The following is a 137,004-nucleotide window of genomic DNA, read 5'->3' as shown; positions in this document are numbered from 1 at the left end:
TGGTCAATGTTAGCACCCCTGTTCTTCAGGACAGTGACAGAGATTAAAAATAATGGTTATATAAGTTCACATATGAATACAGCTGCAATTAAATTATTATTGAAACCAGACAAAGACCCTACACTTCCCTCCAGCTATCGACCTCTGTCACTAATCAACACTGACATCAAAATTATCTCTAAAGCACTCGCCTCTAGGTTGGAGAAAATTATCCCGTCAATGATCCACTATGATCAAACTGGTTTCATAAATGGCCGACACTCCACCAACAATATCAGAAGACTTCTTAATCTAATCTCTCTGACGCAACACCACAATAAAGAAGCTATCGTTATGTCACTGGATGCAGAAAAAGCCTTTGACAAAGTCAGTTGGTCTTTTCTCTTCGCTGTGCTTCGCAAATTTGGACTCGGAGAGTCGTTTATCCAGTGGATATCAGCCCTGTACTACTCACCCAAGGCTACAGTCACCACTAATGGAATCACTTCACAAAGTTTCAGTTTGCAAAGGGGAACGAGACAAGGATGCCCACTCTCTCCTTTATTGTTTGCGATCTTTATCGAACCATTAGCAACAGCTGTACGTCAAAGCACTGATATCAAAGGTATATGTGCTCTGGAGACTGAACACAAAATTAACCTATACGCAGATGACATTTTACTTTACCTACAAGAACCGAAAACCTCAGTGAAGGAAGTATTTAACCTCATTACAACCTTCTCACGTCTTTCAGACTACTCCATCAACTGGTCAAAATCAATCATATTACCTTTAACAGAAAACTCATGGAATCCCACAGTCCAAACCTCGAATTATTCTATTCCTACTGGCAACATCAGATATCTAGGCATAAATATTTCCTCCAAACTCTCAGAGCTAGTTCACCTGAACTACACCCCACTTTTGGACAAAGTCTGTGATGATCTAAGGCGATGGAATAACCTCCCCATCTCCCTTTTGGGACGATTAGCTACAGTTAAAATGAAAATATTACCTAAAATCAACTACCTCTTTTCCATGATTCCGTTTAAACCCACATCAAAGTGGTTTCAATCGTTAGACTCTGCCATTGGTAAATTCTATTCAAAGAACAAAAAGGCTAAAATCAGTCTGGCCACCCTCCAGAGGAATAAATCAGAAGGGGGACTGGGAGCCCCCAACTTCATGTATTATTACTTAGCCAACCAACTTCAGTATATCACCAAATGGATTCATCCACATGTAGAATATAACTCCTGGCTGGAACTAGAACAGTTAGATTGTAACCAGATCAAAATCTCTGACCTGCCCTTTATCACTTCTGCCCTTAAACATCACTCCTGCTTCAAGAACCCAATGATCGCCTCCACCTTGTCTGCTTGGTGGAAAACATTGGAGGTCACAGGCTCCCAATTAAAACCCAGCATACTGTCCCCAATCTGGCACAACCCTGATTTTGCAAACAATAAAATAGCTCTTTATTTCAGGACGTGGGCAGAGAGAGGAGTCACCCACCTCCACCACCTTTTTGATGATAACATATTTAGGACATATACAAACTTATTCCAAACATTCGAAATAAGAAATGGAAACTTCCTCCACTACCTACAGGTAAAGAAGACGCTTACAAGTAGAATTCCATCGCTTCAGTCTAATCCACAGCCAACTGATTTACAGCCACCTGAATTTGTCAAATATATTGCGAAACTGTCTCCAAGAAACAAAAAGAACCTCTCAAAAATTTATAGTTTACTCTCAAAGACAGATTCTATTCACCTACCAACTCACAAATGGGAAGAAGACTTGTCCAAATCCTTTGACTCTGATTTTTGGACCCAGATCTGTGAAAACACATTTAAAATGACAAAAAATACCAACTTACAACTGATCCAATTTAAGGTTCTTCATAGAACGCATATAACCCAATATAAATTATATAAAATGGGCTTCTCAAACTCAGACACATGTACTCAATGCACTCAAAACATGGCTGACACATATTTTCACGCCCTTTGGCTATGTACACCTGTCTATCAATTCTGGGCACTAATCACACAGAAACTCTCCGATATTTTGGGCGGTGGGATTCCACATTCCCCGAACATTTGCCTAATTGGTGACCTAACGCTAACAGCCTTACCGGTTATCCACATCCAACCCACACTTGCAGCTATCGCCATTGCCAAAAAAACTATTTTAGTCAACTGGAAAGATAAGAAAGCCCTCAACATCATCCATTGGCTAAACCTCCTCACAGAACACATTTCACTGGAAAGAATGTCTGCTACCCGGAAAAAACAATTGGACTCATTTAAAGAAAAATGGTCTCCATTTATTAATTCATTAAATATTAACTTATAGCTCCTGCTTGTATGTGGGCGTATGCCACTGCCTCCATTATTTAAAAAAAAAAAAAAAAACTGTAATACCTGTTCTGTCTGTGCATATGGTCTAACTTTCCTCTGTTTTATTTCAGTTTATTAACACTACAACTCTCAAAGATTGATAGCACCATGGACTTCAAGACCGTATGCATGCACTGGTGGTGACCTCCCTCTAGGGTTCCCGGGGTTGCTCTCTGGCTCTGCGGGGTCGGGGTGGCTTGTGCCCCTCTCCCTGGTGTTGGATGTCTCGGGTGTCTCCCCCATTGAGCTCTAGGTCTGCTGGGTCTGCACGCTCTCCCTGGACCTCGGGGTGTCGGCGGCTGATCTCTCCTGGGCGCCTGGCTGGTCCGGGGGGCTTCGGGTGAGTCGACCCCTCCGTTGCTCCCCTGTCCCTTCCTGCTCCGCTACCCTCCTCCTCCCTCCTCTCCTGCCTGCCCGCCCCTCCTCGCCCCTCTCCCTCTCCCGTGGGGGGCCGGTGGCCCTCTGCGGGCGGGTGGTCTGGCGCGGGGGCTGGGTGTTCTCTCTGGGGGGGTGGCTCTGGCCCACCTGGGCACAGGCCTTCATCCTGGCCTGTGTGCCCCCACTGGAGTCCAGTTTCTGCTGGCTGGGGGCCTCCGTCCGGGCCTGGTGCTGTCCTGGGGTGTGGTGGGGTGGGTGGGGTCTCGGGGGCGCTGCGGGGTGGGCGCCCTGCGTCCTTGTCGTGCCGGCTCCTGGGTGGGTGTGGCGGCTTGTGGCCCTCGCTTCCTTGTGGCGCGGCCTGGTCCCCCCTCCGGGGTGGGGTGCCGCATGTGGCTGACCTGTGTTGGGGCTACGGTGCCTGCCGGGGCGCTGCTCTGATCTGCAGCTCCCGGGGGGTTCTTGTGCCGGCTGGGCCAGTTGGTTCGTGTGGGCCCTCCCCGGTCCCTTGCCTCTTGGCTCTGGGGGCCCTCTGCGTCAGTACCGGTGGTCTTGCTACCTGCCTCCCCCACTGCTTTGTCCTCTTGGGCCAGATCCACACCAGAATGCCTCTGATTGTGCACCTCACATTTTTCACACCTCACTGTAAATAGCAACCTTTAGGCACATATAGGGACACAACATTTAGGGCCCCGAGGGCAGGTGGGGGTGGGAACGATGGGCACTGTGGTGGGGCGGGTGGCAGGGCTATACGGCCCTGTCTCCCCCTCATCACCCTCTTGCCTGCCTCCCCTGCTCTCCAATCTTTTTTTTTTTTAATGCACCACACACACTCACCTTGGGGCTAGGTCTGGGTTGGCTAACGCCCCCCCAGCCTTCCCACTTTTAATGCACCACATGACACCCAGGGTTACACTACCACGGTGCTGGGATAATGTTTCCCGTTAGGGATCGGGAGACATATTAATAGGAGAATAACGGGTGGGTTTCACCGTTATGGCCTCTCTGGTGGGATCTGGCCCCCATATGGCTTTACGGCTATGGGGCGGCGGGGTGCACCATCATCCGTGTCGCTGTGGCTGGGGGTCCCCGGGGCCGGGGGTCCGGGGCCTGTGGGGGTTCTCCTGCGTGTCCTGCTGGTCCCGGCTGGTGCGGTGGCTCTTGCTGGGCTGCGGGATCTGGATTGGCTGTCCTGGTGGGTGCTGTGGCTTTGGCGCGGGCTGGTTGTGTGTGGTGCCTCTATCCTGGTGGGGGGGTTGGTTCGTGTCGCGGGATGTGGGGGCCTTGGGTGTGCTGTGCTCGCCCGGGGGCTGGTGCGGGTGGGTATGCGGGGTGCCCCCCCCATTGGCGTTGCCGGGCCCCACTGCTCTGTCCATTTTTGCCCTCTGGACTCGCATTGGGTCCCGGCTCCGGTTCCCTCCGGCCGGCCTCCGGTGGCGGCCTGCCCCGGTGTTGGGCTGGTTGCCGTCCCTTCGGCGGGGCGCTCTGCCCCTGTGTCTGGCTTCCCGGCTGCTTGGGGCCGTCGGCCCCCCCTGGGGGTGGGGGGGGGTGGGGTGTGGGTGGGTGGGGTGGTGGGGTGTGGGGGTTTGGTGGGGGCTGGGGCGGGCGGGGTTGGGGTTTGGGTGGCGGGTGGGTCCGCTTGCCCCGGGCTGCCTGGGCCGGTTCCGGCGTGCTGGGGGTGTCGGTAGCTTCGCCCTCTTGTCTTCGGGGTCCGTGTGGTACATGGTGGCCCCGGTTGCTCTCTGGGGGCGCTGCCCCGTGGCTCCTCGGCCTGTGGGGGGGTGCCCTGTCGGCTTGGCACTGCACTGCTGTGATGGCTGTTCTGGGCTTCGGGGTCTTTCACACTTGCATGTGCATGTTTGCTCAGGTCCCACCAGCTCCTGTCGAGTTCTGCTGTTGAGCAGTGATGGGACCCGCCGGAATGTGCTGAGACTCTCTCCAGAGTCTAATCTCAAACTAAACCCTCTCTCCTTTTCTCTAGTATCTTCCTCTAGTATCATCTGGCCTATTCCACTCTATACTAACATGACACCCACAACTATGGTGTTTAGTACTGTCTGGCTAATTATTCTTTCATTTATTTATTTATTTATTGTTTGTTTGGTTTTCTGTTCTCTTGTGTATGTGTTTGCTTTTTTGTCTTATTGATGGGTAATTATTAGTTGGGAATAGCACAACACCTGATATTCTTCAGATGTAATAGCATTGCTTGCTAGACCCTATCCCTGTCCATCCCCTCTCGTCCTGTCCACCCCTTTGTTTCCCCTCACATCACCACTGAGGTGTAGCACTGCCCTCCCTGGCTCTTAAACAGGGTAATGTAATAAAAAGTGTCAGCTTAGCTTTCAGGGAGGGCTGGTGATGGTCACACGCATGCACCAAATAATAAGATATTTGGCTGCAAGACTAAAATATGCATTAATCTCATAAAGTGTTGACACCCCTTTCATGGAGTTAAACAATGAGAATAAATGCAGACAAAAAAAAAAAAAAAGGAAAGAACTGTGTAAAGTTTTTTGCTTCTTGCTGGCTCTGGCTGGTTTGCTAAACATTACTCCAGACGCACGTTCAGCACTGCTCAGCACTGCTCAGCACAGCAGCATGTCTCCTGTGGAACACCTGCGTTAGCATGCGCTCATGGTGCATTCAAAGACGGCTCGGGAAAACACGTTACTGGATGCTAATAACGGGTTTAGCTGTTGTAACGGCTGAAAAAAGTGCGGGGGACAGAGGGGACAGATGTGGAAAGTGCGGGGGACATGTCCCACGCGTACCCCGCGTCCGTTACGCCCATGTATTGGTGTAATAAAGGATAACCTGCCAATGCGTCTATCAAAGCGCCATACAGGCCAATATTTCTTCTATTTGTCCAATGTCCACTTGCACGTGGCGGCCTCGTTATATTGGCTAGCGTTAGCATGGTGTTGCCCACGTACTTAAAATTACGACTGGACGAAATATGTTCAAGCTACTCAGAACGCTGACTCCTGTGAACGCACCTTTAGTATATTTGCCATAAACAAAACAACACTTACCTGAGACACAAAAAATGAAAACGGCTAAGGTGAAACGTTTTTAACACAATGACATTGATATGCTGCTGCTGCTGCTGCTGCTGCTGCTGCTTCTTCTTCTTCTTCGCGGACTTTCACGTACACACCGGAACCAAACAGCCAATTCCTGGATCTTGAGCATGAACGTGACACAAGGTTAAGTGGAAATCATTCTGACTTCCGCGGGCCTGTATCCCACAAGTTTACTCTGTTTACGGAATCTCTCTTAAACCTAGCAACAGTGGTTTTAAAGGTGTTTACAGATTAACCGAGAGACATTGTCCTACTTCCCGTTCCAAAGTGGACAAAGGATACAGTTTATTTTTTGAGAAGTTCATCTGCAGCTATGAAGGTTATTCGCTAACTAGCTTGAGATCTTCTACGATGTAAATGTGGCGCTCATAAAATAGTGTGACTACAGTTATGTGATAAAATTTAGGATAATTACTAAGTTCATTATTTTCTTTAGTATGTACATGTATGTTGATAATAATTGGGTCTAAATTAATTGCCGTTGTACTACTAAAGCTGAAAGAATGGCACTTCTGTGTAGGCAGCAGTGAGACGGAACCTTTGTTTGTTCTGATTGCACCTGGGACCGGTGTGAGGAGACACACCCCGTGCTCTCTTCAGAAGCAATCAGGAGAGAAACGTGGTGCAGTGAGACTTCATTGTTCCTGCTTTATTCACCTGATACAGGTTGGAAACTGTGAAAAATCTGTAACTGTCTACCTCATAAGGCCACACTTTATTAGGATGATTGTAAAGCGTTCAGTGGTGAAATGTCGTCAAAACAGTTACATATAAAGACAAAGAAAGTTAGTTGGTCTCGGCGGAGTTTTCTCCTGCTGATGTCATTGCAAGGGCCGCGAAAGTGGTCTGATATGTAGAAAAACAGTAGTAAAGTGTTCTGAAAGCTCCCGTACACTATGAATGTTTAGTATTTACATTGTTAATGAGATTACCATGATTTAAATGTATTTTGTACAACTTATTTAATGCTGTTTATAGTGAGCACTGATTATTCATGATGTGAAAAGGGTTGTTCTGTTAAAACATTTTGTGAAATATGTTAACATAAGCATTTTCAAGTAAATACATTTCAGTAGCCTGTAATTATTACAGAGTAGAGTGTCCAGCTTCTCAAATTTGAAGTGACAGTATGTACTTATTTGAATGATGCTGAAAATAAGCAACATTATACTGTATACTGTAAAAATTAATGCACTTCAATGACTACAAGTGTTTACTGGACGAAGAAAGGTCACTGAGAGAGTGTTTGTGTCAGAATTGGTAACATGTTAGAGTGAAATTGCACTTTATGGAAAGGGTGAGAAAATGGAATGTAGTGATGGACTTTAGTGAACTGAGAACTCAGACAAATATAAAGAACTGAAATGTGAAGAACAGAAATGTGTTTATGAGCTTTGTTGATTTTGAGGTGTTAATAAAACACAGAAGCAATATGGGGAGAAACGCGGTGCAGTGAGACTTAATTGTTCCTGCTTTATTCACCTGATGCAGGTCGCACACATATTTGTTGCTGTGGACTCACGCCTGAGACCCGTAACATAAACAATGCTAACGTTATGGTTATAACGTGTGAAGGGTAACGTTTAGCCTACTAAACGTTACCCCAGATTGCACAGTTTATCCACCTTCTTTCAGTAAGGATGAGTATTTTAATGTATGTTGTATTCTGTAATAAACAACGTTAGCCAATGTTAGCAACAGTTAACACTATACAGGCAGTAGCTAGCCAAAGAACACACAGACATACACACACAGACAGTCACATAGCCATGCACACACACACACACACACACACACACACACACACACACACACACTTTAGTAAAAGAAATAATAGTGTCTGTTGGCTGAGAGCAGAAGCACCTGAAAGAGGAAACACCATCAATGAGAGCCGCCCGCACCCGGGGCAGCAGCAGGCCCCGTCAGGCCCAACAGGCCAGCTAGCTCCAGGGCCATTAGGCCCAGGCCCTGGCAAAGCCCCAGATGCAGACGGCTCCCCACCGAGGAAACACTGGAATCTAAAATAGATGTGTTAAAAATAACATGTAAAACTAAAAATTGAAGAATAAAATAGCTACTAAAAGATAAAGAATAGTAAAATAGTAAAATAAATGATAAAATAGATAGTAAAATAAATACTAAAATAGTGAAATAATAAAATAGTATACAAAATAATAAAATAAATGTATAAATAAAAGCAAAACCAGGGAATAAACAGTATAAATCAAGGCATTCAGATAAAATAAAAGCATTATGTAAAAGCCAGTTTAAAAAGGTGAGTCTTGAGCCTGCGTTTAAAAGTTTCTACATTCTCTACAGCCCTCAGGTCCTCTGGCAGGCTGTTCTACAGGCGAGGGCCATAATGTTGAAAAGCTGCCTCGCCATGAGTTACTGTATTCACCTTGGGAATTGTTAAAAGGCCAGTGCCAGAGGACCTGAGGGTCCGTGAGGGTTCATAAGGTAAAAGTAGATGAGACAAATATGAAGGCCCAAGACCATTAATACATTTAAAAACTGTTAGAATAATTTTAAAATCTACCCTGAAGCACACAGGGAGCCAATGCAGTGATTTTAAAACTGGTGTAATGTGGTCCCGCTTTCTGGTCTTCATCAGGACTCGTGCAGCTGAGTTCTGCAATAACTGGAGGTGAGAGATAGTTTTTTTGGGAAGACCAGAAAGCAGGGCATTACAGTAGTCCATTCTACTAGAAATAAAAGCATGCATTAACATCTCTGTGTTTGCTAGAGAGAGAAATGGGCGGACTCTGGCTATATTCTTTAAATGGTAAAAACCTGTTTTAGTTGCTTCTTTAATGTGAGGTATAAAATTAAGCTCAGAGTCAAAAATGACGCCCAGATTTTTTTACAGAAACAGCAGGTTTAAAAGATAGTGAAGACAGTTTTAATAAAAGTTTCTCTCTCTTGGCTTCAGGGCCGATAACTAAAACCTCAGTCTTGTCCTGGTTGAGCTGCAAGAAATTCTCTGCCATCCAAGATTTGATGTCTAAAATACAGTTAAAAAGGGCATCGACTGGCCCTGTGTCATCAGGAGACACGGCAATGTAAAGTTGAGTGTCATCAGCGTAACTGTGAAAACTGATTCTGTGTCTCCTGATGACATCTCCAAGTGGGAGCATGTATAAGTTAAAAAGAATGGGACCTAAAATTGAGCCTTGAGGCACGCCATATTTCATTTTGTGGACATCTGATGAGCATGTATCCAAACTTACCAGAAAACTTCTGTCAGAGATAGGAGTAAAACCATTTTAAAACAGTCCCAGAGAGGCCGACCAGGTGTTTAAGTCTAGATAAAAGAGTTGGGTGATCTACTGTGTCAAAGGCTGCACTTAAGTCCAGCAGCACCAGAACAGAAAGTTTATGGGAGTCTAAATTACTCCTGAAGTCGTTAACAATTTTTAACAAAGCCGTCTCTGTGCTGTGGTTCGTCCTAAAACCTGACTGAAATTTTTCTAAAATATTGTGTCTTTTTAAAAAAGCATTCAGCTGAGTAAAAACAATTTTCTCTAAAACTTTGCTTAAAAATGGTAAGTTGGATACTGGTCTGTAATTATTAAAAATAGCAGGATCCAGATTAGTCTTCTTCAGAAGGGGTCTCACCAATGCTGTTTTAAAAGCAGCAGGGAAGACCCCTGTCTGAAGGGAGCAATTCATGATGTTTAAAAGCTCGTCTTCAAGATGCCCACAAAATGTCTTAAAAAATGAAGTGGGGATGGGATCTAAAAGACAGGTTGTTGGGTTCATTTGGGATAAAATTCCACCAAATGTGCTTGCATCAACCAGGTCAAAACTGTCCAATGTTTCCTCAGTTAAAGACAGAGTCGCAGAAGCAGTAAAAGTAGAGGCAGTTTTCAGATTTGATAAAATGCTAGATCTAATCGACTCTGTCTTCCTTCCAAAGTGGACTGCAAATTCCTCACAGAGTGTGTTACTTATGATGCCCTTATAATTATTGGAAGTGGGGTTGAGTAGTTTGTCGATGGTTGAGAAAAGAAATTTTGTATTGTTTTTGTGACTGGCAATCAGTTTTGAGAAGTAGTTGTTTGGGGCTTGCTTAAGTGCACTGTTGTATGTTTTTACTAGGTCACGAAATATTTGATAATTTACTGTCAATTTGTTTTTCCTCCATTTTCTCTCCGCTGCTCTGCATTTCCTCTTCGGTTGATGCTAGAGGTACGGACCCGTACCCGTAGCATCTGTACTAGAGGTACGGACGTGTTAAGGTCACTGAAGAGCTGGCGATGGTTAACTACTATTTGCTTCACATTACAGGCAGTTTATATGAATGACTTTGACGGCGAACATTGTATAATTTAACTAAAAATACACCGTCTCCTCTCACACTTTACGTAGACAGTGTAGTTTTTACTCTTTTAGACGCCGTGTCTAAATTGTTTGAAGTCCAGTTCCTATTAATTAGTTTACCGCGTTCAGTGGTGGAAGCGGCTGACGAACTCCATTGCAAATGTTCCCATTTAATTTCGGACGCTAATTTACAAGATAAAATTAAGGATGTCGAATATGAAACAAACACTCGTGAATGGTGAGGAGCAGCTCTTTAATTCGGCATGAATTAAAAAAAACCCACAAACTCGATTTACTGTGATATTGTGAGATTTGTTTGTGGTTATGTAACTTAGCCATTCAACAGAGTCCGCTAACATTAAAGTGACTGACGTGCAGGGTCTGTGTTGACAGACGTAGAAAATACATCAGGGTTTTGTTTAGGTTGTTAATATGTAATAGTCTGTCGCTACTTTTGAAGGTAAAAAAATACTTAAAGTTTGCTGGCTGTTAGTTCCCCCATTCAAGTCGCCGGCTCATTAATATTTATGTCCGTCGGATTACCAGCCAATCACGAAGCGCGTTCATCAGCCGGCTCATTAGTATTTATGTACGGCTCATTAATATTTATGTTAAGGGAAAGTGCCGTATCCGTAGGCCACAGGCTACGGATACGGGTCCGTATCTGTAGACACTACCTTCCTCTTCAGTGTTTTTGTTTCGTCAGTCCTCCATGGTGGTATGTTTTTAATATGTATCTGTTTTGTTACAAAGGGAGCAGCTGAGTCGAGGCTTGACTTGAGTTTACAGTTAAAATAGTCAACAATAAAATCGCAGGGAGCTGGTAGAAAAGCAGGAGGATAGTTCTCTAAAATGCCTAAAAAATCTGCAGCCACTTCAGAAGTCAAATAGCGCTTCCTCACAGTTCTCACAGGGGCCTCCTGTTGGATAAAACCAGTGACTCCAAAAAACACACAGAAATGGTCGGACACAGCCAAGTCAACAACAGAGGACACACTGATGGACAGAGGACCGTGACTAATGACCAGGTCCAGAGTGTGTCCCCTGTTGTGAGTTAAAAGCAGCACATTGTTTTGGTGGTCTGTATATTGTGATGCATAAAATTGAGGGATTGTTAAAAGTAAAGGCATGGTATTCGAAAGTGGTGTACTGATCAAATAAAATTTCTTTAATTGAGAATAAACCAGAAATGATTGATGCAGTGCCACCACCTCTCCTACCATGCCTTAATGAAAACACGGAGTTAAAATTTGGTGGGGAGGCCTCTGCGAGAACTGCTGATGCATCTGCCCCCAGCCAAGTTTCAGTTAAAAACAAGAAGTCAACATGGTTATCTACAATCAACTCGTTAATAATAAAAGTTTTACTGGAAAGAGAGCGTGAATTTAAAAGTTGCAGGTAAAGTACTCAGTAGTTAGACAGTAAGTGAAGCCAACAAGTGTTCACTTCATAATACGGCCCGGTTCCCAGTTGTTGACCACTAGTTACAGGTAAAGTACTCAGTAGTTAAACAGTAAGTGAAGCCAACAAGTGGTCACTTCATAATACGGCCCGGTTCCCAGTTGTTGACCAGTAGTTACAGGTAAAGTGCTGGGTTGTTGCAGTGGAAGTACTGGATAGTTAGACAGTAAGGAAAGACAAGGGTGATCTTAAGGGCTGGGTAACTTTAAAAGGTGAATTGGTGTCTCTGAAAAATAAAGATATTAAATAAATACAGATGTTTTGTACGTCTGCATGTCTTGTCATTATTATGTGAAACACATACTCATCAATACGTTACAGTATTTCAGTTTATCATTGGTCTACACACTCTGTAGGAGTCCATGGTGATTCTTAAGAGGAAGTCGCACGTCAAGGTTTGTACAGTAAAGGCATATGTTCAGGAAAATTACACTGTTTTGATAAGTACATGGTAAAACACGGGAAACTACAGTGTAAGACTCCAGGACTTACACTGTAAGACACCAGCGTTACTACCTCATAAGAGTCCGCAAAATGTCATGCTACATTTATGAGAGTTACCCCCACAGTTGAAGAAACTACACATTAAAACACGTCAAACTACCATATAAGACACAAACGTAACTGCCCCATAAGAGTCTGTACAATGTCATGCTACATTTATGAGAGTTACCTCCACAGTTGAGGAAACTACACATTAAGACACGTCAAACTACACTGTAAGACAACAGCACTTACACTGTCAGACACAAGTGTAAGTACTCCTCAGGTTGCGCGAAATGACATGTACATGTCTGACATTTACCTTCAAAGTTGAGGAAACTACACTGTAAGAGACAGGAAACGACTCTGTAAAACACGGGCCGTGTTATAAAGTGCTACCGATATTTCAATCTGATTCTCTATTTTGGGTGTGTCACACCACATCTCCTTTATGACTGGTTGAATTGCAGTGACAATGCAAAAGCAAAGGTAGGTTGTTAAACCGGTTTACTTTTGATTCTCATCTAAATTTTCATGCTTTTACCTTAAATTCTCTCGACTTCAGTGAGTTCAAGAAGAAACTTGTCTCTTTACAGATTGAATCTTCTAACAAGAAATCAATTAATTTTACGGTTGGTTAGAAATTCAGTTTCATACAAAGGGGATTTTGTGAGTGTGATGAGCTAAAAAATCATTTGTGTATCATTTGTATAATGTCAGATAAGGTTGAGGTTAAAAACACAACACTACATGTGTCGAAAAACAGTTCTTCCTCATCACCAGTGTTTGTTGTTAAGCACATATGCAAGAACCACACCTCTCCTCCCCTTTGCCACTGATGTGTCATCATCACAGAAAACCTTCAAATAAGAAGTTGCAGCCAGTTGTCTGGAAGTCAAACTGTCAGACAGTTATCATCCTCTGATACTGATAGGGAACATTTGCACATTTATGATTTTTTTCCCCAGAACTTGATTGATTCTCATTTAAGGTAAGATCAATTAAATAAACATTTCCACATTTAAAGTGATGATTCTTGTTTAAAAAGTACGATTATTACTTTATTTGATTTCAATTTGAAAAATGTATTATCAGTTTATTTGTGACTGAGTAGGAATATGTCCCACAGGAATCAAGTGAACACTGTAGTCAATCATAAAAATATTGGTAGCACTTTATAATAACTATACACTATTAAGCATTAGTTAAGCATTGGTTAAGCATAATTTCAGCATTAGTTAATCCTTAAATCCTCATGAACTCATCATGAATTCACCATTAGTAATGCATTACAAAGCATTAGTAAAGACAGTTTTAAATGTTCAACCAACACATTATTAAGCATTAGTTAAACATTAGTAAAGTGCTTAATTCATCGTTAACTCATCATTTGTAACTAATTAGTTATACGTGCTTAATTAATCATGAATTCATGATCTGTATGACATTTATTATGCATTACTAAGCACTTAATAAATCCGGTTAAAAATGTTTTGTTGCTCATTGATAATCTCAGATGTTAATACTTTATAAAGGGTTAGCAACTGTGTTAGTATATGATTTACAAACACATATTCATACTCAATGAATAACTTATTAATGCGGTTACTACTCATTAGTTAAGTATATTCCGTGAGCCCATCTAAAGTGAGGACTATCTATGCTTTATAAAGCATTTATAAATGACACAGAAGCAAAGATATACAAAGTGTCAGTTTTATTGGTCCCAAACAATACAAGCTCTTTTAAATACACACTTTAAACAAATACAATCTATAAAATTTCAAGTAAACTTGACAAACATCTTCAAATAACAACAGTCTGTGATCGTATAAAATAGAAAAATAAAATACAAGCTCTTTTAAATACACACTTTGCAATCCTTAACATTTCAAGTAAACTGGTGAACTATCTCTTCAGGGCACACACACCAGAGGTAAGTGGCTGCCTGATTCTGGGATTCCGCCAGTGCATTTCAATGGTGTGCCCTTGAAGTGCACAAAGTGCTTTACAGTAAAACAAATATACCGTTTTCAAATATTGCAAGATAACACTAGATAATTTCTGCAACCTGTTTGCCTCTACGATCAGCTGCCATCTCCCCAGCGTGATATGGCTCTCTCTCCGACTTCCGCATTTCAGAAAAATAAAAAAAAACCCGCGCGGTCTCGCTCTCCAGAACCGCGGAGGAGGCTGGGACTTGTAGGACTCTGGGACTCTGGGATTTTGGAGCATGCGCACTAGCATTTTTGACGGTAAGAGCATGCGCAGTAGCGTCCTACACGTCCCAGAGTCCTACAAGTCCCAGCCTCCTCCGCGGTTCTGGAGAACGAGACCGCGCGGTTTTTTTTTTAATTTTTCTGAAATGCGGAAGTCGGACAGAGAGCCATATCACGCTGGGGAGATGGCAGCTGATCGTAGAGGCAAACAGGTTGCAGAAATTATCTAGTGTTATCTTGCAATATTTGAAAACGGTATATTTGTTTTACTGTAAAGCACTTTGTGCACTTCAAGGGCACACCATTGAAATGCACTGGCGGAATCCCAGAATCAGGCAGCCACTTACCTCTGGTGTGTGTGCCCTGAAGAGATAGTTCACCAGTTTACTTGAAATGTTAAGGATTGCAAAGTGTGTATTTAAAAGAGCTTGTATTTTATTTTTCTATTTTATACGATCACAGACTGTTGTTATTTGAAGATGTTTGTCAAGTTTACTTGAAATTTTATAGATTGTATTTGTTTAAAGTGTGTATTTAAAAGAGCTTGTATTGTTTGGGACCAATAAAACTGACACTTTGTATATCTTTGCTTCTGTGTCCTTTATAAATGCTTTATAAAGCATAGATAGTCCTCACTTTAGATGGGCTCACGGAATATACTTAACTAATGAGTAGTAACCGCAATAATAAGTTATTCATTGAGGATGAATATGTGTTTGTAAATCATATACTAACACAGTTGCTAACCCTTTATAAAGTATTAACAACTGAGATTATCAATGAGCAACAAAACATTTTTAACCGGATTTATTAAGTGCTTAGTAATGCATAATAAATGTCATACAGATCATGAATTCATGATTAATTAAGCACGTATAACTAATTAGTTACAAATGATGAGTTAACGATGAATTAAGCACTTTACTAATGTTTAACTAATGCTTAATAATGTGTTGGTTGAACATTTAAAACTGTCTTTACTAATGCTTTGTAATGCATTACTAATGGTGAATTCATGATGAGTTCATGAGGATTTAAGGATTAACTAATGCTGAAATTATGCTTAACCAATGCTTAACTAATGCTTAATAGTGTATAGTTATTATAAAGTGCTACCAAAATATTAATAACAATAATAATCATCATCATCAATTATCTCTAATTATTATTATTGTTGTTGTTGTTGTTGTTATTATTTTTTATTAAGTTAATATTATGAATCCACGACCCAGCTCTCTCACTCCTTTTGCTGAGTATGGCTATGAATAAATGGTGACAGTGTTTTATTTATTCATAACTGTAGACTTACTTGTGCATTTCACCACACACTTTGTCCACAGACTGGACCTGTTTTCCAGTCACAAGTGTCAACAAATCCAGGAAGATGTCCAAATTTAAGGTGTTTATTTTACTGCTGTTTCTCACCGGGGTTAGTCTGTTCATAAGAACCCACTTCAACTTAACTGTCTGGTTCCACTCTCTACAACAAAGCCCATGTGCTTGTGAGAAGTGTTTATCAGAAGATAAGCTGTTGCTCATGCAAAGTTTCAACAGTTCTGTGGACCCATTTTTGTCTGTGAACTACAACATGTCAGAGGATGCCTTCAACTGGTGGAAGGTAAGTCACTCACCTGCCAATAAAAATCATCCTGCAGTTATCAGATGAGAATCTGAAACCTGTTTTCCACCAATGCAGGTTGTTTTGTACCCAGCCAGTGTATAATTTTAAAGCAGTCCTTCGACAGCCAAACAGCTGGTTCTCTGTCAGGATATGTAGATACATATCCCTTTTCCTTTCCTCCCAAAATCTACACCGGAACTTGGTAGACTGATTGCAAGAATCTGAGCTTGTCACTGCTTTCTTCCTTACGAGGCAAACTGTCCCTACCTGCTGTGTTAAGTGAAAATGTAAAACACTGCACTTGTTCTATTTTTTTTATTCATATATACATATATGACAATGCATGATTATTTGTCGTGGCAAAGACACGTGGGTTTCAATGATCCCATTACAGAAAATTCAGAAACTCAGGATTGCCATTTGCAGCAGTGTTTATAAATGTTGGCTGAATTCTAATTAAAGATCAAGAAAATCTTTTTGTCTTGAGAAAGACAAACCTTCTCTTTGTACTGTGGTCCTCAGCGAAAGTTCAATGAAGACACCAGTCTTTGAACAGATATGCAATGCCATAATGATGTGACTCCATAAAGACTCTGATTTGACTCATTCTCATACATATGGATGAGGAGGGACATCATCCACCTCCTAGTAGGCGAGAAGGTGTATTTTCCACACCAACGAGTGTCTAACCTGTGGAAAAGCAGCAGGCTCCTAGACTGTTCACAAGTTGAACCAGCTTCAGAACTAGCAACTGATTCTCATTGGTAAAAGAGAAGTAGAAATACAAATGTTCTTGTATGCCTGTTTGCTCATATAATGCAAATGATAACTGGTTTAACAACAGAGTATGTTTGGTATTTCTGTCAGCGCTTACAGAATGAAAGGCGCAGCTTCAGCACCTATAAAACAACAGTAGAGAGGCTGTTTCAGATGTTCCCATCAACTCCAGATCTAAGAGAACCCAGCCCTGACCGCTGCAGGACTTGTGCTGTGGTGGGAAATTCTGTTAATTTAAAGCGATCACACTACGGGCCTCTGATAGATTTCCATGATGTCGTCATAAGGTAAATATTAAGCTCAGAGAACTCTTCTTTAGTCATCAACTATTTTTTTAAAAAGTGACATAAGTATTCTGGTGTGTACTTCTTAGAATGAACTTTGGTCGTATCAACGGCTATGAGGAAGATGTTGGGACCAGAACAACTCATCGTGTCATGTATCCAGAGAGTGCCGTGGATTTAGACAACACCACTCATCTTGTGCTGTTTCCATTCAAGATACAGGATCTTGAGTGGCTCATCATGGCCTTCACAACAGGATTTACTGGAAAGTGAGTCATATTCTTATTCACTACATGCATATGATTTTTCCCCATTTCTATGAAGATGTGTTCAGTGTAATCTAACAAACAGGCATTAATGAATGAAAGCAAATCATCAAGACCCCACTCCACTTTTCTGAAGTTGATGGTTGACATTTAGTTTCATATTCCTCAAAGCTTACTACTACATGTGAAAACATAACCATTTCATTGTAAATATGATTTCTATTGTTCATACAAAGGCTTCTACACCAAAAGCTGCAACTGCATTATCATATGAGATCATGGAAGATTTGGATAGACTAGGTTATTCAGGGAAAAATAAAGAAAATGAAACAGAAAAACAGACAACACAACACAACCTTAAACATAAAGATACTGAAATCACCAAGAAAATTGCCAAGGGTTCATAGAGTTAATGAATGAAGTGAAATCTCGTAACCTACTTCAAATGTCTCCTGAGGTGTGTTTTCATATTGTGAGTTTTTAGCTTTCTTTTGGATTGCCCACAACATTATTCTATCAAGTAGTTCATTTGATTTTGTCATTTCATGCTGTTTCTAGATCATATGCGGCAGTAAAATCCAAGGTTCAAGCTAACAAGGATTTGGTGAGTATTATGTTCACTGCATTCAGCAGTGAGCTGTCTGCAAAAGTAATGATAGATAAAAAATAAGTTGAAACACTAATTCAGATTCCTAACAGGTAATGGTGGTCAATCCAGCCTTCATGAGGTATGTTCATGACATCTGGCTGGATAAAAATGGCGGGTATCCATCCACTGGCTTTATGGCTTTGGTTCTTGCGCTGCACATCTGTGATCAGGTAAGTTCATTTCTAATTTCTCTTAATTGTGAAGTCTACAAAGTTTTCAGTTTCTGTATAAGTGCTCAAAAATAAGCAACAAGATATGTTTGTGATAGTCTTCCTGATATGACCCACATGAGGCTTATCTGACTGCCTATTCTTATTCAAGATGATAGGCTGCTTGATAGGCAGTTTCATATGAATGCTATGACTCATCCACGTCACTGCTGTATGTGTAGTTTGATTACAGAAGTGAAATGTTAAATATTCATAAAATAGGTGTGTCCTACATAATGCAGCAGATTTGTTAGTTATTGTATGTTCATTTTTGTGTTCCAAGGTCCGTGTGTTTGGTTTTGGTGCAGACAGTGATGGAAACTGGAGCCATTACTGGGAGAAGCTTAAAAATAAAAAGTTACGAACTGGACAGCATCCTGGACAGCATGAGTATGACATTATCCAGCAGTTGGCTGAGGAACAAAAAATCCATTTTTTTACAGGGCACTGATCTTTTATCATTTAAAGTTAAATATACAACTCATTCAACTGAGACTATAGGAACTGATTCTGTGGAATGAACGAATATTACTGTCAATCCTGTACAAAGAAGGGCACATGTGCTAAGCTGCTGTGCTAAAATTTTTCCATGTGCTTTTATTGTTTGTGTTGTTCCTCTCTATTACAGAGAAAAAAAATACAAATATTTTCTTTTTATTATCTTCTTTAATGCTTGTCCAAGTTGTTTTCTCCTGAATAGATCTTTGCTTGTGTTGTATCTACTCTCAGATGTATGTTGCTTTGGAAATCAGCGTCTGTAAATGAAATTATAGAATCAATGTGTAAGTGAAATTTTTTTTAAAACAGGAGGAGGTGGGGGTCATGGTAGTGGTGAACTGAATTATAACAAAAGCTGACTTGTATGATAACTAAAAACAAAGGCACTGTATTTAACTTGTGTGATATGATCTCTGTGGAAATGTTCTGTCTGCACAAATAAATGAAAACAAAAACGGAATTAAGCTCAATTGCAAGATTGTCTAAACATAGCTCTTTCTTCTGAAAACAGTGCTCTGGAAGTACATTAAAATGTTATGTCAATAAAATAGATTTATTTTTTCCTGAAACACACTAATAACAGCAAATGTTCAGTTCCACATTTCTCCATTACATGCAGTCTTTGTCAAAAGGTCAGATTGCTCTGGAAAAGTCAAGATTTTACTATCAAAGATGTGTTCAGTGAAAGTTCATACAGGTTTCATGCTCTAAAGTTCTTAACTGATCAACCATTAACTGACTTGAATAACCAGAAACCAGCCAGTGGAGAGAAAAGGGACAAGTGACTCAAATGGAATGTTAAAAAAACAAACAACAACAAAAAAAACTTGTTTCCTTATGCACATCATAGAGGGGCAGATTTATGTATTTTCCATGTTGTGACAATCCTGTAATCTAATCTTTGACTTTCTCTGTAGTGCATAACAGCCTAAAATTAGACCTCTGACAATATCATCATGTATGGTGATACACAGAGGGTGCTCTTTCACTTTTTGTAATAACTGGAAGATAAGATATTGAATGTGTGCAGTAGAGTCACACGACACCTCAGGCAACCTTGACCCTAATCCATGACTTAATTTAACTTCTTTGAATTTTGAACATCATATAAATGCACCTCAGGCTAAAAATAATATTTAAAAAAATCTGAGCAGTATCAACTTGCCTGAATTGTTCGCAGGTGCTGTTGTAAATTCCACATGGACATGACATTAAAAATTACATCATTTTGATCAGTCAAAAACTGATCAAGTCATATGATAAATATTCTACATGAATACATGAACTTGAGCATGTTGTGAATAATCATTCTCACATTCAAAGAGCTTCACAGTAAGTACTGGACAAAGTAGAATCCACATGATTGCCAGGATCCAAGGTTTTCCAGCAGAACATTGCGTTGTAATGAGATGATCAATGTTATGTGCTTCATTTGTCAGTGGTTGTGATGTTGTAGCTCATCGATGTGAATTTTATCATCTACTGGTGCTATAGTTAAGCTTTGTTTTGGTAATGCTACAAAAATAGCTTGTTATGGTTGGGGATGTGGTGATAGTTTTGGCAAAAACAGCAATTTGGTTAAAAGAGAGCTTCACATTTCATAACTGTACTTTTGATCTCATGACAATAAAGCAAAAGAAACAAACATGATATTTTATTCTTGTGGACTCACATCAACTCACGTACATCATAGGCTGAGATTCAACTTGCATTTTCATCATGCACTCTGCACAGAGCAAATTTTACGTTGCGTCCAAAGATTATTAGATTCCTGTTGTACAGTGTAGCACGCTGTGAACTTGTAAAACTGTTAAAATCGCACAGTGTGTAGAGGCCTTTATGCATGATATTTCATCAAGGTTTTTGCTTGGTGTCAGTAATACATTAACCACCGTGACACCAAACCTAACTGTCCAGCTTGACTCATAGTACTATAATCAGTGGCAAGAAAAGCCCAGTGTCCTGCTATGACTGGTATGGCCCCATCATGTTCATCAGACTTGGGTTTCATGACCAGACAGGAGACACTGAAACAGCTTCAGTTCACAAGAGAACTGTGGCAGAAACACCATACTGACCAAGCACCTTGAAAAGCTGAGTGCATGTGTACAGAAAGCAGCTTGTGGTGTTTAAAAAGAAAGCATAGTCACATTCAATATTGATTTGAAAAGTTTCCCAAGTCATATTCCGACAATCAGAATTTTGTATGTTGATTTCCCGGTATGGGCTGCAAAATATAAATTATAAAACATATTTTGACTTGGGGCTGCACAGTGTGGGAGTGGTTAGCATTTTCGCCTTGCAGCAAGAAGATTCCTGGTTCAAATCCCGGCCTGGGACTGGGATCTTTCTGCATGGAGTTTGCATGTTCTCCCTGTGCACGCGTGGGTTTTCTCCGGGTACTCCGGCTTCCTCCCACAGTCCAAAAATATGCTGAGGTTAATTGGTTACTCTAAATTGCCCGTAGATGTGAATGTGTGTGTGATTGTCTGTCTGTATATGTAGCCCTGTGACAGACTGGCGCCCTGTCCAGGGTGTCCCCTGCCTTCACCCGAGTCAGCTGGGATAGGCTCCAGCACCCCCCACGACCCTAATGAGGATAAAGCGGTGTATAGAGGATGGATGGATGGATGGATGGATGGACAACGTCCCAACTTCATTGGAATTGGGTTTGTACAAGCAGGTCAACCAGTCCTGTCTCAGATGTGAACACCTCGGCTGCCCTTAGGCCTTCTATCTGCTCCTGCTCAGAGTTGATTATGTGTGACATTAGATTCCAGTGGAAACATTAATTGCACACCAAATGTAATCAAACTGAGGAACCCTCCAATCATCCAAACACAATACATACGGTAACTATAAAAGTAATATGGCAGCCAAACTGATGCACTTGCAAAGAAAAATGACCAGGCCTTCACAGGGCTCTGTTTTAAATGCATCCTGTAGATCAGGTAGACAGAGGGAAAAGGAAGAATCAAAACATCCAAATCTCTGCCCTTGAGTGTCTGATATGACAGTTTACCTGCTGAGACAGCAGTCAAACCTTAACAGAAACTATGATGTAGTTTCATCTACTGATTTAGTGTAAGTTAAACCAACCAGTTACAGGTGTTTGTAATTGCTTTGACATGGAATGTAGCTTAAAAGCCTCGCTGCAGGAAATAGCAGAATTTAGGCAAGTTGAGGCTGCAATACTGAAGTACATTGGAAAGAAAGTCCAGATAATTCATGATTACAATAATATCACCATGCAGGCAGATAATGATTAACATGATCATATTCTCCTCTTCTGTTGATAAGTTTCGGTGTTGTATAATGGCCAGAAAAGTGTTTTTGCAGAACATGATGTGGTCACAATGAATTCTAATGTTGACCTTTTTGATATAAAATGCTTTCACTTTGTCATTTTATCCTGGTAGACAAGTGTGTCTAATTAACGTATGAATTCTGCAGGTACAGCCAAAAACATGCATGAAGTCACAGTGACTTTTGGCCGCTTGATTCTATTAGTTCTGTTATAGTACTGGTATAGGGACACAGCAGACAGACATTTGGAGTAAAACATAAATGTACAAAAATCACCAGAAAAAAACCTACATCTGAAAGTATTACTTAAAACCCGCGGAACTGAGAAGCAGTTGCCGCAAGTGAAGCTAACGGAGACCCCAGTGGGACTGATGGGGGATAAACTGGTACACAACACCCTTAGTCTCAAAACAAAGAAAGAGAACAACTGACCTGGGTAGGTTGAACCGAGTTACAAAAATTATAAAGAAGAATACTAATTACCAGGAATATTACTCGATGTCAAAACAGCAGAACAGGACACTGGATTTAAACACTCACAAGGACATACACCTACAGACCAACACAACTATACTGTGGCTGGACTCGGAGTGAGCATGGAACTTAGCTGACTACAGGCACGAGGGGAAGCAGAGAAGGACGATGCAGATAGAGGTGGTGTGTGGAGTGGTGAATGACAGAGGTGAGGCAGGCACTGAAGCCAGTGGTGATTTTCGGGTGGTGACCCGAGAGGGTCCAGACTGACAGTGGAGAACAGAGAATCCAGGTGAAGCATTTACGAGCAAATGGATCATTCAAAAGTAGAGCACAAAAAACAGCAGTTAGCTGAGGTACATACAAAAGACATGGCCAGAACAGGGATCAGTAAACTGACTGCGGTTGTTCAACAATCCAGCATCTGGTAGTGCTCTGTGTCTGGCTTTTTTCAGAGGAGGAAGGCAACTGCAGCCGATCACGGCCACCTGCATGTGAATCTAGTCTGGTGATTTCGGATTGGCATCACCTGCTCAAATACCACACACACCACACCAGGAAGGATGAAAGAAGAAAACCTGCCACTACAGGTTTGACCGTTGTTACAAGTTCATTGTCCGAGTAAAAGCTTGAGCAAAATTGACGCAAATCTCTTCAGGTGTGCCTGAAATAACGCGTTCACAGGAGTGGGGTGAAGGTGCAGCCGGAGAACAAAAGGCCATTTATAGATAGACTGGACCTTCCCTGGAAACCAGACAAGCATAGGAGCAGTCAAGATGAGCGGTTTCCAGCAGTCCAGCCTTCAGTCTGTCAAGGCGGAAACAGAAAGACACTGATTTAATAAAGTATTGTCAGACACATTGATCAGTTTTTACTATGAACTCCAAACGTTTAAACAATGACAGGGTGACCTAATAAAATGCTGTACAGGTGATCTGTGTTCATGGTTCCTCCTTCATTTTACCTGAAATCTCATGGAAATCAGTGTTGTATCATTTTTATATAAATCAGCTTCTTGAAAACAATGAATTATGTAGGTTAATGTCCTGGTCCGGTGTCTATGACGTCTCAAAAATATGCAACTGGATCGTCTGGGGACAATTTGTGTGTGATGCATGAATCTAAACCCACTCAGAAACTAATCTGACCAGCATGAGTGCTCCATGCCTCTCTGCAGGAAATCTCCAGTCAAACGCTGCGAAAAGCTTGTTTATCACCAAATAAAATGTTGTCATTGCGTGTGTGTGAAGAATGGGCTGTGCTACGCTGGGCAGACGGCTGAGTTCACTAAGCCACGCCGACAAATCCACCAATCGTTGCGATTGCATCATCATCCATCAGGAGTGAACAAATACCTTTTTTGTTCATCCCACCAAAGAAATTTCATTACCACTCCTTCTGGGAACAGACTTAGTTCGTCATCCATGACCAGGACCAAGCACTGCTTCCAGGTAGCTGTGGCATGACAGCTGATTCAGACGGAGCAGTTTAGCTCCAGTGCCCTGCAGCAAAGCCTGGTGTCTGTAGGGAAAGATGCAATAAACAATTGATGAGGATGAAGAGTAGGATATTTCGACGGATTTTACTTCAACTTGCATAGACAGTGATCCTTATCAGGCTGCCTACTTAGGGTGCTTTCACACATACGCCTTTTGGTCCGCTTAAAGCGGACTGGAGTCCACAACAGCAGCAAGTACAGTTCATTTGGGCTGGTGTGAAAGCAGACCAGATGTTTTTGGTGCGGACTAAAGAACCGGACCGAGACCACCTCTCGAAGGTGGTCTCGGTCCGCTTCTTTGTGAACTCCAGTTCGGTTCGCTCCTGGTGAGAACACAAACCTGTCTCCATTCGGACCGGCTTGATGGCGCAGCAGACTTTTTGGTCTACGGGAGCTTCCGTAGCAACCTGCACGGGGAATTTTGGGATAACGATAACGTCTTGCAATGCATCTTCTCCGTGCCAAAAACGACTGTGTAATGTTCTTGTACCGAATGCGAGCTTCATGCTGGAACAACAGCAGTATTTGTGCTTGCTGCATAAAGCAATGATATGAATATATGGCAACAAGAAGGAACAGGAGAACATAGTTCATTGTTTACGAATAAACCTCAATCCATGGAATAAACACAGCCTATTGTTTTCTTCTGGGATTTTTCCCTCTTCACATGCTGCGCCAATCAGCGTTCACCTACGTCATTATTTTTGTGAACAGCGCCGCCAAACGACTAGGGGGAGATATAACATTCATCGTAGTTGGTTCAACTGCGAAAACACTGGTGTGAATGCGAACCGAACCAGTTGAAATTAGCAACATTGTAACAACTTTTGGGTCCAACCAAAGCACTCTAACGGACTAACAGGTGTGAAAGCACCCATAGTCTTCCTTTCCAGGGGCTGTCCTCATGTGAGCCAGTTTCGTCATAGTGCTTGATGGTTTTTGCAACTGCCCTTTGGGATACATAAAATTTTTCACCTTCAGTAATGAGGTACTGTCATTTGTCTTTGCTTAGCTGCTCAAAAAGGGCTGTCATCCTGACTTCTGCAGAACACAACTGGGGGTCCCATTAAGAAAGCAAGCAATTCCACAAACTCGAAGCACCGCGACACGCGATGTGCGTAACGAGGCCTCGTTCTCGATAGTCACGTGATTGTGGGTGTGCTGAAGCAGGGATCGAAACACCGTCTCGGAACACTTCTGCTTCAAAAGCTCGGCACTGTGTCGAGCAAACTGGCTCGAGCGTAACATCACTACAGTAAACCTGTATCTGATGACTCAAGGGCTCTGGATGCTTGATTTGAGTTAATACATCTAGGATGTATTTTGGTCCAAGACCATTCAGGGCTTTGTAAGCCAGGAGTAAGACTTTGCACTCTATGCTTTGACTAACAGGAAGCCAATATAGTGATTTGATCAGCGCTGTAATATGGTCCAGTTTCTGGGTGTTAGTTAGGACTCAGCATTCTGGATCAGCTGCAATTACTGAAGCTCTGTGGACAAACGTCCAGCAATATTTGTTCTTGTACAGAAAGTTGAATTATTTTCATCTGCAGCATTCTCATATGACTGTTTCACCTGTTTGTTTTTTATTCAATCTGCTCTGTTGTCTGCCTAATTTGATTCTAGCACAGTTGGGTAAGATTGCATGCAGAGTGAATAGTGCAGCTTCAGAACAGATAAAGCATCAGCAGCAAGTCTTAACTGATCTTAAATTGTGCAGATAAGTTGGTCTCTTTGAATTACACACCAGCACTGGCTTAAAATTGTGCTCTTCTGGGCAACGCAATGTGGAGGCCTTTCAGTTTTCTTTATTTTCAGGACTATTTACCATGTGGATTCTCACTGAAGATATCAAATCTATGAATGAACACATCTGGAAATATGAAGTAAACAGAAACAAATAAGTCAAAATATGTTTTATATTTTAGATTCTTCTAAATAGCCACCCTTTGCTTTGATTGCTGCTTTGCACACTCTTAGCATTCTCTCCATAATCTTCATGAGGTAGTCACCTGAAATGGTTTTCCAACAATCTTGAAGGGGTTCCCAGAGATGCTGAGCATTTGTTGGCCCTTATACCTTCTCTTTGCAGTCCAAGTCATCCCGAACCATCTGGATTGGGTTTAGATCAGGTGACTGTGGAGACCAGATCATCTGACACATCACTTTATCACTCTCCTTCTTGGTCAAATAGTCCTTAAACAGCCTGGAGGTGTGTGTGGGGCCATTGTCCTGCTGAAAAATAAATGATGGTCCAACTAAATGCAAACTGGATGGGATGGCATGTCGCTGCAGGATGCTGTGGTAGCCATGCTAGTTCAGTGTGCCTTCAGTTTTGTATAAATCCCCAACAGTGTCACCAGCAAAGCACCCCCACACCATCACACCTCCTCCTCCATGGTTCACGAACTTATCCTCAGCAGTAGAGGTGACTCTTGGTCTTCCTTTCCAGGGGCGGTCCTCATGTGAGCCAGTTTCGTCATAGTGCTTGATGGTTTTTGCAACTGCCCTTTGGGATACATAAAATTTTTTCACCTTCAGTAATGAGGTACTGTCATTTGTCTTTGCTTAGCTGCTCAAAAAGGGCTGTCATCCTGACTTCTGCAGAACACAACTGGGGGTCCCATTAAGAAAGCAAGCAATTCCACAAACTAACCTTGACCAGGCAGATCTGTGAAGTGAAAACCATTTCAGGTGACTACCTCATGAAGCTTATTGAGAGAATGCCAAGAGTGTGCAAAGCTGTCGTCAAAGCAAAGCGTGGCCACTTTGAGGTATCTAATATATAAAACATATTTAAAGTTTTTCACAGTTGTTTGTTTGCTATATAATTCCACATATCTTGCTTCATAGTTTTGATGTCCTCAGTATGGCGATGTCACCCTGGAAATCACCTGTTTGAACTTCTGACCTCAGGCAGACGTTACAGAGCACTGAAAACAAAAACAAACAGACTCAGAAATAGTTCTGAGTCTGTATCTACAATGTAGAAAATAGTAAAAATAGAAAAAAAACATTGAATGAGAAAGGGTGTCCAAATTTTTGACTGGCAGTGTATTTTCCACTTTCTTTCAGCTTACTTGAAGTGTGTCTATCTTTCTCTGCTCTCTCTATGCTTTGATAATAAAGTTGATCTGCAATGGTGATAGGATCTTGCACCTCCTACAAGAGACCAAACATTATATGCATCTGCATCAGGAGTTTAAGGGCGGCTGAAAGCAACTCTGCTGCAGTGAGCAGGAACCCAGCCTTTCTTTGATCTGTTTACAGTTTAGACTACATGTTTTGACAGAGGAAAGTGAGGAATCTTAAAAATGGGTTTAAAAACCCCTTAGTGCGGGTGGGATGTTCTTTTCATTATTTTTAAATTTTGAAATGTGTGTACATGCACTAAATCTAAACATATGCACGTTAAAAAGACACCTAATATTTTAAGTGTATACAACTTGTCATGATTTAGGGTTTTTCTCATTGACTTCTTTAGTGATTTCTTCAGCCTGGTTGTTTCTTGTGTCACTCCTCCCAGCCAGCAGAGGTCCTCAATGGCTCTCTCCATTCTTACCAGTGTTTCTCCTGACTCTGGTTTTTCCAACCAGGCCAACCTCATACATATTCTCCCATGTAGCCCCTTTGTTCTTTTCTGGATTGTCTGTAACGGCTTTCCAGCGCTGTGTTTTTCTGCATTGGCTCTGTTTATTGTGTTTGGATCTTTTTTGTATCCTGGAATCTGCCTCAACTTGTTTGCCTGCATAGTTTTGTTATCAGGTACTAGTTTGCTGTTACTAAAATTTATTTCTTGCTTTTTTTTAACCTGACTTCTGCATTCTGCTTTTTGGTTCTCTTTGCTGAACTGTTCGAGCATATGCTGAGCAAAAATAGACCAAGCGAAGACTAGATTCCACATGGAGGAGATTATTATCTAATTTGAAAGAGATCACATTCAGGCCCTAAATGCGCCACGGTCTCATGGTCAGACCTTAAGCCCTGCTCAGTACCGTTCCTGAGTTGTCCAGCCACTGAATTACTGCCCCCTTCTTGGTTTTACTAATGAGTTGGTTAATTGGACTTCCTAAATCTGTCCCTGAGTCAGCCCCAAAGTTGGTTGACTTCTCTCAAGATCTCCCAAGTCACCATAGCTGGTCCTGAGTCAGCTGCTGAGTTGGTTCATGCCTCCACTGTTCCTGGCTGACCTCCACCCTGCTCCAGAGTTGGCCATTGCTACAGACCTCCAGTCACTTGGCCGTCTGTTCCTCCTCCAGATCACTGCCATTAAGCCCAGCTTGGTTTGGACTCTTTGACTGTTTTAAAGGAAGTTATTCTCCACAGGAGGATTTTTCACAATATCACAGAAAGTGAATCTGTTGTGGCAGGAAGTTCTGGACAGAGACTTACTGACCTCAACACAACAAACAGGAGCCCTTTGAAGGTGTTTCACCTGCAAAATATCACTAAAATGGTCACAGACACGACTGATCACGAACATTACTCACCCCTGCTTTTGTAATACCTGAATCTAAATGTTGTTGTTATATATTTTGTAGCTCACTGATTCAGAAAGTCGTGCTCTCAGTGTTTTAATGGAGCACAGTGGGACAATTCTGACAACTATCATTACAGGATTTAGTGTTGCGATGCTACCTAGTAATCAAAGTGTATACCATGTTTATCACTGTGGGCTATCTTTTTTTAAACCTGCTACCCACTGAGAGCCACGTGAGTGTAGCACACATACAGGACACCTGCACACATAATGTTCCGTTATGATTTATGTAGTAAAGCTTGAACAAGACATGAGTACATCCCAGTTGCATGAGCCCTCAGCAGTTGTCCCGTTAAAGTATCAGGTGTTTACTGCAGTGTGTTTTTGCTATTTTTCTTTTTAAATCACAGAATGGGGTGATTTGGATTTTGACAGACTTTTCAACGTAAATTGGGAATCTGAAAATAATTCAGTTGTTGCAGATGACACTGGTAAAGTTCACCTAACCTAACACAGGAAACATGCCTGAAGATACAGATTCTCAGCCAGGAAGGGTACAACCACCACCAGATAGCCAGGAATGAATGAATGAATGAATATATTTTATTTAAGTGTCATGCACCCATTTAAGTGCCCAGCCTGTATGGGCTTATATGACACTAGTCATCAAACAGAGAAGATGGCATACAGTTAAATGAATCACTACAAACATCAGATTGTAAACATAGTGTAACCGGATGGGTTACTGTAGTTTCGGAGGGGCCATGAACACACCGCTCCGTCTCACCCCTGGCCCCACGCTATTTCATCAACAGATTCAACACAGGTGTGTAGAATGCGGCGTCTGGGAGCTCAGAGCTTGGGTGCGGTCGTGTGATGTTTAATGTGAGTAAATACAGCCTATTATCTTGTATTTGTTTAGATTTAAATGTTAGTTTCTGGATTGAATTGCCTTTTCTTTAGTCCAATGGTTTAGTGGAGAAATGGGGCTACTCCAGTGCGTTGCTCAGAACTTCTAGTGTGAGCTGGTGGTGTGGAGCCGAGTTCTGTCTGTGCTAAGGTAAATCTGTTATATTGATGCACTAACAGTAGTTTTAAAAGTGATCGGCTGATTCTCACAACTACTATTTTGTGTTCTTAAGCTGGCCGCTGCTGTTCAATAAGCTCTTTTTCTTATTCTCTTGAAAATTTCATTAAGCTTCTAATTGGCTTTCTTCTTAAATTAGAGTTTTTGTCATTTTAGAGATTTAAATAAAAATAGTTGTTTTTACTTGACTTTCCCCTGCCCTTTACATTGTTAGCCCTTTCTATGTCTGTAGTGTTCTTTTGGTTGAGTTCAGCGATGGGATTGCTGTCAGGGGTTTAAGTGTTTTGTAGTACAACATCTACCTTAGTTGGAACTTTAAAAGCACTTTACCATTTGCCATTTTGCACAGTGGTCGCACTTTAGACTCACAGTACCTTAACATCTAAGCACTTTAACCCTTTAAGCTGCGGTCAATTTTCCCCTGAAATTTCTACTGAAGATGTGCAGAAAGTAAATTGAATGCTGTTCTTGAACTGTTTGGAGTACAGGCATGGCTGGCATGGCCGTAGCCAGGTATGAGGTCAGCGAGGTCCGGACCTCACCTATTTTTTCAGAGTTTTTTTTTTTTTTCGCCAAATATGCCCAACTGAATAAAACATAAACTCATAAAAACTTGAAACCTCTCTGTGAAACGTGATTGTAAATTGTGGTAAACATCCATGGGCTTTGTGTTCTGTTTGTGCCTGTGTGCGTGTTGCGGTGAAAAGCTGTTTGATCAGCTGATGCACGTAACTGCAAATGCGCCCTGTGACGCGCTTGGCAGCGGGCTAAACCCCATTCAAAAACTAGTGTTTTTATTATTAGCACTTTGTAGACCACATCCCCGCCCATCTACACCAAGGTGACCACAATATATTTTTTTAGATAATTCGGCACTAGTTCGGCCTGTCAGATCATCTGATCAAAGAGTTTAATTACTTTTATCCACAGCGGAGAGCGCGTCCGGCGCTTTTTTTTTTTTTTTTTGATGAGCGCCTGGCTCATCAGACAACATACAATGTATGTTGAAGATATTTCTAACCTTGCCAGTGACTTGTCTGTGAGAGGTCATTCTCAGCCATGCGAAGACTTAAGACATGGCTTAGATCTACCATGTCCAACGACAGACTGACAGGCCTGGCGATGATGCATGTGCATCAGAAAGTGGAGGTGAACCGGGAGAATATCCTTCAACGGTGGGATGCCTCTGGTCACAGGAGGATTCAGCTAGCCTTTGATGCAAAAAGTTGATTTGTTTTTTTGAAAAAATATACATTTTTGTTTGGAAAATGCTGATTTCACATCATTAAAAGATATTTAAACAACAAACATCTTGTGTGACTTGTAGCCTAAAAAAAATGTATAAAAATAAATATTTTTAAAAAACATTGAAAAATTTTAGGCGCGCGCTTTGCGCGCGCATCATGGACCTCACCTATTCCAAAATCCTGGCTACGGCCCTGATGGCTGGGGTCTCCTTTGAAAGCTGACAACCTGCATTGTCACCCAGTGCAGTCAGAATTACTCTAGGTGCTACTGGCACAGAGTTATTTATGTTGGAACACACTGAATTAGGAGGAATTTTATTCACGCCTAAATTTTTTCCCTAATAAAACACCTGAAAATTAGTGTGGCAGCACTGTGAGAGCTTGAAACACAACAAGGCAACAGCCTGGGGTCTTACATAGTTCAGGACAAAATTTCAGAGCAAAACTACAAGAAATGAGTGTTTCACACATGTTTTTGTACTAATATGCCCAATTATGTCAATTTTGGACACCCTATGTACACCCTGTGAAAAAATGGTATATGGTCGTTTATTAGCCCTTTTTCACACTATTTTCACTCCAAAAACTCATAAAGAACTAAAAAAAATCACTTCAGATAAGCTTCAGTGTGGATCTTGATCTGAATCAGAGGCTCAGACGGAGACAGAGAAAAGCAGCTGCAGCAGGAGAGCCGGAGGTGTGAAAAATCACACAGAGCCGCTAAAACCCGCCTCTCGGCTATTCAGCAAGCTCATTGGCTACATGCCCTGTCAGTCAAACGTTTCCTCCGGCGTCATTTTGCTCAGAATTTACTGAATAGATGTGAGTCACCAGATCCATCGGTCTCGGCAACGGCTGGCTGTTCCGGGTTCGGAGGCAGCGATGAGTCACTTGATTGGTTGAAATGCGGTTGGGATCGAAAGCAGAGGGTTCAGTCGCCATTTTCTGACCGAGATCGTGAGGATAACAGAAAGCTTCATAAAATTATGGATAAAAACGCAGTGAATTATGGAACGCGCAGCGCCACCATGCGCCACGTGGACGCGCACGGACCCGAGCTATTTGTGGATTATTTACTTATTTCTAGACATGTTTTGGAGAAAATATGATACTTGCTAGTATTGTCTGGATGACTACTCTTGGATTATGGCCGGTTTTTGTGGATTATTTTCATCGTTGACCGGTAAAAGACCATCGAAACGTAAGTTATGCCCTTTGTGTCCCTTTAAACTTTTGTTGTTTGTTTTAGAAATGTGTTTATATTACCCGCTGTGGTAATCACATCTGAAAGTGGTTTATACCGGCGGATTCATGAGACTCTAAGCTTTCCATGGATGAATAGTGTTTCTATCGTCCCGTTTGAAGCTAAAAATGCTTTTGCCGTTAAACTTCAGCCGGCCATTTTCGGCCCGAATACGGGCCCAGCACTACAGCACTTTAGGTTAAGGTTGATGTGGGGTTTAGTTAGTTTTCTTTGTAGTTTAGTTTGAAATTACTAATTGTTTTTTTGTTTTAATTATTTACTAATTTTGTGTATATTTTGAATTTGCTTACTTCATAAATTCCACACTTTACTTTATTATTTGGGCTACTTTGTTTAGGAGTTTAATATTTTATAGATTAAATATAATTGTATAATTCGCTTTAAGATTGTAAAATAAAAGACTTATATTTTTGCTATAACTGCCTTGGTTTTCATTTTAGCCAGATCACTTACCTGTGTATGCGTTTTTTTTTTGTTTGTTTTTTTTTTTAAAGGGGTTTACTGCTCGGGCATTATCACAATAGTTTTCAGTCTCAAAGTTCATGCCTTCTCTATAGAGCTTGCAATGGAAAATATTTCATTTTCAAATAACCATTTTAACATTTCTCTAACTTTTCATCAGCATATAATAAAATACTGAGATTAAACGCCTCAATGTCTATTCCACAGTTAGCCCTCTTAATTTCCTGAGCCAAATCATTAACATAAAGAGCAAACAAAGTAGGAGAGAGGACATCTCCTTGTTTTATCCCAAATGGAGTAGGGAACCAGTCCGTCCTCAGATTGTTCACCTGCACACATGCTTCTGGTGCATTGTATAAGGCTTTGATTGAATTATAGAAAATACCATGCTTAATTAATTTATATTCCAAGAGAACGCTATGTATCCAACCAAATGCTAATTTTGCCAGGAAGTGCAGCTGCAGTCCTTTAGCAGTCAGATACACTCGACAAACCAACAGCTTGGAAGACAAAACCAAGATCTGGATGCCCAAGGGTTTCTTCAGCAACTGCTTCAGCAGCAGTGGTCAAATCAAGCTAGTGTAAAGTGTTTCACCAGCACTGTACATGATTAACTTTAAGATCATGGCTTCAGAAGCCCCTGATCAATGACACACAGAGGTTAGCCCCGCATTGCTGGTCCCAGGCACACAGGAACTGGACAACCAGGAATTAGAAGATTCTGTGGTCAGATGAGTCCAGTTTCCAGCATTGTCTTCCACCTGCTAATGTGAGGCTATGCAGAAGGCCAGGCAAAGCATCATCTTCAGCATGTACAGTACCTACTGTCAAGCATGGTGGAGGCAGTATCATGGTTTGGCGATGCATGACTGTTCCTGGTGTTGGTCATCTCACTGTCTGTGATGGCACATCTCTGCCAATTATTGTGCCATTCTCAAAACCCACATGTTCCCTTCTGCATGTGCACTGTTCTGTTGAAGTCAAAGCTGTATGTTTCAACAAGATAAGGCCCCTTAAACACATCCAGGGCCAGTAGAACTTGGCTGCAGGAGTTCAGTATCCAGGTCTTACAGTGGCCAGCTTAATCAACAGACATGAGCCCCATTGAAAATCTGTGATGGATTATCAAAAGGTCTGTTTCAAAGTGTAAACCAAAGAAAACAGAATAATTACAGCAGTAATTCAAGAAGAATGGGACAAGATTAGCCCTTAACAGTGTGAAAGGCTCCTGGGGAGCATGCCGGCCAGGATTAGAGCTCAACTGCATGCTAATGGCAGGACTGCTAGCTATTAATTTGATGATGTGATGATTTATTTATTGTATTTTCTCTCCTAAAGGTGAGACTATGATGTGGAAGGAAAGGCTTCCAGCCTGAAGGAGCTGCAAATTCAGAGTCATGAGATGGATTTTAAGTGTGTAGCAGAAGGTTCATCCAAGAGAATAGGGCGGTACTACTATTCTTAGACTTAAGTTCAGTTTTAACTCGCTATTTGGTTTGGTTTAATCAGGGTGATGAGTCACACCACATCTCCTTTATGACTGGTTGAATTGCAGTGAGAATGCAAAGGTAGGTTGTTAAACCGGTTTACTTTTGATTCTCATCTAAATTTTCATGCTTTTACCGTAAATTCTCTCGACTTCAGTGAGTTTAAGAAGAAACTTTTCTCTTCACACACTGAATCTTCTAACAAGAAATCAATTAATTTTACGGTACGTTAGAAATTCAGTTTCATACTAAGGGGATTTTGTGAGTGTGATGAGCTAAAAAATAATTTGTATATCATTTGTATAATGCCAGATAAGGTTAAGGTTAAAAACTCAACACTTGTGTAAAAACAAACAAAAAAAAGTTCTTCCTCATCACCAGTGTTTTGTTAAGCACATATGCAAATACCACACCTCTCCTCCCCTTTGCCACTGATGTGTCATCATCACAGAAAACCTTCAAATAAGAAGTTGCAGCCAGTTGTCTGGAAGTCAAACTGTCAGTCAGTTATCATCCTCTGATACTGATAGGGAACATTTGCACATTTATGATTTTTTCCAGGACTTGATTTATTCTCATTTACGGTAAGAGATCAATTAAACATTTCCACATTTAAAGTGATGATTCTTGTTTAAAAAGTACGATTATTACTTTATTTGATTTCAATTTGAAAAATGTATTATCAGTTTATTTGTGACTGAGTAGGAATATGTCCCACAGGAATCAAGTGAACACTGTAGCCAATAATAAAAATATTAATAACAATAATAATCATCATCAATTATCTCTAATTATTATTGTTGTTGTTTTTATTCTTAAGTTAATATTATGAATCCACGACTCAGCTCTCTCACTCCTTTTGCTGAGTATGGCTATGAATAAATGGTGATAGTGTTTATTTATTCATAACTGTAGACTTACTTGTGCGTTTCACCACACATTTTGTCCACAGACTGGACCTGTTTTCCAGTCACAAGTGTCAACAAATCCAGGAAGATGTCCAAATTTAAGGTGTTTATTTTACTGCTGTTTCTCACCGGGGTTAGTCTGTTCATAAGAACCCACTTCAACTTAACTGTCTGGTTCCACTCTCTACAACAAAGCCCATGTGCTTGTGAGAAGTGTTTATCAGAAGATAAGCTGTTGCTCATGCAAAGTTTCACCAGTTCTGTGGACCCATTTTTGTCTGTGAACTACAACCTGTCAGAGGATGCCTTCAACTGGTGGAAGGTAAGTCACTCACCTGCCAATAAAAATCATCCTGCAGTTATCAGATGAGAATCTGAAACCTGTTTTCCACCAAGGCAGGTTGTTTTGTACCCAGCCAGTGTATAATTTTAAAGCAGTCCTTCGACAGCCAAACAGCTGGTTCTCTGTCAGGATATATATATATATATATATATACATATATATATATATATATATCCCTTTTCCTTTCCTCCCAAAATCTACACCGGAACTTAGTAGACTGACTGCAAGAATCTGAGCTTGTCACTGCTTTCTTCCTTACGAGGCAAACTGTCCCTACCTGCTGTGTTAAGTGAAAATGTAAAACACTGCACTTGTTCTATTTTTTTTATTCATATATACATATATGACAATGCATGATTATTTGTCGTGGCAAAGACACGTGGGTTTCAATGATCCCATTACAGAAAATTCAGAAACTCAGGATTGCCATTTGCAGCAGTGTTTATAAATGTTGGCTGAATTCTAATTAAAGATCAAGAAAATCTTTTTGTCTTGGGAAAGACAAACTTTCTCTTTGTACTGTGGTCCTCAGCGAAAGTTCAATGAAGACACCAGTCTTTGAACAGATATGCAATGCCATAATGATGTGACTCCATAAAGACTCTGATTTGACTCATTCTCATACATATGGATGAGGAGGGACATCATCCACCTCCTAGTAGGCGAGAAGGTGTATTTTCCACACCGAGTGTCTAACCTGTGGAAAAGCAGCAGGCTCCTAGACTGTTCGCAAGTTAAACCAGCTTCAGAACTAGCAACTGATTCTCATTGGTAAAAGAGAAGTAGAAATACAAATGTTCTTGTATGCCTGTTTGCTCATATAATGCAAATGATAACTGGTTTAACAACAGAGTATGTCTGGTATTTCTGTCAGCACTTACAGAATGAAAGGCGCAGCTTCAGCACCTATAAAACAACAGTAGAGAGGCTGTTTCAGATGTTCCCACCAACTCCAGATCTAACAGAACCCAGCCCTGACCGCTGCAGGATTTGTGCTGTGGTGGGAAATTCTGTTAATTTAAAGCGATCACACTACGGACCTCTGATAGATTTCCATGATGTCGTCATAAGGTAAATATTAAGCTCAGAGAACTCTTCTTTAGTCATCAACTATTTTTTTAAAAAGTGACATAAGAAGTATTCTGGTGTGTACTTCTTAGAATGAACTCTGGTCGTATCAACGGCTATGAGGAAGATGTTGGGACCAGAACAACTCATCGTGTCATGTATCCAGAGTGCCGTGGATTTAGACAACACCACTCATCTTGTGCTGTTTCCATTCAAGATACAGGATCTTGAGTGGCTCATCATGGCCTTCACAACAGGATTTACTGGAAAGTGAGTCATATTCTTATTCACTACATGCATATGATTTTTCCCCATTTCTATGAAGATGTGTTCAGTGTAATCTAACAAACAGGCATTAATGAATGAAAGCAAATCATCAAGACCCCACTCCACTTTTCTGAAGTTGACAGTTGACATTTAGTTTCATATTCCTCAAGGCTTACTACTACATGTGAAAACATAACCATTTCATTGTAAATATGATTTCTATTGTTCATACAAAGGCTTCTACACCAAAAGCTGCAACTGCATTATCATATGAGATCATGGAAGATTTGGATAGACAAGGTTATTCAGGGAAAAATAAAGAAAATGAAACAGAAAAACAAACAACACAACACAACCTTAAACATAAAGATACTGAAATCACCAAGAAAATTGCCAAGGGTTCATAGAGTTAATGAATGAAGTGAAATCTCGTAACCTACTTCAAATGTCTCCTGAGGTGTGTTTTCATATTGTGAGTTTTTAGCTTTCTTTTGGATTGCCCACAACATTATTCTATCAAGTAGTTCATTTGATTTTGTCATTTCATGCTGTTTCTAGATCATATGCAGCAGTAAAATCCAAGGTTCAAGCTAACAAGGATTTGGTGAGTATTATGTTCACTGCATTCAGCAGTGAGCTGTCTGCAAAAGTAATGATAGATAAAAAATAAGTTGAAACATTAATTCAGATTCCTAACAGGTAATGGTGGTCAATCCAGCCTTCATGAGGTATGTTCATGACATCTGGCTGGATAAAAATGGCGGGTATCCATCCACTGGCTTTATGGCTTTGGTTCTTGCGCTGCACATCTGTGATCAGGTAAGTTCATTTCTAATTTCTCTTAATTGTGAAGTCTACAAAGTTTTCAGTTTCTGTATAAGTGCTCAAAAATAAGCAACAAGATATGTTTGTGATAGTCTTCCTGATATGACCCACATGAGGCTTATCTGACTGCCTATTCTTATTCAAGATGATAGGCTGCTTGATAGGCAGTTTCATATGAATGCTATGACTCATCCACGTCACTGCTGTATGTGTAGTTTGATTACAGAAGTGAAATGTTAAATATTCATAAAATAGGTGTGTCCTACATAATGCAGCAGATTTGTTAGTTATTGTATGTTCATTTTTGTGTTCCAAGGTCCGTGTGTTTGGTTTTGGTGCAGACAGTGATGGAAACTGGAGCCATTACTGGGAGAAGCTTAAAAATAAAAAGTTACGAACTGGACAGCATCCTGGACAGCATGAGTATGACATTATCCAGCAGTTGGCTGAGGAACAAAAAATCCATTTTTTTACAGGGCACTGATCTTTTATCATTTAAAGTTAAATATACAACTCATTCAACTGAGACTATAGGAACTGATTCAGTGGAATGAACGAATATTACTGTCAATCCTGTACAAAGAAGGGCACATGTGCTAAGCTGCTGTGCTAAAATTTTTCCATGTGCTTTTATTGTTTGTGTTGTTCCTCTCTATTACAGAGAAAAAAAATACAAATATTTTCTTTTTATTATCTTCTTTAATGCTTGTCCAAGTTGTTTTCTCCTGAATAGATCTTTGCTTGTGTTGTATCTACTCTCAGATGTATGTTGCTTTGGAAATCAGCGTCTGTAAATGAAATTATAGAATCAATGTGTAAGTGAAATTTTTTTTTAAACAGGAGGAGGTGGGGGTCATGGTAGTGGTGAGCTGAATTATAACAAAAGCTGACTTGTATGATAACTAAAAACAAAGGCACTGTATTTAACTTGTGTGATATGATCTCTGTGGAAATGTTCTGTCTGCACAAATAAATGAAAACAAAAACGGAATTAAGCTCAATTGCAAGATTGTCTAAACATAGCTCTTTCTTCTGAAAACAGTGCTCTGGAAGTACATTAAAATGTTATGTCAATAAAATAGATTTATTTTTTCCTGAAACACACTAATAACAGCAAATGTTCAGTTCCACATTTCTCCATTACATGCAGTCTTTGTCAAAAGGTCAGATTGCTCTGGAAAAGTCAAGATTTTACTATCAAAGATGTGTTCAGTGAAAGTTCATACAGGTTTCATGCTCTAAAGTTCTTAACTGATCAACCATTAACTGACTTGAATAACCAGAAACCAGCCAGTGGAGAGAAAAGGGACAAGTGACTCAAATGGAATGTTAAAAAAACAAACAACAACAAAAAAAACTTGTTTCCTTATGCACATCATAGAGGGGCAGATTTATGTATTTTCCATGTTGTGACAATCCTGTAATCTAATCTTTGACTTTCTCTGTAGTGCATAACAGCCTAAAATTAGACCTCTGACAATATCATCATGTATGGTGATACACAGAGGGTGCTCTTTCACTTTTTGTAATAACTGGAAGATAAGATATTGAATGTGTGCAGTAGAGTCACACTACACCTCAGGCAACCTTGACCCTAATCCATGACTTAATTTAACTTCTTTGAATTTTGAACATCATATAAATGCACCTCAGGCTAAAAATAATATTTAAAAAAATCTGAGCAGTATCAACTTGCCTGAATTGTTCGCAGGTGCTGTTGTAAATTCCACATGGACATGACATTAAAAATTACATCATTTTGATCAGTCAAAAACTGATCAAGTCATATGATAAATATTCTACATGAATACATGAACTTGAGCATGTTGTGAATAATCATTCTCACATTCAAAGAGCTTCACAGTAAGTACTGGACAAAGTAGAATCCACATGATTGCCAGGATCCAAGGTTTTCCAGCAGAACATTGCGTTGTAATGAGATGATCAATGTTATGTGCTTCATTTGTCAGTGGTTGTGATGTTGTAGCTCATCGATGTGAATTTTATCATCTGCTGGTGCTATAGCTAAGCTTTGTTTTGGTAATACTACAAAAATAGCTTGTTATGGTTGGGGATGTGGTGATAGTTTTGGCAAAAACAGCAATTTGGTTAAAAGAGAGCTTCACATTTCATAACTGTACTTTTGATCTCATGACAATAAAGCAAAAGAAACAAACATGATATTTTATTCTTGTGGACTCACATCAACTCACGTACATCATAGGCTGAGATTCAACTTGCATTTTCATCATGCAGTCTGCACAGAGCAAATTTTACGTTGCGTCCAAAGATTATTAGATTCCTGTTGTACAGTGTAGCACGCTGTGAACTTGTAAAACTGTTAAAATCGCACAGTGTGTAGAGGCCTTTATGCATGATATTTCATCAAGGTTTTTGCTTGGTGTCAGTAATACATTAACCACCGTGACACCAAACCTAACTGTCCAGCTTGACTCATAGTACTATAATCCACATGATTGCCAGGATCCAAGGTTTTCCAGCAGAACATTGCGTTGTAATGAGATGATCAATGTTATGTGCTTCATTTGTCAGTGGTTGTGATGTTGTAGCTCATCGATGTGAATTTTATCATCTGCTGGTGCTATAGCTAAGCTTTGTTTTGGTAATACTACAAAAATAGCTTGTTATGGTTGGGGATGTGGTGATAGTTTTGGCAAAAACAGCAATTTGGTTAAAAGAGAGCTTCACATTTCATAACTGTACTTTTGATCTCATGACAATAAAGCAAAAGAAACAAACATGATATTTTATTCTTGTGGACTCACATCAACTCACGTACATCATAGGCTGAGATTCAACTTGCATTTTCATCATGCAGTCTGCACAGAGCAAATTTTACGTTGCGTCCAAAGATTATTAGATTCCTGTTGTACAGTGTAGCACGCTGTGAACTTGTAAAACTGTTAAAATCGCACAGTGTGTAGAGGCCTTTATGCATGATATTTCATCAAGGTTTTTGCTTGGTGTCAGTAATACATTAACCACCGTGACACCAAACCTAACTGTCCAGCTTGACTCATAGTACTATAATCAGTGGCAAGAAAAGCCCAGTGTCCTGCTATGACTGGTATGGCCCCATCATGTTCATCAGACTTGGGTTTCATGACCAGACAGGAGACACTGAAACAGCTTCAGTTCACAAGAGAACTGTGGCAGAAACACCATACTGACCAAGCACCTTGAAAAGCTGAGTGCATGTGTACAGAAAGCAGCTTGTGGTGTTTAAAAAGAAAGCATAGTCACATTCAATATTGATTTGAAAAGTTTCCCAAGTCATATTCCGACAATCAGAATTTTGTATGTTGATTTCCCGGTATGGGCTGCAAAATATAAATTATAAAACATATTTTGACTTGGGGCTGCACAGTGTGGGAGTGGTTAGCATTTTCGCCTTGCAGCAAGAAGATTCCCGGTTCAAATCCCGGCCTGGGACTGGGATCTTTCTGCATGGAGTTTGCATGTTCTCCCTGTGCATGCGTGGGTTTTCTCCGGGTACTCCGGCTTCCTCCCACAGTCCAAAAATATGCTGAGGTTAATTGGTTACTCTAAATTGCCCGTAGATGTGAATGTGTGTGTGATTGTCTGTCTGTATATGTAGCCCTGTGACAGACTGGCGCCCTGTCCAGGGTGTCCCCTGCCTTCGCCCGAGTCAGCTGGGATAGGCTCCAGCACCCCCCGCGACCCTAATGAGGATAAAGCGGTGTATAGAGGATGGATGGATGGATGGATGGATGGACAACGTCCCAACTTCATTGGAATTGGGTTTGTACAAGCAGGTCAACCAGTCCTGTCTCAGATGTGAACACCTCGGCTGCCCTTAGGCCTTCTATCTGCACCTGCTCAGAGTTGATTATGTGTGACATTAGATTCCAGTGGAAACATTAATTGCACACCAAATGTAATCAAACTGAGGAACCCTCCAATCATCCAAACACAATACATACGGTAACTATAAAAGTAATATGGCAGCCAAACTGATGCACTTGCAAAGAAAAATGACCAGGCCTTCACAGGGCTCTGTTTTAAATGCATCCTGTAGATCAGGTAGACAGAGGGAAAAGGAAGAATCAAAACATCCAAATCTCTGCCCTTGAGTGTCTGATATGACAGTTTACCTGCTGAGACAGCAGTCAAACCTTAACAGAAACTATGATGTAGTTTCATCTACTGATTTAGTGTAAGTTAAACCAACCAGTTACAGGTGTTTGTAATTGCTTTGACATGGAATGTAGCTTAAAAGCCTCGCTGCAGGAAATAGCAGAATTTAGGCAAGTTGAGGCTGCAATACTGAAGTACATTGGAAAGAAAGTCCAGATAATTCATGATTACAATAATATCACCATGCAGGCAGATAATGATTAACATGATCATATTCTCCTCTTCTGTTGATAAGTTTCGGTGTTGTATAATGGCCAGAAAAGTGTTTTTGCAGAACATGATGTGGTCACAATGAATTCTAATGTTGACCTTTTTGATATAAAATGCTTTCACTTTGTCATTTTATCCTGGTAGACAAGTGTGTCTAATTAATGTATGAATTCTGCAGGTACAGCCAAAAACATGCATGAAGTCACAGTGACTTTTGGCCGCTTGATTCTATTAGTTCTGTTATAGTACTGGTATAGGGACACAGCAGACAGACATTTGGAGTAAAACATAAATGTACAAAAATCACCAGAAAAAAACCTACATCTGAAAGTATTACTTAAAACCCGCGGAACTGAGAAGCAGTTGCCGCAAGTGAAGCTAACGGAGACCCCAGTGGGACTGATGGGGGATAAACTGGTACACAACACCCTTAGTCTCAAAACAAAGAAAGAGAACAACTGACCTGGGTAGGTTGAACCGAGTTACAAAAATTATAAAGAAGAATACTAATTACCAGGAATATTACTCGATGTCAAAACAGCAGAACAGGACACTGGATTTAAACACTCACAAGGACATACACCTACAGACCAACACAACTATACTGTGGCTGGACTCGGAGTGAGCATGGAACTTAGCTGACTACAGGCACGAGGGGAAGCAGAGAAGGACGATGCAGATAGAGGTGGTGTGTGGAGTGGTGAATGACAGAGGTGAGGCAGGCACTGAAGCCAGTGGTGATTTTCGGGTGGTGACCCGAGAGGGTCTAGACTGACAGTGGAGAACAGAGAATCCAGGTGAAGCATTTACGAGCAAATGGATCATTCAAAAGTAGAGCACAAAAAACAGCAGTTAGCTGAGGTACATACAAAAGACATGGCCAGAACAGGGATCAGTAAACTGACTGCGGTTGTTCAACAATCCAGCATCTGGTAGTGCTCTGTGTCTGGCTTTTTTCAGAGGAGGAAGGCAACTGCAGCCGATCACGCCCACCTGCATGTGAATCTCGTCTGGTGATTTCGGATTGGCATCACCTGCTCAAATACCACACACACCACACCAGGAAGGATGAAAGAAGAAAACCTGCCACTACAGGTTTGACCGTTGTTACAAGTTCATTGTCCGAGTAAAAGCTTGAGCAAAATTGACGCAAATCTCTTCAGGTGTGCCTGAAATAACGCGTTCACAGGAGTGGGGTGAACGTGCAGCCGGAGAACAAAAGGCCATTTATAGATAGACTGGACCTTCCCTGGAAACCAGACAAGCATAGGAGCAGTCAAGATGAGCGGTTTCCAGCAGTCCAGCCTTCAGTCTGTCAAGGCGGAAACAGAAAGACACTGATTTAATAAAGTATTGTCAGACACATTGATCAGTTTTTACTATGAACTCCAAACGTTTAAACAATGACAGGGTGACCTAATAAAATGCTGTACAGGTGATCTGTGTTCATGGTTCCTCCTTCATTTTACCTGAAATCTCATGGAAATCAGTGTTGTATCATTTTTATATAAATCAGCTTCTTGAAAACAATGAATTATGTAGGTTAACGTCCTGGTCCGGTGTCTATGACGTCTCAAAAATATGCAACTGGATCGTCTGGGGACAATTTGTGTGTGATGCATGAATCTAAACCCACTCAGAAACTAATCTGACCAGCATGAGTGCTCCATGCCTCTCTGCAGGAAATCTCCAGTCAAACGCTGCGAAAAGCTTGTTTATCACCTAATAAAATGTTGTCATTGCGTGTGTGTGAAGAATGGGCTGTGCTACGCTGGGCAGACGGCTGAGTTCACTAAGCCACGCCGACAAATCCACCAATCGTTGCGATTGCATCATCATCCATCAGGAGTGAACAAATACCTTTTTTTGTTCATCCCACCAAAGAAATTTCATTACCACTCCTTCTGGGAACAGACTTAGTTCGTCATCCATGACCAGGACCAAGCACTGCTTCCAGGTAGCTGTGGCATGACAGCTGACTCAGACGGAGCAGTTTAGCTCCAGTGCCCTGCAGCAAAGCCTGGTGTCTGTAGGGAAAGATGCAATAAACAATTGATGAGGATGAAGAGTAGGATATTTCGACGGATTTTACTTCAACTTGCATAGACAGTGATCCTTATCAGGCTGCCTACTTAGGGTGCTTTCACACATACGCCTTTTGGTCCGCTTAAAGCGGACTGGAGTCCACAACAGCAGCAAGTACAGTTCATTTGGGCTGGTGTGAAAGCAGACCAGATGTTTTTGGTGCGGACTAAAGAACCGGACCGAGACCACCTCTCGAAGGTGGTCTCGGTCCGCTTCTTTGTGAACTCCAGTTCGGTTCGCTCCTGGTGAGAACACAAACCTGTCTCCATTCGGACCGGCTTGATGGCGCAGCAGACTTTTTGGTCTACGGGAGCTTCCGTAGCAACCTGCACGGGGAATTTTGGGATAACGATAACGTCTTGCAATGCATCTTCTCCGTGCCAAAAACGACTGTGTAATGTTCTTGTACCGAATGCGAGCTTCATGCTGGAACAACAGCAGTATTTGTGCTTGCTGCATAAAGCAATGATATGAATATATGGCAACAAGAAGGAACAGGAGAACATAGTTCATTGTTTACGAATAAACCTCAATCCATGGAATAAACACAGCCTATTGTTTTCTTCTGGGATTTTTCCCTCTTCACATGCTGCGCCAATCAGCGTTCACCTACGTCATTATTTTTGTGAACAGCGCCGCCAAACGACTAGGGGGAGATATAACATTCATCGTAGTTGGTTCAACTGCGAAAACACTGGTGTGAATGCGAACCGAACCAGTTGAAATTAGCAACATTGTAACAACTTTTGGGTCCAACCAAAGCACTCTAACGGACTAACAGGTGTGAAAGCACCCATAGTCTTCCTTTCCAGGGGCTGTCCTCATGTGAGCCAGTTTCGTCATAGTGCTTGATGGTTTTTGCAACTGCCCTTTGGGATACATAAAATTTTTTCACCTTCAGTAATGAGGTACTGTCATTTGTCTTTGCTTAGCTGCTCAAAAAGGGCTGTCATCTTGACTTCTGCAGAACACAACTGGGGGTCCCATTAAGAAAGCAAGCAATTCCACAAACTCGAAGCACCGCGACACGCGATGTGCGTAACGAGGCCTCGTTCTCGATAGTCACGTGATTGTGGGTGTGCTGAAGCAGGGATCGAAACACCGTCTCGGAACACTTCTGCTTCAAAAGCTCGGCACTGTGTCGAGCAAACTGGCTCGAGCGTAACATCACTACAGTAAACCTGTATCTGATGACTCAAGGGCTCTGGATGCTTGATTTGAGTTAATACATCTAGGATGTATTTTGGTCCAAGACCATTCAGGGCTTTGTAAGCCAGGAGTAAGACTTTGCACTCTATGCTTTGACTAACAGGAAGCCAATATAGTGATTTGATCAGCGCTGTAATATGGTCCAGTTTCTGGGTGTTAGTTAGGACTCAGCATTCTGGATCAGCTGCAATTACTGAAGCTCTGTGGACAAACGTCCAGCAATATTTGTTCTTGTACAGAAAGTTGAATTATTTTCATCTGCAGCATTCTCATATGACTGTTTCACCTGTTTGTTTTTTTATTCAATCTGCTCTGTTGTCTGCCTAATTTGATTCTAGCACAGTTGGGTAAGATTGCATGCAGAGTGAATAGTGCAGCTTCAGAACAGATAAAGCATCAGCAGCAAGTCTTAACTGATCTTAAATTGTGCAGATAAGTTGGTCTCTTTGAATTACACACCAGCACTGGCTTAAAATTGTGCTCTTCTGGGCAACGCAATGTGGAGGCCTTTTCAGTTTTCTTTATTTTCAGGACTATTTACCATGTGGATTCTCACTGAAGATATCAAATCTATGAATGAACACATCTGGAAATATGAAGTAAACAGAAACAAATAAGTCAAAATATGTTTTATATTTTAGATTCTTCTAAATAGCCACCCTTTGCTTTGATTGCTGCTTTGCACACTCTTAGCATTCTCTCCATAATCTTCATGAGGTAGTCACCTGAAATGGTTTTCCAACAATCTTGAAGGGGTTCCCAGAGATGCTGAGCATTTGTTGGCCCTTATACCTTCTCTTTGCAGTCCAAGTCATCCCGAACCATCTGGATTGGGTTTAGATCAGGTGACTGTGGAGACCAGATCATCTGACACATCACTTTATCACTCTCCTTCTTGGTCAAATAGTCCTTAAACAGCCTGGAGGTGTGTGTGGGGCCATTGTCCTGCTGAAAAATAAATGATGGTCCAACTAAATGCAAACTGGATGGGATGGCATGTCGCTGCAGGATGCTGTGGTAGCCATGCTAGTTCAGTGTGCCTTCAGTTTTGTATAAATCCCCAACAGTGTCACCAGCAAAGCACCCCCACACCATCACACCTCCTCCTCCATGGTTCACGAACTTATCCTCAGCAGTAGAGGTGACTCTTGGTCTTCCTTTCCAGGGGCGGTCCTCATGTGAGCCAGTTTCGTCATAGTGCTTGATGGTTTTTGCAACTGCCCTTTGGGATACATAAAATTTTTTCACCTTCAGTAATGAGGTACTGTCATTTGTCTTTGCTTAGCTGCTCAAAAAGGGCTGTCATCCTGACTTCTGCAGAACACAACTGGGGGTCCCATTAAGAAAGCAAGCAATTCCACAAACTAACCTTGACCAGGCAGATCTGTGAAGTGAAAACCATTTCAGGTGACTACCTCATGAAGCTTATTGAGAGAATGCCAAGAGTGTGCAAAGCTGTCGTCAAAGCAAAGCGTGGCCACTTTGAGGTATCTAATATATAAAACATATTTAAAGTTTTTCACAGTTGTTTGTTTGCTATATAATTCCACATATCTTGCTTCATAGTTTTGATGTCCTCAGTATGGCGATGTCACCCTGGAAATCACCTGTTTGAACTTCTGACCTCAGGCAGACGTTACAGAGCACTGAAAACAAAAACAAACAGACTCAGAAATAGTTCTGAGTCTGTATCTACAATGTAGAAAATAGTAAAAATAGAAAAAAAACATTGAATGAGAAAGGGTGTCCAAATTTTTGACTGGCAGTGTATTTTCCACTTTCTTTCAGCTTACTTGAAGTGTGTCTATCTTTCTCTGCTCTCTCTATGCTTTGATAATAAAGTTGATCTGCAATGGTGATAGGATCTTGCACCTCCTACAAGAGACCAAACATGACATGCATCTGCATCAGGAGTTTAAGGGCGGCTGAAAGCAACTCTGCTGCAGTGAGCAGGAACCCAGCCTTTCTTTGATCTGTTTACAGTTTAGACTACATGTTTTGACAGAGGAAAGTGAGGAATCTTAAAAATGGGTTTAAAAACCCCTTAGTGCGGGTGGGATGTTCTTTTCATTATTTTTAAATTTTGAAATGTGTGTACATGCACTAAATCTAAACATATGCACGTTAAAAAGACACCTAATATTTTAAGTGTATACAACTTGTCATGATTTAGGGTTTTTCTCATTGACTTCTTTAGTGATTTCTTCAGCCTGGTTGTTTCTTGTGTCACTCCTCCCACCCAGCAGAGGTCCTCAATGGCTCTCTCCATTCTTACCAGTGTTTCTCCTGACTCTGGTTTTTCCAACCAGGCCAACCTCATACATATTCTCCCATGTAGCCCCTTTGTTCTTTTCTGGATTGTCTGTAACGGCTTTCCAGCGCTGTGTTTTTCTGCATTGGCTCTGTTTATTGTGTTTGGATCTTTTTTGTATCCTGGAATCTGCCTCAACTTGTTTGCCTGCATAGTTTTGTTATCAGGTACTAGTTTGCTGTTACTAAAATTTATTTCTTGCTTTTTTTTAACCTGACTTCTGCATTCTGCTTTTTGGTTCTCTTTGCTGAACTGTTCGAGCATATGCTGAGCAAAAATAGACCAAGCGAAGACTAGATTCCACATGGAGGAGATTATTATCTAATTTGAAAGAGATCACATTCAGGCCCTAAATGCGCCACGGTCTCATGGTCAGACCTTAAGCCCTGCTCAGTACCGTTCCTGAGTTGTCCAGCCACTGAATTACTGCCCCCTTCTTGGTTTTACTAATGAGTTGGTTAATTGGACTTCCTAAATCTGTCCCTGAGTCAGCCCCAAAGTTGGTTGACTTCTCTCAAGATCTCCCAAGTCACCATAGCTGGTCCTGAGTCAGCTGCTGAGTTGGTTCATGCCTCCACTGTTCCTGGCTGACCTCCACCCTGCTCCAGAGTTGGCCATTGCTACAGACCTCCAGTCACTTGGCCGTCTGTTCCTCCTCCAGATCACTGCCATTAAGCCCAGCTTGGTTTGGACTCTTTGACTGTTTTAAAGGAAGTTATTCTCCACAGGAGGATTTTTCACAATATCACAGAAAGTGAATCTGTTGTGGCAGGAAGTTCTGGACAGAGACTTACTGACCTCAACACAACAAACAGGAGCCCTTTGAAGGTGTTTCACCTGCAAAATATCACTAAAATGGTCACAGACACGACTGATCACGAACATTACTCACCCCTGCTTTTGTAATACCTGAATCTAAATGTTGTTTTTATATATTTTGTAGCTCACTGATTCAGAAAGTCGTGCTCTCAGTGTTTTAATGGAGCACAGTGGGACAATTCTGACAACTATCATTACAGGATTTAGTGTTGCGATGCTACCTAGTAATCAAAGTGTATACCATGTTTATCACTGTGGGCTATCTTTTTTAAAACCTGCTACCCACTGAGAGCCACGTGAGTGTAGCACACATACAGGACACCTGCACACATAATGTTCCGTTATGATTTATGTAATAAAGGTTGAACACGACATGAGTACATCCCAGTTGCATGAGCCCTCAGCAGTTGTCCCGTTAAAGTATCAGGTGTTTACTGCAGTGTGTTTTTGCTATTTTTTCTTTTTAAATCACAGAATGGGGTGATTTGGATTTTGACAGACTTTTCAACGTAAATTGGGAATCTGAAAATAATTCAGTTGTTGCAGATGACACTGGTAAAGTTCACCTAACCTAACACAGGAAACATGCCTGAAGATACAGATTCTCAGCCAGGAAGGGTGCAACCACCACCAGATAGCCAGGAATGAATGAATGAATGAATATATTTTATTTAAGTGTCATGCACCCATTTAAGTGCCCAGCCTGTATGGGCTTATATGACACTAGTCATCAAACAGAGAAGATGGCATACAGTTAAATGAATCACTACAAACATCAGATTGTAAACATAGTGTAACCGGGTGGGTTACTGTAGTTTCGGAGGGGCCCTGAACGCACCGCTCCGTCTCACCCCTGGCCCCACGCTATTTCATCAACAGATTGAACACAGGGGTGTAGAATGCGGCGTCTGGGAGTTCAGAGCTTGGGTGCAGTCGTGTGATGTTTAATATGAGTAAATACAGCCTATTATCTTGTATTTGTTTAGATTTAAATGTTAGTTTCTGGATTGAATTGCCTTTTCTTTAATCCAATGGTTTAGTGGAGAAATGGGGCTACTCCAGTGCGTTGCTCAGAACTTCTAGTGTGAGCTGGTGGTGTGGAGCCGAGTTCTGTCTGTGCTAAGGTAAATCTGTTATACTGATGCACTAACAGTAGTTTTAAAAGTGATCGGCTGATTCTCACAACTACTATTTTGTGTTCTTAAGCTGGCCGCTGCTGTTCAATAAGCTCTTTTTCTTATTCTCTTGAAAATTTCATTAAGCTTCTAATTGGCTTTCTTCTTAAATTAGAGTTTTTGTCATTTTAGAGATTTAAATAAAAATAGTTGTTTTTACTTGATTTTCCCCTGCCCTTTACATTGTTAGCCCTTTCTATGTCTGTAGTGTTCTTTTGGTTGAGTTCAGCGATGTGATTGCTGTCAGGGGTTTAAGTGTTTTGTAGTACAACATCTACCTTAGTCGGAACTTTAAAAGCACTTTACCATTTGCCATTTTGCACAGCGGTCGCACTTTAGACTCATAGCACCTTAACATCTAAGCACTTTAAGCACTACAGCACTTTAGGTTAAGGTTGATGTGGGGTTTAGTTAGTTTTCTTTGTAGTTTGGTTTGAAATTACTAATTGTTTTTTTTTAATTATTTACTAATTTTGTGTATATATTGAATTTGCTTACTTTATGAATTCCACACTTTACTTTATTATTTGGGCTACTTTGTTTAGGAGTTTAATATTTTATAGATTAAATATAATTGTATAATTTGCTTTAAGATTGTAAAATAAAAGACTTATATTTTTGCTGTAACTGCCTTGGTTTTCATTTTAGCCAGATCACTTACCTGTGTATGCGATTTTTTTTTTTTTTTTAAAGGGGTTTACTGCTTGGGCATTATCACAATAGTTTTCAGTCTCAAAGTTCATGCCTTCTCTATAGAGCTTGCAATGGAAAATATTTCATTTTCAAATAACCATTTTAACATTTCTCTAACATTTCATCAGCATATAATAAAATACTGAGATTAAACGCCTCAATGTCTATTCCACAGTTAGCCCTCTTAATTTCCTGAGCCAAATCATTAACATAAAGAGCAAACAAAGTAGGAGAGAGGACATCTCCTTGTTTTATCCCAAATGGAGTAGGGAACCAGTCCGTCCTCAGATTGTTCACCTGCACACATGCTTCTGGTGCATTGTATAAGGCTTTGATTGAATTATAGAAAATACCATTAATACCATGCTTAATTAATTTATATTCCAAGAGAACGCTATGTATCCAACCAATTGCTAATTTAGCCAGGAAGTGCAGCAGCAGTCCTTTAGCAGTCAGATACACTCGACAAACCAAGATCTGGATGCCCAAGGGTTTCTTCAGCAACTGCTTCAGCAGCAGTGGTCAAATCAAGCTAGTGTAAAGTGTTTCACCAGCACTGTACATGATTAACTTTAAGATCATGGTTTCAGAAGCCCCTGATCAATGACACACAGAGGTTAGCCCGGCATTGCTGGTCCCAGGCACACAGGAACTGGACAACCAGGAATTAGAAGAAGATTCTGTGGTCAGATGAGTCCAGTTTCCAGCATTGTCTTCCACCTGCTAATGTGAGGCTATGCAGAAGGCCAGGCAAAGCATCATCTTCAGCATGTACAGTACCTACTGTCAAGCATGGTGGAGGCAGTATCATGGTTTGGAGATGCATGACTGTTCCTGGTGTTGGTCATCTCACTGTCTGTGATGGCACATCTCTGCCAATTATTGTGCCATTCTCAAAACCCACATGTTCCCTTCTGCATCTGCACTGTTCTGTTGAAGTCAAAGCTGTATGTTTCAACAAGATAAGGCCCCTTAAACACATCCAGGGCCAGTAGAACTTGGCTGCAGGAGTTCAGTATCCAGGTCTTACAGTGGCCAGCTTAATCAACAGACATGAGCCCCATTGAAAATCTGTGATGGATTATCAAAAGGTCTGTTTCAAAGTGTAAACCAAAGAAAACAGAATAATTACAGCAGTAATTCAAGAAGAATGGGACAAGATTAGCCCTTAACAGTGTGAAAGGCTCCTGGGGGACATGCCGGCCAGGATTAGAGCTCAACTGCATACTAATGGCAGGACTGCTAGCTATTAATTTGGTGATGTGATGATTTATTTATTGTATTTTCTCTCCTAAAGGTGAGACTATGATGTGGAAGGAAATGCTTCCAGCCTGAAGGAGCTGCAAATTCAGAGTCATGAGATGGATTTTAAGTGTGTAGCAGAAGGTTCATCCAAGAGAATAGGGCGGTACTACTATTCTTAGACTTAAGTTCAGTTTTAACTCGCTATTTGGTTTGGTTTAATCAGGGTGATGAGTCACACCACATCTCCTTTATGACTGGTTGAATTGCAGTGAGAATGCAAAGGTAGGTTGTTAAACCGGTTTACTTTTGATTCTCATCTAAATTTCCATGCTTTTACCGTAAATTCTCTCGACTTCAGTGAGTTTAAGAAACTTTTCTCTTCACACACTGAATCTTCTAACAAGAAATCAATTAATTTTACGGTACGTTAGAAATTCAGTTTCATACAAAGGGGATTTTGTGAGTGTAATGAGCTAAAAAATAATTTGTATATCATTTGTATAATGCCAGATAAGGTTAAGGTTAAAAACTCAACACTTGTGTAAAAACAAAAAAAAAAAAAAGTTCTTCCTCATCACCAGTGTTTTGTTAAGCACATATGCAAATACCACACCTCTCCTCCCCTTTGCCACTGATGTGTCATCATCACAGAAAACCTTCAAATAAGAAGTTGCAGCCAGTTGTCTTGAAGTCAAACTGTCAGACAGTTATCATCCTCTAATACTGATAGGGAACATTTGCACATTTATGATTTTTTCCAGGACTTGATTTATTCTCATTTACGGTAAGAGATCAATTAAATAAACATTTCCATATTTAAAGTGATGATTCTTGTTTAAAAAGTACGATTATTACTTTATTTGATTTCAATTTGAAAAATGTATTATGAGTTTATTTGTGACTGAGTAGGAATATGTCCCACAGGAATCAAGTGAACATTGTCGCCAATAATAACAATATTAATAACAATAATCATCATCATCAATTATCTCTAATTATTATTGTTGTTGTTTTTATTCTTAAGTTAATATTATGAATCCTCGACTCAGCTCTCTCACTCCTTTTGCTGAGTATGGCTATGAATAAATGGTGACAGTGTTTTATTTATTCATAACTGTAGACTTACTTGTGCATTTCACCACACACTTTGTCCACAGACTGGACCTGTTTTCCAGTCACAAGTGTCAACAAATCCAGGAAGATGTCCAAATTTAAGGTGTTTATTTTACTGCTGTTTCTCACCGGGGTTAGTCTGTTCATAAGAACCCACTTCAACTTAACTGTCTGGTTCCACTCTCTACAACAAAGCCCATGTGCTTGTGAGAAGTGTTTATCAGAAGATAAGCTGTTGCTCATGCAAAGTTTCAACAGTTCTGTGGACCCATTTTTGTCTGTGAACTACAACCTGTCAGAGGATGCCTTCAACTGGTGGAAGGTAAGTCACTCACCTGCCAATAAAAATCATCCTGCAGTTATCAGATGAGAATCTGAAACCTGTTTTCCACCAAGGCAGGTTGTTTTGTACCCAGCCAGTGTATAATTTTAAAGCAGTCCTTCGACAGCCAAACAGCTGGTTCTCTGTCAGGATATATATATATATATCCCTTTTCCTTTCCTCCCAAAATCTACACCGGAACTTGGTAGACTGACTGCAAGAATCTGAGCTTGTCACTGCTTTCTTCCTTACGAGCCAAACTGTCCCTACCTGCTGTGTTAAGTGAAAATGTAAAACACTGCACTTGTTCTATTTTTTTATTCATATATACATATATGACAATGCATGATTATTTGTCGTGGCAAAGACACGTGGGTTTCAATGATCCCATTACAGAAAATTCAGAAACTCAGGATTGCCATTTGCAGCAGTGTTTATAAATGTTGGCTGAATTCTAATTAAAGATCAAGAAAATCTTTTTGTCTTGGGAAAGACAAACTTTCTCTTTGTACTGTGGTCCTCAGCGAAAGTTCAATGAAGACACCAGTCTTTGAACAGATATGCAATGCCATAATGATGTGACTCCATAAAGACTCTGATTTGACTCATTCTCATACATATGGATGAGGAGGGACATCATCCACCTCCTAGTAGGCGAGAAGGTGTATTTTCCACACCGAGTGTCTAACCTGTAGAAAAGCAGCAGGCTCCTAGACTGTTCGCAAGTTAAACCAGCTTCAGAACTAGCAACTGATTCTCATTGGTAAAAGAGAAGTAGAAATACAAATGTTCTTGTATGCCTGTCTGCTCACATAATGCAAATGATAACTGGTTTAACAACAGAGTATGTCTGGTATTTCTGTCAGCACTTACAGAATGAAAGGCGCAGCTTCAGCACCTATAAAACAACAGTAGAGAGGCTGTTTCAGATGTTCCCACCAACTCCAGATCTAAGAGAACCCAGCCCTGACCGCTGCAGGACTTGTGCTGTGGTGGGAAATTCTGTTAATTTAAAGCGATCACACTACGGGCCTCTGATAGATTTCCATGATGTCGTCATAAGGTAAATATTAAGCTCAGAGAAATCTTCTTTAGTCATCAACTATTTTTTTAAAAAGTGACATAAGAAGTATTCTGGTGTGTACTTCTTAGAATGAACTTTGGTCGTATCAACGGCTATGAGGAAGATGTTGGGACCAGAACAACTCATCGTGTCATGTATCCAGAGAGTGCCGTGGATTTAGACAACACCACTCATCTTGTGCTGTTTCCATTCAAGATACAGGATCTTGAGTGGCTCATCATGGCCTTCACAACAGGATTTACTGGAAAGTGAGTCATATTCTTATTCACTACATGCATATGATTTTTCCCCATTTCTATGAAGATGTGTTCAGTGTAATCTAACAAACAGGCATTAATGAATGAAAGCAAATCATCAAGACCCCACTCCACTTTTCTGAAGTTGACAGTTGACATTTAGTTTCATATTCCTCAAAGCTTACTACTACATGTGAAAACATAACCATTTCATTGTAAATATGATTTCTATTGTTCATACAAAGGCTTCTACACCAAAAGCTGCAACTGCATTATCATATGAGATCATGGAAGATTTGGATAGACTAGGTTATTCAGGGAAAAATAAAGAAAATGAAACAGAAAAACAAACAACACAACACAACCTTAAACATAAAGATACTGAAATCACCAAGAAAATTGCCAAGGGTTCATAGAGTTAATGAATGAAGTGAAATCTCGTAACCTACTTCAAATGTCTCCTGAGGTGTGTTTTCATATTGTGAGTTTTTAGCTTTCTTTTGGATTGCCCACAACATTATTCTATCAAGTAGTTCATTTGATTTTGTCATTTCATGCTGTTTCTAGATCATATGCAGCAGTAAAATCCAAGGTTCAAGCTAACAAGGATTTGGTGAGTATTATGTTCACTGCATTCAGCAGTGAGCTGTCTGCAAAAGTAATGATAGATAAAAAATAAGTTGAAACATTAATTCAGATTCCTAACAGGTAATGGTGGTCAATCCAGCCTTCATGAGGTATGTTCATGACATCTGGCTGGATAAAAAGGGCGGGTATCCATCCACTGGCTTTATGGCTTTGGTTCTTGCGCTGCACATCTGTGATCAGGTAAGTTCATTTCTAATTTCTCTTAATTGTGAAGTCTACAAAGTTTTCAGTTTCTGTATAAGTGCTCAAAAATAAGCAACAAGATATGTTTGTGATAGTCTTCCTGATATGACCCACATGAGGCTTATCTGATTGCCTATTCTTATTCAAGATGATAGGCTGCTTGATAGGCAGTTTCATATGAATGCTATGACTCATCCACATGTCACTGTTGTATGTGCAGTTTGATTACAGAAGTGAAATGTTAAATATTCATAAAATAGGTGTGTCCTACATAATGCAGCAGATTTGTTAGTTATTGTATGTTCATTTTTGTGTTCCAAGGTCCGTGTGTTTGGTTTTGGTGCAGACAGTGATGGAAACTGGAGCCATTACTGGGAGAAGCTTGACGATAAAAAGCTACAAACTGGAGTGCATCCTGGACAGCATGAGTATGACATTATCCAGCAGTTGGCTGAGGAACAAAAACTCCAGTTTTTTACAGGGCAGTGATCTTTCATCATTTAAAGTTAAATATACAACTCATTCAACTGAGACTATAGGAACTGATTCTGTGAAATGAACGAATATTACTGTCAATCCTGTACAAAGAAATACACATGTGCTAAGCTGCTGCGCTAAAAAAATTTCCATGTGCTTTTATTGTTTGTGTTGTTTCTCTCTATTACAGAGAAAAAAAATTCTTTTTATTATCTTCTTTAATGCTTGTCCAGGTTGTTTTCTCCTGACTAGATCTTTGCTTGTGTTGTATCTACTCTCAGATGTACGTTGCTTTGGAAATCAGCGTCTGTAAATGAAATTATAGAATCAATGTGTAAGTGAAAATTTTTTAAAAACGGGAGGAGGTGGGGGTCAAGGTTCATGGTTCAAGGGTTCTTTATTGTACCAAATGTTAAAATTGTTGTGCAAAAAGGAACTGAGCGATCCCAACAACAAATTAAATGACAAAACACCCAACAAACATTCATACCAGACAAATGACAACAAAAAGCATAATTAATCAGAAAAAGGGAAAGGGAAACTGCTCCTACATATCCTGATCTACCTAAAAACAATCTGCACAAGATTGTTCACCTGGTGGACTTGCAGTTAAGCATTAAAATAGCTGAGGCTGCACCTATAGCGTTTTGTCCGTCCCTTAGGGACCACAAACCGCCAGCCCGAACGAAGGAGCTGGAACTCCCCATTCAGGGGATGTGAGCAGCCTTTTAGAATGGAGCTGGCTTTGTGCTGCAGCTGTGTGCCATACAAGGCTGGCATAGTGGGTTGAGGCTTCCCAATTAACCGACCAGTCCACTTGATAATTTGGTTGAGGGAATTTTTGTCCTGTAGAGACAAATTTCCAAACCAGGTAACCAGGGCAAAGGATAATACCAACTGAATAAAAGCATAATAAAGCAGGGTCAGCATAGATCTGTCAATATTAAAACGGGACAGGTTCCGCAAGTAAAATAAACGCTGATGTCCCTTCTTGCACAGCTCTTCACAATTCCTGCTAAAACTCAGTTTGGCGTCAATAACAGTCCCAAGGCATTTGTAGCAATCCACACGTTCAACAGGGTTGCAGTTTGGAGCCTGTTTTCTAAAATCAGTGAACATGTCCTTCGTCTTTGACGTGTTCTGCACCAAAAAGGAAAGGTCACACTAACTGATGAAATCCTGCAGGACTGGACCATGGCTGGATTCATTATTATGCAGCAAACTGACAATAACAGTGTCATCTGCAAATTTTAAAATGTGTCTATTTTCATAAACACTTTTGCATATGTTTGTGTAAAGGATAAAAAGTAAAGAGGAGAGAACACATCCTTGAGGAGAGCCAGTGGAGGAACATAGGGACTCTGATAAAATGTCATTCACTTTGACTCTCTGTGTTCTTTCTGTTAAAAAATCTAAAATCCAACCCACCAAGTTATGGCTCAAGTGAAAGTGCTCAATGAGCCATGTGGCTAAAATGTGAGGTTGAATGGAGTTAAAAGCGGATGAAAAATCAATAAAAGTCAGTCTTGCGTGGGTTTTGTTCCCCTCTAGATGTTTGAATAAAAGGTTTAGCAGGTTCAAGGTCATGGTAGTGGTGAACTGAATTATAACAAAAGGTGAATTGCATGATAACTAAAAACAAAGGCACTGTATTTAACTTGTGTGATATGATCTCTGTGGAAATGTTCTGTCTGCACAAATAAATGAAAACAAAAACGGAATTAAGCTCAATTGCAAGATTGTCTAAAGATAGCTCTTTCTTCTGAAAACAGTGCTCTGGAAGTACACTAAAAAATGTTATGTCAATAAAATAGATTTATTTTTTCCTGAAACACACGAATAACAGCAAATGTTCATTTCCACATTTCTCCATTACCGTCTGCAGTCTTTGTTAAAAGTATAGATTGGAGTCAAAAAGGATAGATTTTACTAACAAAGACGTGTTCAGTGAAAGTTCATACAGGTTTCATGCTCTAAAGTTCTTAATTGATCAACCATTAACTGACTTGAATAACTCGAAACCAGCCAGTGGAGAGAAAAGGGACAAGTGACTCAAATGGAATGGTAAAAAAACAACAACAAACAAACATCAAAAAACTTGTTTCCTTATGCACATCATAGGGGGCAGATTTATGTATTTTCCGTGTTGTGACAATCCTGTAATACAAATCAGAGCCCCACATCTTTGACTTTCTCTGTAGTGAATGACAGCCCAAACTTAGGCCTCTGACAATGTCATCATGTATGGTGATACACAGAGGGTGCTCTTTCACTTTTTGTAATAATTGAAAGATAAGATATTGAATGTGTGCAGTAGAGTCACACTACACCTCAGGCAACCTTGACCCTAATCCATGACTTTAACTTCTTTGAGTTTTGAACATCATACACACGTGGACAAAATTGTTGGTACCCCTCAGTTAAAGAAGGAAAAACCCACAATTCTCACTGAAATCACTTGAAACTCACAAAAGTAACAATAAATAAAAATTTATTGAAAATCAAATTATCAAAATCAGCCATCACTTTTGAATTGTTGATTAACATAATTATTTAAAAAAGCAAACTAATGAAATAGGGCTGGACAAAAATGATGGTACCCATAACTTAATATTTTGTTGCACAACCTTTTGAGGCAATCACTGCAATTAAACGATTTCTGTATTTGTCAATGAGCGTTCTGCAGCTGTCAACAGGTATTTTGGCCCACTCCTCATGAGCAAACAGCTCCAGTTGTCTCAGGTTTGATGGGTGTCTTCTCCAAATGGCATGTTTCAGCTCCTTCCACATATGTTCAATGGGATTCAGATCTGGGCTCATAGAAGGCCACTTTAGAATAGTCCAACGCTTTTCTCTCAGCCATTCTTGGGTGTTTTTGGCTGTGTGTTTTGGATCGTTGTCCTGTTGGAAGACCCATGACCTGCGACTGAGACCAAGCTTTCTGACACTAGGCAGCACATTTCTCTCCAGAATGCCTTGATAGTCTTCAGAGTTCATCGTACCTTGCACACTTTCAAGACACCCTGTGCCAGATGCAGCAAAGCAGCCCCAAAACATTACTGAGCCTCCTCCATGTTTCACCGTAGGGACAGTGTTCTTTTCTTCGTATGCTTGGTTTTTGAGTCTATGAACATAGAGTTGATGTGCCTTACCAAAAAGCTCCAGTTTGGTCTCATCTGTCCAAAGGACATTCTCCCAGAAGCTTTGTGGCTTGTCAACATGCATTTTTGCAAATTCCAGTCTCGCTTTTTTATGAGTTTTTTTCAGCAGTGGTGTCCTCCTTGGTCGTCTCCCATGAAGTCCACTTTGGTTCAAACAACGACGAATGGTGCGATCTGACACTGATGTACCTTGGCCTTGGAGTTCACCTTTAATTTCTTTGGAGGTTGCTCTGGGCTCTTTGGATACAATTCCAACGATCCGTCTCTTCAATTTGTCATCAATTTTCCTCTTGCGGCCACGTCCAGGGAGGTTGGCTACTGTCCCGTGGGTCTTGAACTTCTGAATAATATGAGCCACTGTTGTCACAGGAACTTCAAGCTGTTTAGAGATGGTCTTATAGCCTTTACCTTTAAGATGTTTGTCTATCATTTTTTTTCGGATGTCCTGGGACAATTCTCTCCTTCGCTTTCTGTTGTCCATGTTCAGTGTGGTACACACCTTTTCACCAAACAGCAGGGTGACTACTTGTCTCCCTTTAAATAGGCAGACTGACTGATTATGAGTTTGGAAACACCTGTGATGTCAATTAAATGACACACCTGAGTTAATCATGTCACTCTGGTCAAATAGTTTTCAATCTTTTATAGAGGTACCATCATTTTTGTCCAGGCCTGTTTCATTAGTTTGTTTTTTTAAATAATTATGTTAATCAACAATTCAAAAGTAATGGCTGTTTTTGATTATTTAATTTTCAATAAATTTTTATTTATTGTTACTTTTGTGAGTTTCAAGTGATTTCAGTGAGAATTGTGGGTTTTTCCTTCTTTAACTGAGGGGTACCAACAATTTTGTCCACGTGTGTATAAATGCACCTCAGGCTAAAAAAGGTAATTTAGAAAAATAAATAAATCTGAGGTGTAGCCCAACCTCTGAGTGATACTGAGCAGTATCAACTTGCCTGAATTGTTCGCAGGTGCTGTTGTAAATTCCACATGGATATGACATTAAAAATTACATCATTTTGATCAGTCAAAAACTGACATAAGTCATATGATAAATATTCTATATGAATACATGAACTTGAGCATGTTGTGAATAATCATTCTCACATTCAAAGAGCTTCACAGTAAGTACTGGACAAAGTAGAATCCACATGATTGCCAGGATCCAAGGTTTTCCAGCAGAACATTGCATTGTGATGAGATGATCAATGTTATGTGCTTCATTTGTCAGTGGTTGTGATGTTGTAGCTCATCGATGTGAATTTTATCATCTGCTGGTGCTATAGTTAAGCTTTGTTTTGGTAATGCTACAAAAATAGCTTCTTATGGTTGGGGATGTGGTGATAGTTTTGGCAAAAACAGCAATTTGATTAAAAGAGAGCTCCACATTTCATAACTGTACTTTTGATCTCATGACAATAAAGCAAAAGAAACAAACATGATATTTTATTCTTGTGGATTCACATCAACTCACGTACATCATAGGCTGAGATTCAACTTGCATTTTCATCATGCACTCTGCACAGAGCAAATTTTACGTTGCGCCCAAAAATTATTAGATTCCTGTTGTACAGTGTAGCACGCTGTGAACTTGTAAAACTGTTAAAATCGCACAGTGTGTAGAGGCCTTTATGCATGATATTCCATCAAGGTTTTTGCTTGGTGTCAGTAATACATTAACCACCGTGACACCAAACCTAACTGTCCAGCTTGACTCATAGTACTATCATCAGTGGCAAGAAAAGCCCAGTGTCCTGCTATGACCGGTATGGCCCCATCATGTTCATCAGACTTGGGTTTCATGACGAGACAAGAGACACTGAAACAGCTTCAGTTCACAAGAGAACTGTGGCAGAAACATCATACTGACCAAGCACCTTGAAAAACTGAGTGCATGTGTACAGAAAGCAGCTTGTGGTGTTTAAAAAGAAAGCATAGTCACACTCAGTATTGATTTTAAAAGTTTTCCAAGTCATATTCCGATAATCAGAATTTTGTATGTTGATTTCCCGGTATGGGCTGCACAGTGGCGTACTGGGATCTTTCTGCATGGAGTTTGCATGTTCTCCCTGTGCATGCGTGGGTTTTCTCCGGGTACTCCGGCTTCCTCCCACAGTCCAAAAATATGCTGAGGTTAATTGATGACTCTAAATTGCCGGTAGGCGTGAATGTGAGTGTGATTGTTTGTTTGTATATGTAGCCCTGCGACAGACTGGCGACCTGTCCAGGGTGTCCCCTGCCTTTGCCCGAGTCAGCTGAGATAGGCTCCAGCCCCCCCCCGCAACCCTAGTGTGGATAAAGTGGTACAGTGAACCCTCGCTATAACGCAGTTCACCTTTCACCGGCTGTTTCACGGATTTTTTTTAGTGCAGTTTTTTATGCTTTTTTTTAAAAACAGTTCATTGTGTTCTGCATCCTGATTGGCTAAGGGACTGACCAACGCGAACAGTCTCTGCGCCTCGTCTCCTCTGCCATACAGGACAGCGCTGCCTGCTGTGGAGCGCTGGATCATTTCTCTCCTTGGTCTCCATGTAGTGAGACACCCTGAAAGACGGAGCCGACGGAGCAGCCTTATTCTTTTCCCCCGCCGTCAACCGGACAGTGGACGTGGTCCCCAGCCGTCTCTGGCCCCCGCAGCCGCGCTCCCCAGGACAAGAGCGCAGGCGCGAGCCTTCCCCACCCCCTCCTGCTCCAGTTGATTCAGCCGGCCCGCTCTCTGAGGCAAGAGTACCGCCGCGGCGTGCACCTTTATTGATTTTTCATCCGCTTTTAACTCCATCCAACCTCAGATTTTTAGCCACACGGCTCACTGAGCACTTTCACTCCAGCTTCCTCCCACAAGTCCAAAAACATGCTGAGGTTAATTGGTTACTCTAAATTGTCCGTAGGTGTGAATGTGAGTGTGATTGTTTGTCTGTATATGTAGCCCTGCGACAGACTAGCGACCTGTCCAGGGTCTCCCCTGCCTTCGCCCGAGTCAGCTGAGAAAGGCTCCAGCGACCCTAGTGTGGATAAAGCGGTGTATAGACAATGGATGGATGGATGGATTTCCCAGTATAGTATGCCAGCGACGCCATAAGCCAGACATTGATATTGACATTGGAGTTCCAGCTGACTGGGCTGCTTCTGGGCAAATTCTTTCAAACTTAAATCAGTATCAGCCCTTGTTTTTCTAGGGGTTTTTGACTGGAGTACATTTTCCAAAGCTGATCGACTGTTGGAGCATAATTTCAGGGTGCGAACCTAAATAAACGCAACAAGGATTTTTTTCTGAAAAATAATACATATTTCTAAAAGAATGTATTGCAAAAAAAGGGTTATTGAACATTATGCAGTTATCACATGTAAGATCCAACCTTGTCTCTAACGTATTAAGCTATATTGTGATGCAAACTTTTTTACAAATAATCTTGCAAATGCCAAACCCCCGACTGTTTTTGCTGGTAGGTCTCCCTCCCCTAATCAGTTGGTATCAGTGGTGACAGTCTTGTTGTCTCACCAGCCTGTTTCCATGGCAAAGTAATTGAATTTCTCAAACTGATCAAAACATGAATCTGTATGAACTTTCACTGAACCCATCTTTCTTGTCACGGCCACAACCTGAGCCTTTTGACAAAGACTGCAGATGGCAATGGCGAACCATGGAACTGAACATTTGCTGTTTATTTGTGTGTTTCAGGAAAACAAATCTATTTTATTGACATAACCTTTTTAGTGTACTTCCAGAGCACTGTTTCCAGAAGATGAAGCTCACTTTAAAAAAAATCATGCAATATATGTGTACACAGAAAAAAATTCAGAGACCAGATCACAAGTTAAATACAATTCTTGTGTCTTCACCAGTACCCCCTCCTCCTTTTTTAAAAATACATTTTCACTGACACATGAATTTTACAATTTCATTTAGTAGACGCTTTCATCCAAAGTGACGTACATCTGAGAGCAGATACAACACAAGCAAGGATCTAGTTAGGAGAAAACAACCTGCATAAGTGCCATAGAAAAACATTAAAGAAAAAAATCAAAAGAAAACAATTTCACTTTTTGGAATAGAGAAGAACACAAACAATAAAAGCACACGGAAAAAAAATTGCACAGCAGCCTAGCACATGTGCATTTCTTTGGATATGATTGACAGTAACATTTGACCGTTTATTCCAGTGAATCCTTTTCAATGGTCTCAAAAGAGTCAGTTGTATCTTTAACTTTAAATGATAAAAGATCACTGCCCTGTAAAAAATTGGAGTTTTTGTTCCTCAGCCAACTGCTGGATAATGTGATACTCATGCTGTCCAGGATGCTGTCCAGTACGTAACTTTTTATTTTTAAGCTTCTCCCAGTAATGGCTCCAGTTTCCATCACTGTCTGCACCAAAACCAAACACACGGACCTTGGAACACAAAAATGAACATACAATAACTAACAAATTTGCTGCATTATGTAGGACACACCTATTTTATGAATATTTACCATTTCACTTCTGTAATCAAACTACACATACAACAGTGACATGTGGATGAGTCATAGCATTCATATGAAACTGCCTATCAAGCAGCCTATCATCTTGTATAAGAATAGGCAGTCAGATAAGCCTCATGTCGGTCATATCAGGATGACTATCACAAACATACACCCCCTGTCAAAAGTTTTAGGACACTTTCTCATTCAAATAAAGTAGAACCTGTCCTACAACTTTTGACAGGGGGTGTATCTACCAAATTTGGTACACATATGCAGCACATCAGGCTGAACAAAAAAGTCAGTGACAGCCATATTCCAAACCCAACAAGAAGTGAGCCATTTTGCGTTGAATGTCAGATTTTGCCCATTTTTCATTTTTTTCTAGAGCGAACTCCTCCTAGGGGGAAACTCCAATTCACCTCAAATTCTGCCAGTACATACAGGAGGCCTTAATGAGCAAAAGTTATTAAAATCTTTTTCTAAAGTCAAAGGGTGTGTCCGTGGAGGCCTCTGGAATTTTGATCTTTCGCCATGAAATTTCAAATGCTGTGTAAATGCCCTGAACATGCTCCAATCTGCCTGAAACTTTACATGTATGATCAGAGTCCTGCCCTGATCACATCCATATGATGAAATACACCCCCTGTCAAAAGTTGTAGGACAGGTTCTACTTTATTTGAATGAGAAAGTGTCCTAAAACTTTTGACAGGGGGTGTATTTTGTTGCTCATTTTGGTTCACTTCTACAGAAACTGACAACTTTGTAGACTTCACAATTAAGAGAAATTAGAAATGAACTTACCTGATCACAGATGTGCAGCGCAAGAACCAAAGCCATAAAGCCAGTGGATGGATACTCGCCCTTTTTATCCAGCCAGATGTCATGAACATACCTCATGAAGGCTGGATTGACCACCATTACCTGTTAGGAATCTGAATTAGTGTTTCAACTTATTTTTTATCTATCATTACTTTTGCAGACAGCTCACTGCTGAATGCAGTGAACATAATACTCACCAAATCCTTGTTAGCTTGAACCTTGGATTTTACTGCTGCATATGATCTAGAAACAGCATGAAATGACAAAATCAAATGAACTACTTGATAAAATATTGTTGTGGACATTCCAAAAGAAAGCTAAACAGACACAATGTGAAAGCAGACTTCAGGAGATTGTTCTACTCCCACAGTCTTTGACAAACTTTGTTAACATTTGAAGTAGGTTATGAGATTTCACTTCATTCATGAACTCTATGAACCCTTGGCAATTTTCTTGGTGATTTCATTACTTTAATGTTTAACCTTGCATAGTGTTGTCTGTTTTTCTGTTTCACTTTATTTATTTTTCCCTGAATAACCTAGTCTATCCAAGTCTTCCATCATCTCATATGACAATACAATTGCAGCTTTAAAAAAAAAAAAAAAAAAAAAAGCCTTTATATGAACAATAGAAATCATATTTACTAGGAAACGGTTATGTCTTCACATGTATTAAAAAGCCTCAGAGAGTAAGAAACTAAAAGTTGACCATCTACTAAAGAATAAGGAAGAAAAATCATGATATGGTTTCATTCATTATGTCTTAATGCCTGTTTGTTAGATTACACTGAACACGTCTTCATATAAATGGGGACAAATCATATGCATTGAAAGAATAAAAATATGACTCACTTTCCAGTAAATCCTGTTGTGAAGGCCATGATGAGCCACTCAAGATCCTGTATCTTGAATGGAAATAGCACAAGATGAGTGGTGTTGTCTAAATCCACGGCACTCTCTGGATACATGACACGATGAGTTGTTCTGGTCCCAACATCTTCCTCATAGCCGTTGATACGACCAAAGTTCATTCTAAGGAGTACACACCAGAATAGTTCTTATGTCACTTTTTTTTTCAGAAATATTTGGACGAAAGAAGATTTCTCTGAGCTTAATATTTACCTTATGACGACATCATGGAAATCTATCAGAGGTCCGTAGTGTGATCGCTTTAAATTAACAGAATTTCCCACCACAGCACAAGTCCTGCAGCGGTCAGGGCTGGGTTCTGTTAGATCTGGAGTTGGTGGGAACATCTGAAACAGCCTCTCTACTGTTGTTTTATAGGTGCTGAAGCTGCGCCTTTCATTCTGTAAGCGCTGACAGAAATACCAGACATACTCTGTTGTTAAATCAGTTATCATTTGCATTATGTGAGCAGACAGGCATATAAGAACAGTTGTAACCACAGATTTCTTCCCCTGTTATTACCAATGAGAATCAGTTGCTAGTTCTGGGCTCCTGCTGAAGCTGGTTTGGCGTTGGTTCAATTTGCGGACTCACTAACAACCTGCTGATTTTCCACAGGTTAGACACCTGTTGGTGTGGAAAATACACCTTCTCACCTATTAGGAGGTGGACCATGTCCCTCCTCATCCATGTGTATGAGAATGATGTGCAAAGATTACAAACCTTTATGAGCTGATAACTATTATGGCACTACACACGTATGTTCAAAGACTGGTGTTTTCATTGAAGATCCCTCTTTTCTTAACTTCTGTTTAGGATCACAGTACAAGGAGAAAGCTTGTCTTTCCCAAGATAACACAGATAGAAAGCACATGAGATCACTACTTGTTCAATTTTCTTGATGTTTTATCTCTTTATATTAAAATTCAGCCAATATTTATGAACACTGCTGCAAACGGCACTCCAAGTCACTGTTTGCAACAACATTTAGACTCATGACCAAATATTTGCATACACATGTACAGACCACATATACTATTCAATGTGGAGTTTCTGAATTTTCTTTAATGCAATCATTGAAACCCATGTGTCTTTACCGCAACAAATTATCATGCATTTTGGTTCTTTCATAGAACTATTTTAGATCTTCTGGAAACATGACAAAATCTGCTGGATCTAAAATATTCTTTCAACAATAATAATGTCCGTTTAAATGTCCTTTGGCCATTTTCACCTCAACTAGTTGATTTTGGTAATCGTCCAAAAGCTTCTGGTTGTACTGTTGACCCTTCTCTTGACAGAGTTGGTGCAGTTCAATTACATTTGTTGGCTTTGTGACACAGACCTGTTTCTTCATCCACAGGTTCTTGATGGGATTTAACTCAGAACCTTAATTCTAGACTCATTTGACCATTTCTTTCCTGTATATATGTTTTTGAACCAGCAGGTTTTGTCATATTTCCAGAGGACCTACCAAAATGCATGATGTTTTTGTGACAAGGCATATGGGTTTCAGTGATATCATAGAAAATTCAAAACTATAGGTGTCATTCCAAACTCAAAATTGCAATTACAACATAGCACTTTACACAGTAATGTAAAGACTTTAGGAATTTTAAACAGAGAACAGAAAACCCAACAATCTAAAGTTGCCTTTGGATTCCCTATGCGAAGCAGTCAACGACGCAGGAAGGAACCAAAAAGAAAAAACTTTAACAGGACATTTTAAAGGTATTTTCCTGAGTACTGCCCCAGGAAAGGAAGACCAAGAGTCACCTCTGTTGCTGAGGATTCATCTGAGTCACCAGCCTCAGAAATGGGAAGTTAACAGCACCTCAGATTAGAGCCCAGATAAATGTCACACAGAGTTCTAGTAGCAGACACATCTCTACATCAACTGTTCAGAGGAGACTGCACCAAGCAGGCCTTTAAGGTCAAATAGCTGCTAAGAAACCATGACTAAGGGAAAGCAACAAGCAGAAGAGATTTGTTTGGGCCAAGAAACACAACGAATGGACATTAGACTAGTGGAAATTTGTGCTTTGGTCTGATGAGTCCAAACTTGAGATCTTTGGTTCCACCCACTGTGTCTTTATGCAACACAGAAAAGGTGAATGGATGGTCTCTACATGAATGGTTCTCACCGTGAAGCATGGAGGAGGAGGTGTGATGGTGTGGGGGTGCTTTGCTGGTGACACTGTTGGGGATTTATTAAAAACTAAAGGAACATTGACCCAGCATGGCTACCACAGCATCCTGCAGTGACATGCCATCCCATCCGGTTTCCATTTAGTTTGACCATAATATATTTTCAACAGGACAATGGCCCCACACACACCTCCAGGCTGTGTAAGGGCTATTTGACCAAGAAGCAGAGTGATGGAGTGCTGCATCAGATTACCCAGCCTCCACAGTCACCTGGCGTAAACCCAATCCAGATGGTTTGGGATGAGATGGACCACAGAGAGAAGACAAAAGAGCCAACAAATGTTTAGCATCTCTGGGAACTCCTTCAAGACTGTTGGAAAACCATTTCATGGCGACTACCTCATGAAGCTTATGGAGAGAATGCCAAAATGGGCAAAGCAGTAATCAAAGCAAAGGGTGGCTATTTTGAAGAATCTAAAATATAAAACATGTTTTGACTTATTTCACACTTTTTTTAAATTGCAACATAAATCCATGTGTTCATTCATAGTTTTGATGCCTTAAGTGTCAGGGCCTCCTTCTCCCCCTGTCCCTCCTGACACCCAATTGCCTTTTCCCTATATCTATCCTTCTTTCTCTCACCCTCGCTTGCTCCCTTTCCCTTTCCCTCTCTCTCTTCCCCGCTGTGTCAGGTGGCTCCATTTGTGTCAGCTGGCTCCACTTGACAATCAGCATTCTCCACAGAGTCCGGGCAGCTGCGGTTCATCGAGTAATTACACCACCTGCCATAAAAGACCGGTTCCTGCACCCACAAGCGGCCAGATTGTAAACCCTGCTACGCAGTTAGTTTCTCTCTCGCCGCTTTATACTCTGTTTGAACTTAGAAGAAGTACTGACGTCTGCCTGTTCTCTTTTCATCCAGAGCGACCCAGCTGCCCGGGCCCCCCCTCCCTCCCAGCCTTCCCCATTGTACTCCCTCCCAGATTCCCCTCTTGGTTTTCCCCTCCTGGACCCCCGGACCCGCCCGGCGACCCAGCAGCTCGGATCTCCTCTTGCCCTGCCTTCCCCACAGTACTCCCTCCTGGATCTCCCCTCTTGGTCTCCCTCCTAGCCCCCCGGATCCTCCTGTTGCCTCGCCACCCCAAGCCCTCTGCACCTGGCTTCCCTCCTCCGTCGCTTCAGCCTTCAGCCCTCCTGTCGCCTCGCCACTCCGGACCCTCTGCACCTGGCTTCACTCCGCTGACATCCCAACCTCCAGCCTGCCGCCACGGCGTCCACCTACTCCCGGCTGCCGCACCCTGTCCTGGCTGGACCTCCCGCCAACCACTGATCCCCGGCTCCGCCGCTCCATCCCCGGACTCCCCTCTGGCTTCTCACCCCTCCACGTACCCCTCACCATCCTATAATAAACCGGCTTATAAACCTGTCTCTGCCGCAGTGGTGTGTTCTCCAGTCTGATCCGTGACATTAAGTGAGAATCTACAATGTAAATAGTCATGAAAATATAGAAAGAACAGTAAATGAGAAGGTGTGTCTGAACTTTTGACTGTAGTGCATTTTTGGACCAGCAGATTTTGTCATATTTTCAGAGGACCAATAATACATTTATTAATGAACCAAAATGCATGATTATTTGTTGTGACAAAGACACATGGGTTTCAATGGTGTCATCATAGAAAATTCTAAACTCTAGGAGTAATTGGGAAATCAAAATGGTCATGATATATGTGGTCTGTACATGTGTGTGTAAACATGACTGAATATCAGCAAAGTGTTGGTGCTATACTGGAACCAGTTTTCCTCACAGAGAACCAGCTGTTTGGCTGTCGAAAGACTGTTTCAAAATTTTCACACTGGCTGGGTACAGAACAACTTGCCTTGGTGGAAAACAGGTTTCAGATTCTCATCTGATAACTGCAGGATGACTCTTTATTGTCAGGCGAGCGACTTACCTTCCACCAGTTGAAGGCATCCTCTGACAAGTTGTAGTTCACAGACAAAAATGACTCCGCAGAACTGTTGAAATATTGCTTGAGCAACAGCTTGTCTTCTGATAAACACTTCTCACAAGCACATGGGTTTTGTTGTAGAGAGTGGAACCAGACAGTTAAGTTGAAGTGGGTTCTTATGAACAGACTAACCCCGGTGAGAAACAGCAGTAAAATAAACACCTTAAATTTGGACTTCATCTTGGATTTGTCATGCTTGTGACTGGGAAACAGGTCCAATCTGTGGACAAAGTGTGTGGTGAAATGCACAAGTAAGTCTACAGTTATGAATAAGGAAATCACTGTCACTGTTTATTTATAGCAATGGATACATTAATAATAATAATAATAATAATAAAATAATAATAATAATAATAACTAGAAGTTTTACCAAACTTGGACTGCCCGGCGACAAAGATGACCCCTGTGACCTTGAAAATGAGGTCACGGTCACCAAATGCGAACTTGACCTGTGTCTTATTATGGTAGACCTGTGTACCAAATATGGTGAGGCTACATTAATATTTTATGGAGTTATCACGCGGAAACCAAAGTGTTACAGACAAACACGCAAGCAAGCAAGACCATGCAGGTGAAAACAATGCCTTCCGGCAAACACAGTTTTGCCAGGCGGTAATAATAATAATCACAACAAAAGCACTCAGAGAGTGCAGTACTCCACCAGGGCTTCTTAGGTGCTGAATCATTCCTGACAGATAAGTCCTGACAAGGAGCTGCACAGTGGCGTGGTAGTTAATATTTTCACCTTGATCCCTGGTTCACATCCTGAGCTTCCCGGGATCTTTCTGCATGGAGTTTGCATGTTCTCCCTGTGCATGCGTGGGTTGTCGTCGGGTATTCCAGCTTCCTCCCACAGTCCAAAAATGCGCTGAGTTTAACTGATTATTCTAAATTGCCCGTAGGTGTGAATGTGAGAGTGATTGTTTGTCTGTATATGTAGCCCTGTGACAGACTGGCGACCTGTCCAGGGTGTCCCCTGCTTTCGCCCCAAGTCAGCTGGGATAGGCTGCAGCCCACCCGCAACCCTAACAAGGATTGAGTGGTGTATAGATAATGGATGGATGAATGAAAGTCCTGATAAGTCCAAAGCAGTCGAATTTTAGTAGGATCTCAATCATGCGATCGTCGGCAGGCAGCTGATTTAGTATTCACTTGCTGTCATAGTTACAGTGACGCCATGCCACTATCTGGCAATGACATGGAAATCTTTAACAAATCCATGGATCCAGACTATAAACTGCATAACCGCCAAAATCCAATCATTTGGTCCTTGTGTCATTTCTGACCTTCCCTGACAATTTCCTCCAAATCCATTAATTCATTTTTCAGTAATGTTGCTAACAGGCAAACAGACGGAAGGACACACGTACGCCGATGGCCACATAACTCTGCCGTGTTCCTTGGTGAAGTAGTAATAATAGCAGATGATAATTATTATAAAGGCTCCAGCACCCCCCGCGACCCTAATGAGGATACAGCGGTGTATAGAGGATGGATGGATGGATAATTATTATTATTATTATTATTATTATTATTATTATTATTGGCCCTAGTGTTCACTTGATTCCTGTGGGACATATTCCTACTCAGTCATTAATAAACTCTTAACACATTTTTCAAACTGAAATCAAAGAAAGTAATAATAGTACTTTTTCAGCAACAATCATCAGTTAATATGTGGTAATGTTAATTTAATGAATTTCTTACCTTAACTGAGAGTCAATCCACCTCTGATTCAAAAAATAGTAAATGTACAAATGTTCCCTATCGGTATCAGAGGATGACGACTGTCTGACAGTTTGACTTCCAGACAGCTGGCTGCAACCTCTTACCAGGAGGTTTTCTGTGATGACAACACATCGGTGGCAAAGGGGATGAGAGGTGTGGTTCTTGCATATGTGCTTAACAACAAACACTGGTGATGAGGAAGAACTTTTTGTTCTACACAAGTGTTGAGTTCTTAACCATAACCTCATCTGACATTATACAAAGACTATTTTAGATTTTTAAGGTGAATGGTGCAATATGAAGCATGTTAAAAGCTGTCAAGTTTATTTTTTCATTCAAAGCTTCATAGGACGTACAAATCTCATCACACTCTCAGAAAATCGTCCTTGTATGAAACTGAATTTCTAACAACCAGCAAAATTAATTGATTTCTTGATAGATTCGGTGTGCTCATAAAAATAAAAAAAACACACAGACAGAAACAAGAACAGAAAACATCTTGTCTAACTGAGTATAATAATGTAGAGTGAGAAAATGTGAAAACGGTCCATTCTCCCCCAGTAAAAGGACAGAAAAAGGAGTTAGGTGTGCAGCAGTATCTCCATCAGATGTAATGTACTAATGCAGTATTCTGGGAATCCATCAAATAAATATTCTGTTTATAGAGTATTTGTCCAATCGTAGGGTATAAACAATTTCTTCACAATTTAAATCTTCTGTCTTTATTCTAGGTCTTCATTTATTAAAAAATATCCTTGGTCAAAAAAGCAGCACAGGTTGCAACACCCCCGGAGTAAATCTCCCTGCCACGAGGCATCTCATCAGACAAGTTCTTCAAACTCTTTACACCTCAGCAAATACATGTTTACCCAAGGTACCCCCTCCTGTCCTTACATGACGTCGCCTGACACACAGTCACAGCCAGCTAAGACCAATGTTCCTAGCTTTATCAGTAAACACCAGTGCATTGGCAAACAGCCCTCTGTTATACTCAGTTCTTCTACATTAATCAGGCTGATCTTCTCACATCATGCTACTGTGTGTAGAGCTGATCCTTTTTGCTGTGACACAGTTTTAATTTGACATCTACTGCTGTGTTGCAGTTTAACTTCAGTTTCAATTTCAACATTTTTCAACACTGTCAGTTCAGCTGTTTCATCATGACTGTCAGTCTGCAGGCGTCTCTATTGACAGGAGAAACCCCAACAAGGACTTTATTTCGGACTCCTATTGATTTGATGTGATAAGCTGCCACTGTTTGGGGCGGCCATAGAATAAAAAGAAAACAGCTTCACTGACAGCTTTTACATATTAGACAAGAATGAGTGTAATCAAACAAACAGAGGTGTCAGAGAGACATGGAAACAAAGAAGAAGCAGTATAGACGTATAGTTCAATTAAAGCCTTGAATGAACAGCAATGCAATGAATATTTATTAGTTAATTAAAAAGAAATGAATAAGGAACAAAACTGGACCTGGTCATATGAAACACTTGTGGCATCTGACATCATTCAAGGATTTAAATACAGTCAAATTGAAAAGGTACCTACTGTTTTTCATGAGGCACATCATGCTGCAGATTCAAATAAAATTCAAATCATGTTCAGAGACTGAAGACATGTCTGACAATCATTATTTAGAATGAGCTTTTGTCATTTAGATGTTAATTTTGAAAAAGAAACAACCGCATGCATTAAATACATGCAGAAGATATGCAGCATGTCTCTGGAGAGGTTTAACTCTCAAACAATGCACACATTTCTTTAAAGAAAAACATTTCTTGGTGAACGTTCCCTGAGAAAGAGTAACTTATGCTTTAGCTTTTCCAGACTGTCATGTCAAAAATACCTCCCTCATTTGAGTTTCTTCTTTAACTCACTTTGTGAAGTCGAGTGAATTTAAGGTAAAAGAGTGAAAGTTTAGATGAGAATCAGAAGGAAACCAATTTTACAACCTACCTTTGCTTTTGCATCATTATCAAAGTATGTCATTATTTTTTAATGAACAGTAGTGGTTTTTTCAAGTAGCCTCCCCAACACTATCCAGAATGCAGGATTTATGTAAATAATTGTGGCGAGCACTCATTTATTGGCATTTACGACAGAAGTTTTCTATTAGAACTGTAATGATTTACACAGTCAGACAGAAAAATGTAAAACTGCAGCCCCATCTCCATACAATCATAATCTAAAGCAACTAAACTGCAGGGGAAATGGATTTTCTACTGAATTTGTGTTGTGCTTAAACTAAGTTTGTCATCAACATATATTTGCCTTTTTTTGCATTCCCACTGCCGTTCAACCAGTCATAATGGAGATGAAGTGTGACTCATCACCCTGATTATCCAGAAAATAGAGAAGAAGATTCAAACATCTTATGAAAGGCTGTACTTTGTTTTCTCTAATCTGAATGATGATCTCTGACCAAATCTCTGAAGATTTTGGGGCCTAAATGTAACCAAAGTTAAAACTAAATTTAAGTCAAAGAATAGTAGTACCGTCCCATTCTCCAGGATGAAGCTCCTGCTAGACACTTAAAATCCACCTCATGACTCTTAATTTGCAGATTCTTCAGGCTGGAAGCCTTTCCTTCCATATCATAGTCTCATCTTTCGGAGAGAAAACACATTTTCTTCAAAATGTACATGAATATGCAACTTTGATGTGTAAAAGCACAATACAGTGGTGGCAATAAAGTTTTCAGACAACCTTAAAACTTGACTCAATCTCAAATATGATCATGAATTATTGTGGAAAAATCTTTTTTGTGTTTTAAAAGGTGTGGTTGCATTAGACAAACAAATACAAATTATATTTTTTTGTTTATTGTTTCAAAGAAAAACTGACAAAACTATATTCTTGACAGTTTTAACATGTTACTTCTCAACATTGTCAGTAACGAAGTCAACAAATAACAGAGAGTGTGTTCAAAACTGAACACAAAATAAATACACCATCATATCATCAAATTAATATTTAGTAGTCCTTCCATTTAGAGCGGTACTGTAGAGCTCTAAATCTGGCCGGCATGTTCCCCACGAGCTTTTCACACTGTTAAGGGGTGATCTTGTCCCATTCTTCTTGAATTACTGCTGTAATTATTCTGTTTTCTTTGGTTTACACTTTGAAACAGACCTTTTGATAATCCACCACAGATTTTCAATGGGGCTCATGTTCAGGGATTGAGCTGGCCGCTCTAAGACCTGGATAATGAGCTCCTGCAGCCAAGTTCTACTGGCCCTGGATGTGAGGCGAGGGGTGTTATCTGTTAAAACCTCATGTTTTGACCTTAACAGAACAGTGCATGTGCAGAAGGGAGCATGTGAGTCTGGAGAATGGACCAATACTTGGAGAGTTCAATGTGCCATCACAGACAAGAAAATGATCAACACCAGCAATACTCATGATACTGCCTCCACCATGCTTGACAGTAGATACTGTACATACTGGAGATAATGCTTCACCTGGCCTTCTGTGCACCTTCACATTACCAGGAGGAAGATAAAGCTGGAAACTGGACTCGTCTGACCACAGAATCTTCTTCCAGTTCCTGGCTGTCCAGTTCTTGTGTGCTTGGGCCCAACGACACCAAGCTAACCTCTGTCTCATTGATTAGGGGCTTCTTTACAGCCTTGAAGGACCTTAAACCATGATCTAAAAGTCGACCACGTACAGTGCAAGTGGAACACTGGACTCCAGTTTGGTTTGACCACTGCTGCTGAAGCTCCTGTGATGTCATGTGGCGTTTTTCTCTGCACATGTGGATCAGGATACAATCACTTCTTGCTGAAAAAACCTTTGGATGCCCAAATCTTGGTTCGTCTTCCAAGTTGTTGGTTTGTCTGTGTTTCTGCAGAGTGTATCCAACTGCTGAAGGACTGCATCTGCACTTCCTGGCTTTCTGATGGCAGCTGTACCCTTCCTGGCTGATAATCTGTCTCCTCAGACGTGTTTCCTGCATTAGGTTCCTTGTTGTCTCTGAAGAATTTTCAAATGTGCTGGCTTTAAGGAAACATGACGACAAAAAATCTATCTTTTAATAAAATGTATGACCTTCATTCGTGGATCATCGGTTCCAAAATAACCCAGTACTCAAAATTTCTTGTTTATTTATGGAGCCAATCAATTTTAAGGTTTTCATGGTTTTTAAGGTTTGTTTAGTAGCTATTGGAGCTGTGACTGTACTAAAAGAAATTACACTTGAAGACCTAAGAGTTCTTAATGCAATATTTCACAAATGTATGGGGTGTCTGAAACTTTTTTCTAACCACTGTATATCAGGAGAGTGAATAGGTGAAGATCTACTAACTGGCGGCTGTGCTACTACTTCATGATAGAGCACAACTTATTCAAAGTTTAGGAAAAGCAATTAAAAAATGAGCTTAGATGTATTTGACTACAAGAATGACTCCTCTGATCAGAGATACTCCACTTTCCTGTACAAGGAAGAAATGCAGGATGAGGAAATCCTGGTCTTTGTAACACGAGAAGTAAACAGGTGGTTCTTAACTCTAAACTGTTTGTTCACACTTATTTGTCTACCCTTAGGACATTTGTTCTTTCCAAACAGTTGAGTGACTTCTGCAACTTCGCTTTTTTTCTTTGACAAGCTCTTTTTTTCCCTTTTTTTTACATCACAAAGTGTCTCAAATATGCGAAGCTGTACATTTTAGACATTGTGTGAGTTCACCTCCCTCTTTCTGTGGCTCATCAGAGATCCCCTTAATGTCTCTAAGTCAGATTGTATTTTTTATTCAAGGCACTGGACAGGTGAAAATAGCGAAGCCTCCAGGAACACTGATAAAATCGTGTCACACAAACTATATGACTGGTACTAAACACTCATCCTGTGACCCATTGTGACAAGTTATTCATAAGTAACTTTGGAATTAAGTCAATATTGACATTTTTATCAGACTTTTTTCAGACGCTAATCTGGAAAAAAGGCAGAACATGAAGTGAGCTGAGCTTTATTCGTACTATAATCAAAGCATCATTTTGTGTTCTTCCTTAAGAGACTTTTATATGCTGTTAAAATGTGATGTGTATGTTCTAAAGAACCAGTTTTGCATGTCCAAGAACTGTTTGGTCACAAATCTCTTTAAGTCACCCAAAGAGCATGTTTCTAAGAATAGCAATGTTCGTCTATTGTTTGAATTGCCCACCACTTTGGTCCAGAGTGAACTAAATCAACCACTATAGGATAGAGTACTATATCATTTTTATAGACAGTCATAGTTCTCAGGGGCCAGTTGTTCATCAGAGATGACCCTGTCAAAAATAATTTCTAACAATTGCATCCCTCACTACACGTCCAGTCAGTCCCTCATCCTGACAGAACGCCAGAGGTTGGTCTGGTTCTTCAGCGGGCCCAGGTATATCACAAACATCATCACAGAGAGGGACATTGCGCCTGGTAGCGATGTTGTGCAGGACAATACATGCAAGTATTATGTTGCATGCTCCCTGTGGTTCCACTCGCAAGTAGTTAAGGCATGCAAAGCGTCTCTTCAGATCTCCATTTAAACACTCAATTGCACATCTTGTTTTGCAATGAGCAGTGTCGAAGCGCGCCTGCGCAGGTGTAGTTGCTGCAAAAAAAGGAGTCATCAGCCATGGTAGGAGTGGATAGGCACTGTCTCCTAATATTATGCCATCCGGTCGGTTGGTCTGAAGCTCTCTGTATAAAGCACTCTCCCACAGGATACGTGCATCATGGACAGACCCAGGCCACTTCACAACGCAGTTTGTGATGATGAGGTTAGCATTACCCACAAGTTGGATGTTTTACCTGTTCTTTACATTGCCGGTAGCCCACATTGTGTTATGTTTTCCCATTTAGAGCACTGGAAATCCGGATTTGGTAATCTCAAAAACTGTGTACCTGGATCAGGATGATCCAAGCCAATGTTGCTTTGAAAAACCGGCATAAAAGTAAGACGGATTACCTGATCCTGGATAGCAAGAAATGAGATTTCCAAATCTGGATAATTCTTATCCAGATTACTTATTTTGAACAACTGGCCCTATAGGATAGAGTACTATATCATTTTTATAGACAGACATAGTCCTCAGGGGCCAGTTGTTCAAAATAAGTAATCTGGATAAAAATAATATTAGGAGACAGTGCCTATCCACTCCTACCATGGCTGATGACTCCTTTTTTTGCAGCAACTACACCTGCGCAGGCGCGCTTCAACACTGCTCATTGCAAAACAAGATGTGCAATTGAGTGTTTAAATGGAGTTCTGAAGAGACGCTTTGCATGCCTTAACTACTTGCGAGTGGAACCACAGGGAGCATGCAACATAATACTTGCATGTATTGTCCTGCACAACATTGCTACCAGGCGCAATGTCCCTCTCTGTGATGATGTTTGTGATATACCTGGGCCCGCTGAAGAACCAGACCAACCTCTGGCGTTCTGTCAGGATGAGGGACTGACTGGACGTGTAGTGAGGGATGCAATTGTTAGAAATTATTTTTGACAGGGTCATCTCTGATGAATGTTTTTCAATTAATATGCAGGGATGAATCACAGAAATACTGAATATATTATTTTTGTTTGTTATTCAAATCTGTTTGGGGAAATCCGTTTATGTCTTGGGGACAAGATCATTTTTATTTTATTTTTACTTTACTATACTGAAAGGGGTAATTGGTAGCCTATGTCTACTTTATGTACTTTATCACTAACAACAAACAACAACAAATCAAGTGCAAAATATAAATAAAAGTATATACACAAATGATACAAATTGATCATTTGTCCAATTGTACAGTTTTGCTACATTTTCTTCCTGAAATCCACCTTGAAATCCTACCCCCTGTTGGGATCAGGATAATCCTGCTTTTTGGGATCAAAGTTATCCAGATCCTGCTGAAATGCTTTGAACAACACAAACTGAAGGTTTGATCCAGATTCAAACTAGGATTGGATTACATGATCTAATCCGATTTCAGAATCCGTCTTTCCCTTTTGAACAACCCATTTTCAAGATTTGATGCAATCCGATAACCAAAATCCAATCAGATTACCTTTGAACAACTGGCCCCAGAAGATGACACCTGCAGCCTTCGATGTCTGGATTTTCCTCTGGCATCACATGCAGGTTATTTTTTTTTAAATTTGCTCCAGGAGAAATTTCCCACTACCTGTTTGATGGAAAACTTACACAGACACTTTTGTAAAGTTTTGCAGTCCCGTGATTTTTCATCTCGTTTCATCACCAGTTTTCAAGTTCAATATATTCAGTAGTTTATAGTTTAGTTTATCTGTTGTTATGGCCTGCATGTTCTGCATACATTAGCTGAAGGAGGTTTGCACATTTAGTTCACATTAAATCCACAATATTTTATTTAAGTAAATGACCAAAAATCTCAAATTTTTGGGGACTGATTGCAGCTTTTACTGTTTGATGCACAGGTACACTATATGTGTGGAACTTTTACTATGTAGTGCAAACAGCAAAAAAGAAAACTCAACCAAAACCACTGACTGTCCAGAGACTGGCTGCCAACAGAGAGAAAGTGAGACACTGAGAAACTTGGCTTTTATGCTCTCCCTCCCTGGTGCATTCAGTCACTGATCAAGGGCAGGCAGGGCCTTACAGCAAACATGAATCTAGACCAGCAAGGCAGAAGAACGGCACCGCAGACAGCACAGCAAGTGGGTGAACACAGCACCTCCAACAGTAAAGAGAGCCTGCCAGCCTGGGAAGAACAGACAGGCAGACAGGGTTGTCACACAGTGTTGTTTTCTTGGCTTTCTTTACTTTGCATTATAGAATCACTGAGTGTAACTGTACATCCTTGATTTCATCAAAGCATAACTGTGTCTCGATTAAGCATCCGTTACCCATTAGCAACACAAAGACTGAGGATAAACAAGTGATAATGGCGAGATGCACAAACTGAAAACTAACACATGAAAACAGTCAGAGACAGGAAGAAGTGCTTTCTGAAGGCATTCAGGTGTCCTGGTTGTAGAGTTAAGGACAGAAGCTAATCCAGTGTGCTACTTGTTGTGTTTACTTTTTTATAGACTGAGATGACATCATTTTAACCATTACTATCATTGCCATCTGAGAAAATGGAATTATTTTAGATTCCCAATTTACTTTGAAAAGTCTGTCAAAATCCAAATCACCCCATACTGTGGTAAAAATAGCAAAAACACACTGCAGTAAACACCTGATGCTTTAACGGCACTACAGATTGACATTCAAAGGACCCTGCTGCAAGCTCATGCAACTAGGATGTAGCTCATGTCCTGTTCAAGCATTATAACATAAACTACAAAAGAAAATTGTGTGTGCAGGTGTCCTATATGTGTGCTACACTCATATGGTAGTCAATGGGTAGCAGGTTATAAAAAAAGATAGCCCACAGTGATAAACATAGTATACGCTTTGAATATTAGGTAGCATAGCAACTCTAAATCCTGTAATAGTAGTTGTCAGAATTGTCCCACTGTGCTCCATTAAGACACTGAGAGCATGACTTTCTGAATGAGTGAGCCACAAAGTGTATAAGAGCAGCATTTAGATTCAGGCATTACATAAGCAGGGGTGACTGATGTTAGTTAGGAAACTAACAGCGGTCTCTCAGGATAAAGTTCGTTGTCATGACTCCCAAAGAAAGCAGACTAGAAGAGTTTACTGCAATGAAAATTTGATTCAAATTACAGAACTCAAAGAGCCAAGAGCAGCATTTAGATTCAGGCATTACATAAGCAGGGGTGACTGATGTTAGTTAGGAAACTAACAGCGGTCTCTCAGGATAAAGTTCGTTGTCATGACTCCCAAAGAAAGCAGACTAGAAGAGTTTACTGCAATGAAAATTTGATTCAAATTACAGAACTCAAAGAGCCAAGCTTACAGGACAAACTAGATAATAGAAACACTGAGAAAGAATCTCAGAGGAAAATAGTAGACTAGAGGCCCAAAGTCAGACAACAATGCTACATGAGAATTGAACAAACAAAAGAGTAGTGGGCAAAAGCATGAGGTGACATTACAGTCCACAAATGTGGTCAAAGAACAAGCAGGAACAGGACTGACTCAAAAATTAACTGGCAGACCAAGCTGTGCAGGAGAAACCAGGAGGTGTGTATGCTAGCAAATTCAACAGCTGACAAGATACAGAGCTAAGGCTAGGCTAGTTACTTAGCTGACAGGTCGGGATCTTGATAGGAGCAGTTGGAATCCATGAGGCGGTGTGTGGAGCACTGATTGGTGGAGGCAACAAGCTGCCCGAGAAATGATTCATGTTGCATGATCAAAGTGTTTTAGCAAAATCTGCATGATCATACTTGATCATAGATTGAGATGATGTAGCATCTGCAAAATGTCTCCAAATAAATCTAATTTGACCTGACTCTAGATATAAAGTTAATTCGCTGATAATGCAATGCATTTAAAACAAGAGCTGTTGTGCCAAAATGATCTCCAGTAAAGAAATATGTGTGGAAGTCCGAACTAACTAACAAGTGTAAGTGTTGTGTTTGGGTCCCTGTAGAGTTATTTTGGCGGGAATTTCTTGTAGTTCAAATAATCGTGAAAGTCTTTTGAACATATACAATACTGCTTTACCCAACCAGGATTCTTGGAAAGGCTAAGATCCTATGATATCAATAATTGTGGACATTAACCAACTTATAGCCAAGACATCAAAGTATAATTAAATGTGGAAATTAAGTTCTATTTTACATTTTCCACTGGGGGGCTGGAGTCAATCAAAGCTGACTTTGAGTGAGGTCAAGGTACACCCTAAACAGGGAATCAGTCCATAAAAGGGCCACGCAGGCAGAGAACAAGGCACACTCACATTTACACCTGTGTATGAGTTAGAGTCTTCAGTTAATATCAGCATGTCTTTGGACTGTGGGAGGAACCCGGAGCATGTGATAAAAACCCGCACAGGCACAGAGAGAAAATGGAGACTCTACAAGATAGACCTTAAACTCCACACAGAAAGGCCCAAGGACCTTTGGGCTGTGAGGCGACAGCACTTGACACTGTGCACTGTGCCGCCAGTTCCTGCTATACTTATTAGCACAAGGTTGATAGACTGTTGCGTAGGTAAAACAAAGACGGAACAACACAGGGCTCCAGACTAGTTTTTTCCACAGGCAGCACTTCCACTGTCTCACATGCAAAACATCTCATATACTGAACATCTGCTTATCGATAGACACCAAATTTGTAGATGCTACCTGAATGCCTCACTGTGAAGGCTAGCTGCTGCTTGGTATCTGTGCTCACTCAAGTGCGTGACCGAAATTGGTGTGTGCAACACAGTAGCTGCCCAAACCAATTAAAGCTACAACAAATCGGCTCCATGGTTTACTTGTACAAATGTGACCACTTAAATTTTAACTTGCATGCTCTCAAACATTTGGTCCCAGTCTGGAGCCCAGGATGGGGAAATTCCCACCACAATAACGCTACACAGACCCAAACACAACCCTGCCCTCACCCAAAGTCAGCTTAGATCAGCTCCAGCCCCTCCACAACCCTACAGAGAAACAAACGGTATAATTCCTGTGTACATTCTATTCATGTATACAGTTATTTCTGCTTTAGTTAATTCCGGTCATTCTGCACATGCTTGGCTCCTCACGTAGCGATGACGTAGCGATGGACACGTTGTGTGACCTTACTGGCGCGAGCACATCAAGTGACGCGACAGAAGTAGTATGCCATTGTCGAGTTGCTGTTTCAAAACGACAATAAAAAGCAAAGTGAAAAGTGTGCTTATTAGTTGTTCTTCCATGTTGTTGGGGAAAAGAAATGCTGCGGCAAATGGAGGGATACGTCACGTCCACTCCCTGTCCAACCAGAATCCTTTCCAACACCCAAGCGTTAAAGTGGAATTAAGGAAGGGGGATAAACGTGCTGTCGTTGTAAACCAAAACTTTATTTCCGAATGAGTTAATTCCGAATTAATAATTCCAAATTGAAAAACTTCATGTAACCATGGCCATTGTAGATTAATCCTGAAGACATCAAAACTATGAAAGAACATATATGGAATTATGTTGTAAACTAGAAAGTGTAAAACAAAACAGAATATACTGTATCTGTGATTCTTTAAAGCAGCCCCCTTTTGCTTTAATGACAACTTTACACACTCTTGGCATTCTCTTCTCCTTGCTCATCCTCAGTAGTGGCTTCTTTGCAGCAATTCCACCATGAAGGCCTGATTCACGCAGTCTGTTCTGAACAGTTGATGCAGAGATGTGTCTGCTATTTGAATTCTGTGAAGAATTTATGTGGAGTCAAATCTGAGGTGCTGCTAATTTGAGGTTTATGGGGCTGCTAACTCTAATGTAGTTATCCTCAGCAGCAGAGGGAACTCTTGGTCTTCCTTTCATGGGGCGGTCCTCATGTGAGCCAGTTTCATCTGCCGAGAGTGTGCAAAGCTGTCGTCAAAGCAAAACAATCTAAAATATAAAGCATATTCTGGTTTGTTAAACATTTTTTGGTTTGCTTAATAATTCCATACATGTTCTTTCATACTTTCGATATCTTCGGTATTAATCTACATTGTAGAAAATAGTTAAAATAAATAAAATCCAATAAATAAGGTGTGTTCAAACTTTTGACTGGCACTGTATCCTACCACATTTAAGATTAATTGCGGCTATGTTCCACAGAAGAGTAAACATAGTAAAACACTCAACTGGATGATGAGCAAACAGAGGTGTCATCATTAAACAGTATGCTCTTGAACAACATGAGATTACAAGATAGAAAAAACTCAAAAGGGTCATTCCGTGTGGTTTCACCAGATGGTGGTTGCCGCACCATTTTCAAATTTGTCCTAAATTTGCCTGCCATTAGATAGTCACAAAAGTACTTTCTATGCAAATAGGCCTGTAGCTCAAATAGTTTGTGAGTTGTGGGGGTCTGAAATTTTCAGAATTTGGGCTATAAAAAGCCTTGCCAGTGTTTCTTGCATCTTTAAGTTGTTATTTCTCAGCCTCTAGACATACCACAGAGCTGTGAGTTGGTAAACAAGGCCTCTGCATGTAGCTAGGGCCCCACAAACACCACCAGGTGTTTCCCTACACTCTGCAGGCCATGGGGGCTTGCTAAAAATGCTGAAAATTAAGAGATACCTACTCACGAGTGGGGTTTGGGACCTTAAAAGTACTAAAAATACTGCACAGAAGTGTTCTAACACCCCTGGGTTCCATTCTTCACAAACTTGTGTGATAACTTAGCAACTGGAGCTTTCTAGGTACCTCAGTATGGAAAATATGAGCTCCCAAAGTTGGACGAGATTTTTAATTGGCTATTTTTGGTGGCAAAAATCTCAGTGTGGGACAGGTACCAGAGACCCCAAATTTTTCTACAAGACAGTTCCATCTGTCTTCTATCACTGTACAAAGAAGCAGCAGGGTTATATTTGTAGTTACTGAGATATTCTTACTCAAAATGGCATGGGTAATGTCAAAATCGTTTTTTGCTTTTCAGTACTTTAAATTGAGATACAAGTATTAGTAGTCATTCCAATGGTAGTATTATGTATGTTTTGTTCTTTTTGAAACGTTAGTTGTTAAAGGTGACTACCTTCAAAAAGTGTAATGGTATAACTTAGGTATACCTAAGTTATAACTTAGGTATAGGTTCTTTTGCTTGTAACATGACATTGTACAATTAAATTTAACATGTTTAATCCCACTGCACTGATACTGTAAAATTCAACATTATTGTTGTTATTTTTTAAATTAATCAACCATGAACTACTACAGAGCTCCCTGAATTCAAGTTAGTACATGTAATTTGTATGTGTATGTTATAATTACATGTATGCATTGCAAATGGGTGTCAACATGTCATGATATCTACAGGTATGGCTCTAAACTAGACCTTGTGACACAAAATGGGCATTACACTTTTTTGCTTTTCAGTACTTTAAATTGGGATACAAGTATTATTAGTCATTCCAATGGTAGTTATGTTCTTTTTGAAATGTTCATTGTTAAAGGTGACTACCTTCAAAAAGTATAATGACATGTTGACACCCATTTAAAACCCATAAAACATGTTAAGAAACAATCCCACCTGTGATCTGATTTGAGAAAAGGCAAGGAGGCTACTGTGGGCAAATCTCTAAAATGCTGTCACAACAACATTTGCATGGGCACAGAAGTAGTAGCAGCTAGTATTAGAAGTTTAGGTAGCATGCCACAAGATGTTGCAAAGAAGGAGGAGGAACCAGGAAGTGTAGCTACAAGAGAACTACACTACTGTTCAAAAGTATGAGGTCACTCAGACAATTTCATGTTTTCGATGAAAACTCACACTTTTTTTCATGTGCTACGTAATTGCACAGTTGAATTAGCATTTCAACACCATTAGTTAACACAATGTAGCATTAGAACACATGAATGATGGTTTTAGAAATGGGCCTCTGCACCCCTATGTAGATATTCCATTAAAAATCAACTATTTTCAGCTGAAATAGTCATTTACCACATTAACAATGTCTAGACCGTATTTCTGATTAACTTAATGTGACCTTCATTCGAAAAAAATGCTTTTATTTAAAAAATAAATACATTTCTAAGTGACCCCAAACTTTTGAACAATAGTGTAGATAAGATCTGAGTGGTATGTGGAGTTTCCTTGTGACAATAATACATAGAAGGAAATTGACTGATGTCGACACAATGTGCATCAGCATCAAGAAATTTAAAATGTAAGAGTTTGATCTGAACAACAACAGCAGACACCTTAAATTCTGTATCTTTGCCCGAAAAACAGTAGCCTAGCCGCGCTAGACAACCCACGGCAACGAATTTAATTCTCTGCCAGGGTGGGTCTAGTTACCCTCCATAAGGCTCGAGGCTGGATTCTCCTAAAACTGGCCGGACCAATCACCATGAAGTGTAGAGTCAGAAGGCGGGCATGACTAAGTGACGACAGAGGCGTGACGATTCTGACAGAAACAACCGGCGCACAATAAATGGTTATCTTTCGATTCGGCTTTGGCCACAGCCCTTAAAGATCTGAAGCTAAAATTCAACTTGAAAGATAAACAAAGGACGACACTGAAGTGTTTCATTGAGAAGAAAGACGTGTTTGGACTTATGCCGACGGGATATGGCAAATCCTTAATATACCAGTTGGCTCCGCTGGTTGTGAAGCTAATGGGACTTAGCCACAATCCGCCAGCGCTCTAGGAACTCCGTCAGCCTATTCGTTGCGCTGATTGGTTGTATACCTACCCAATTGCTGCAGAGTGATTTGAAAGACAACCTTTTAGCCCGCCTCCCTCCCTGTCGAGCGGCCCTAGACCCTAGTGCCTTCAGAATTCAGAACATGGGTCTATCGCGGCTAGGCTAGAAAAACAGCTCATATTTCCACAAACTCGTTCTCCATCAGGATAACATTAATCTGGCAAGTGAGCAAACACACTAAATTCAGAATAACCTAATGGATGATATGGAGCACAATGTCAGGTATCATAATAACTGATAATCTACTTCTTGCTAAAAAACTGTTTCCCCAATTCCACATGGCATATTATTGCTGCAGAGGAGCTTCTTTTATACTAAAGTCTCAATAATGCATTTCAATTATGCCCAGGGGTATGTTTCTATCTGTTACTGACTATCAGACAGTGATCACTGTGCTCTACATTGCTGATGTTTATCTCATATAAGCCTCCTTCTTTCTCTTAATTCAATCATTAGTATACTCATATCTGATGGTAAATCAGTTTTATCATTGTGGGATAATATACATTATTGGTAGCACTTTATAACACGGCCCGTGTCTTACAGAGTACTTTCCCGTCTCTTACAATGTAGTTTCCTCAACTTTGAAGGTAACTGTCAGACATGTACATGTTATTTCGCGGAACCTGAGGAGTACTTACACTTGTGTCTGACAGTGTAAGTGCTGTTGTCTTACAGTGTAGTTTGACATGTCTTAATGTGTCGTTTCCTCAACTGTGGCGGTAACGCTCATAAATGTAGCATGACATTTTACGGACTCTTATGGGGCAGTTACGTTCGTGTCTTATACGGTAGTTTGACGTGTCTGAATGTGTAGTTTCCTGAACTGTGGGGGTAACTCTCATAAATGTAGCATGACATTGTGCGGACTCTTATGGGGTACTAACGCTGGTGTCTTACAGTGTCCTGGATTCTTACACTGTAGTTTCCCGTGTTTTACCATGTACTTATCAAAACAGTGTCATTTTCCTGAACATATGCGTTTACTGTACAAACCTTGACGTGCCACTTCCTCTTAAGAATCACCATGGACCCCTACAGATTGTGTAGACCAATGATAGACTGAAATACTGTAACGTATTGATGAGTATGTGTTTCACATAATAATGACAAGACATGCAGACATACAAAACATCTTTATTTATTTATTTATTTATTCAATATCTTTATTTTTCAGAGATACCAATTCACCTTTTAGAGTTACCCAGCCCTTAAGATCACCCTTGTCTTTCCTTACTGTCTAACTATCCAGTACTTCCACTGCAACAACCCAGCACTTTACCTATAACTACTGGTCAACAACTGGGAACCAGGCTGTATTATAAAGTGAACACTTGTTGGCTTCACTTACTGTGCAACTACTGAGTACTTTACCTGCAAGTACCCAGCACTTCCCCTGCAACTACTTCATGGTCCAATTATGGACCAAAGACGAGTTGTTTTAATCTTCAAACAAACACCATGCAAAACATTAGTAAAGAACTTTATTTCTATATAATAATAATAATAATAACAATAATAAGAAATATTTAAGAATTCAAACAACAGCAAAGCAATGGGAAACAACAGCAATACAGCAACAAACACCATGCAAAACATTAGTCAGAAACTTCAAACAAACACCATGCAAAACATCAGTCAGGAACTTCAAACAAATACTATGCAAACCATTAGTCAGGAACTTTAAACAAACACCATGCAAAACATTTGTCCGGAACTTCAAAAAAACACCATGCAAAACATTAGTCAGGAACTTCAAACAAACACCATGCAAAACATTTGTCAGGAACCTCAAACACCATGCAAAACATTAGTCAGGAACTTCAAACAAACACCATGCAAAACGTACACATTGAGAAAAAATACGCACTCTGATTAATACACAAAACACTCTGATTAAAACACAAAACACTCTGATTAAAACACAAAATATGCACGCTGATTAAAGCACAATCTTAAATAACAAACTAAATATTTTACATTTTAAACAGCAAAGCAACTTGAAAAAATAGCAATACCACAACAATCAACTCAACATTTTAAACCTAAACCGCCATTTCAGGGGCAGGAGTTTGTTTTGTTTTTTCATGTCCTCGATTTTCGAGGGGGGTCCAGCTGCAGACCTCCCGTGTGAGGCCGCTTCCGGTGCAGGCTCCCGTCTCAGGTCACCGCCAGTGTCAGGCCCAGAATAAACAACTTTTTTGTGCGTCTGTAAAAGGACTCCAGACAGAAAACCAGTGAGGTTACACACTCGGTACAGTAGGCTGCGGTATGCATCTTTATGCATACCCTTTGCGATCCGCCATTTAATCCAGAGAAGAAGAAGAGGAAGCGCAAGACTCCGGACTTTAACAGCTGCAATGTGTTATTTTTTCGAGTAACACAACTCCGTGTAGTACATTTACGGTAAGTGAAATTTATGTATCCCAAAAAAAACGAATCCACGGGTGGCATATGTTTGCTGTTTCACTTGCTGCTCTATGCATGTGTGATCCGGCACAAGGGCCACAGAAGCATTTATAGGCCAATGCCCAACAATAAAAATCATGGCTGAAGGAGTTAATTAGAGGGACTGTTAGATACAGGGTCACGAGTGACTTTAATGGCTGAGAGCGTGTTCTATGAACATTTTACCCAGGCTAAGCTTAGAAGGACGCCTGTATCATTTAAACTGAGAGCTGCTAATGGTCTGGAAATCCTGTATGTTGGCTATGCCGTACTTGACTTAGAAGTCGAAGGAGTAAAAATTCTGGACAGGGAGTAGTGATTGTTGAAGATAAAGATTGTACATAACCCCTCGTTGTTGGAATGAATGTTGTAATGGCCTGTTTTACCTGTGTTTTATGGCTTTTTTATCTTTTGCCCCAGCACCAAATGGGCAGGACTTTGTGGACCCTGGCCCGAGGAGATCAAATCGCCCGAATTTCGGCCAGCTCGGTATCGGGACTGAACTGTTTTTATGTTGCAGGGACTGACAACCTCAGAATGTGGGGGGATGTGATCCGGCACAAGGGGATGTGGCATTTTATTTCTGTGTTTTTCTTTACACCTTTATTGTTTGCTTTGCATGTATTTATGATTTATTGGGTTGCTGTGTGTTTTGGGGTTATTTGCATGTAAAATTAGTAGTTGCCACCTACCTGTCGTTGCCATGACCACCCCAAATCACATGATATTTTTCCCCAATCACTGAGTCCCGGGCAATCACTCTCAGCTGTGCGTGATTGAAGCCAGGGACCATAAAGCAGCTGAACGGGAGCAGCAGAGAGAACCCGAGACCAAGGGAAGAGCAGCGGAGAGGCGCCAAGGGCGCCAAGCTACTTCGCAACCGTCCTAAAGGGGCTGAAGGAAAGGCACACGCACCGGAGACCGCGAGCCCGCAAGTATTACGACGTGATTCACACACAGCGGCAGGGAGAAGTCCCTGCCTGTCGTGTAAGTACCGGGAGAGAGAAAGTAGTAGCACTTGGCGGACATGAGCTAAGCTAACACTGTTGTTGTACGAGGTAGCCGGGTGGAGACGAGTGAAGCGGCGTCGTGAGCTGACACACATAGGGGCAGCGGTTTCCTTCACCTCCGGTGCGACCTGGTGCGTGTGACCGAGGGGACCTCACCGACCTGGATCGGAAGGCTGCCTGCATCCCCGACTGTACTTTAGCCCCCTGCTTAAGGACGGTGCCATTTTTTAGTTTGTTTTAAGTATTTTATCTCACATTGTGCATTTTTGGCCCATTCGTTTTTATTGAATTTTAATGGACTTTTAGGATACAACTATTTTTATTCATGGGCATTTTTTTAATAGTTTTATTCACATTCTATATTAAATCTTGATAACTACACCTCCCTGTCTTGTCCTCCTTGGCAAATTCCAAGTGTGCTCCACCCGGTCATTACTCAAGGTTTGCAATATTTGCTTCTCTGGTCATTTACTCATTTATTCCATAATTCAACTCTTTCCATAGCCCATCGCGTTACACACGTAAATGACCGAATATGTTATGGTAACAGTGGCTAGTTAGCTGTCTTAGCGTTCGCGTAAAGTGGCTACTCGTTTAATTGAACATGAAATGTGTCGCTATCGTTCTCTCGGTTTGGACTTTTTCTAATTAGAATGTGTAGATACTATGACCTCAACATTACTTTTTCTGTGTTATGTAGATGCATCACTCTATATTTCAACTGACTGAAGGGCATGACGTGCAGCACTGTACAACTGGCTGCAAGCTCGACTATGTGCTGGATACTGAGGGGCCACAGACAGAGCTAATTTTGAAAACAGGGAAGAGTTGCCTGACACGTGGTGACTTCAGGACCCTTGGCTTGACTCTGGAGATGGAATCAACTGTGAGTTAACAGTTAATGGATCTCATATGTGAAATATGTATGTCATTGAGGCTGCCAACTTAAAGTCTGTTTTTTTTTTTTGTTTTTTTTTTGCAGATAGGAAATGCATGTTTTGAGCTCATTGAAAAAATTGCTCAATCAAAGGTATAAGGTCTGATCTCAGAATAAGTCTGTGTCTCTTTTACATGATGTTTACATGCGTAAAATCACATTTGCGATATCTTCTGCAGGGGAAGTACATTTTTGTGGCCGATTTGTATGTTGTACCGACATGGCGACAGCCAACGGCATGCAACCCGCTCTCAAGTTTCCCTTTAAGTATAACTACTGGATTTAATGAAGAATGTAGTTTAGGTTTGCTTTTTTGTATCTTTTAATCTTTTCTTTGTTATTAGAGAGACCTTCACATTAGGGACTCCATTGTTATCCCTGTGTGGAAAAGCGGACATTTCCTGTTGTCTGTAAGCACTATTGTTACTGTTATACTCACACACTCACATTCTTATGGTGGAGGCAGCCATGTGAGGGTGTGGTTAAGGGTTTTTGTTCAAGAAGCCAGGGAGAGTTTGTGATTGAATTTTCTGCTTCCAAAACACCCATTGTACCTCCTGAATCACTGTTGCCACTCGTTTTTATCATGCTTGCTTTTTTACTGTCACAAGGCTCATTCTAAACAGAAAATTGTTCAAATGTGTGTGTGTTTCATTAGTGTTGTGTTTCTGTGTTGTATTAACCTCTCCCACTATGATGAATTGAAATGTCATTAACCACAATAGGTGTTGAAGCCAGCACAAAGACAGATACTCTTTCTGGATTTCAAATGTGCACATGCACAATTTGGATTTGGTGATCAGGAAATGAGAGATCTGCTGAGGTCACCAACAAAAACTTGGTTTCATTTTTGTTCTCATCGGTGTTCATGTTCCGATGCTGTTCTGAAAATGTTTGTTGTAGGGCTGAGCAGTATGGACAAAATAAAATCCCATCATTACAGTATCAAAAATTCCACAATGTCATTCATGACTATTGATATATTGCCCAGCTCTACATTGCTTTTTCACCAGATCATGTTCTGATCTGTGCAATAGTCTTTTTATGGTGCAATCTAAATATAGCTGCAATTTTGCAGTACCCCAAAATATACAGTTTCATATGATAACCATAAAAAGCCTACTGCATGCGTGTAAGTAAGGGAAAGGTTTGTTCCTGATATGAATTACATGCATGGTGTGTGCTGTGCGTGTATGATTACTATATGATTTTGAGAAACCACGTTGTTAACTGTCTTGTCTTTTCACTTTTAGAAACCTTTCCCAGTCCATACATCCTGGACCGTGGAAAGAGACGATTGGTTTGGACATACAGGTAACAGTATGCAACATTTGGAATCTACATTAAACAGCTGTATAAAATCAGTGACTGACTTTTTTCTTTGTCATCAAAGGGTTTTCCGAGGCAGCTGTACGGGAATGACTGTGGCATCTTCATGTTGATGGTGGAAACATTATTGGTCATTGGTTATTGGCTATTTATATGTGTGCTTAAAAGATATTAACGTAAAAATGTGTTTTTTTTCATAGTATGCCCTATACACCGTACTAAATGCTCCTTTTGATTTCACTGTGGTAAGCTGATCTGCATAGTCAAAGTAAACTGTAAAAAATCTGGTAGCATTTACTCTGGCTTTCAGTGCTAATAATTTCTTTTCAGATGGACATGCCATCTTTACGGAAGTGGTGGTGTGTCATGCTGATGGAGAATTTTGACCTTGGAAGGTGAGAGCACAAAAAGGTTTGACATTTGATTGATTGTCTTGGAAATATTAACACCTTCTTATTTACCACCTTCTTTGTTACACCTATAAACCACTTTTTATCTCTTTTTATGTGAGCCATGGCAAAATGTTTGCCCACTGGACAGACAATTCAAAGGCCCTCCTGTGAGGTGAGGTGCAACCAGTGTTCAACCTGAAGAAGTGGAAGATGGATGACATCACTGAGGTCAGATTTTGAGTTAGCTTTAGAGTATGAGCTGTTTTGCAAGGAAGAATGGGCAAGAATTTCAGTCTCTCAATGTGCAAAACTGATAGAGACATACTCCAAGCGACTTGCAGCTGTAATTGCAGCAAAAGGTGGCGCTACAAAGTATTAATGCAAGGGGGCCGAATAATATTGCACACCCCACTTTTCAGGTTTTTATTTGTTAAAAAAGTATAAAATATCCAATAAATTTCATTCCACTTCACGATTGTGTCCCACTTGTTGATTCTTGACAAAAAATTACAATTTTATATCTTTATGTTTGAAGCCTGAAATGTGGCGAAAGGTTGAAAAGTTCAAGGGGGCCGAATACTTTCACAAGGCACTGTATGCCATGCTGTTAAAGCCAGAGGAGGTTACATTGCAGAAAGCAAAGCCAAGCAAAAATAAACTAAAATACCTGATAAATAACTTAAAACTAAACCTTTTTTGTACAAATTTGATACTGCTTCCAAACCTTTGGCCTGGGGCCTGTTTCACGAAGCAGGTTCATTGAAAACTCTGAGTTTGTTAACCCTGAAATGAGGGAAACTCAGAGTTTTCCATTTCACGAAGCGAGGTAACTTTACCCTGAGACAGAGGGGTAACTCGAGCCTGTTTCACAAAGAGGGGTAACTTAAACTCTCGGTCAGTTACCGCCGTAACAGACTATGACTTGAACCTGGTCGCCAGCAGGTTTATCTGAGAAAACCTCGAGTTTCTCTCCGTCTCCGCCCTCTTTCAGGCACACACACTGTTTCATTTCCTCATTCAGTCCATCAGTAAGCGAGCGAGTTTTGGCGTAGAACAGCTTTTATTAACGATCCAGTGGATAAAGGAGCAGCATTACTGCACAGATAATTAAATATTCGTCTGTAGATTATCAGACCGAGCATAAATGTTCTCGCATTTCCGGACAATTATCTGTTTGAGCGGTACCGTTTCGTAATCATTTCAAGTCCATAATCTACATAAACAACCTAATCCATCCTTACATTTACATTACCAACCAGTCATGCTCTCACATCCAGCAGATATTGTGTGTTGCGCTGCGGTTCTTTGCAAATGGAAGTTTTTATATGATGTCGGAGATGCAGAGTAAGGCAACCGTATGGAGGACAGTCAGAAAAGTGTTCCTGGCCCTGAAACGACTTTAACTCATCATTGTGGTTTTCCTGGACATAAACCTGTCAGAGCATCAAGGAGGAGTTCCACAGGATTGCTGGTGAATGATGTAGAGATCTGTTAAATTCATTTTAAATCATATTCTGTTAATGACATTGTGCTGCAACCTCAGACTGGGATTAGTCATTTTAATTTCTTTTAGGATTTCCCAGTGTGATTGGCTGCATAGATGCACACACATCCCCATCACAGCTCCCTCACATCATGAATAGGAAGTCCATTCACAGCATAAATGTGCAGGTAGGCTACAGGTAGACTGACTACTGTTTCTAAATGTTAAAGACTGCATCATAGTTCAACATCTGTCATTCTGCACTGTCCAGATCAGATGTGATGCTGCATACATCATTTCTAATGTGGAGGCCACGTGGTCTGGGTCTGTTCATGACTCCAGGATTTATGGAGAGTCTAACCTGAGCAACAGACTGCAGCCTAAAGATTTTCACAATAGAATTCTCTTGTCTCCCTCCTTTAATATACTCTGATGTATCCACTATACATTACAGGAGAGTTTGATGGCCTTCTGCTGGGTGACAGGGGTTACCATGCCAACCCAGGCTGATGACCTCATACCCTGACCCTGAACCAGGCCCCCAACAGAACTTCAACTGGACTCACTGCAGGACCAGAGCCCGGGTGGAGATGACCATAGGCCTGCTGAAAGCCCGTTTCCAGAGCCTACGTCTCCTCAGGGTGACCCCTAAGAGGGCCTGTGATATTACTGTGGCATGTGTTGTTCTTCATAATATTACCACTATTAGAGGAGAGCAACACCCTGCCCTACAAACTGAAGACCCAGATGATGAGCCCATCCACCTGCAGCTATCCAGGACAGCAGAGCAGTCAGAGACACCGTATGCAATAATCACTTTAGAGTTTAAGTCACCATCATCACCACCACAGCAAATAAAGACGGAATGCACATTGCATTTGGTCTTCTTTATTTCCTACAAATAAAAGAGATAGTTCAGTTAATGTTCCAGTAGTTAACATAATTCACCTGGAACCATCACCCAACCTCTAACTTGTGCTCCAGTATTTCAATTTCCAGATCTGACCTCCTAATCCATTTTTGGATTTTTCTCAGCAAATGCAGTTTGTAAATCTGTTCTGATAACTGGGAATACATAGGACATTAAATTATACAGTTGCACATGAATTCCACAGAATGAACCTCTGGTGTTTCCTGAACATCCAGCTCCCTGTGTCAGTCTGTGCAGTGGACGTTGAGGGACCATCCTGCTGCTGTCCAGCCATGCTCTGTTAAAAGGGATGAGAATGTGCAATACTTCAGTGTAGGCTAAATGTCACACTCTATATTCCACCAGAATGTTCAGAAATGTGAATGGGAAGAGAACTATCAGTAACATACCTCTATATAAAACTTAAAGTACCATTTGGATAAATCTTTGGAGTATTGCCTACTTACAGTTACATGGTCTTTTGTGGTGTGAAGGGGCCAAAAGACAAAAAAAGAGAACTAAATAATCACATATGTATATATATTATTATTAAACCAACTCAAACCAGCCGTTGTGAAACCGTAAACTCAGATCAACTCAGAGTTAAGGAAGAAACTCAGAGTTTCTTGAACCTGCTTCGTGAAACAGGCCCATGTAGTATGTCTATATGTAATGATTTTTTAAAAATATAAAATACAAAAGATTATAGACATGTGATTTTTACAATATGACATTTGGATTAGCCAAAAAAAGAAAAGAGAAGTACAAGTATTTTACAAAAACAATTCCCCCCCACACACACACACTTCTTACAAGCATCTTTCAACTTCTTTACACAACACCGCAAACAGTCACATCAAACTTTTGCCAGAACACAAACATAGCTTACGAATAACTCACACTTTGTGCATTTTCCTTATGTCATGGAACAGGTGGCCAATTGGTCCATGTCGATGTGATTTTCCCCAGCCAGTAGTTCCACTCAATAAATTTCAGCATTCTCTTGACAGACTGCTCTGACATGTTACCCCTGTACCTAAAAACAAGCCCATTGTATGTACGCCATGCACGCTCAAGGTGCTGAGTGTGTGCCCCTGTTTGCGGATGGATAAAATAACGCCGATTGTTAACTGGATAATGCATGTAGCCTTGCTGTTGGAGGTTGCTGTAGGCCCGCCAGCAGTCACTAATTACTTCAGTTCTGGGCCTAATGTATTTAGCAATAATATGTTTCAATTGCCTTCTAGTATGTCGCCTGCCAAGCTTCAAAATAGGACGTCGGCGTGCCTCTGCTACCTCCAGCATCCCAAAAACCCATGATCTTCTCCAAGTTCTTCCGAACCTACCACGGTTGTACTACATAAAAATAGACAAGGAAAAGTAGTAAGCATATTGTCCCATGGATGTCAAACATGGCTGCTATGCCACACACGCACAGCATAAAAACTACACAATTACAGCTTGTACAATACCTTTCGTTTGTGGCAGAATTTGCTTCATCTATAACCACAAAAGCATGTTGCCCTCCAGTCCTCAGTTTTCTCCTCCCATGGCGCTTCACTGCTTGAACACAGGTCTCACGGAGGCTGTCATAAACTTTTGTTACTGATGTGCTGCTTCCACAAATGCCATCCTCAATGAGATCAACATGTCTCCTCCTGATACCTTGGGCAAAACTGGAGACACACTTGTAATAAAACGTTACACAGGATAGATATAATACACTTAAGTCATCGACCACATCATCATCTGTGTTGTACTTCTGTTATAAATGAACTTCTTCAAGATTATTATGTAAAGATTATTCAAGTGTTTCCCCAAAACCTTCCTTCGCCAACTACATTTTTTAGTTTTACTTATGAGAAAATATGAGAAAATTACTTATGAGAAATTATTAAATATGAGAATAATGAAGAGTGGAGCTATTTCTCTCTAAATACTTCCACTGTATGAACAGCTAAGGGTATGAGTCTCCTACAGGTGAAAATGTTAAAACACTGTCAGCTATTATTTAACTAATTAATAACTATATCTGGGCAATCCATCACAACATTGGTAAGACAAAACAGAGCTTCTGTTGAAATTATGTGGTTATGTAGGTTTATAACAGGGATGAGCTCAATTACACAGGAAGCCCAAAAAGGAGCACCACTCTTTCCGACATAAGTTCAGTCCACAAGCTTCAATTACAATAAAGTCTGACTTCCCCCTATGACAGCAATCCACTGCCCTTAACCCCATTATGTGATACAGTGAATCAAGTGCAATCCAAATACAGGAAATGCATCAACTAAAGCAGAAGTGTTTGATACTTTCTGTGATACTGCAATACTTCCAGAAAGTATTTGACAAATGACTACATGCCAACCATGACAAATGATAACACACAAAGCATACATTGATAGATACACTTTGTGTGAAATAATAGCATGTGATACTCACTTGTGCATTATTTTAAGCCAAACTGAAAGTTTCAAGTGGGAACCTTCAAATATTGAGCCACTCCTAATGGATCTGCAGATGTCTCCATGATTTTTTTCTCCTGCATCTCCTGTAGAGAAGACAAAAGAAAGTGATTATATATATATAAGAATTATAACAGAAGTGAATGCTTTGTTTTAAAGTTCTGTACATATTTGGTAGTGCAGAAACACACTACCCAATTTCGCATTTCAAATTACCATTTATTTCACATATAAAAATAGCCTAGCTTAAAAAAAACAAAATTAATATAACACAATTACATTCAGCAGATGGCACTTTTGACTAAAGCATCCAACAAAACCAAAATTTCAGCCTGTGTGTAAGGATTATGGGGTGTGGAGAACCCAGGGGCAGACATTACAGACAGAACACTGGGCATGGTTAAAAGATTTTTTAACAATCAAAAAAAAAAAAAAATCACTACTAACAGAAAGCGGGACTGAGGTGGACACAAAAACAAAGCAAGGTTGTGGCAAAACGACAAGACTAAAAAGGTACTTACATAAGGAGAGACAACGACTAAGGTAAGCGCAAACTGAAGTCCAAACAAACACATTGAGTCCAAAGAGGTTATCCAGAAAAAGGTGAAAAATGACAAAGTCCAACAAACTGATAATCCAGCGGTGTGGGGAAAGTGGGGAGTGGAGTCAGAAGCTGCATGTTGATCCAACTATGCGCCAGCAAAGAACTGAGGGGAAGGCAAGGCTTAAATAGGAGGGAAGGGGACCAGGTGAGATGAACTGACTGATTAGTGGCAGCTGACGCTCGTGCAGCAATCAGAGCAGGTGACAGAACCAGAGGACGAGTGACAGGAGAGAAGGGCCACAGACAGAGGGAGACAAAGACACACAAGCAGGAACACACACAGAAGGGCAACAAACACTGAGGGAACAAACAGGCTTAGGTCAAAAGAAAAATAGAATCCAAGGGGCCGTTTACACGAGGACCATCTTAACAGAAAACGCAAAAGTGGCGTCTTGTCATTTCACGTTTAGACGAGCGGTTTTGAAGGAAATCTGCGTATATACGGTGACTCTATAGTGTGTGGAATTCGATTGGATATGCATGCCAGGCAGCTGGGTGGCGCTGTGATAAAACTCTGCCATGTCTACGCGCATGCCTACTATCTCCCTTTTCGGATCTCCGCCGCGGTAAATGTTGATGAATGGAATCTGTACAGATTCTGTACGTTTGTTGGTACGACTCCTGTAGTGTACATAGAGCTGCCAGAGTTGCTTGAAGGTAAGAAGGATGGAAATAATCACACATCTTTGTTTACGTCCTTGTACCGGCCGGCAAACCAAAGCACGTATGTGACGTAATCGCGTATGCGATGTGGTCAGATCTTGGCAAAGTTTTGCGTTTTGCTGGAAACGTAACGGCGGAGCGTTTTCTACTTTTCCACTCTGGAGGCCGGTTTCAAATTTTTGCGTTTTCAACCCCCCAAAACGCTGTCCTCGTATAAACGGTAGGGTGTTTTGTTGAAATATTTTGCCGTTTTTACCTGCAAGCGTCCTTGTGTAAACGGCCCCCAAAAGGGTTAAATCCAAACGAGGGGAAGAAGAAAAAGGGAAGAAAAGTGGGAAAGGAACAAAAGGCAGCAACAGGGCAGAATCCTGACACTGTGTGGCATAGAGTGAACAAAGGCATGTAGTTTGATGGACTGCATATGCCGCAGTCTAGAGCCAGAATATTTTTTTAAATTAATTAACCACAACTAACAATGAATCAGTAATATCAAGAAGCATTAACGCTGTCAGAGCTAGGTATTCACTAAGAGCTGGGCCATCAACCCTCTGACTCAGGAGTGCAGTTTCCTGAGCAGTTGAGTCTTCTAATGGCTCTAAAAAGTAGACAGGGACAGTGGTTCATATGGAGTTTGGTAATTTTTTCTACTATTTGGGAACAACAGAGAAGAGTCTTGCTATTGATTTAGACCTATTCCTCAACTCATCTGTTCCTTGGTTCTGTTAATCATGCTTGGGAGACTGTTTTATCCCTCAAAGTTGTATAGTGTGGTTGTGCTTTACTGATGATATCTATTCAAGGCAAACGGCCAAAAGTAGAAAGAAGCATAATGATGAAATTTCAGTAAGTGAAGTTAATGAGGTGATGAAATTTCCATTGAGTAACTTACCACCTATATCCATCCCTTGTAGTTGTCAGTTTTCTTCATTTTCATGTGGTGTCCACATGCAGGGCACTTCATTTTTTGTGTGATAAGTCTTTTTTTTTTGCAACCAGAAAAAAGTGAGACTGTCCTATCCCATGCTTCAAGTCAACATTTACTTAAGTGTTAAATAAACAGTACTCACTTTTTCCTAATATTGTCTGAGTGCTTTCAGTTACCAAACCGGCCAGTGTTTTGCTTTGTCAGTGAACAACTTGTAATAGACAAGGCAGAGCTCCAGACTCAAATTTCACTATGACATGTCTCTGTTTCTGTTGCGTTTCAATTTTTTTTTTATGAAACAACAGAAACAGAGCCTTTTTCTGGTACTGGTGCTAGGATTTCAGAGACATGATGTCATAGTAAAATTTGAGTCTGGAGCCCTGCCTTGTCTATTACAAGTTGTTCACTGACAAAGCAAAACACTGGCCGGTTTGGTAACTGAAAGCACTCAGTCAGTATTAGGAAAAAGGGAGTACTGTTTATTTAACACTTAAGCAAATGTTGACTTGAAGCATGAGATAGGACAGTCTCACATGTCACTATTTACTGCAGCTGGTACCACAGTCTGTCTGATTATGATTACGTGTACATGTGCTCTATATCAGTCAGCCACAAGAATAAAACCACTGGCAGGTGATTTTTGTCAGGGCCCCTGCCTCTGACAAGTGGACAACTCTTTCTTTTTCCATCTCTCTTCCTCCTCCTCTCTCTGGATGTCGTCATGTCAACAGCTGCAAAGGAGTTTGAGCCACCTGCGCTTTGCACTTAATCATCCACCTCACTCATCCACTCGTCGCCAGAATGCAGACTCTGCTACTCAGTCAGTCCTGTTCTGGTCACCAAGTGAATGTTGCTACCTCTGAAAAATGCCTTGGCCAACATTTATTTGCTTTGCCTCCAGCTCTCTGACCTGCTTCCTGCCTCATCTAACTCCTGCCACAGTGGAGAGGATTTACAGCCTCCACTCCAGCCGAAACATCTCCTCTGACCTCTGCACACGCACCCTCCTGGTGAAAGCCACAACCCCTGCTCTACCACTGCCAACCCTGGTCTGCTCAGCTCAGCTTGCCGACTGCTCTGCCCTGTCCATCCTGGTTCCCCATTCCAGCCTCTTTGCTGGACTTCATCCGGCATTACTTATTACATACGTTTATTCTTCTTTCTGCTCCCTTTCATTCAGAAGTTTGGAAACTTTTGTTGATTGTATTGAACAGTTTTTTTCTTTTTTCCTTTTGTCAATGAATGAAATAAAAACTGACTGATTGCCCAGATCAACCCCTGAACCTTGGCAGCTAAGTTTTACTTTTGACTCTCTGCCAAGTTTTTTTTTTTTAGTTTCTGTAAATTACTGCTATACCTTTGGGTCTGTTAGTTTTAGTTTCAGAGAACAGTAGCCTCTATTGCAGATTTCCCTTTCTAGCAACCCTTAAGGTTATCTTTCTTAGTTACTTTAGTTTCAAGTGTTTTCTGCACTGTTTAAAGCTATAAATAAACCTGTTAATTGTCTAAGTTGAGTCCATGTCCATAGAAACTGCTTTGGAATGAGTCGAGGAATATGGCAAAGAGCCCAAGGTTTTCAACCTGTTCTCCAAACTTAGTAGAAGTGGTGGAAAAAGCAAGATGTAAAACAAGCATCATTTAATGCTGTGATTGAAAAGTGGTGAACAAATTCAGTGTCGGTGTATTTTAAGTAGTGGACTAACAATTCATGTTACTTCCAATGGACAAAACTCAGAGATAAATCGAACAAGGATTTGATGAGCATTTGGACTTGTGTTGCATAAATGTGATCTATGCAGATGTGCAATAAGTCCTTTAGTAACTCATGTAGTTTGAGGTTCATTGAGTGCTGCATTTCTACAAAAATATGCAACATTTCTGACAATGACAAATGGGGGAATGAACAGCCTTGGTGGAGTTCTACGCTATCTGAGTGCTTTTCTAGTTTGTTATGTTTTGAGTTGTGTCATTCTTGGAAACTTTTCAGTGCATCAATTCAAGTCTTTTGTTTGTCAGTATACAGCATTGAAAGCATGATCCATCTTGTCAAAAAATGTTTTGTATGTGGCGCAATTTTTACATTTTGAAAAAAAAATCCCACATACTTAGCATTCGTCTTTGCTTGTATTGTGGTTCTTCACAAGTTCTTCTCAAATGTCATGATACACCGTGATAGTGTGACTGTGCAAACACCCGGACCACACACACACACACACACACACACACACACACACACACACACACACACACACACATATATACACACACACACACACACACACGAGCTGGAACACGACGCACCCGGATGCTGTGGACGATGACTGTGCAGGCATATGGGGAATGAAGAAATAAATTTCTTTATGGGGTTGGCAGATAGAAGAGGGGTCATAAATGTGTTGCTTTAAATTTACCAGTCACTTGACTAACAGGGATCATTGTCACAACGTGCAGGTGTGCCGTCTCACTTGTGTAAATGTGCAGAAAAGAGAGAATTCATTTTCAATAACAGTTTTGTTTAACACCAGCAAAAACACTGACGCTAGACATTCAGGTGAGACATACTGTCAACACAGGTTGTAACCTGAGAATCATCTATTTATTTTCTTAACTGCCATGTAAGTTTACACATGCTTGTAAGTTAACACATACATGGAATTTATCTGGGCTGCACAGTGGAATAGTGGTTAGCACCTTCGCCTTGCAGCAAGAAGATCCCGGTTCAAGTCCCGGCCTGAGCCTGGGATCTTTCTGCATGGAGTTTGCATGTTCTCCCTGTGCATGCGTGGGTTTTCTCCGGGCACTCCGGCTTCCTCCCACAGTCCAAAAATATGCTGAGGCTAATTGATAACTTCAAATTGCCTGTAGGTATGAATGTGATTGTGATTGTTTGTCTGTATATGTAGCCCTGCGACAGACTGGCGAACTGTCCAGGGTGTCCCCTGCCTTCGCCCAAGTCAGCTGAGATAGGCTCAAGCCCTCCCCCGCGACCCTAGTGAGGATAAAGTGGTGTATAGAGAATGGATGGATGGAAGTCCTGATAAGTCTTCAGCGGTGGATTTGTCGTAGGATCGCAATCATGTGATAGTCCGTAGGCATCTGACGTAGCGTTCACTTGTAGTTATAGTTACTCCGGATTATAAGCCACATCACTTCCAAAATCGAATCACTTGGTCCTCGTGCCATTTCTGGTAAATGGTTGTATTTATATAGCGCTTTTATCCAAAGCACTTTACATGATACATCACATTCACCCATTCACACACACTGATAGCGGGAGCTGCCATGCAAGGCACTAACCACGACCCATCAGGAGCAATTAGGGGTTAGGTGTCTTGCTCAGGGACACCTTGACATGAGCACAACGGGCCAGGGGATCGAACCACAACCCTCCGGTTGCAAGACGGCCACTCTACCCACTGAGCTATGCCGCCCCATTTCTGACTTTCCTTGAACATTTCATCCACCTTCCACTTTTGAGTAATGCTGCACACAGACAGACAAATGTATGTTGATCATCATATGATCTCTTATTACTCTGCCGCGTTACTTGGCACAGTCATAACAGGCAACATTCCTCTAAGGCTAGCTAATGTTATGTCAATGCTCTGCATCAGTCTATGAGTTTATGTGGGCAGTTTCTGTCAGCTCTGAATAGCCCTAAACTAAGCGGCAGAGAGAGATCATTATCTGCTGGAATGTGCTTCAGTAGAAAACACCTGGACTTCTGTTTGGGCCTTTCCCCTTGCATTCAAAAGACTTCTCAGCTCTAATTACCTGGAAGGGATACAATACATGTATTGTTCATCCCATGACACCCATCTCATGGTTCACAATTGAAGTGTTTGCCTGTTCACAGCTCAAGACTGACTTGGCTGATGGTCTTAAAAGTGGTGAAGATGCCTAAGAAGGGATCTTCAGACTGCATTACAATTACCTGAGAAGTGATGTTGTAGAGGTGGCTGGTTCAGTTTAACGTAGGTGGCTTCCTTCACTGCTTTCTCAAACCATCTCAATCCACATTCCACATAAAAAAAGAAAAATCTCCCCTACTATCAATAATCCCAACTTTATTTCGTAGATCTAAAATAATCTTAATGAGAATGACAGGCAGTGAAATAACAAAAGGACAATTTTTAGTAATGAATGATTCTATCTCCAGTGTCTCTTGCTTTGACTAATCCCATCCATCAGTCTGATCGCTTGCAAAAATAAACATAATAAATCACCAGAAATATAATAAGTGCATTTAACATCAGAACATTACAACTGCCCCTCCTAAATGACAGCCTGACAGACGTGTGTTTCCTCCACACCGTCTCTCTCCACCCATTCCAGTGTAAATAAAGCCGATCTCTCACTGCACAGCTGCTGTCATTACCTTGACAATGATCGTAAATTAACAACTTAATCTGTGTGTCAACAGCTTAGTAATAACTCATAACTGTGAGCCACTATTTGACCAACAGAATGTCATCATGTATGTTCTGGGAGATCTGGGAGAGTGCTGAACGCATGCTAGCCATCAACTGATCTGCATGATCTGATACAAGGATTTCATTTTAACAGGAAGAAACCTTGAGCAGAACCCGGCTCATATGGGGTTGACCCATCTGCTGTTGGCCAGCCAGGTTGAGAGGGACAAAGTCAGAAGAAGTAGAGGGGAAGGGACAGGAGAAGCGATAGGGTAGGGGACAAGAAACACATTGGCATACATGCATGGTATGAGAAACATAAATAATACGTACAAAGTGATGCATAATGAATACAGAGTGATTCATAAGTTTACCATTATGGTGTAAGGCTCTGGAATTAAATATACTACATAAATTGCTGGTAGTAAGATGCAAACAGTGCATAGATGAGCATGTCAAGTATAGTAAGGGTGATGCAGAGTAGAGTGGTGGAAATGGACAGCTGGAACCAGTGGGCTGGAGGAAGGACAGCAGCAGCATTCCACAGTGGACATGATGGAGATTAAGCCAGTTGGTGGGACAGAAACCACGGACCACAAGCATCCAGCTCTGAGACCAGGGACACTTGGGAAGGAACGTGGGGTAACACTAAGTGAATGCAGTGCAATAATGCAAATATAGTAAATGCATAGGTAATGACAGAAGGGCTCAGTGCACCGAGAGAGGTCCCCCAGCAGCAAAGGCCTATAGCAGCATAACTAGAGGCATAACTAAGGGACGTTGAAGAAGAAGTCAGTTGTGCCCCGTACATGTGGACGTGCACATGTTAGTGCCATTATTACTCTGCCAAAGAATGTGGCTATGTGGTTATTTGATGATTGACACACGTTTGTCTGTTTGTCTGTGCGCAATATTACTCAAATGTAATTAATGGATTTGGATGAAATTTTCAGGGAAGGTCAGAAATGACACAAGGACCACCTGATTAGATTTTGGCAGTGATCTGGCTTATAGTCTGGATTCACAGATTTGTTCAGGATTTTCCTAGCATTGCGAGATAGCGGCATGGTGTCACTGCAACTAGGAAAAGTCAGCTGATGATCACAGGACAGCGATCCTACAACAAATGGACTGGTGCAGACTTATCGGGACTTATCTGCTGGAAATGATAGAAGGAACAGGTGATTAAATTGTGAGGGTGTTTCCAAGTCCCATCAACGGCGTCATTGTAACTATGACAACAAGTGATCAATTCCCGCTGCCCATACATATTTAGGTCACGTGATTCGGTATCCGTACAAAACGTACACATGCATAACACATGCCTGTGCTCAGTGCAAAGTCATTTTGTTTGTGGGTACATCTATATTAAATGGCCAGATTTTATGTTGCCGTGATTTCTGATCATCAATAACTAACAAAAAAATGCTGCATTTGTAAAGAAAATGCTGCATTTGTGACAACACCATATGGGGGAATGAACAGCCTTGGTGGAGTACTGCGCTCTCTGAATGCTTTTCTAGTTAGAGATGTTATCTCTCGGTTTGCATTTTGTCATTGTAATTTTCCAATACTGTGTGTAGTTGGGTCATTTTTTAAACACCTGGCTTTTCCACTGAATATAAACAATGGAAAATTTTAAATGTGTTTTTTTTTAGTCAGTTTATGTTTTGGGAAAGTTCAATGGCAGCATCTGCAGTCCCAATGAACATTATTACTGCAGAGGAGCAACACAGCTCTGCCAGCTGAAGCTGATGGGAATGTCATTAGTTTTGGTTTAAACCAGTAAAGCACCTGACAGCGACAGACCCCCGGTTATTACTAGTTATTAGGGATGACATAGTTACGTTTTACAGCTCAGTCAACCTCAGCTAGGAGCTCACTGTGCATATTCACAGTCTTCACAGTCATGAAAAGTTTCATTATGCTTCCGTCCTGGAGTTCCATTGTGTGCATGCTGCAGTTTTCCTGCTTTGACATGTAAATCAGTCTGGCAGCGTATTAAGATGTGACAGACTAAGATATTGTGTAAGGGTGTTAAGTTGTTTAAGCTTTAGTAATTTTGCAGTTTCTCCATAAGTGGCCAAACTTCACATAGTGAAGTTCATACAGTTGATAGACTCGCATCACCTTTTTCATTCTTTGTTGAGAGTTGAACTTTTTATGGACGCAGTATTGAGGTGTGTTGTTCATCTGATGTAACTGAAAACTTAAGCCTGAACTATGCTAATGTGAAATCTTTGTATCCTCAAAGTAAAAGGGCATTTTTGAGAAGGTGCACAGAGGCTGTGATGCTTTACATGTTTGATATCTGCAATTAGAGCTAATCTGATCAATTTTAATTGCATCTCATCCCTCATAATTCTTTTAATGATGTCCAACATAGATTTTGAGTGTGTCTGTGCACAATTCTATGTCATACAGTCCTCCAGCACAACAACTTGAGTAACTACTTATCTTACAAAGGTTCCGAGATGTCAGGGAAGCTCTGTGTAAAACGTGAAACTGCAAAGTTTGTGTTAGTTGTTACAGTTTGAGAGCCATAGCAAATTTTATAAAGTACAGAGTCTTCAAAGCTTTGCCAATATTAGAAGCTTTAATTTCAGTGAAATCTTAAGGTTTATGTTATTCTTTCATCTGTCCTAAAACCCACTAGGGGGTTAATTTCCCAACCTCTTGTATCCACATTTAATCTCAAACTTGGAGATATTTTTTATTTTTAAAAAAATGTGCCAGTGGCAGCCCAAAAGAGAATCTCAGTTCTTCAAAGGATTGTAGATTTTTATGCTCATATAGAAGTCCAAATGCACGCATACTTTTGTTAAACCAGTCTTTAGTGATGGCACCTCTCAGTGCCCTGGGTAAAATAGGATTTAAATGGAATGGAGTCAATCTATATTTTGTGAACAGTTTGAGACTTCATCCAATTTCATGCCATATATAAGAAACATGTTTTATCATTGGGTTTAGAGTTACCTTCTTCTGACTGTCATATAAATGGAATACTTGAGACTGCTTCAACTGTATGAGGCTTCAATTATATTCCATACCAGAGGGTGTTCTTGGTCTTTTTATCCATGTCCAAATAGCTCCTGACTGAGCAGCCAAGTTACACAACTGAAAGTCAGGAAACTTTCGCCTTTTATGTGCTTATATATATATATATGTATATATATATATATATATATATATATATATATATATATATATATATATATATATATATATATATATTAAAATGATGCCTCTGTAGGTTCTGAGAGTGTGACTCAGGTGCCAACTGCAACACCACCATAGTAAATCTTACACACCGCTCTTTGTGAACACAACAGCAAACTTCTTCCAGCAGTTACAAAGAAACGCTATCATCCATGTGGAGTCTCTGATCTTTTGTGGCTTTTTAGCAGCTCCACTGTGTTTGACTGCCATGCTGCACATGGAGGTTTTTTTTAATTTTTTAAAATTTTAATTTAATTTACATCATTATGGAAGAGCAATGAGAAAACCAAAACAGTACCATTTTGGGCTGACATCTAAACAATAAGCTGGAGCCTATTTTAAAGTTCTGTAAAGTCAGTAGAACAAATAACTTGTTTTGAAAAAACTGAAAAAAACTTAAAATCAGCCTGTACAACATTTTTGCAAAACGCAGGTGTTACCAATATAAAAGATTAAACAGCTCCCCATACTGTAGATTTTCAGCTATTTACATTTACACAACCTCTACAAATTAGTCGTTTTGCCAACTCTAAAAAGATGAATGTATCTTTGAACAACTTCCTCCTCTGTATATCACTTTTGAGCCACACTGCATTTATTTTATTGATCAAAACAGTTATTTCTCTCTGTCTTTCTTGCTTTTTCTTCTCTATTGTGTGAACACAGCCTGCAGTTAATCTGAAAAGATAGTACAGAGAGCTCTGAATTATTTTTGTTTTCTTGCAGTATCTGCAGAGTTCATTTTTGATTAATGTTTGGACCAGAAACTTATTTTGCTCAAATATCTGAAGTTTAAACTGACGTGTTATTTTTACTAAGTGGGCTGAATGGGTTCCGGGGGTGTCCCTAGGTGACAGAGCAGATGAGAACCCGGACAGCAGGAGTCTGGGCAGGAGAGAGACAGAAGATGTTAAAAACCTCCAGATTGCAACGTACCTTTCTTGGGTGGCTAGAAAGTACTGACTAGGTAGTCAAGTTCGACAATCTGGCAGGGTGTGGATGGTTCAGCTGGTCTTTATTGAGGCAGGTGTAATTTTGGCAATCAGTTTCAGCTGTCCGGGTCTCCTGATGAAGCTAATCACCTGAGTGGTAGCAGCTGTGAGGCCACACCCACTCAGGTGAAGCGCTGAGGAGGGAGAGCAGAGAGAGAGGGAGAGGAGAACACGAGAGGGAGAGAAAAAGGAGGGAGACACAGGAGAGAAAAAGAGGGAGAAAAACAGAAGGGAGACAGATGGAATATTTGGGATGTCAGGCAAGAATAGGGTGAGGAGAGGATCCTGACACACATGGTACATTCCAGGACCATCAGAAAGTTGAAAAGTGTCTGACTCTAAGGAATGATAGAACATTGCTGACTTCTTTTTTATCTTACTCTGCCAAGGAACTTATGTGATGATCAGCATATGTTTGTCCATCTGTTTGTCTGTTTGCTGTCTGTCTGTCTGTTCACATTTCTCAAAAAAGGACAAACGCATTTGGATTAACTGATTAGATTTTGGCAGTGATGCAGCTTATAGTCTGAATCCATGCATTTGTTGAAGATTTCTGTATCATTGCGAGATAGTGGCATGTCGTCACTGTAACTATGACAACAAGTGATCAATTCCCGCCGCCCGCTACCTATTTAATGTGGGTGCATCTATATTTAATGGCCACATTTTATGTTGTCGTGACTTCTGATCATCTAACAAACCAATGCTGCATTCCTAAAAAAAATGCTGCATTTCTGACAATGCCATATGATGGAATGAACAACCTTGGTTGTACTGTGGTCTCTGAATGCTTTTCTAATTTTTTTGTTGTTCTTTTTCAGAAAGCATGCTTTTCAAGCTCATCAAGGAGTTTTGAGGTTCTGAAGGTTAAGTTTGCTGTCACTCTCTCTGATAGCTTTCTCTCATCTCCCTCGAGTATACAGTCTGACTTCCTGATGACAAATGGTTTGTTCTCATCTTTAGACTCTGGAAATGATACTATTTTTATTCTTCTGCATCTCTGCTCACTATCCCCATTTGTTGGCGTTCAGGGACAGGTCCTCCTCTTACCTCAACACAGACAATTAGAATTTCGAATGTATTCCTCTTCTATGTCCAGCTCCTGTGGGTTACTATAAAGCAACATATTATGTGCTATTCTATTTTCCAAGTAAATGCTTCCTTTGTGGTCTGTTCTTATAAAATATATTTTTTGCCATTGTTATGCTGATGATTTCCAACTGTACCTTTCACTGTAATTGTGTGACCCCTGCAGTGCGAACTCTCCTCTAAATTGTATTGAGGATGGGGCATCCAGGATGGCAGAAAGCTTCGATCCAGTCAAACAAAAGAAAACATAGATTTTAATCTTCAGCCCTGCAAACAGCCAACACTTCAGTCAGTCTCCTGGCACTGAATGTAAAGGCCCATACAAGAAATCTCAGTGTTGTCTTTCATTCTTGTTTAAAATTGGACAACAAAATCTACTCAGCAATCATCACCATCATCATCCACCTGAGATTACCTAAAATCTAATCTTTTCTGTCCGTCAATAGCTTAGAGACAATAGTTCACGCTTTTATTTCCTCCCACTTTAACTAGTGCAGTTCTGTGGGAATCAGTCAGTCAGTCAACCTTATCTCGCCTGCAGCTGTTTCTGAATGCAACAGCGAGACTCCTCAGAGAGAGGGCATATCTCTCCTGATCTGGCCTCTCCTCACTGGTTGACAGTGAAGTGCAGAATTGATTCTAAGATTCATTTATTTGTTTTTAGAGCCCTGCATTGACTGGCGACTGGTTTCATCTCTGAGCTGCTCTTCTGCTATTCCTCCTGCAGAACCTTTTGATCTGGTGCAACCATAGACTGTATATAAAGATGGATGTAGCATCTGGCTCCAAAATTGAAGCCCACCCGGAAGTGTCAAAAACTTGCAATATCACGCCGTCCACTAGGGTTGGCTCCAAAAAGCTTTTGCTCCATAGACCCCAATTCATTTTTGGAAAAAATAAAATTTGATAGAATGATTTTCTACAGCTCAGGATTTTTTTTCTGAGAGATCAGGTGGCCGATCTTAAAATAAATCAATACTGAATTTTAAATAAATCGTTAAAGTTGGCGGAACCAGGGGGCATGGCTATACTTGATTGACAGTCCCATTGACTGGTCTTGCCCCAAGTTGCTCTCCGGTCCAGCCTGTTTGATGACGCTTCTTACGTCACTGGCTCCCAAAAATCCAAAATGGCGACCAGGAAGTAGCAAAATCCGGGCTTCATTTTCTCGGCGTTGAAACCAACGGGTGACGTCACGGTCAGTTCACGCCTGGGTGCAACTGCTTTCCTTCCCACTTGCAGAGTTATAAACCAAAGGGAATCAAGCAGCTGTTGGCTCTAACTGTCATGAACCGATGAGCGAACCCAAGAAGCAGGCACAGACAGGCGGGTGAATTAAGGATGATTTAATAAATAAATATATGTATATGTATAACAAAAACTCTTAATCAGGGAAGCAAGGGAAAACAGCAGAATGGAGAAATGAACTGAACTGAACTAAAGGCGGACCCGAAGGCCGAGGTAAAAACTGAACATAAAACTAAACTAACCAAGGAGGGAACTCACTGAAAGGTCCGGAGAACGGGAGACGAGGTCAGTGGGGAACGGAGTAGAGGGAGCGGGAGATGGGGGGGCGTGGCGATGGCCGAGGAGCAGATTGTCCAAGAGCAGACGGAGGTGGGAAAGTGGAGCCGACAGGGTAATCAAACTGAATGAAGCGGAGTCCAGGTAATGACGAGCATATGGTGAGAAGCAGGCGGCATGAGGCGGGATGTGAAGCATGAAACAGAGTCCAGACAGCAGAGTGACAGCATGCGGCTTGTAGAGTCCAGAGTGCAGAGTACGGAGTGCAGCGTCGGCATGGAGGAGAGTTGCCTGGAAAATCCAGACTGACTTTATTTATGCATTAATATAAATACAAATAAAGGCAGTCTGGCATTATGATGATAGGAGACGATTTCAAAAAGGAGGGGCTAACGAATGCAGCTTGAACGAGAAAGAACCAATCAGCGTAACGCGGATGTGACGCACAAACAAATCGACCTTGAAGTCCATGTAGTCCAAACAACAATGGCATGCAGCCGAGAAAGTGTCGCGGTGAATGATTACTGCCGTTTTTGTCACAAAAATCTGCGAATACATATGGTACTCTCAAGTACAACACTTATTTTTGAAAAGGCTACGCAACAAAAGACTCCTTCCGAACGATTAGCGGTGTTAGGAATAACTTTGTTAATGTTTGTGTTTGGCTACGGGAGGTGCGCAGGTGTTTTATGGGTAATCCAGGCGCTGAAGATGACGCAGCATTAACTCCCGCCTCCCGTGCTATGATTGGTCGTACCAAACTTTCCCGGGAGGGAAACGCGATTCAATTTGCCCAATGCCAAACTGATTCTCCTGTATCTCCTAACATGGAGATAGGAGATTACATGGAGATTCAGTTTGGATTTTCCAAGCTAGGAGGAGAGAGCCCAGCTTTATGCGGTGCTGATTGTTAATTCGAGCCGGCTATGCACTCAGCACAGGCACTTGACATTAAGCTAATGAGCCGGCTCGTTGAAGCAAGAGGGGTCGATGGTTTTATTAATTTACCAATAACCTTTCTGTATGTATCTATTCATTTATATATATATATATATATATATATATATATATATATATATATATTTTATTTTTTTTATTTTTTATTTTTTTAAATGGATGAACAGATTTGGATGACATTTTCAGGGCAAGTCAGACCAGTGAAGGACCAGTTGATTAGATTTTGCCACAATTTTATTTTTTAGATTTCAGCCGTTGGAAATGATATAACTACTGAGCAGCCTTGGTGAAGTACTTCGCTCTCTGAGTGCTTTATTTAGTTTATATATTGAGCATATTCTGACAAATAATACCCTCATTTAAACTTAAAGAATAACCTCTTGTCTGCATGATTTGTCACTCTGACCCTCTGAACTAAGGAAAAAACTTGTTGCCAATACATTAAAACCACAACCCTAATATTGTGTCGTGACTCAAAACGGTGTGCTGCAAAAGCAACTCTGATTCATGAACTCTACAAGGCCTTCTTTGAATTTTGAAGGTGTCCTGTGGTATCAGGGACCGTGATGTCAGCAGCAGATCCTAACTTCCACCTTCATGAATCTGACTTGTTTTTCCTGCATGTCCCACAGATTCTTGGTCAGACTGATATCTCTGGAATTTGGAGGCCAATTCAGCACCTTGAACTCTTTGTCACGTGTCTTGAACCATTCCTGGACATTTTTTTCCAGTGTGGCAGGGAATATTTACCTGCTATTAGAGAATGAGGTCCCATACAGTGTTTAGCAAAACCAGCCATGCATGACCATGCAACATCCAGTGATTTGTTTATTGACTGTGGGTCACAGCAGCTATACCGATAAGTCACAGCAGGCATTTACTGACATACAAATCGGTCACTCGAGTAAAACAAATGCACCATGAAATGCAAATACGGAAACAGCATTTAGACTTAAAGTCTGCTTTGTTGACACAGAAGCCTCTTCAGTATTAGACTTGAAAGCATGCCAGTATTTGGGACTCATTTGATTGGAAATATCATTAAATTAAATAGGGCATCTGAGACAGAAGCTATGGAAAAAGAAAAACTACAGAATGTGGACACACACACACACACACGCACACACACACACACACACACACACACACACACACACACACACACACACACACACACACACACACACACACACACACACACACAGGTGTGTCTTGCTATTATTGTGGGGACATACCATTGACTCCCATTCATATCTAACCCCTAACCTTTACCCTAACCTTAACCAAACCCTAACCCTAACCAAAACAATGGCTAACCCTAAAGAAACGTTTTTGCACTTTTACTTTTTTCAGTAACAACAACATGGCCAAGAAAACACTGTTTAAACTTGTGGGGACCGAAATGAGGTCCCCACAAGTGACATAGTTTTCGGTTTTCCTACAGTTGTGGGGACATTTGGTCCCCACAATACAGCAAAAACATGGGCACACACACACACACACACACACACACACACACACACACACACAACCTTAACCTTAGCAACTAAGCTGCTAGACAAATACACTATTCTTTATAAATCTCTGATCACAATTTAGAACCACGGCTGAGCTTGTAGGAGCCGGCTGCTTCTTAGTTATGGCTGCCAGGGCACTGTATCAGTCTTTAAAACAGAGGACTCATCTGTATGTAACACTTCCAGCTGCACTGGGTGTGTTGAAGGATACAGATTAGTAGTGCAAGGAAACACCAAAAGACAAAGGTGAGCTTGAAGCCATTCTGGGAATGCTTCGCTCTGTCTATGTTAGCTACTTCTATCGCAAACATTAATGTATCACTGTGGCAGCTTCTGCAGGAAACAAGGGCCTTTGACTGGGATGAACACCATCATGACGCATTAAGGAAAACATGGGAGCTCATTATGTGGACCAGTACGGACACACTTTGATTTAACAGAGGTAGACCTCTAAGTTGATGCATGACAGGAAAAACCTGTGAGTTAAACATCCAAATCTCTGTTTGAAGTTTATTCCATTAAAAAAAGTCCCTTCATGCCCGGATGAGGTTTGTCTGTTTGTCCTCTGATACCCCACCACACATGATGACACAGTTGGGTCTTCGGGTTTGTTACTCATCTGTGCTTCTGAAATTGTTCCTGTTACACTGCAGTTGAAGATGAAAATGCTCAGCCGTGAAGTCGACTGTTCATTTTGCTCATTTGAATTCTAGTAAGCAAAAAACTCCGTACGGGGAGAAAACAAGTTTAAAACTTGACCATCATCAGAGGGTCTTTATTGTCTTTCAACTCCACATTTGTGGTCGTACATCAGTGTTGATAGTGATCGTAAACTGTAAAATCCAACAAGACAACTCCCTTCCCACTAAAAGGTCAAAGAGGGAAGGGGGCATGTTAGTCTACCTCAAAACGCAGGTTGAATAGAGGAAGCAGTGGGTACTAAACTTGTTAAAAATAACTTTTATAGGGGCCAATTATGTTATTTGAAAGAAGGCAGGTACAAAGCTATCCAGTTGCTGAATGAGCAGAATAGTATTGTGCAAGAGGTTGCTTCATTCAGACAGTAACTTTTCTGTTAGAGTGGACTCTCACAACTGCCTAACTCATTATACTGGACAAGCCCACTTCCTCCACCTCTTACTAGTCAGATTCCCCTTTTCAGAGCTGTCACCTCAAACACAACATTTCTGCTTTACATGCAAAGGTGGGTCCTTCTGAGTAAAGACAGAAATACAAAGTGACCAACCTAGTCCTGTGAAAACTACAAGCTACATACACTAAGCACACAGATGCAGTAATGGAACTGGTGTAGGTTTTAAATGCAGGACATTTATTAAATACTTCCATTTACACTCAGACATTTTTTATTTAGGACAGTTTAACCAGTTGGAAACCCTTTATCACTGTTTTTTGTTTTTTGAGAGTAGTGACTAGTGTTTTTGGTTCCCCGTGCTCTTTGTGTCACATGGCAGTTGGGACTGGTTGTATTGTTTTAGAGATTAATTTTGCATGTGTTGCATGTTTTGTGTGGGTTGAATTAGTTGTGGTTTAAGTTGTTTTGCATGTTTTTAGATGTCCCACGGCCAGTGAACGCCTCTTATGAGGAAATCTGCTGCACCTGCCAGGTTCTCCAACCTCCAGCCGATGGACGGCGGAGAAAGAGGCTCCGGGCTGGAAGGAGAGAGCTATAAAAAAGTCTGTGGAGGATGACAGAGACAGGAGAGTGACCAGAAAGAGGACAGTTGGAAAAGAGGGGACAAGAGGAGCCAGCATGCGGCTGGAAACCGGGGGTAGAAGGGAACGCCGAGGCTGAGCAGACAGAGAGCCAGAACGTTACGATGCATCACATTCGCAGCGGCAGGGCCAGTAGCCCTGCCTAGTGTGTGAGTATCCCTTTGGGCTTGACCGTAACGTTCTGGTTCGTGTACATCCCCGGGAGAGGGTTGATGGTATGAGTCGTCCGTACTGGCAGTGGGTTTATGTTTTACAGGCGGCCTTCAAGTAGAAGAGTCCGGGCCCAGAGGAAGACTGCTGGACACCGAAGCTTCCGCACCTCGTGCACCTTACCCCCGGTCCCCTTGGATTTTAACGACTGATTTTAAGACAGAGACTATAGGTTTTAATGGACATTCCCCTCGCCGGCTGTTAATTTGGGTGACGCTATTTAGGAAGTTTGAACCAGTTTATTGGCATGTTAAAGAACTACTCCTGTAATTAAATGACTGTTTGCGCCGGCATCTTGTTTCCTGCCCTCTGTTTATAATTGTCGCTGTTAGGGTGCTCCGTCCGATAGGTAAAGAACCTGGAACAAAAATTTACAATAACATTTACCTGGTCATTCCACTCCTCCACGGCACACACCCCGTGACACTTTGCATCTCTCAGATTCACTGTAACAAATATGACAAACTTAAAAAAGACAAATGAGGTTCTGCATTTATTCATGTGCAAACAAAAATGTAGAAGAAAAGCTCTCGGATTACTGAGTGGAACTAAAATGTAACAGGAAAGCTATTTATTCACTTTACAAAATGAAATAGTCATGTTCTTGCAGAGGCGAGGGACACAGTACAGCCATGGCCATAAGTGTGGACACAAGTACCATGACGCTTGTGAATCTTAGAAAATACCACAAAATTGTCACTTACAATACAGTACACAACTCCTGAGAACTATATTAAGTTTCATATTTAAAAAAAACATCGAAAGAGTTTGGTGTCATTTTGTTATTCTTACCAAATTCAGTTGGGAAAGTACTGCATTTTTTTGTTATTTTCTTCTAATATGTTTTGGGAACAAAGCTGTTCCAATTGTTGGAATTTATTGATAATATTATATCCCTTGTTGATTTGTTGATTAATTAAACTGGTGCTGTCAAAAAATATTAGTTATGTTCTGTAATAGACATCAAAACAGACATAGTAAGTCATGCTGTGTCCAAACTTATGGCCATGGCTGTATGTCCTTGTAATGCTGACTTCATGTACTTCCCTTTGCACAGGTGGTGGTGGCAGCACGGGGTCCTCTGCTCGGCTGGCTCCGCCATGTCCCCGGCAGTGATGCAGAAGTTATGGAGAACTGCAGCAGCACTGGGAGTAAAAGTTTGATCCAGTTCCAGGGTTTGGAGGAAGAACCCTCACCACTGTGCATTCATCACACGAAATGCTTTGTCACGTGATCGTTGATGTCCACTTTTCCTTTCACTGGCTCTTAGTATGGAGTAACAAGGTCAGCTGGTGCAGTCACACATGGATATCCCACCTCCTGAACTGCCCCTTACAAATTCTGGACCATTTCTTAGCAGTCTGTGAAATATGCCAAAACTGTCACAGATTGGGGGGGCTGCACTGTTCCTCAGTGGTTAGCACTGTTCGCTCACAGTTAGAAGATGCTCAGTTCGCATCCTGGGCTAGGACTACAATCTTTGTGTGGATGCGTATGTGAGTTATCACCAGGCTTTCTCCCACAGTCTCAATGTGGCCCTGCAGTAAACTGCCCAGATAGCAAACTATGGGTGAATCAATGTTGAATCTATATTGAGACCTAACGTCAAAATTATACAGAAAGCGCAAGGTTGATAAAATGTTGAGTCAACGTTTGCTTTTCAACCATAAATCACACTTTACCCAGATAGCAAAAGATGTTAAATCAATGTTGAATTAGGGTTAAGAAGGTTGAATTGTGGTTACGGTTGAAGACTGATGGTTGGATCAACGTTGATTCAACAACATTTTGTCAACATTGAAGTTTGTGTTTAAAAGATGCCATTGAATCTACGTTGTATTTTGGTTTAATTAAAATGTTTGACAGGTCAATGTTTAATTAATGTTGAATCTATGTTTGCAAACATGTAATCTATGTAAGCAAACGTTGACTCAACATTTTATCAACCTTGCGCTTTCTGTATAATTTCAACGTTAGGTCTCAACATAGATTCAACATTGATTCACCCATAGTTTGCTATCTGGGTGGTGACCTGTCCAGGGTGTCCCCTGTCTTCACCCTAAGTCAGCTGGGATAGACTCCAGCCCCCTGCGACCCTAATGAGGACTAAGTGGTGCATAGATGATGGCTGTCACAGATTGTCAGAACCTGAACAAAGTGGAGGACTTTCCGATTCTTGAGTATGTGGCGCATAAAGAATTTGGATGTGGATGTGACATCAATCAAGGGCTCCTACACAGTGGCTAAAGGCTCATTGTGTTGACCAACTTTGGGGGAAGTGGACCACTTTGTCCAAGGCAGACTGTACTGCATCACATATCCACTGTATAATGTTGGACACAGTTGTGTTTTGCACATCTAAGACCCAGTAAACAGTGCTTGAAGACAGTCTGTGTGGAAGACAATAGATTACCAGAAGGCTGTCCATATTACACTTACTAGTGGGTCATATTCATATAAAGTGATTCTGATTCTGATTCTTCCCCACAAGGCCCATCTGTGCGTCAAAAAATGGCTTAGACAGGTGACTGTCAAAGCACATGTACCTGGAGATGGCATATGTTTTGCTCCTCTGTGTAAACAGAAGAAAATGTAACCACACAACTACTGAGCTGTTCCTTCTTTTCATTCTTGAACCTAATGATGCATGTGTGCTCTACAAAGCACACATATTCTGCATAGGGACACATTAGAGATGCAGGAACATTTTCAGTTATGCTTTAATGGTATGTCCAATTTCAGGACGCTCAGTGATCTATGTTCAAAAGCCACATTACCATCTCTTTACCGTTTGTGAACACAGCGCCATGAACCTGTGCAGTCATAATTTTCTCCTGTGAATGTGTCATTAATGGAAGAATGTATGGCAAGTTGTATTGATGATTTTCTTCAGTGATCCATCTTCAGAGCATTGTAGTTCCACCAAAGCAGACCCACATCAGCCAGATCATGACAATTATGTAGCCTAGTTGCAGCTGACTTTTCCTGTGTCCTTGTGAATTCTTCTTTAGATCTTTCCTTGACGTCTTGATGTTTTCCATCAAGGTCAAGAAAAAGAGTTCAGGAAAAGACGTATGATGTTGTTGACTATTTGATCATAACCAACCAAATTTACTATCTGAAAAATATGATGTCCTCAATGAGAGCATGGACATTCTGGTGTATACTCCATGCAGCCACTGACACGTAGGCTCAAATTTCCCCAAGGTAAAAGAAGTAGCTATTTAACCAATGGGAATTACTATAGAGAGTAGAAAAGATGCACAGCCGACTCTGCCTGAACACATGACATAGGTCAGGACATTGACTCGAGGAGATGAGAAGTCCTGCTCACTCAAAACTGTTTTGGAAACAGAGATGAAACCTGAGGACATGCCATGGAAATGGTGGAGTTTTTCAATATACTTGCTTTTGCAACAGCAACCAGTCTATCTTTAAGCTCTCAGTTGTGGGCTGCAAGAGAGAAAGACTGCCAAGGGCATTGAAAATGCAAAAAGAGCTCTTTAAAGTGCACAACTCTGTGTCAATATGGAGATGTGAAGGAGACACTGAAGAATAGGACAATCAATGTGCCTCTGAAATAAGTGTTTCTGAAGGGAATTTTTGTCTTTGACCGCTGTATTTAACCCTTAGATACATGAGTGATTGGAACCTACGTTTTTCCATAAGTGGGTCAACATTTACCTGAATAGGAATCAATGTGTTTTTATATCATTTTGATTAAGAATTTGTATTATTGTGTAGGATTATCTAGCACTCTGGTTGGTACTCCTCTTTGCTGTGGGAGCTGTTTCGGGAGGTTTGCTTCATGCTGTGGGCTGTCATCCATGAAGCTGCTTCTCCTGCAGTCTTTGAAGCTGGTGTCTGAGGACATGTTTGTCTGCATGTCCCGCTGGTTGGTCTCTCTTTGGGCATCACATAGCTGGTTTTGGCTGGAGGATGATGCCCTGTTGCATGGCAGTGGTGTCATCGGATAATGAGTTGTTTCAAACTCATTCCTCATTTCAACTGATGGTTTCAGTTGTCTTTTAATCATGTCCATCTCCTTCGTTTCTGTCTGCTGTTTCAGTCTGGCAACATGGAGTTGATCTTTGCAGTTATTCAGTTCATGTCTGAGGTCATTTGCTTGATTCTGGACTTCTTCTAGATGAGTCTTTAGGGCCGTTATCTGACAGTTCTTGTCACTGACCTCTGTAGTGGCCTCAGCTAGACGTCCTTCAGCTTGGATCAGCTGTTTTGTGAGGTCCTCTGTGGCTGCTTTTGCCAACTGCTCACGGTGGTTTACCTCAGTTTGAAGATCAGCAAGGGCTTTCTGCAGTCCTTCAATTTCATCTTTTGCTGCATCTCTCTTGTCTTTATCACGCCTCTGTTGGGCTTTTTGCCTCTGGGTTTCTAGCTCCAAATGTGTGATGCGGTTCTGGGCCTGGAACAGGTCTTGCTGGACTTGGGTATTCTGCTGGGTCAAGGTTTTTACCTTTAGTTCCAGTTGAGCCATGTCCTGTTTGTTCTGTTTCAGTTGGGCCAGAAGGTTCTGTGTGAGGGTACCAGAAGATTTTGTCTGTTCTTTGTCTCTGATGTGGCTGTAGAAGTGGTCTTGCTTCTGTATCTTCAGATTGTCAGGCTGGGCAGGTAGTAGGTCAGGTGTCATGAAGTTCAGCCATGTTTCTGTGTCTTCCCAGGGGTTGGATGAGCTTTCTTTGCTTGTTATGTTTACTAGTTGTGTTGTGACACTAGTTAACAGTTTTAATAAAATGCCCAGTACCTCTCTGTTTGGTGTGGGCTGTGAGACTTTCTGACAGGTGTGACACTCCATACTTAAGGTGTAGATATATATGATTTAGTTAATTGTGGTGAATGATAACCCAATTTGTGTCTTTGCTAATGTTTGTTTAACTATTAGCACGACTGAAGAGGGGTAAGTGTCTGCAGGTTGTGTATACTTATGAAGTGTTCACTGTCTAATGAGAAGATTCAGATGAGGAAAGAATTCCTTGAGGAAGAGAGAAAGGAGAAAAATTAACAAGAATCAAAACAAATTTTTAAAATGAAATTTTAAAAATTGTTCATACAGTTTGGTTGTAATTGAATTCTCTACCACCGTAATTGATTGGCTGCTTTAAAGGCTAGGTGAAGAACAGACCAAGGATTGGTTAAAGATCACAGTGAGTAAAATTACTGCTGAATGTAATTCTTGTGAGTATGTTAGTATCAAGTAATGTTAGTAGATGACAGTGTTTTGCCTCATACTGCTATTTATTGTATCGGTCAGGATATAGTTAGTATGACCAAAAGCAAATACAGTTCTAATGAGAGGAACAACTTGAGTTATTCCAACTTTTCTCTATGGTTGAGGTGATCTGATTAAATGAGATGCTTTCATTGGAGGATCTCTGAGTGTGGTGAGTTCCACAGGTTCAATCCCACTTCAGCAGACCTGAAGGGCTCAATTCCACAGTCACCACCCCCACTTGGTCAAGTTTGAGGTGTGAAGACAGGGGAATGAGACACCCCAGGGGAGCTGATAGGAGAGACACACAGTTCAACAAACCAGTCTCAGAATCACCATCAGTGGCATCAAGATGTTGTATAGATTGTTAGTTTTGTTTAATTTTTATGTTCCAACTTGAAGAGACAAATTATTATGGGAATTGAGTAATAGCTTCAACTCAAGTTCCTTGTGAGGAGAAAGAGGAGAAGGCTTTTGTTCTAATTCAAATGAAGGCAAGCTGTAGGTTGTCAAGTCATTTAATTTTGTTGGAATTTCCAAGTTTCTTAATAAATAAAAGAAAGCAGTGTGGTTAAATCATCAGATGGAATTATCAATTTGCAATTTCTGAGGTGAGCATAGGAGAGGTGAATCAGATTGAGACCAAATTCAAAATCAAAAGTTCTAGCAAGAATTTCAAAGATTGTTTAAATTTATTTCCTTCAATTAAAATTTTGTTTCAGATCAAAATTTTGGAAACTTTGATTAAACACTCAATTTAGAAGTTGTAATAAAAGATTTCTCATGGAGACAGGTTAAGCTCCAGAATTGAGTGGCTCTTTGTTTAGGCTTCACTAGTGGTAATTTACACACTAACAATAGATGGCACTTTGAGGCAGGGTTAGTGTGACATGCATGAGTCAGTGTATGACTCCAAAAATGGTGTCGGGGTCTTAGCCTTTAGGCTTATTTGACCCGGGAGCACCTGTAGGACGTCTGTGACGTCACTGGCAACAGAGAAGAAAAATTCTGGTTGCAGAAATTATAGGCTATTTTTAAGGCTTTGTTAGTGTCAGTACAGCATGCAATCCCAACAACACAGTCTGACAACACAAGCACACACAGTCTGGTTAGTATCAGCGTGGTAACTGATCAAAATAAACAATTTAAGCTGACGAGTCAGCGCTCGTTTTACAGCGTTTGGATAGCAGTGCTTACTATCAATGCAGTTGTCTCACGTGATCGCAGCGGATCAGACAACATAAACTCCCATTCAAAAACACACTTCAGGTTCCTTCGTGAAGTTAGTGGTTATTCTGCTTCGGCGAGCAGACACATGCAAGCTAATCTATTAGCTGCTAGGAGTTAAAAGCGCAGATGATTGAGACTAGAGACTCGTAGTAACAATCAGAACTGGCTAAAATTTTGAGCTCAAATGGACCTAAGAAACGGGGAACATCGCCCGGATCTGCCCTTTATACTACACTGAGAAACTCGTCAGATACAGATAATTTACTGCAATTTATTAACCAATAATAAATGCTGAGCTCAATGGGACTTAAGAAACGGGGAACATCGCCCAGATCTGTCCTCACTATACTGTACTGAGAAACTCGTCAGATACAGATAGTTACTGTAGTTTAATAATTAATAATAATACTGAAGTCAATGGGACTTAGGAAATGGGGAGCATCGCCCGAATCTGCCCTGTTTATACTGTACTGAGAAACTTGTTAGAAACAGATAATTATTACAGTATTATTCTTCAAATCTGTTTAGGGTTGTGTGTTGTTATTACATGCCCTGAAAAGAAAAGATCCAGACGTCTTTAGATCTTTCAAAAACTGTCCACTACACTATGACCACACACAACAAGCACAAACACCACACAATTACACACAATTGTAATTTTGTTCACAAATCAGTTTAAATGTGTGCCCGCATCCTCCACCAATATATGTAGGATTTCTGATATATGTTGATATATATGTTTAAATTGTTTGTAAGGGTTTTCTCCACCAATTATAACCGTAAGATTATAATAATGTTTCTCCACCAATATTAATGTGGGGATAATGTTTGCTCAAATGGGGTTAAGAGTTTCATACAGAATTATTATATAGTCTACCTGATATTCGACCAGCGAAGTATTTTAGATTAGACAAATATAATAATTAGCCTCGGAAACACTTCTTGTTGTGCTGTCAAGAAGAGTCTCAGGAATCATAAGGGGAATTATTTAGCTTGAGAGGTTATGTATAAAATTGAGGTAGCTGGAATCTATACAAGTTAGGGACCAAGATGTGAACAACAAAACAATTGAGGCACTGAACTTATATTTATGTACATTTATTAAACTAAGCTAAACGATAACAACAACAATAACACACATTAAGACGAACAACAACAACACAAAACGAATAAGATGGTGAGATGTGAATGATGGGAAAAAGGAAGGAAGAGAACACAATATTTCAACGTAACACTGGGATTAATATTACACTTGAAATATGGAGTTCTGAGGGAAAAGGGATAAATAGACCACACCTGAAAGCAGCCGTCAATTTGATAGTAGGCTAATTTGTTAGTCTGTGAATATTATCTTTGAAAAGATAATTTGAGAAAGTTGCACCAAGTTCCAGTGACTGAAAGGTACTTGCGTGCCGTGATGATGATGATGCTGCCTCGGTGGATGGTCCGATCGGCCTTGGTTGATGTGGGTCGGAACAACGGTGGACGGAGTGGAGCCTCAGAGTGATGGATAGCAAGTGGACTTCAATTTTCAGGAGAACTCAAAAGATTCAGGAGGACTCACAAAATTCAAGAGGACTCAAAGGAACTCAGAGTGGTGCTATCAAGAGAACTCCAAAGAACTCTCAGAGTGATGGTATCAAGAGAACTCAGGGTGTTGCTTTCAGGAGAACTCAAAATGGTGGTTTCAGATGTGGTCTTTTAAAGGGGTGCCTTTGCATATCATTAACTCAGCAGGGGTCTGGTACATCCCCTGTCAGGGAAGGCTGAGGTCCAGATGTCCCACAGAGTTACATTTTCAGGAAATTTCTGTGACTTTCCAAAATATTAAAATTTGTTGAACATGGTTTATAGGAGCATTACTGATAGATAGCTGATTAAAATGATACCAAACATGCTCATATGTGATCGACAGACATGTTAAAAATTATTACATTGATACTATTCAGGAGGAATAAAATATTAAAGGTAAGACAAGAGGTAGATTAATCACAAAGTCATTGAAAAGTTCACTTGTTTGGTGAAATGGATGTACATAAAAGGAGTTTTGTCCAGAATTGGGAGATGATTGTCTTTGTTAGCTTTGAGATGAGTCCAGGGTTCCTTTGTTTGTAAATGGAATGTCTTTGAAGTGTTTCTCCAGGTTTCTGAGCTTCCCCTCTTCTGTGATTCAGGAATCAGTCAGAATTTTATTGCCCTCAATTTGGTTCCTTTGAAGGCTTGTTGGTGGTACTTGGGTGTTTTGAGCCAGTCTCTTGCTAAGACAGGTCCAATACACATCCTGGAGGTCTGTATTGGGGGGAATCCTTTAAAGTCAGCTCTCGGCCTCGCTTCCTGCTGACTTGATGCTTCGCGCCCCCATGCCAGACATGTCCCACATCTGGTGTGGTGTCCTGATGTCCCTCTTGCTTCGCTGATCAAAAGGGGAGCCTCATCTCCACTGTGGTTGTGAAGGTGTTAAATCTGTTCTTGTCATGTTCCACTGTTGATAATGCCTGGTCGATCCTACAATTGTTTGTATTTTTTTATCCACACAGGAATGATTTCATGTATGAAACACATTTAGTTTTCATTTTATAACAGATTTTGAACATGCTGATAATTGAAAAAGCAGAATATTACACAGAACAGCAATAAAGAATGCAACCTCACTGGGTCATTTTTGACCCGATTATGCAATTAAGGGTTAAAATGGCATGAGTCCAACATTAGTGTCTCATGCCACTGTAAGCCTTAGCTTGACACACTTCTGTGGATTCTTCTGTATACATACATACATACATACATACATACATACATACATACATACATACATACATACATACATACATACATACATACATACATGCATGCATGCATGCCTACATACATACATGCATGCATATATGCATATATACATGCATACATAGATATGCAACATCCACACAGCACAATGTTGCACAATCTGTTCAATATAACCAACACTTCTACATCTCCCTGCAACAGTGTTTTCAATTGGAGGCTTTTTCAGCTCTCAGTTCCACTGCAGTAAGAGTCATTTCAGAAAGTCATTCCACTACAATAATGCTGCACAATGACTCTCCTCGGTGTAAGGAGAAGAGACACATTTTCTTGGGGACATTGCACATTTAAATTTATTTTACACTGTTGGAGTTATGTCTTGTTTTGGAATTTTTTTTAAAAATCTTATTGTATTTTCATTTAGTGCTGTCATTTTTATGAACATACATTTTTAAAGCCATGTTGATGGTCGCTACCTCATGTCAGCTTAAGTTATATGTGTTTTATATGTATTGAAGTCTACGTCTTCTGTTTCTGTCGTGCATTTTTTCTCAATGCATCAAAAATAATTTGAGCATCAAAATAAGCTAATAGTTAAATGGTTGACTTTTGCTGAATCCTTGCTGCTCGATAATAAATTGATGAAAACTACAAAACAGCAGACATTAGTTCCTAGGGCTTCAGAGTCACATGACCAATCAACGTCTACCTAATGGTCAGTTAGCCAAACCATACAGTCGACTGTGACTTTAAATATTAACTTTCTTAACTGTTTCCCCCCCCCCCCCCCCATAAAATGTTGATAACACAAAACTGTGTGGGTTTGATCCCATTTAATGAGGCCTTTGAATATAAGCAGCAGTTCTGCAACTGTCACTGCAGTTTGGTTCACAAGTTAAATCTATATTTAGGCTTGTAGTAGTGACGTGCTTATTTCTAACTATATTCCATTCACAGTAGCGCAATTATTGGACTTTTTTGTTTATTAACAAAAAAGAAACTCAGAGCACCAGTGTGGTAAGTATGACATGGTGGTTGCTTTACTTTATGCTATGGCATTATATACTGTACCATTTTCTTTTTTCACTTTGCCTTTATTTGCTCACGTTGCCCACATCCTCGCATGCCACTGTTTGAGTACGGGCTTTTACATGACACTTTACAGTAACCAAGACATTCCAGCTCATTTAGAAAATTTTGTGCTGTGTTGGATCCCATTGCTCATCATAAGAAGCCGGAGGAGAAAACAGACTGTCAGGGCCTTTGAAAGAATGAATCAACATTAAGTAATATGAACAAACGATTTATTTGCAGCTAATGTGGGATAAATGAGCACATAGAATGTGTGGTATGGAGAGTGAGGATGAATCATTCTGCAAAATTTGAAGGATTTTCATTTTAATTTTGGTCAAGCGACATATACAGGAAATATAATAAAATACAATGAGCTAATCACGTGATGGAATTATTATTTTTTTTAAAATTGTGATGCTACAGCATTTCTACAGTTGCACTTTCTGCACTGTCACAACACTCCTGTGACGTATGTTCGACTTAGATAACCCCTCTTAACCTTTGTTTAAAATAGAATAGAATAGAATAGAATAGAATAGAATAGAATAGAATAGAATAGCTTTATTGTCATCATACATGGGCGCATGATAAAAATATAAATAGCTGCCACTGGACGGTGCATTGATATACAACAAAAATCAAATATACATATTAAAGTAGGTGACAGTAAGAATTACAACATATGCAAAAGAGGCAAGATACAGTGTGGACGGTAAATGCAATCAAATAAAACCACTCAAATAGAACAAATATGGGAAGGAGATTGCACGTAAGCAGCATTAGCATCATTAAAAGTGACCTTGTGTGTTATTGTTTTGAGTTCAGAAGTCTGATGGACCATGGTAAAAAGCTGTTTCTTTGTCCTGCATGTTAAGGATCTCAGTTTCTTCCCTGACAGCAGCAGGCTCAACAGTTGCTGGCCAGGGTGGGTGCTGTCTGTCCAGATCTTTTTTACTCTACTGACACTACAGGAGGTCACCATGTTCTCCAGGTGAGGCAGAGGGCAACCAATGATTTTCTCTGCAGTCCTGGTGACTCTCTGCAGAGTCTTCCTGTCTGCTTAGGAGTCCACTACAAAACAGAAGGTCGCACAATAGGTCAGCATAGACTGTATGGTGGCCCAATAGGAGGACACCTGCAGTCTTTCCTCCAGGTGGTTCCTCCTCAGGACCCAAAGGAAGTGAAGTTTCTGCTGTGCCTTTTTTTGTGCCTTTTTTAACCAGTTTTCCTGTGTTGGCTGTCCAGATGAGGTCCTCAGATAAGTGGGTCCCCAGGAACTTAAAGGGAGCCACTTTCTCCACACATGGTGTTAATGGATAGTGAAGTATGGTCCCCTCTATGCCTCCTGAAATCAATGACCATCTCTTTGGTCTACTTGGTGTTCATGTTACAAAACTCAGAAAGGGACAATGCGGTGTAGAAACATGAGTTCATTTTTATTATTTCACCGGCAGAACCTGGCAACACAACAAGTAAGCTGTCGGGACATTACCGGGCACACCCTCTCTTCGCCCCGCGCTCCGCCAAACCGCCAACAAGAAGACATCAAACACACAAGAAAAACAGGACTTCTTCTACCTCATAGCATCTCCAGACACACCTCTTTGCACCCTAGTGGAGGATGTACGTATTGTTTGTACCAACATGAAATTTCAGCTTACTAACTGCGTACAGTCTGAACACATATAAAACGGCTGTAGTAAAACTTATACACACACAAAATATCTTTCTAGGTGCCACATTCAGCTCCAGGATGTTCCTGAAACCCCGCCCTGCAAACTCCTGTATTTGATCTCAGTATGCTGTTTCACCACCCCCCATAATGAGGACAACCACAATACCATCATCAGCAAACTTTTTCACATCTTCATTCTTTTTTCTCGTCTGCCAGAACTTCAGTTCATCTTTTACCAGGTAAGACAAAATCTAACATATTTCAAATGATGATGGAACTTTCTGCACTACGGGTCAAAAGTTTGGACACATTTTCCCATTCAGTGCTTTTTATTTATTTGTATTGTTTTCTATATTGTAGATTAATACTGAAGATTAACACTTTCTTGTTTACAACATAATTCCAATTAATTTATAGATTTAATGTCTTCAGTATTAATCTACAAAATGTACAATAAAAAACACTGAATGAGAATGTGTGTCCAAACTTTTGACTGGTCGTGCAATTAATCTGGATTATAGTGAATTTGGCTGAATGCTCATATGCGAAATCAGCAATCCAGGACAATAACTATGTAGTGATATCTATGCTGTTCTTGTTTGACGTTGACATACTGGTGACTTACTAAGATAAGATATGATAAGATAAACTTTACTGATCCCACACTGGGCAAAGTTCACCATGTAAAGTTTGTATTTCTTATCTTTTCTTAAGAGATCACCAGTATGTCAATGTCAAACAAGAACACCATAGATATCACTACATAGCTACTGTTCTGGATTGAAGATTTCACATATGAGCATCCAGCCAAATATTGGTGCTTTCTGTAAATTTAGTAACTAAATAAAGTGAAATATTGTGACTTTAATGCTCCCATTCTTAAACCTCACACTGATCCATGTATAATATCTGAAACTAGTGAAACTATTTATACATTTTTATTCAGTTTTATTCAGTTATTTAAATCTCATAGGGCTTATTGCATTGGATTTTCCAGTTTCTTCTCTTTTAACCCTTTAACGTTCTGCTCAACCATTTGGGAGAGCACATTTTGACTCACTATATCTCATTGAACAATGTGTTTTGCTTATTTCCACCTGTTTCAGCCATCTCTACCACTCAGTTGAGGTACATTGTACTAAAAAAATCCAGTAGATGTCACTCTGTTTTGAAATAACATGCAGAGCAAGTTAGCCTGCTCACAGGAAGTTAGCACGAGCAAAACTACTAAAGTAATACTTTTGACATATTATCATGCCTAAGGAGTTGCTCAGCATAACTGTATCATTTGAAATGTAAAAAAAAAAAAGATTTTAAAGGGTCAAATAATTTTTGCAAAACATGCTCAAACGGTTGATTTGGCACTTCATTGCAAAAGGTAGTGAAGCTAAGCAAATCTAATTAAAATTGATCATTTGCTCAAAAAATATAACACTTCTGACCATTAATTGATATTCATATGATAAATTTGGATACAATACCATTATATATGATAAAATAACTTTGGAATTTATCCAAAAACATACTTTACCGAATGGTTCAATTGTCCTTTTGTAGTAAAAGTGCTGATGTCATTTATTTACAATGATTACATTTTTTAAAAAATGTGAAATAAAAGTCTATTCACATTTTTTGTGAAATAAAAACACCATTACTGTTGATTTAATGCAATTTCATCAATAAATGTTTATGTAAGTATGGTATTTAACCATTTTATGGTGCTAGGCCATGCACCTTTCTGGCCTTTACACCAGAAAATCCGACTTTTTAAAGGATCCTGATTATTTGCCCAGACAAACAGAAGAGACTGGAGACGCTTTTTTTGACTCTACGGATGAGGAGGAACTTGCTTCAATAAGCACATCTACCAAACCAACTCCCCATGAGAAGAGAAGAAGAGGGAAAAATGTCCCCAAGCCATTTCCTGAGCAGATCTGGAGGACAATCCTGACTCTGGCACGCCCCTAAACCAAAACAAAGGCAGAAGAATCTGGACGATTAAGGACGCATTCCGGTTTCCTGATCCAAGCTTTGAGCCCCTGATGCTGTAAAGGCAACATTTCAGAACTTCAAAACACTTGTCTCTGACAACATGATGATGATTGAACGTATTGCTCACCATATCGGTCTGTACTCTGCCCAAGAATTGGGGGATCCAGTCAAGACTATTTCTGAGGAGATTGAAGATTTCCTTGCTATATGACTTTCTAATGGTTGTTTTCACCTTCCCAGCTGGAGAGGACTACTGGTACCAGAAGTCATGCTTCAATGCGACAGCTGATATTATGACAAGTAGGTTTTGACTGGTAGTCACGCACCGTTTGAGCAAGTCAAAAAATCAGCATCCAAAGTTGGCCAACCATCAACCTCCTAACCGATACATGAGTCATCACAGAAATAATGATATGCCCAAAACCCTCACAACCACAGCAAGATGTGTGGGACAACAACTGTGACACTTTATTGTAACAAGCAGGGGCGGTGCAACCTCTGGAAAGGGTGTGTCCAGATGGACGTGCCAGAAATGCATCGCTCTCCTGCACTTAAATTCAAACCAGCAATACTTCATACCATACCACCAGAAATGAAGTGAATCTAATGACCAGAAACATTTGTGCAGCTTCACTACTAAGCAATTGATCAACTTCAATTTATTTCTGCTGTAGTCTACAGTTTGAGTTTATTGATATTTCTTGTATTTGTAAATTTATTTTGATACATTGACTATTGTAATTTATTCAAACTTGAAAGTAGAACGAGTTATACATGCATAGAAATGCCATTTATTTCAGTTAAATACATTGAAATGTATGCAGATTCTTGAAATCATACTTTTACCATGAAATGACTTTTCAACAGTATAGTAGAGGTCAATATTTTAAAAACCACTTGATCTATTCATAAAAAAACATTGATTGTTGTTATTAGTGCCCCAAAGAGATAAGAAAAATAAAGAAATAGTTTTTTTCATTGCCTTTTCTTGGTGGGGATGTTAAAGGGTTAAATTGATGATTAGTTTGTCAGTTTCCGCTGATCTTTGTCATAGAGACATTATTTTGGCATCTGTGTATTTGAGCTGCTGCATCAAATGGATCAATTAAAACAACATTTGGAACATGAGTAATTTTACACAACAGTGAAACAAATATTACAGCAAAATCCACTTTGAACATTTTCATTATTGATCTACTGCTTCATTTTAGATGATTTCTCTAGACTCATATTACAAATAAAATGCTACATGAAGTAAACAAGCAAGTAGTTTTGATTACCAAGATGGAGATGTGCCATTCTATTCATAAAATAGACATTCATGAAATTAGATATTTGCAATCATTAGCAGATGCAAATAACAGGTGAGATTACTGACGTGAACTGACAATGTGGTTGCTTGGGAACATAAATGCCAGAGAATACTGGCACATGGATTAGGGACAGTATTAAGGTGTGTATTGAAACCTGACTATTTCCCTGCTCGTTGCATCCACAGACTGGACACTTTCTCCATTCAAGCTGCCATCCAAGATGCGTTACAAATTCACCACCAGGGTTTTCATTTTCCTCGTGTGCATCACAGTAATTCCATTTTTTTCCAACTCTTTCTGGAATTTCTCTGTGTATGTCCTCAGCCATCGGGAGCTGAGCCTTTGTGCCTGTCACAAATGTTTGAAAGAGGGTGATCCATGCTTAACAGACCTTATCAAGGAGTCTCCTACACCTTTTTTGTCAAAGCAGTATAGAACCTCAGAGGACGATTTCAACTGGTGGAAGGTAAATGTCAATGTACTTTAATGGCACAACACAATTGTTCTGTTTCTGTTTTAGATACACTGACTAGTTCTGAAGTAAAATCTCCATCTACTTTGGGTTTTTGTACATTTTTTCATACCTTTTTTGAGAGGAATTTCACCTGAGTGCTTCATAATGAAAGCCACCCCGTGCTTTGCAGCGAGGTGGAGCAGCAGCTGTGACAAATGTTTGAGTTGTTTGAGATCATTTCAAAGAAGATTACCCTGAAAATACCAGATTCTATGCTGCAATCGTTTGTGTAGTTAGCTCATTTGAATCCATCTTTGGAAGAGTGAACTTCATCACTAAGTGAAATGAGAGAAAAAAACAGACAGAAAACAAATGTCTAAAACAATTCATACAAAAATGGTCTCTCTGGAAAGCTGCAGTGACCTCATACTAATGACCCTGATAAACACCTTTCACAAGCTGTTCTGTACATCTCCTCATTTTTATGTATCCCTACAGTGGAGGTGGAGTGTGCATGTCCCACAAAGCCACAGTAGACATTAATCAATGAGAGATATATGAGGTTGAAATGAACAGAACTCTCCTTTAAGGACTGTAAGTTCAAGAAACCACATCTCTGGTAGGTTGAGCTGCTGTGTGGTCAATCGTACAGTGACATCTTCCTTGTGTTGTGCTTGCCAGCGTTTACAGGGGTCAAAATGCAACTTCACTTTCTTCAGTGCAACAATGGACAAGCTGTTTCAGATACTCCCACCCGTTCCAGATGTTTTAGAACCCAGGCCTCACCGCTGCAGGACGTGTGCTGTGGTGGGAAATTCTGTAAATTTGAAGGGATCACATTATGGACCTCTGATAGATTTTCATGATATTGTAATAAGGTAAACAATCATTTAATTCAACATTCATTGAAGTCTCTCACTGTATAGTCTCATCCTTTCAAAAAAAAAAAAGAAAATACAAATATGGCAGCTGCCTTTAAAATGTATTTTGTTTTGACACTGAGATAAATTCAGCAAAATGTACTCAAGTAGCTTCACGTTGACACTGTGACCTCTCAGAGTCGTCATTCCTCAGAATTTACCGTGAACTTCAACTATATAATTGTGCTATAATGGAGTGATATTAAATATGTATACATCTGTGCCATTTAGAATGAACCGTGGTCGTACTACTGGCTATGAAGCAGATGTTGGGACCAAAACTACCCATCATGTCTTCTACCCAGAGAGCGCTACTTCGCTGGCAAACACCACTCATCTTTTGTTTTTTCCATTCAAGATAAGCGACTTTCTGTGGCTCCTCAACAAACTCGATCCAGAGTAGGTCAGACTCTTCAACTGCATGTATCCACTGTTGGTCTGTTGACTGTGAAAAAAAAAAACATAAATAAAAATCAGTATTGGGATCCATATTTGGAACGAAAACTTAAGTAAACATAACCCTATTGGACTGACTTGAAGTACTGGTGCAAACAGCTGAACAACATCTATAAGGAGCTTTAGCTGACTGTGTGAAAAGTACAATAGTGTGTGTTCAGTTCGGTTATCAATAGCTTCTCCAAAGAAACTTAGTTGGATTTTCTCATGATTTCTTACTGTTTCATTCACACACTCAACCTTGTTCTGACACACAACATCTTGAAAGCCACCTTTTGATTTTACTGCTATTTACAATAGATAAGAAGACAACTACTTTATCAAAGCTCCAACACATGCAGCGTCATTGTGAGCGACTGTCATATGTCATAAGTCACATGCTGCAGAGATGCATGTGTTTTTATCTGCGGTTATTGGTTACATCTACCTGTTCAGTGTTGCTTATTTGTTGTTTCTCACTGTTCATTTATTCCTTCTGTCCTCTTACCCCAGCCAGACGAGAAAGGTGGCCATCCATTCCTTAATGTACTTAGTCACCAAGCGCTTACTGAGGGTGTAATTGTTGGGTTTCTCTCTCTCATACTGTTAGGTCTTTACCTATGTAAAGTTCCCTGAATTTAGTTATGTCTTGATTTAGTGCTGCTGAAATAAAATGAAATTGAATTAAAGAATGAATTTTACCTCTAGCAGGGAAGACAGTGCTGTGAACTCAAAGAGGATAGCTAACAAGGATCTGGTAAGTATTTTAAATTGCTTTGCATGAATCTGATGTTTCATAGACACCTGGGTGATACAATGTATTCTCTGCAGAAAGGAATGGTTCTAAATGTCAGATTAAAGGCTACAGTTTGTCTGGTTCCTATCAGGTGATGATCCTCAATCCAGCTTTCATGAGGTATGTTCATGACGCTTGGCTGGGACAGAGGGGCTACTATCCATCCACGGGCTTTCTGACTTTTGCACTCAGCTTGCTGATTTGTGATGAGGTAAGCGGTGTAAGTGGTGTATCTGATATCAATATATGTACTGAGATCTATCTGTCTATACTCTGATCAACCAGCATTGAAACCACTGTCAGAAGAAGTTAATAACACTGATCATCTCCTTACAATGCAATGTTCTGCTGGGAAACCTTTGGTACTGGCATTCTACTTTATAGCACCCACCTAAACATTAGATCAATCACAGCCCTTCTATGTTGATGGTCAACAGAAGAGTGTTTCCCTAGCAGGTCAATGAACCTCATCATGTCACAAAATCTTCCTCAGAATTGCATGAGGAACATGACAAAGAGCCCAAGGCGTTCGTTTAGTCTCCCAACTCCGTAGATCTTGATCTGATGGAGCATCTGTGCACCAGAACAAGCCCAACTCATGTAGACTTTACATTCTTTCACTGTGTAGGGCAGAGTAGTTGTGTACGTTTGAGCAGCATCATAGGTGAGCTGGTGTGCTAGACATTTCATCGATGATCAGCAAGATATTTTAATGTTGTGGTTGATCTCTGTCTGTCCGTCCATCTGTCCGTCCCATGCTCTAATTATTTATTCATTTATTCATTATATACTTTCTGTTTTTCCAGGTCAACGTTTTTGGGTTTGGAGCAGACAGTGATGGAAACTGGAACCACTACTATGAACAACACAAATACAAAGACCTAAAAACTGGAGCCCATCCTGGAACATTTGAATATCAAACTATTGAGAAATTACATAAAAGACAAATGATCGAATTTTTTAAAGGATGGTAATGGTTTTTTTTCTTTTTTCTTTGAATAGCATACACATGAGCAGCACAAAATGAGCAGCTTTGGTCTTTTCACATCTACACATGGAGGGTTTTATTTTTAAGTTGTATAGTATGAAGTCCCGTATGATGCTTAGTGTAAAATATACAGTTGACTAAAACAGCTGTACTAAGCCAGCAGCTATGGATGTTTTTGTGTGTGTTGGTTCAGTATCTATTCCATTCTGGTCTAAAATGTTCATTTTTCTGATTCACTTGGTTATTTGACTTCAAAAATAGCAATTTAAATAATAATAATAGTAAGCATGAGGGGATTTGGACTGTGACATGTGACCTTGTTAAACATATCATTGGTCGTAAGGTGGGGTTTTTTTTGTCTGTTTTATAAGCAATAATTATGATCACAAAAATCACCAAATCAATAAATTTGGAACTATTGCTCTTTTTCTGTTTGTTGACTTGTTGTTCTTCTGCTAATTTCTTCTTCAGCTCAGTTTATTTACCTTAATTTAACCAGGAGGTCCCATTGAGATGAGAGATCTCTTTTACAAGGGAGACCTGGCCAAGCTAGCAGCCATACAAAATTTAAAAGTTATATAAAGTAGATACATGATTCACAAATAAACAATAAACAGATTGTCAGCTATTCAAGGACAGTCATCTCACAAGAAAAACAAAGACATTCTTCCTTCACTGTATTCTTTATGGTATTCTTAGCTCATTAATGGATATGAATGTTTCCAGTTTAAGAGATTATTCCATGACCATCGTGCATATTGGGAGAACGCTGTTTTGCCAACGTCTGTTAGAGTCCAGGGAACTTTTTAAAGCAACCATTTGGAGGTGCGCAGATGGTAACTACTCAAATTGAAAGTGAAAAGGGTGCTGAGATAATCTGGGAATTTGTCCAGCAGAGCTTATCAGCTATGAGAACTCAAAACAGGAGGGCGCACTGATCCACTTCCTTTTTCCCCACACTTTGAGGCCAAAATAACTGTATAAACTGAAAAATTAATTTGGCACTTTTTTCATTTTGATGAATCAAACTCATTTTATAATGTTTACATAGAACAGAGTCTGTGAACTCAATCAGGCAAGTAATACATCCATTAAATATTGATGATCCTCCTCCGCCTGATATGTCAACCTTAGTGTCTGAGCTACGCTAATAACTACTCCTGCTGCCAAGATGAAACTGAGTGTGGAAGAAATGTGTAGAAGAATTCTTCCCGTGCTTGTGTGGGAGTTCTATAGTGTCTTTCCACATGCAGATTAACTGGTGACTGTAATTTGTCTGTTCAGTGGCTGAACTGCTCCTATGTTAGGTTAGGTGTTCTGCATAACCCATTAAAACTACACCGTCAAAAGTAAAATGGCTCCCTCTTACATTTACTAAAGTGTAAAACATGCTTTGCAATTCATCATTTCATGGTTCCAGGATCAATGTGATGAAATCAGGCAGGTTTTGCATGAAATTCAACAACTTGACATGTATAACATTCATTCGTGTTGAGATAAACTGAGTCAATCTTGCTTACATTCCAAAAAATAACTCTTTGAATTAATGATCAAAAATAGAAGGTAGCATTTTCACACAATTGTGTGGATTTCTTACAGCATTAAGCAGTTATTTTGGTCCAACTACTACATAGGTATATGGTGCCATCCGAAAGTATTCGCCCCTCTGCAGAAGTCTTCTATTTTTGCGTATTTGTCACAGTTAAATGTTTCAGATCTTAAAACAAATTTTGAGGTAAGACAAAGACAGCCCAAGAAAGCAGAAAATGTAGTTTATAGATGATGAGTTTATTTTTAGAGGAAAAAAATACTGTCCAGCTCCATCTTGCCCGATGTGCTGCTACCAGTTAACCAAATGACCAGATACTGTTGTGGAGAAGTTTAAAGCCGGATTTGGATACAAAAAGATTTCCCAAGCTTTAAACATCTCAAGGAGCACTGTGCAAGCAATCATATTGAAATGGAAGGAGTATCAGACCACTGCAAATCTACCAAGACCCGGCCGTCCCTCTAAACTTTCACCTGGAACAAGGAGAAGACTGATCAGAGATGCAGCCAAGAGGCCCATGATCACTCTGGATGAACTGCAGAGATCTACAGCTGAGGTGGGAGAGTCTGTCCATAGGACAACAATCAGTCGTACACTGCACAAATCTGGCCTTTATGGAAGAGTGGCAAGAAGAAAGCCATTTCTCAAAGATATCCATAAAAAGTCTCGTTTAAAGTTTGCCACAAGCCACCTGGGAGACACACCAAACATGTGGAAGAAGGTGCTCTGGTCAGATGAAACCAAAATTGAACTTTTTGGCCACAATGCAAAACCATATGTTTGGCGTAAAAGCAACACAGTTCATCACCCTGAACACACCATCCCCACTGACAAACATGGTGGTGGCAGCCTCATGGTTTGGGCCTGCTTTTCTTCAGCAGGGACAGGGAAGATGGTTAAAATTGATGAGAAGATGAATGGAGCCAAATACAGGAGCATTCTGGAAGAAAACCTGTTGGAGTCTGCAAAAGACCTGAGACTGGGACGGAGATTTATCTTCCAACAGGAAAATGATCCAAAACATAAAGCCAAATCTACAATGGAATGGTTCACAAATAAACGTATCCAGGTGTTAGAATGGCCAAGTCAAAGTCCAGACCTGAATCCAATCGAGAATCTGTGGGCAGAGCTGAAGCCTGCTGTTCACAAACGCTCTCCATCCAACCTCACTGAGCTTGAGCTGTTTTGCAAGGAAGAATGGGCAAGAATTTCAGTCTCTCGATGTGCAAAACTGATAGAGACATACCCCAAGCAACTTGCAGCTGTAATTGCAGCAAAAGGTGGCGCTACAAAGTATTAATGCAAGGGGGCCGAATAATATTGCACGCCCCACTTTTCAGGTTTTTATTTGTTAAAAAAATTTAAAATATCCAATAAATTTCGTTCCACTTCACGATTGTGTCCCACTTGTTGTTGATTCTTGACAAAAATTACAATTTTATATCTTTATGTTTGAAGCCTGAAATGTGGCAAAAGGTTGAAAAGTTCAAGGGGGCCGAATACTTTCACAAGGTACTGTATACATATATATATATATATATATATATATATATATATATATATATATATATATATATATATATATATATATATATATATATATATATATATATATATATAGTGCATGTAGATCAGCTTTATTTACCCACTTTTTTAACATTGTGCTTGATTACATTATAACATGACTGAACGTAATGAAGCTGCAGTGTGTAGAAAATGTTTTATTTTTTCACTGTTTTCTGATTTGTTCAGGTATAGAATGAATGTGTGTGAACACAAAATGAGCTCTTCTCTGATTTGTAGATTGTTGTTTAAATTTGATAAAAGGCAGTATGTGAAAGCACTGAATAAAAGTTGGTTTACATTGAAACTTGAGAAATGGCTAGAGTAAGCAGAGTGTTTTACATTTGACCGTTTTTTCATTGTAGGTGCTTCCAAAGCTCCCACGGTGTTTGTAGGTTTTAAGAGGACCAGGGAGGACAATGCTCATTTGAAATAAAGCTGGAGGCTGCGAACAAGAATGAAAGTGACTTTCTTTCTGAGGGTAAGGCCAGCAAAAATCATGACATGTGTAAAGGAGCGGTGTATATGATGTAGTGGCATCTAGTGGTGACAAGTTAGAATGCAATAGAACAGCAGAGAGCCCTCCTGGGGCTGTGAAGGCTTCTGAGTTCACGTTTCACTGCTATAGTCAGTAGGCATTAGTAGAAACTACCAAAATGCATCCCCAATGTTAACCTGCCTGTGTGTGTGTGTGTGTGTGTGTGTGTGTGTGTGTGTGTGTGTGTGTGTGTGTGTGTGTGTGTGTTGACTAGTGGTGGAAAAACACCAATTTGCTCCCAAAAAAGTGTTACTGTTTTCAACATGTCATGTGTTTGTTGGCTGTGTTTTGCTGCATTTATTCTGGTGTTCATGGTTGCACTTCTAACCTTTTATCTCTTCCTACTGCCCATCCTGATGAGGACTCCATAACAGAAGACGGTGTATCTCAGTGGGGCCTTCCTGCTAAATAAGTCAAATCAAGCAACCAGAAATAAAAATAAAAAAAAATACTGAAAAATTCACCTAAACCAAGCAGGTTAATGTTTATTATTGCATTAGCCATTCAAGACTTGAGCCATGTTATGAAAGCAGCTTGCTCTCGTTAATTCGAAGCGTGCAGGATAACTTGCATGATTGTGACTATAGCAAACAACAAACAAATGATTGGAAAAGGAATTAAAGCATTTATTTTGTGTACAGACTCTGCAGAGAACTTACCGGGTTTCTCAGTTTCTGTTTTAATAAATCAACAAGGCCTCCACAAAACATGGGGAACTTAAGAAAAATATTTTGAAGGAAACTATTTTAGAACAGTGATCCTGTCTAGTTGGTGTACAGGACATGTACATATAAAATACAAAAATCACTTAACACCCATTG

The 137,004-nt window shown here is 40.4% G+C and overlaps 6 protein-coding genes and 1 long non-coding RNA gene across 8 annotated transcripts in view; 5 read left to right on the top strand and 2 right to left on the bottom strand.

The window, feature by feature from the left end:
- Positions 1-15,630: 15,630 nt before the first annotated feature.
- LOC127536100 (CMP-N-acetylneuraminate-beta-galactosamide-alpha-2,3-sialyltransferase 1-like) lies at positions 15,631-18,588 on the top strand. The gene is made up of 6 exons (XM_051955568.1): positions 15,631-15,949; positions 16,820-17,016; positions 17,103-17,282; positions 17,838-17,883; positions 17,979-18,098; positions 18,421-18,588. The coding sequence occupies exons 1-6, from the start codon at positions 15,716-15,718 to the stop codon at positions 18,586-18,588; spliced, it is 945 nt and encodes a 314-aa protein (XP_051811528.1). The 5' UTR covers positions 15,631-15,715.
- Positions 18,589-30,927: 12,339 nt separating this feature from the next.
- On the top strand, positions 30,928-93,302 carry LOC127536032 (uncharacterized). The gene is given in 10 exon segments (XM_051955235.1): positions 30,928-31,928; positions 88,987-89,172; positions 89,269-89,316; positions 89,403-89,524; positions 89,526-89,633; positions 90,477-90,537; positions 90,617-90,667; positions 90,753-90,797; positions 90,883-90,947; positions 91,064-93,302. Coding segments are annotated over 9 exon segments (738 nt in total). The 5' UTR covers positions 30,928-31,928; the 3' UTR covers positions 91,116-93,302.
- On the top strand, positions 32,440-38,339 carry LOC127536028 (CMP-N-acetylneuraminate-beta-galactosamide-alpha-2,3-sialyltransferase 1-like). The gene is given in 6 exon segments (XM_051955229.1): positions 32,440-36,262; positions 36,352-36,426; positions 36,428-36,529; positions 37,085-37,130; positions 37,226-37,345; positions 37,668-38,339. Coding segments are annotated over 6 exon segments (759 nt in total). The 5' UTR covers positions 32,440-36,014; the 3' UTR covers positions 37,836-38,339.
- On the top strand, positions 52,393-56,921 carry LOC127536031 (CMP-N-acetylneuraminate-beta-galactosamide-alpha-2,3-sialyltransferase 1-like). The gene is made up of 6 exons (XM_051955234.1): positions 52,393-52,712; positions 53,579-53,775; positions 53,865-54,044; positions 54,600-54,645; positions 54,741-54,860; positions 55,185-56,921. Exons 1-6 carry the CDS (start codon positions 52,479-52,481, stop codon positions 55,350-55,352), a joined length of 945 nt encoding a protein of 314 aa, XP_051811194.1. The 5' UTR covers positions 52,393-52,478; the 3' UTR covers positions 55,353-56,921.
- Positions 62,243-65,169, bottom strand: LOC127536099 (CMP-N-acetylneuraminate-beta-galactosamide-alpha-2,3-sialyltransferase 1-like). The gene is made up of 5 exons (XM_051955567.1): positions 64,906-65,169; positions 64,636-64,815; positions 63,982-64,027; positions 63,767-63,886; positions 62,243-62,894 (listed from the first exon to the last, which is right to left on the bottom strand). Exons 1-5 carry the CDS (start codon positions 65,151-65,153, stop codon positions 62,727-62,729), a joined length of 762 nt encoding a protein of 253 aa, XP_051811527.1. The 5' UTR covers positions 65,154-65,169; the 3' UTR covers positions 62,243-62,726.
- Positions 93,303-128,422: 35,120 nt separating the features above from the next.
- Positions 128,423-132,960, top strand: LOC127536025 (CMP-N-acetylneuraminate-beta-galactosamide-alpha-2,3-sialyltransferase 2-like). Of its 2 annotated transcripts, XM_051955224.1 has the most exons (6): positions 128,423-129,406; positions 130,076-130,272; positions 130,546-130,713; positions 131,458-131,506; positions 131,637-131,756; positions 132,352-132,960. In XM_051955224.1, exons 1-6 carry the CDS (start codon positions 129,161-129,163, stop codon positions 132,517-132,519), a joined length of 948 nt encoding a protein of 315 aa, XP_051811184.1. In that variant the 5' UTR covers positions 128,423-129,160; the 3' UTR covers positions 132,520-132,960. The 2 variants fall into 2 exon arrangements, with proteins under 2 accessions (XP_051811184.1, XP_051811185.1); XM_051955225.1 differs by lacking the exon at positions 128,423-129,406 and having other exon boundaries at positions 129,413-130,272.
- A 3,828-nt stretch (positions 132,961-136,788) lies between these two features.
- Positions 136,789-137,004, bottom strand: part of LOC127536037 (uncharacterized) — a 2,653-nt gene continuing 2,437 nt past the window's right edge. Inside the window, exon 2 of the long non-coding RNA XR_007945023.1 lies at positions 136,789-137,004. This exon is cut by the window's right edge and continues 1,032 nt beyond it. This is a non-coding gene — a long non-coding RNA (uncharacterized LOC127536037).

The sequence above is a fragment of the Acanthochromis polyacanthus genome, chromosome 11, assembly GCF_021347895.1.
Source record: "Acanthochromis polyacanthus isolate Apoly-LR-REF ecotype Palm Island chromosome 11, KAUST_Apoly_ChrSc, whole genome shotgun sequence".
NCBI lineage: Eukaryota > Metazoa > Chordata > Actinopteri > Pomacentridae > Acanthochromis > Acanthochromis polyacanthus.
This window is presented reverse-complemented; position numbering and strand designations above follow the sequence as displayed.

Excerpts from the sequence above, each read along its gene's own strand:
- LOC127536100 (XM_051955568.1), top strand. The coding sequence starts at position 15,716 with ATGTCCAAATTTAAGGTGTTTATTTTACTGCTGTTTCTCACCGGGGTT. Across the intron at positions 15,950-16,819 it reads ATGCCTTCAACTGGTGGAAG|CGCTTACAGAATGAAAGGCG; the intron begins GTAAGTCACTCA and ends TATTTCTGTCAG. Across the intron at positions 17,283-17,837 it reads ACAACAGGATTTACTGGAAA|ATCATATGCGGCAGTAAAAT; the intron begins GTGAGTCATATT and ends TGCTGTTTCTAG.
- LOC127536031 (XM_051955234.1), top strand. The coding sequence starts at position 52,479 with ATGTCCAAATTTAAGGTGTTTATTTTACTGCTGTTTCTCACCGGGGTT. Across the intron at positions 52,713-53,578 it reads ATGCCTTCAACTGGTGGAAG|CACTTACAGAATGAAAGGCG; the intron begins GTAAGTCACTCA and ends TATTTCTGTCAG. Across the intron at positions 54,646-54,740 it reads TTCAAGCTAACAAGGATTTG|GTAATGGTGGTCAATCCAGC; the intron begins GTGAGTATTATG and ends GATTCCTAACAG.
- LOC127536099 (XM_051955567.1), bottom strand. The coding sequence starts at position 65,153 with ATGCAAATGATAACTGATTTAACAACAGAGTATGTCTGGTATTTCTGT. Across the intron at positions 64,028-64,635 it reads ACAACAGGATTTACTGGAAA|ATCATATGCAGCAGTAAAAT; the intron begins GTGAGTCATATT and ends TGCTGTTTCTAG. Across the intron at positions 63,887-63,981 it reads TTCAAGCTAACAAGGATTTG|GTAATGGTGGTCAATCCAGC; the intron begins GTGAGTATTATG and ends GATTCCTAACAG.
- LOC127536025 (XM_051955224.1), top strand. The coding sequence starts at position 129,161 with ATGCGTTACAAATTCACCACCAGGGTTTTCATTTTCCTCGTGTGCATC. Across the intron at positions 130,273-130,545 it reads TTTCATGATATTGTAATAAG|AATGAACCGTGGTCGTACTA; the intron begins GTAAACAATCAT and ends TGTGCCATTTAG. Across the intron at positions 131,507-131,636 it reads GGATAGCTAACAAGGATCTG|GTGATGATCCTCAATCCAGC; the intron begins GTAAGTATTTTA and ends GGTTCCTATCAG.